At 50.3% G+C, this 119,815-nt stretch overlaps 6 protein-coding genes and 1 non-coding gene across 12 annotated transcripts; 5 read left to right on the top strand and 2 right to left on the bottom strand.

Moving 5' to 3' along the window:
* Window positions 1–1,331: 1,331 nt before the first annotated feature.
* On the bottom strand, window positions 1,332–43,193 carry LOC122385324 (WAS/WASL-interacting protein family member 3-like). The gene is made up of 8 exons (XM_043373522.1): window positions 42,983–43,193; window positions 41,462–41,658; window positions 21,556–21,741; window positions 15,396–15,628; window positions 12,479–12,574; window positions 11,862–12,177; window positions 6,353–6,451; window positions 1,332–1,429 (listed from the first exon to the last, which is right to left on the bottom strand). The coding sequence occupies exons 2-8, from the start codon at window positions 41,634–41,636 to the stop codon at window positions 1,332–1,334; spliced, it is 1,203 nt and encodes a 400-aa protein (XP_043229457.1). The 5' UTR covers window positions 41,637–41,658; window positions 42,983–43,193.
* Window positions 43,194–43,857: 664 nt separating this feature from the next.
* On the top strand, window positions 43,858–52,303 carry LOC122385307 (translocation protein SEC62-like). Of its 3 annotated transcripts, none has more exons than XM_043373481.1 (8): window positions 43,858–44,030; window positions 47,778–47,820; window positions 48,100–48,323; window positions 49,192–49,456; window positions 49,734–49,924; window positions 50,460–50,646; window positions 51,006–51,193; window positions 51,605–52,303. In XM_043373481.1, the coding sequence occupies exons 2-8, from the start codon at window positions 47,788–47,790 to the stop codon at window positions 51,711–51,713; spliced, it is 1,197 nt and encodes a 398-aa protein (XP_043229416.1). In that variant the 5' UTR covers window positions 43,858–44,030; window positions 47,778–47,787; the 3' UTR covers window positions 51,714–52,303. The 3 variants fall into 3 exon arrangements, with proteins under 3 accessions (XP_043229416.1, XP_043229415.1, XP_043229417.1); XM_043373480.1 differs by having other exon boundaries at window positions 43,898–43,995; XM_043373482.1 differs by lacking the exon at window positions 43,858–44,030 and adding an exon at window positions 44,720–44,737.
* Window positions 52,304–55,184: 2,881 nt separating this feature from the next.
* LOC122385306 (larval cuticle protein 1-like) lies at window positions 55,185–56,353 on the bottom strand. The gene is made up of 2 exons (XM_043373479.1): window positions 56,290–56,353; window positions 55,185–55,903 (listed from the first exon to the last, which is right to left on the bottom strand). Exons 1-2 carry the CDS (start codon window positions 56,296–56,298, stop codon window positions 55,379–55,381), a joined length of 534 nt encoding a protein of 177 aa, XP_043229414.1. The 5' UTR covers window positions 56,299–56,353; the 3' UTR covers window positions 55,185–55,378.
* A 4,582-nt stretch (window positions 56,354–60,935) lies between these two features.
* On the top strand, window positions 60,936–84,897 carry LOC122385305. Its single transcript, XM_043373478.1, has 6 exons — window positions 60,936–61,260; window positions 80,463–80,665; window positions 80,957–81,105; window positions 82,132–82,324; window positions 83,271–83,495; window positions 83,739–84,897. Exons 1-6 carry the CDS (start codon window positions 61,097–61,099, stop codon window positions 84,035–84,037), a joined length of 1,233 nt encoding a protein of 410 aa, XP_043229413.1. The 5' UTR covers window positions 60,936–61,096; the 3' UTR covers window positions 84,038–84,897.
* Window positions 64,880–64,963, top strand: Trnal-cag. Its single transcript has one exon. It is a non-coding gene; the product is annotated as a tRNA-Leu (tRNA).
* A 671-nt stretch (window positions 84,898–85,568) lies between the features above and the next one.
* On the top strand, window positions 85,569–104,456 carry LOC122385304 (probable aldehyde oxidase 3). 3 transcript variants are annotated; one of them, XM_043373475.1, is made up of 26 exons: window positions 85,569–85,707; window positions 90,094–90,226; window positions 91,674–91,906; window positions 92,154–92,278; window positions 92,854–93,013; window positions 93,714–93,921; window positions 94,684–95,010; window positions 95,356–95,483; window positions 95,762–95,887; window positions 96,367–96,534; window positions 96,908–97,073; window positions 97,395–97,510; window positions 97,791–97,874; window positions 98,096–98,315; window positions 98,806–98,998; window positions 99,266–99,449; window positions 99,701–99,896; window positions 100,196–100,313; window positions 100,461–100,572; window positions 100,755–100,913; window positions 101,102–101,230; window positions 101,611–101,735; window positions 102,091–102,337; window positions 102,692–102,788; window positions 103,031–103,138; window positions 103,623–104,456. In XM_043373475.1, the coding sequence occupies exons 2-26, from the start codon at window positions 90,163–90,165 to the stop codon at window positions 103,691–103,693; spliced, it is 3,864 nt and encodes a 1,287-aa protein (XP_043229410.1). In that variant the 5' UTR covers window positions 85,569–85,707; window positions 90,094–90,162; the 3' UTR covers window positions 103,694–104,456. The 3 variants fall into 3 exon arrangements, with proteins under 3 accessions (XP_043229410.1, XP_043229412.1, XP_043229411.1); XM_043373477.1 differs by lacking the exons at window positions 85,569–85,707; window positions 90,094–90,226; window positions 91,674–91,906; window positions 92,154–92,278 and adding an exon at window positions 92,360–92,410; XM_043373476.1 differs by lacking the exons at window positions 85,569–85,707; window positions 90,094–90,226; window positions 91,674–91,906; window positions 92,154–92,278 and adding an exon at window positions 92,438–92,476.
* A 5,569-nt stretch (window positions 104,457–110,025) lies between these two features.
* Window positions 110,026–115,281, top strand: LOC122385303 (helix-loop-helix protein 13-like). 2 transcript variants are annotated; one of them, XM_043373471.1, is made up of 4 exons: window positions 110,026–111,345; window positions 113,243–113,351; window positions 113,785–114,011; window positions 114,227–115,281. In XM_043373471.1, the coding sequence occupies exons 1-4, from the start codon at window positions 111,171–111,173 to the stop codon at window positions 114,343–114,345; spliced, it is 630 nt and encodes a 209-aa protein (XP_043229406.1). In that variant the 5' UTR covers window positions 110,026–111,170; the 3' UTR covers window positions 114,346–115,281. The 2 variants fall into 2 exon arrangements, with proteins under 2 accessions (XP_043229406.1, XP_043229407.1); XM_043373472.1 differs by having other exon boundaries at window positions 113,800–114,011; window positions 114,227–115,280.
* The last annotated feature ends 4,534 nt before the right edge of the window (window positions 115,282–119,815 follow it).

Genomic DNA, 119,815 nt, shown 5'->3' with positions numbered 1-119,815 from the left:
GATTTATTTGCTTATATACAGTACAGTGTGACAGTGAGCTCTGAGCGCTGCGGCGGCGGCGGCGGCGCTTCAGTAGCCCACAGATATCGCGGGCCCGCTAAAAACGATACAAACAGAGCCATATGACCCAGCATACTCGGGCAGACCCAGCCCGGCACAGACGGCCCACAAGGTCAGGTCACATGCCATAGACTTGCCATCAAATAAACGGCAACGGCTTCCACGACTGACGGATAAAATACCGACTGTTCCAAGGGTGTCAGCATAAGTATGGATAAGATCCATGGAGGAACTTTAAAGTGACCATGACTGTTACCTTTGTGAACACTATCAGGACATGTTAATATGATCAGGCAGAGCAAGTGTGGTTCCATCATATGGGACCAGTTGCGAAATGGGAAAGGGAAGAAGACCATTATTATGGAGTGTTACAGGTGAGAAGAAGAGTGAGGTGCGGGGAAATGCTTTGCCTCAGAAGTCGGTCATTAAAGGACAGGTATTTTACACTATGAGCCTCATAGGCGAAGAACAGGTACTGACGTTGGGAAGAATGCAAGAAAGATGCCAGCATCCCGTTCATCGCCACCGACGATGAGGTGCCTGAACGTTTCTAGATGCCGCTATAGAATTCAGGACACGATCACCTAAAAACAAGACGAATCCTTACTGAGCACAATATGTGACCTGCTTGAACGCCCCTCCCACCCCCACGCCGATTTGTTTGCCCCAATCACAATGTATGACACTGCTCCGGCCCGCTGGCACCGCCCGTCCTCAGGGACGCGAGGACGGGTATCCTTCCGCCCCGGGTCGGATCTTGCTCTCACAGACTGGACTCTAACTCTCTCACCCACCGCTCACACTCTCACTCGCAGACCCGCGTCCGAACGACACTGATTTGTGCTCTCGCATATGATCACAGCTGTAGACGGCCACCCTGCCGCCGCCGGGCCCGGCCTCGCCGAGCTGGGGGCGCTCCTTTCTTTCCGCCCCACCGCGGGATAAAGCGGACCGTACTCTGAACCCACGAGACCACGCCGTGGACTGAGCACTCAGCGCCGCACCCGCGCCAGGCTCACACTGTCAACAATAACAACATGGTGGCCACTGCCGGCTAACGCCGCCACTGTATAACACGGGACTCCTCACTGAGCCACACGGCGTCCTGTCTCGCCACTAGGCGGCAGCACCGTCAGCACGGCTTACCGGATGGCCGCGCTACACCGTCTGATTGTATAGGTGGCGCCACCACACTCAGTTCAGTTTGTATAGGTGGCGCTAGGGTTAACACAGCGTCTTTGACCGGCGCTGCACTGTCACCGGCCGGCAGCTCAGGCGTATGAAGTGTTTGACTCGTACATTTTCTTACCGAGCTGCACTTGCGCCGGCGGAGGGGGCGGGGCGGGGGGCCGCTTTCCACGGGGACGCTCTGCGAAAGGGACGGGGTCGTGTCAGTAGGCGAAGTGCAGCCGGGGTGGCGCATCGTGGGTCCAGATATCAATGTAACATTGTTTCAAATATTTGACCACACAAGGACACATTTGAAACGTGAAAGCTGCAGATTGGGTACACACTAATGAACTCATCTGAATGAAAACAGCATCGTTCATTTAAGTCTAACAGAAGTGACCTCATTGAGTCATTTTGGATTAGGACGGGTCAACGACAAAATCATGCACAACACGCACAGGTGCATAGGTTTCAGTAAACTGCAACAACAAAGCTAGTGCCGAGCCGGGCCGGAAGGGCGGTAGTAAGGTTAGGTTCAAGACATAGCAACATTGGCGACGGGGAACTCAAAAAGAACACAGCTGGTTCAGGTCCGAGCGCCCTGACCAGGTCAGGACGCTCGGACCCGTCGGCACTAGTTAGTCACGATACGAGCCACAAAACACGGTTTACGTCACACCACATCACAACACAGCATCCCAAACCAGCGCGCAGCCGAGCCGGCGGCCAGCCTGACAGTGTCGATCTCTGAGGGTTCCTCCCCAGGGTTCTCACCCCAACGCCGGTCTCGAGACCAGGGATCCAGCCCCAGCTGGCGGTTGTGACCGTAGCCAACAGGCACCAGCTTCGGAGTGTGTCCGCGACTAAGCACGGGCCAGCTTTCGTTCAGGGGTTAGCTTTGGCATGGATGAGATAATAATGGATTGGTGTCTTCGCAGTTTTTGGCGACATTGAGCTCAGGCCTGCCATCTAGCGGGAGAATTATCGTAAGTTAGGAGCAATCCGAGTGAACGCCGCTGATTAGCATTGTGACACACGGGAGTGTGGTGTAGTAGCGGGCTTGTTGTGCAATTTTTCAAAAGGTTATGTCTATATATGTCAGTAAAAGCGAAGAAATCAATAGATTTATGTGCAGGGTCAGTAATAAGATTGGAAGTTCCATGTTATTTCCTCATTAAATCGTGAAACAGGGAGTTATTGGAGACTTCGCCAGCACGTGTCGTTTTCGCTATTTTTCACATGAGTCTTTATTTGGCCTAAATCAAACAAATTGTCCGATCAAAGAACAAAACGAACGTAAGTACTATCTAATGAAAAACTTAAACGGAATTGCTAACGTCATTGCCGCTCAATATGTCATTCAAGACGCTCTATGAAAAGGACCCAACCGGTGGTGCGTAGTCGATGAAATTTCAGTAACTTTGGCTCCAACTCCGATTCCGGTATCCAAGTATCGACTCCGACTCCTCCGGGTAGAACTGTCAATTCACACAGACTCCGACTCTGACTCCGACTCTGCAGCCCTGGTAAGTCTGTGGAGTGATGGCTTTTCGGTGACGTTCGACTCATACTCGGGCTACAGCTTTTAAAAATCAACCGACTCCGAGTCGGAACAGAACCGCTGGCTCTGACTACAACTTCGCAGCCCTGGCCCAAGATAGCCGCCTAAAACAACTTTTATGTGTGATCTTCTTCGTACATTGTTAATGTTATTTTAAACAAGGGGTGGAAAAGGGAGACGAAGCCTTCGCAAACAAGGATCTCCTGTTGCGAATCAATCAGCTGCTGGAAAAGAAAGGCATAAACACCACGCATCTCATTTCATCGTTTTCCTAACAGCTCTGCACCAATGTAAGCACTGAGCAATGCATGAATGCAGTGCGAGCATCGATGTGACATTTGTGTACCAAGTTTGAGTGTTATCTGTTATCCGCCCAGCCGTTCTTGAGATATGGAAGCGGCACCCCGCACGCGCGCACGTGCAGTAGCACCCCCATAGTGACACATGGAAATGCATTGGCCACTGGGTGCCTAACTGTTGACGAAGTTTTACTGTAATTGGCCCAGCCATTGCGGAGTTACTTTATGTGGAACAATTTCGACACCCCTAAGTTGGCACGTGACACGTGCCGTAACATTAACTAAGATGAAGAAAATCGAGCGAAATTCGGAGAAGAAGGAATAAGCCTACCAAATATGTAAGCGACATATTGTCAAACTGTTGTACCATTGTGAGTAAATGACCATATAAAAGGTCGTACAAGCCGATGGGACTGGGCGTTTCAATACACACCGTCTTACGCATTTTATTTTCGTTATTACCTAAAGGTTGCTTGACGTTTTTGGCTTTCAAGCATTTAAGACGTTTTTGTCGTCTCAGGTCCAGTAAGCTTACCTCCAACTCGTGGGAATATGCACTTCAAGCCAACTAACACACCACACCCACGTGTGTCATAATGCTGAGAGATGGCGTTCACTCGGCTTGCTCCTAACTTACGATAATTCTCTCGCTAGATGGCAGGACTGATCCCAATGTCGCGGATCCCAATGTTAATTTCCACGAGACACCAATCCAGTGTTATATCATCCATGGCTTTGGTTTCAGACTGTTTCAGGCCGTTTCCGATCCCGTCTTATCCCGTCTGATCCCGTCGTTTCCGTCTTATCGAACGGAGCGGGTTTCCCACGGCCTTTCCGGCCCGGAATTCCGGTGTGGCGCTGTGTCAGCGGTCCCCAGCGGCCGATTGCTGATATCCGCCAGCTCAGCAGTCAGCTCAGCAGTGAACAGTCGGCTCAGCGGCCACCCCAGGACCAACTACGAAACCCATCGGAAACACTTCAGCCGCTCTGCGGCAGCAGCCCCACCTACGCCCATCCCAGGGCGCAGTGTCATGGCAGCCTGTGGTTATTTCACACGCAGGACAAATCACTCAGCGGCAGTGCCGGACAGTGGGAGACGGCAACGCACTAGCACTATGAACAAAGCAAATAGAGATGCACAGTCTGGTAGTATCGCGGCACTCGGGCGACCAATGATACAGCACGCCCCGCACACAGGAGCACAATCTGGTAGAACGAAGGTACTCAGGGCACTCAGGCACACTCCCATAGAGCCAAGACACTCCGAGGCAGTCTGGTAGTTCCAAGACACCCACCGCACTCAGGTAGTCATTAACCTGGACGTAATACCACGGCATTCAGACAGATACGCAGTCTGGTAGTACCAAAGCACTACACTCTGACGGACGGACGAGGGGCGGAGGAGGTGCACTCCTCCGGTGCTCTACCTGCTGTGACTGGGAGCGAGTGAGTACGGTGGGAGGCGGTAGCACCACGTCACCCAGAAAACCCAGGGGCAGGCGGACCTCGCCAACATATGCTGGCGGAGCGCGCAGACAGACATATAGGCAGAGCGCGGCGGTTGTCACATACAGCAGACATAGACCCGGAGAGAGATGATCAAATTAAGCGTACGGTCGTGACTGGAGCCAAAGAAGCATAGAAAAAAGCAGTGACATTACACATTTCTTGGCACATCGAATACTGCATGGAGATAGCTACCCGTGGATTGAAATGTCACAAGCTCTCAGTCTCCCAGCTCCGCAGCAGGCCTATTGAGTACCGTACTCAAACTCTAACCGCCATCCACCGCCACCGCTCCAACCGCAGCCTCAAGTCACCCACCAGCCAATCATTCCGACATACAACAACCATAAAATCAAACAGCTCCGTCCCATCAAAGAAAAGGCACGGTAATACCTTAAACATTGCACTTTCGTAAGGAGACAGCGGTAGGATTGAGGGGCTGGGGCGGCGGTGGAGCTGAGATGCGTGACCTCTAGCGGTCGACACGCGTTTGATGGACAGTTGACGGGAGCTGAAACTGCGATAAACACAACCCCTCCCCCAACCCCTCCGCCCGTCAGTTAATCCCTCTGAGACCCGTGTGTGGCTGGTTTGGGCGCCCAGGCAGGCTGTCTCTGTTCCGTACAATGTAGGATAACTTAACTTATAGTGCAGTACGGCACGGTATGGTACGATACGTAAGAGAGCAGTCGCTGATGTACGCTGACGCAGAGCGCCGTCGCTACTACAGAGTATAATCGTCCTCGGATGGACATCCGACCACTGCAGACCCATCCATACAGCCTAGAGCAGGGTCCGGGTCTGAATCAGCAGAGACCGCTGGTCGGCACAGGGGAACGGTCTGTGGCCGGGGCACTCAACATCCGTCCCTTCTCCCTCTCTCCCCCTCTCTCCGGAGAGGGGAGGAGAGGAAGGAGAGAAGGGGAGGGAGGAAGTGTCCGGTGACCCATTCATCCGTGTGGCTGAGCGGCGGTCAGTGACGCACAGACTGCGGGGCCCACAGACCTCACAGACACCACAGACACACCAGCCACGTTCCCACGACTCGACTGTTTGTCTACATTGACCCACAGATTGCTCCGATGAATCAGCGGATGACACAACGGCACGTGACACGGCGCGTGGCTTGGCGCGGCAGAGGTATACACAGGGGGCGCCAGCTCACCGTCACACACAGCACAAGGCGGATGACAGCTCAGTGTCATGTCATAGGCAGATGTCAGGACGACTCAGTCTCACACAGCGCACAAAATGCGGGCCAACTCATCGTCACAAACACCAACCAGAGGTCAAAGGTCAGGCAGACTCGCTCTCACAACTGGGAGGTCAGGCTGGATCACCGTCTCATAGCACACAAAGAGCAGGGTCACAGCCACAAACACGCACACAGGCCATGCTGGCGGCCCAGCAACTGGGAATAATACAGGCTCAAAGACGAGGGGCTAGCAGAGGACAGCCGACACCAGCTCCATCAGACAACACTTGTGGATGCTTCCACATTGCACAAACTGAAAGGCAATACGAATAACACTTCACTTGATGCAGATACACACTACACAACCAAGTTTGGATCGAATGGCTTCGGCCATTCAGACCGGCCGATAGTCTGGCCGTCGGCACGGCTCAATTGATATTTTCAGGCGGTTCCGGGGCACCGGGACTCCCCTGTTAATTAACCACCATCAGTGTGTCGTTTGGCAACACCACGGGACGGCACTCGGATAGTCACAGCCCGGCTCGGACCGGAGCTACTCACGATTTTTGCTGGGGTAGTTTTTGACGCAGTTGGTGGGCGGTTCCGGCGGCGGCAGCTGGGACAGACTGTGGAACCGGTCACCGAACCGCCGCTCGAAGTCTGCAGAGTGAATGAAAACAGGGGGTTAGAACGGGAACCGGTAAGGGGCAACCAATGGTCAGGGACATCTCTTGGGACTGTCAGGCAGACAGTGAATGGCACTAAACGCTCAGAAGCTGGGATATCATTCAGAACCATCGCAGATTGGACAAAGTGGGACACCGCATAGGACTTTCAGGGCAAACCAAAATGTCGCAGCAACCATTCAGAAGTTTGGACTAGAATGAACTATCGCAAGCAGACAGTACAGCATCGCATGGTCAGGTTTCGCTAAAATGGCGATTGAGGCATCACATGGGTAAACGAAAGAGCAATTCCCTATGAACAGTGCTCTACTTTTACAAAAAAAAAAGTTATCTCATCCATGACCCAACATGACCCAACTAACTACACGTCAGCCTGAGCGATACGATAGGAACTACCATTCCGCCAATCCGCACCTGTCTCAAACAGGTGTGATTTCGCAACTCCGTGCGCACACGGCGCAAACATCAGCTGACGTCACTTAAACGGCGCTTAATGTGCGTCACTGTTACTACACGTCGGGAATCATTCGCCGGATAACTGCAGGAAGCAGCCACAAAGGAATGGATTCCCGAGCGGTATGTACGGCTCTCCAGTAAAAGTCTTGTTGGTTTTGCTTTTTCGGACATATCTGGTCCTATATAATGTTCAAATGCATAAGTATCAACCCGAATTATGTGTATGCATATTTACCACGAGACTGTGAAATTGCATTGTTGTATGCCAAATACTTTCCGAGATATTCACCAAAAACCTCATTTTCTGCCGTTTGGGGTATTCTGGCCGCAATCTTCCTGGGATCGCCTATGACATCAGTAGAGCCATCTAACGAGAGGAACGCAGAAACACAGAATCATGAATGAATCGAGCGCGTAGTAAACGGTGTATGAAAGGGAGACTCGGCAGAGGCTATCCGGGTGGCCGGCGCGCGGCGCGCCCTTAGGCATCGGCCGACCCTTCGGACCGCGTGGGGTCAGAGGTCGCGCTCGGGAAGTCTCGGCTCTGGGTTTAAGCGCTGTGCAGTCAGGAAGGGAGGATAGGATAGCGCTAGCCCGACTGACTAGTGTCTCGGCTGATTCGTGTGGGGTGGAAGGGGGCACAGAACGGGATGGTGGCTAGTGGTGGATGATGGGATGGTGGTTAGGTTAGTGCGTACTGCGTAGAACGTAGCTGAACATGCATTGTTTTTTTTTTCATGGCAAACAACATGCAGCATAATGTGCGGGATTATGCCAGAACTCATACAAAAGGGTAATAATATTTCGGCCGAGGGAGTGGATCAGTGCCATGACAAAGCATGACGATGCTGCCAAAATCGGGATGCTTTTTTGCCCCCATTTTTTACCCCTAACATGCAGCGCTTAATCCGAACTTAGAGGTCCCCGACTGACCTTAGACCTTAAAATCGCACCTATCCGGTGCGCCACCTTTTCTTCAGGGGCGCTCTTCTTGGTTGTATCTGTTCTTACCAATAACTAAAGCAAATCGAATGTATAATAAAAAGGCATACCTCGAACACAGTTTTATTCACACCCGCTCGTGTGCATACTTGTTTTGACCTATACCTACCTTCTCGCATCATAATATTACTTCAGTGCTTAACCCTCAACGGAATTTTGGGTTTTCTGCATACGAGTATACCCCGGCCGAGGGGGGGGGGGGTGATTGCGACCACTCTCCGTCTTTTTGCCCCTAATTGAGCTAGCGCCTTGCGGATAAAACTGAGCGCGTGCGTCGTATGAGATGCAGCAACTGGTACTCGATTTGAATGTCTCGGGTCAACCGATAAACTCTGAGGTCAGCTCAAAGTCGCGGGATCGGTTTTTGGTAAACAACTTCACCACTTAAGTGATTACAGAGCCAACATTATAGCACCATCGAGTTTTGCATGTTCAACTTCAAGCGCGTCGAATAGTATACGCTTTGTTTTCGTTGAGGTCAATTTAAGGCATGTTCACATCAGGTCATGGTCAGGGCAGAGCCACTCAGGCCACGAAGCTGGCCCAAGGAGGTCATATATGTAGCTTCTTCGATTCGGTAGGTCCTCACAAGTCCACTGGTGGCTTCCCGACTCGCTAGCTCAATTTGATCGGGACTCTTTGGTGAAAACTCCTGTGACCTTAGTGACGTCATAAATGAAGTCGCCTAACTTTAAGAATGGAAAAGTGAATGCTGGGGCTTGCAAAGATTGTATAAAATCGCGAATTAATGCGCTTGAGACAGCTTTAGATGGCTCCTGGCGCCAAAATAACAGCTTTCATATTTCCCAACCGATCGATAATCGTGAGGTTGCGTGTCCGACCTGACTTCAGGTCACTCTTAAAAAAAATACGAGATAGCTACATACAAGTTGTGAGGCCTCTGTGAGATAGTACTAGATCATATAAGCTTCATTCCACGTTGAAAAGTCCCCTGGCACGAAGGGTGCTGCGACGTCGCGACATTTTGGGACCTTTATACAGAGGTTCACTTTTGACGTCATTGGTCAACGGCCTGACCATAACCTTCGCACTTGTAGGAGGGTGTCGAACAGCCCTCCTACCCTCAGTTTTTCGCAAATAACTCGCGCAAAAAGCGGCTGATTGCGACGACACTTTCAGTACCCTCGAGTTAATCAATATTACGCCTACCCTGTAATTTATATGACCCTGACTCAAAAGACCTTTGACTTGTGATTTGTTTTCTGAAACCATGTTTGGCCGGAATCGCGTTTTGGCGTATTTCGCGTAGAGCGCGTTTTATGTCTTTTTGTGGCTTTAAGCGATCAAACATGTGAAAGGATGTTGATCCCATGGATTCTAGTGGGTATCAAGGTCACGTGAAGGTCAGTCAGGTCACTGATCTTTGATGACCTTTGTTCACTCTTTCGAGTTCTACATGTTTCTAGGGTAGATTTTGGAGTTGATTTTGCATTTAGAAACCGTTTGAACATTTAAGAAGTAGTTTTGGTTCCCTCGTAACATGTGACCTGATGCACGAAAACATCATCTGTGATCAAAACTAACTTGAACTTCGTGATCAGCACCCCGCAAAACCCTATATCAGCTTCACTTTACGAAGCTCTAACAGGTCCCGATTCCCCGACTTTTGAGTTATATTGACCTGTCAACCAATGACCTAGGACCGTGAAATTGGGTATCATCGGCCTCCTCTCGTCACGGGCAACACGCTCTTTTTTTCCGCGAAGCGTTTGCTCGATCAAGGGCTGAACGGCAAAGGGGTCCAATGGACCCTCCTCCCCCCTTACGATAGACGCTGGCAAAACACCAATATGGGCGAGGGTGAAAATACAGCTGCTGTCATAAAAATTCAGCTTAAATCAAAGGTTAGGCTTGCCAAATTTCAGCTTTCGCAGCTATCAACAAAAATAAACATGTGGAGGCGGCACCTCCCCGCCCCCCCCCCCCCTCTCCTCTCGGCCACTGCCAGCGAGGTTTTAAACGTATCATACACGTTACAAGGCATCATATATCAAGATGACACACCCCAGCAGCCATATGCACTGAACAAAAACTTATTACCCACGCTAGTCTATCGGCACCATAGCATATGGTCGAGACTGTCGTCAGCCACGGACGCGCACTCGACCAACCCTCTGAGCCCGTTGACTGCGGGTGACCTTGACATGTCAAGCCTGATCGGCGGCCGGCCGCTGTCGTGCGTCGTTACACGCGGAGGGGAGGGAGACACAAAGCTCTGCGTTATAGTTGACCTCTGACCTTTCCCTGCGCCCTGGTCACTGACCCCGCTCCATGTCGCTGGGCGGTGGCATGGCGGTGGAAACCGGTTCTAGCCTCTACACATGCCACCATTCTAACCCTCCCCTCCCCACGCTACTACGCGGCGTGGAGTACGCTCGTGCGTAACTGGGCGGAGCAAGGGGTCACGCGATACAGGGGCGGAACTGGTTGCCCTCCCGCTCGCCGAGCGACCTACGACTAATACCCTGGAGAACCGTACGCTGGTGTGTCACATTTCACCATTCGCTGTTACCGGGCTCAAAGGCTGAAAGATCGTACCACTAATAAAGGATAGCGCTTCTATCGCCGTCAGATAGATTCAGAACTCAAACCAGGGTCTATACGGTGCGCAAGAGGCCGCATTACAGCCGGATTTCTCCACTCACTATCGCAATGTAGCTGTGACTATATGACATCACGCCCATATTTCTGGGAAAAATGACGACGCTATCGCCCTGTCGTTATCTTGAGTGAGGGAAGATACCTTGCGATGGAGCTTCGTTTACACTCATGCTAGCATTGATCACCTAGGTTAAAAAACGGTGTTCAATCTCCAGAAACTACATTACAAAAACGTCTTATGCAACATGTTACCCAAACACTCGACCTCCCACAAGTACAATGCAGACCTCCCATTCCCACCCCACTAGTCTATCCACGCCACCCCCGCGCGGCGCCTGCCTCAGTGGCGGCTGTGAGCTGCTCTCCTCACCGGTCAGGTCGGGGATACTCGAGCTACTCGAGCTGTACGAGCTCCGCTGACTGACGGAGGAGTGCCGCAGGGGCGGCGGAGGTGGCGCGCCGGCCAGCAAGGAGGGAGGCGGCGGCGGCGGCGGCGCCTGTGGAAACGAAGACAAACATTACGAGGTCAGACAGCTGACAGGGACAGCCAAAGGTAAGAGGCGACACCCGTCGGCGGTGGATTGAGTCGACATATCGCTGACAGATACTCAGTTAAACGAGGACAAACTTGCTTCCAGCGGCAAAATGCGGTGAGCTTATAGCCATTACTGGGGATTCGCTCATTTTTTGGGAAACAGTAACGTTCGTTAAGATCAGAGCGATTCACCTTGAAAGGCAAGTTCAACCACAGTAAGAATATACGGAGTTAGCAGATCAGTAATTGGAGCCAGACCAAGTCCAATTTTGTGCCACTTGACTTTAACCTATTGGGACATTGTCACATATTCACGCAAGAGCTATAAATAGCCAGTTACTCAAGGCATAACTCACACTCTGTTATCCGATGCTGATATCGTATCGCAGCCGATTACTCAGCTCTTTAAAGATCAATGACGGAGTTGAGGTACATTCGTATATCGATCATGCACACTACTTGATTCATACTAGTCCTTTTAGAGACATCCAAGTTGAAACTAAGAAAGCCTAATAGAACACCAACCCGCCTGCGCGCCTGGGACTCACCTGACCTCCCTGTCGAACCTGTGACGGCGGCGGCGGCGGCCCCGAACGGTGCGGCGGCAGCGGCGGCGCTGACGTCGGCACCGGCGGCGGCGGCTGCGACGGCGGCGGCGCGCGGCCCGGCGGCGGCGGCGGCGGCGGCTTCACGCCGGGCGGCCGCGGCGGGCCGCGGGACGCCGGTGCGCGGCCGCTCGGCGGCGGCGGCGGCGGCGCCGTCCGGAGGCCGCCGCCGCCGTTCAGGCGCATGTCATCCTGCGACTTGCGTCGGTCATCCTCTTCTGAATAACTCCCGCGCGCCCTCATACTGTGCGCGCGCGCCACGTGCGGTGGTTTGGCGCCGGGCGGCGGCGGCGGCGGCGGCTGGCCCGGCAGGCTGGGCGGTCCGCTGCCCAGCACCTGGACAGTCGGTGACTTGGGCGGCGGTGGGGGCTTCACGTTCGGTGGCCGCGGCGGTGCCGTCGAGGGTTTCTGTGTGATGCTCGGTCGGACTGAGGGCGGAGCAGTGGTCTTCCGACCCACTGTCGCCGAACCGTTGTGCACCTGGGAACATCAGACCACCGTCAGATACTGGAAAACGCTGACAAAGCTCCACCTCTTACTCACTCCAACTAAAAACACTTCACACAAAGCAGCAGCAATGAAGCGTATAATACAGCATCATAAGCACACACCATTCTTTCAGTTCCAAATATTTATGTGAGAACATACCACCACAAAACACCAACAATCCTTCACATCACCACTGGTGCCAAACTCGATAAACGTCTCCTGTCTACAGCTGTACCACCAGCTGCCATTCACCACACGCCGATCCTTCCATCAGCTCTTTCTCAATACCAACCATGAACGGCTTGGCACCGGCCGGCGGTGCCAGCGGCGCCTCTCTGCGCAGCGTTGACGATGAGTTACTGGGCCGCATGGCGCGTCTTTCTCCCGTCTGTGGGGGGTGAGCACCCGGCAGTCAGGGACGGAGTCGGCACGGGCAGCGGCACCCCATGGCACGAGCACACTACAGCCGGAGCAGAGGCGGGGGTCAGGCAGCGGTGGAGCTGGGATTTGTCGTAAGGAGTTGAGGCTGGAGTCTCGCTGCATGTGTCTAACCATTAGACACAGTAGAAGAAAGCGAAGGAACGTATGGAAGTCTGTGGATGAAGATTGTTGTAACGGCTGGATCATTAGCGAATGAAGACGGTAGCTGCGTTGGAAAGGTCCGCGGAGGCAGGCAGCAGAGGCCAGCAGAGGTGCAGGAGCAGCATGCTGTGGAGCGATGCAGTTGTGGTGCTGCTCAGAATCTGGGGAGCTAGATGCGGCGGCACAGTTGGAACAGGAGTTGGAGCGTACGGGAGGATTACGGTCCTGAAAGATATACTTGAATGGAGGTGGCTCCAGACGGAAGAACAGCAGTGGAAATGTTGAATGGTGGTCTGGTCTTTGGACAAAAAAAAAAACAGACGTGGCCGTAGCAGGAAGGAAGAGTCAAGGAAGAGGAAGAGTCAGCGGTATCACAGGGCCACTTAACCCTCGCATGTGTAGGGGGGGGGGTCGGATGGACCCCCCCCCCCCCATGGTTTTTCGCGAATAACTCGCGTAAAAAGCGGCCGATCGCGACGAAACTTTCAGTACCCTCGCATTGATCAATTTTACACCTACCCTGAAAATTTCATGACCCTGACCCAAATGACCTTTGACCTGTGACCTCTTTTCCGAGACCATGTTTGACCGGAATCGCGATTTCGCGTATGTCGGCTGGCACTAGCCGCGTGTTTGCAAGCTTTTCGTGGTTTCAAACGTTCAAACATGTGATTTGATGTTACTCCCGTGTGTGTCAAGGTCACCTGAAGGTCAGGTCAGGTCATTGACCTTTGGTGACCTCGGGTGACCTCGGGTCACTTTTTCGAGTTTTACATGTTTCTAGGCTAGTTTTTGGAGCTGAATTCGAATTTAGCAACCATTTGAACATTTACGAAGTAGTTTTGGTGACTTCGTAACATGTTACGAAGCTGTCAGAGGCGGTTGACACGTATTACGAATACCCGTCACGACGCCTACTGGATGACCTGACCTGACCTGACCCGACCTGGTCTAAATGCTTCAAGACATCATCTGTGATCAAAACTAACACGATATTCGTGATCAGCACCCCGAAAAACCCCTTAGCAGCCACACTTTACGACTTTCTAACAGGTCCCGATTTTCCCGACTTTGGGTCATTGACCTGACCTGGAAGGTCAACCAATGACCTAGGACCTTAAAATTGGGTATCATCGGCTTCCTCTCGTCACGGGCAACACGCTCGTTTTTTCCGCGAAGCTCTAGCTCGATCAGGGGCCAAACGGCAAGGGGGGGGGTCCAACCGACCCCCCCCCCCCCCCCCCCTACACATTAGAAGCTGGCAAACGCCGCACACATGCGAGGGTTAAATGGGTGAAATGCCCCTACTGGAGTCTCTGTCTCTGTCCCAGGAGTGGCAACACGGGCAGAAAGCAACAAAGGACTCGAACTTGAACGGAACCATTAGAGGATACCACGGCAAACCACACACTCAGGCGCCAATGGACAGCCCAAATACATCTGGCCACCCACCAAACGCAAACAAATGGCGGCCGCGGGTTCACGCAGCGACACACCATGCACGTAAAACACGCACTGCAAGCACGCTATGTTCATGCACGCTAGCCGACCGGACCTATCGACCTGTGGGGGCTGTGTGTAGTGGGTCATACCAAGCTTACCCTGTGTGGACTAGCCAACAAGCACGGCGATGTGGTACTGACCAGTGTGTTGGGTTTCAGCCCGTCAGCCCCCTCCCCCTTCGCCTCTGCACCCACGCCTAAAGCTGTCATGTGTCACCCGGCTCCCCATACGTGCCCACGGCCCATGGCATTGGCTACCCCCCCCCCCCCTCCCCCCTGAGACAGACAGGGCCCTGACAGGTCAGTTCAACAGAGTCGGACCATGGTCATTGGGCAAGGATAGACGCCGCCACACCGTCAGTACCCTGGTCTGTGCCCCTTCAGTGTACCACGACCGCCCCCGCACCACTCCGGAATTGTTAGTGTTGTGGTCGTATACATAAACAGAGCCACATAAACAGCCCAGAAATGGCACAAAGAGAGCTAGAAGGGCTGCAGATGGAGAGATGAAGGGACAAGTGGAGGAGAGAGGGATGGGAGAGGAGGACGACGAAGATAACAACATAAATAAATAAACGCAACCGGTCAGTCACGGTCGGTCTGGGCTAACGGAAAGAGTTAGGTACGATGGCAGAGGGCGAGGGAAGCTTTACAAAGCGGTGCGGCGCCAGGGACCAGTTAGATCCGTGACAGGTGACCTTTAGTGTCGGTGTGATTTCGCGGGCTTCGTCAACTGACAGCCAGCCGCGGGGCGCGGAGTGGCAGACTGAAAAAGCCCTGGTGGCCCACGATAATAAGGCTGCTTGTCGTTGACCCACCTTTTTAACTTCTCTTTATATCAGTACTTCACTGAATGACCCTCTTCACCCCAGTCTGATAGCCGTGGCATCTTCCAAACATTAACATCATGTCGTGAACTCGTTGGTACACTGATGTCCGGCAGATGACTGTATTGTATTTTGCATTATATTGCAATGTGACCCTCCCGTGGCCCACACCGCATCTACCCCCCTCTTCCTATCGCTTGTGCGACCCTGTCATGACGCTAACTGTACATTCTTCCTCACCTCGGCTGTCAATGCGCTTACATGACTCTCCCACATCCCACCCCCTCCCCTCAGTCACCTGTGGACTGCTGGGCACGCTCCGACTCGGCGGCAGCTGGCCGGTGGACGCGCTCGGCTTGAGGCCGGCCGGCGGCGGCGGAGGCGCCGCCAGCGACCGGTGCAGGCTCGAGTTGTTGCCCGCCGGAGCCGGCGACGGCCCCGACGATGACGACTGGGCGGGCACGGGCGCAGGAGGAGGCGCCGATCCGCCCGGCCGCCGGTTGGGAGGGAGCTTGGCCGGTCCGCCGGCGCCTGAGGGCAGAGCGTCAGGCCAGGGTCAGTCGAGCGCATGAGGTTAGGTCTAGGTCAGTCTGGCACCAGCGAAGGCCACGAGCATAGTTAGCACACCCCCATGACCCAGTGACGCACACAACGTTTACCGTCAACCACCTGACAAACTCCGCGCCGCAGTTTCGTCCGTTTGCTAAGCCAACACTCCACGTCAACGGCATTTAACCGCCCACAATTTACCAAACACAGCTGTATGAAACGGTCCCGGCGAGCGCCAATATTTACCACGCCTCAGTTAATTAGTACCAGTCATTTAGCGGACAGTGTGGCCAGTATAGAAGGCTCCTATGTGGGCGGTAGTGAATGTGCGGCATATGTCGTTAATCACGGGGGCGGCGGTAGACGGACGACCGCGGCGTTCTCGCACGTTGGTAAGACGCCGCCCTGTGAGCTGAATACAGCAGTTCGGGAGGGACCAGCAGCTCTCAGAAGATGCATTGAAGGATCACCCGAGTCCGCCCCGAGCCCGTAGCTGCGCGTTACACTAGTCTCTGGTAGACAGCGGCGCACAGTCAGTGCATGGATGGATAGTGTATGGTGCAGCACTGCTATATCGTATATAATTTCATGCGCAGAAGTGCCCTTTATTATTTAGTAGCCACGATCCCGGCTTTGTCAGATGAATGTTTAGTCAGCTGACTGTGAGACCGTTCCGTTCAGTTGTTATCGTGTGCGTGTCGGTATCGCCTGAAGCTCCGTCAAATATAGCGCGATTCTGAGCAAATCTCTGTGTTCCCGACCATCAAGATCTAAACATGGCGCGGTCGGTCGGTGTTCATTACTCGTGCTGAATTTCGCTGACATTGGTTCATAATTGTGTGATTAACGTGGATGATCTGTCCTTGCCCCAGCGCGGCCACGCGGCTCGGCGGTAGAAGACAGTCGACCTAGCCACCTAGCGGCGGCCAGTGACACTACTGGGCGCGGAATCACTCGCACCTGGTGCCGGCCTGCACATAGGTATCCGTGGCCTGGCGGTCAAAGGCGCCCGGCCTGTGCGCCGGCCGCGAGGAGTGACGCGGGTTCGTGCCCCGCCGGCCGCTGAACGTTTTGATCGCCACGACTATGGAAGACTTCACAGCTGCACTTGTCAGTCTGACGGAGCTGATTCGCCAACAAGCGGAGACTGCTAACCAGCGAGAAGAACGTCTAGCGGCAATCGTTGAAACACAGGCTGCAGCTACCTCTACTGCAGTTTCTACGAACAATCGCCGTGATGAAACCTCAGCAAATCGCCCGAAACTTCCGGCCTCAGCTACGCCAGCGCCGCGTCTATCTGGCGGCGCCAGCCTCAGGGAGTTTTCGACCTGGAAGGAACGACTCAACGGCTACAACATGCTGACCGGAGTAGACAAGCTGTCACAAAAGGAACAGCGCGCGTCTCTGTACACCATCGTCGACGACGAATGGTACCGAATCATCAAGTTCGGCCTCAGCGACGTCACGGATACTTCCGACCTGGATGAAACCATCGATGCTCAGCATGCAACAGGCTCCACCACTTCTCATCGGTGTGCAGGAGTGGCCAGAACCAGACGACTCGCTCTGGACAGCACGGAGACGGGTCTCAGCAACAAGACCGTCAACAGCCACCGCAGAACACGCCGCCGCAGAACACCCGCAACAGACGACGGGATGCATCCCCACCACCACCGCAGAACACCCGCAACAGACGACGGAGTGCATCCCCACCACCACCACTACGGGGATCTCAACGCCTTTTCGGCATCCGAGTTCGGGGTCTGTCGGCAAGACGGACGCCGAAAGTCGACATAGAGGTGCAGCACAACCATGGACGAGCAGTCATCTCCTGGATCCCCGACAGCGGCGCAGAGGTCTGTGCCATGGTACCCAGCAGGCCCGGCAGATTGGCGTCGACATGACACGCCTGTCACCGCCACCAGATCGCCTGTTCGGAGCAGCTGGAGAAGAACTCGACTGCAAAGGCACGTTCCTGTGCACACTCAAACTGGGTAAAGCAACAGCATCGTCCGTCACCGTCTGCATCATCCCGACCATCACTGGCGCTCTGCTGTCATGGGATCGATGTATCGAGCTCGGTATCCTGCCGACCGACTTCCCGAAGCAGATCAGCTGCGATGGTGCGCTGCCTCATCTGAAGGACAACAGCAACATCAGCTCGACCAGCAAGTCGGCCAGCAAGTCAACCGGCAACCTCATCAACAAGCTGGCGTCCTCGCGTCAAGATGCCAGTCCGTCCACACGGCACCAGGTCCAACAACCAGCAACCGCCTCTCCTACTCTGGCGCCACCGACGTATCCAGTCTGGCACCAGGAGCAAGGAGAACCATCGGAGGAGGTGAAGAACCAGCACCTGAACATGTTGAAGACCGCCTTTTCCGAGGTATTCGACGTCAATCGTCCACTTCGAGAGATGATCGGCGGACCCATGAAGATCGTGCTCAATGAAGACGCTCAGCCATACGCCGTCACCGCGCCCCGCTCCATCCCATTCGCCTGGAGGGACAAAGCCAAGGAGCAGCTGGACAAGCTACAGCGGGATGGCATCATCTCGGAAGTCACCCATCCAACAGAGTGGTGTCATCCACTGGTCGTCGTGCCGAAGAAGCCATCAGAAGACAACAACACCATCGATGTCAGGATCTGCGTCGACCTGACGATGCTGAACAAGCACGTACGTCGCGGCGCCCACCCTGCACCATCATGCCAAGACGTCATCACGAACATCAACAAGGACAGCAAGTTCTTCACCAAGCTCGATGCGAAGAATGGCTACTTTCAAGTGCCACTCGCTGAAGAAGCGAAAGATCTCACCTGCTTCATTACCCCATGGGGCAGATATCGCTTCGAGAGATGCGTCCAAGGCCTCAGCTCATCCGGAGATGAGTTCAACCGCCGAGGTGATGTCGCACTGGCCGGCATCCCCAAAACCTGCAAGGTCATCGACGACATCTTGTGTCACGACAGCACCTACTCGTCCCACCTCAAGCACGTCATCGACGTCCTGGAGCGATGTGCGAAGCACAACATCACACTCAACCCAGCGAAACTCCAGTTCGCCCAGCCAGAGGTCGAGTACTGCGGGTTCAACATCAGCAAGGACGGATACACCGTGGATCAGCGCAAGCTTCGCGCCATCTCCAACTTCCCAACGCCACAGAACCTGACAGACCTCCGCAGCTTCATGGGGCTGGTCAACCAGCTGGCCTCATTCTCAACTGAGACAGCGCATGCCGCCGGTCCGCTGCGTGCTCTACTTCAGCCCAAGAACCACTGGTGCTGGACCAGCGTCCACCAGGAAGCGTTCGAGGCAGTCAAGGCAGCTCTGCTGTCTGCACCCGTGCTGGCATTCTTCCAGACCGGTCTGCCAACAGCTCTCCACACCGACGCCACGCGTCTGCATGGCCTGTCATACGCGCTTCTCCAGCTTCAAGACGAACACTGGCGTCTCATCCAGTGTGGATCTCGGTTTGTCTCTGACACCGAGTCCCGATACGCCGTTATCGAGCTGGAGATGACCGCCATCTGCTGGGCTGTCAAGAAGAACCACCTCTACCTGGCCGGCCTGAAGGAGTTCGACATAGTCAGCGATCACCGTCCCCTCATCCCACTGCTCAACCAGAAATCTCTGGCACAAGTGGAGAACCCTCGTCTTCTCCGCCTTCGCGAGAAGTTGGTGCCATACCACTTCACAGCAGTGTGGAAGTCCGGCAAGACACACTGCATCGCGGACGCCCTCTCCAGAGCGCCTATCGACGACCCAACAGAGGAAGACCTGGAAGCTGAAGAGGATGCTCATCCTCATCTCCGCAGCATCGCCCTGGCCAACATACCGGAGATGTCCGATGACGAGAGTCACCCCGCACCTGACCTGCTCATCGACGAGATCCGTGCAGCTGCACGGCACGACGATGAATACCAGGCGCTGACGAACGTCATTCTGCAAGGCTTCCCCGACCAGAAAGCAGATCTACCGTCCAGTCTGCGTCAGTACTGGCACGTGAAGGACAGCCTCACCCTGGATGATAACGTCATCATCTGTGGAACACGTCTCCTCATCCCACGCAGCCTCAGACGCGACATCCTCCAACGACTTCATGCGAGTCATCAGGGCATAGAACGGACAAAACGACGGGCCCGACAGTCCGTCTACTGGCCCGGCCTGAACCAACAAGTTCACGAGACCGTCACCACCTGCTCAGCCTGCCGGACCTATCTGCCATCACAGCAGAAGGAGCCGATGCTGAGTGACCCAGAACCGTCCCGCGTCTTCGAGACGATGTCCGCGGACTTCTTCTCACACGCGGGCAAATCCTGGCTGGTCGTGGCCGATCGACTCTCAGGGTGGCCTATCGCCATCTACATCGACGGCGAGGGCGAGCCAACAGCCAAGATCCTGGTGCATCATCTCCGACAAGTGTTCGCCGCCACGGGCGCACCAAACTGCCTGAAGACGGACGGCGGACCCCAATTCACCGCTCGCTTCACACGAGACTTCCTGAAGAGGTGGGGCGTCACCCACATAGTCTCATCACCACACTACCCACAATCCAATGGGCACGCCGAAGCGGCTGTGAAGAGTGTCAAGAGGCTCGTACAGAAGTGCAGCACATCCGGTCGCCTGGATATGGAGCAGTTCACCATGGCGCTACTGGAGCTGAGAAACACCCCAAGGACAGACGGCCGCTCGCCTGCAGAGATCCTATACGGACATCCCATCCGCAGCACGGTGCCGATGCACCACACCGCCTTCGCCGGTCGCTGGCGTGCGGCCGCAGACGACTGCGACACGCGAGCTCATGATCAGCGAGAAGCCGCCAGGGAGCGCTACGATGTAGCATCCCGCCCTCTCGCTCCGCTGAAGATCGGCTCTCATGTATCTGTTCAGAGTCGCCAGACCGGACTCTGGGATCACTCGGGAGTAGTCGTCGCCATCGGCACTCACAGGGCCTACCTCATCAAACTGCCCAGCGGGCGCACGCTGTGGCGCAACAGGCGCTTCCTGCGCCCATGCCACCCGCTCGTCCCTACAAACGAGCGCAACGACGCTCGACCTGCAACGCTACCCGCCGCCACTACTACGAGAGCAGCGTCCTCAGCAGTAGCAGCTCCACCGAAGAAGCAAGTCCGCTTCGCAGACACCCCGCCTGATGTCCCCCGCCGCAGCACCCGTCAGACACGGCCTCCGAAGAAGCTAGTCGTCGACCCCACTCGGCGCTCCTACCAGTATGTGTGATCGACTGGGGGGAGGTGTACCGGTGATATCGACTCGGGGGGAGGTGTATGGTGCAGCACTGCTATATCGTATATAATTTCATGCGCAGAAGTGCCCTTTATTATTTAGTAGCCACGATCCCGGCTTTGTCAGATGAATGTTTAGTCAGCTGACTGTGAGACCGTTCCGTTCAGTTGTTATCGTGTGCGTGTCGGTATCGCCTGAAGCTCCGTCAAATATAGCGCGATTCTGAGCAAATCTCTGTGTTCCCGACCATCAAGATCTAAACAGATAGCGGCGCCAGGCACCTGCTGCATCATTCTACCTAGCCAGGAATCGAGTCTACTCGTATGTCACGTGATGGGAGCGGCGCCGCGTATGGGCCGAGCTGGCAGTGACGCCCCCCGCCCACCGTCGCGCCAGCCTACGGGCTTCCATCCATTGTACTGAGAGCGATTCTTTCACCACTCCGTACAGACCCCTCGTATCTCAGGACCTTAAAGATGCCATACCCGCCCAGGTAATGTAGATACCGCAGAAGCTGACCGTTTTCCCATCCCACCTTGTCTAGCGCGGCGGGCGTCTCGCAAATCAATCACCCCGCCAGTCGGCACTAATGGAGTATGAGCTATGAGACAGACTACCACTGTGTTACGCAGAGACCGAGCAGCGCCACCGTCTGATAACTCACCGATCTCTGTCCGACCCCGGCCCTGACCGGTCGGCCGCAGCTTGGGCATCCCACCGGCGAACAGGCCGCCCAAGCCGGGCGGGCCGCCGTTGGCGACCGGGGCGGCTCCGCCGCCGCCCCCGCCCGCGCCGGGCCGGCCCACGCCATTACTGCCGCCGCCAGCCGGACCCGACGGCTTGACATTTCCTGTGGAACAGAGAGAGGGCGTCAGTGAATGGTTACTGTTTGAGGGAAGGGTAGTGGCAGGTGAATAGGGCAGCGGATTGTCGTAGATGGTTAGACAGCTGGTTACATACAAACATCCCAAAACTGGAAGATCATAGGTGCAGAAACAGGGAAACGTCTCACGAAACCCCAAATGGTAACACATTTCACAGACGTATACAAGAAATATTTCATTCCACTGGTTGACCAACTTCAGCTTCAAACATGCAGAAACCAGCAGCAAGTCGTATAACATCGTCTAACACACTAGTGAAATGTGTAGTAAACTACACAGAAATTCAAATACCACTACATCTGATACATTCAGATCGCATAAACCACATCCCCGACCACTGATCAGCGCTGACTCACAATCGTTCAACCGTCGCGCGTTCCCGTCCATCACTTACACCCATCCACTCCACACTACCCTCCATCCCTCTGTGTAACAATCAGCTGTCAGCGGTGTCAAGCCGTGACTGCTGTTCCGATGTGCCAGTTACTAAGCGACCTCAGAGCGCGACCGCCGACCCAGCCGCTGCTGGATGATACCCCTCCCTCCCCGGGGCCGGCCAATGCTGTCAGGGCCTTCTCGTTCGACGGATGGACGACTGGATGTCGACAGTTGATGGCGGAAGGATCACTGATCCAGAGCCGATCCGAGGATGGCCGATGACATGCAGCGCAGATAGTGAGAGCTAATATTTGGGACTGAAAGGTCAGACGTGGCAGTCTGCGAGCGGCGCGGGGCAGTTGGGTGACATAAGCACTCAAAGCAGCCTCAAAATCAGGGATATACAGCCTAGTCTTGCCAGGCACGCTAAGGTGTATGTTTAAGTTCTCTCAAAATCAACGTCAAACTACCATCTACTAAGGACCTACACGGGTCACGAAAGCAGCGTAAAGCCGATTCCAATCAGAGCACCAACAGATAGCCGGATCGCCGCCGATACCGTCCCGGTGTTTGTCTAGGTCGCCTTGTGTGGGAAGGTACTCCGAGATTAGTGTGGTACTCCTGCGACAGCCAGGTACTGTGCGCCGCGCGGTCTCCGGGACTATCAGCCACAGAACGCGATAGGCCATCCAAAGCGCCGACCGGGACAGCAGGCCAACATCATCATCATCATCATCATTTATTTCGTTTGGAACTCCGTATTCACGGCTATTCTGTCCAAGTGTCAATACATAAATACATATACGCTGAATGGTAAAGATGTTAAAGGAAAAAAAGTACAGCACGTATGACGTGGTATCACACATTATAAGAGCCTAAAGCGCCCTCCTAAAGCGCCTGCGACACCCAGCAGACGTTTTACTGTCACGCACATCCAGGGCCAGTGAGTTCCAGCGTGCAACGGCGCGGTACCGGAAGAACCGCCGCGCCTGCTCGGTGCGGGGTTTCGGCAGCTGGAGCAGGTCGCTCTCAGTGGCACGAGTCTCCCTACTAGAGACGTCACTGCGGCGCTCGAGCCGCTCCGAGAGACACCTCGGCGCACTGGTATTGTTAACCAAGTAGTGAACAACACCGCAGTCACTCTCCGCCACAAGCTCGTCTATCTGGGGCCACCCGAGCTCCTCCAACAGCGGAGTCACGTGTGCTGAGCGGCGAGCTCCCATAACCACCTGTGCGCAGTGATTAATAACTCGCTGCACGCGGCGACGCTGAACAACGCCACAGCCCGACCAGACCGACAGACAGTAGCGGATGTGGGGGAAGATCAGCATCTCAACGATCAGTTTCTTCACTTCTTTCGGTAAGCATCGCGAAGATTTACACAGTCCTCCTAATGTGGCGTAGCATCGGCGAATCACCTCCGTCACATGTGGCTCAAAGGTCAAGCCAGAGTCGACAATTACACCCAATACCTTAATGCTAGCGGAAGTTTGAATAACATCATCTCCAAACTGTACATTAAAATCAAAGTCAAGCTGCCTCCTACGTGATTTTACAACTAACAGTTCTGTCTTTTTGGGGTTGATTTTTAGGCAGTTTTGAACAAACCAATGACTCGCAATGTCTAAAGTACATTCGGTATCTGTCTTCAGCTCTAAAATTCGCTTCGGTGATGCTAGATGTAAAAACTGAACGTCATCGGCGTACATCATCCTGACTGGCTGATATGATACGCACTGTTAACACGCGCACTGCAGGGGGGGGGGTTGTTTTCAACCCCCCCTGTGGTTTTTCGCAAATCGCGAGAAAACGGCGGCGCGTAGCGCCGCCAAATTTTGCATACCTGTTCTCCCAACTTTTGCACACCTTGAGTAAAAATTTTGACCCCAGGTGACTTATGGTCAGGTCACCAGGTCAGGTCAAGTGACCCTACCTCGAAACGTAAATTTCGAAGTTTGCAATCCCACCAAGCCCACAGTTGTTGAGATATGATCTTGAAACCCACAGGAAATGGTAAAGTCATCACGAGCTACAACTTGTATATCTCGGAATTTTTATATCGATGACCTAAGGTCAGGTCATTTTTGCGACCGGCCCATTATAAGTCAATGGGAGAAATTTCAACTTACTCTGAATGACATCCTATGACTTCAATACGCTCAGGATCATAGTATTACAGGTCCCTGTTGGTGATTTCACCGAAACATATCACTTATGACCTTTGGAAGGTGATCTCCAGGTCATCTTAGGTCACCTGAGGTCACCAGCGGTTTTTCTTCAATAACTTGAGATTGAATAGAGATAGAGACTCCGTTCGACGTTTATCGTGTTTTTCTCGTCAATGCAGATCGAATGTTATGCAACATGACCTATTTCGGTCAGGTCATGACCTTGACCTGAGGTCAAATTTTCAACTTGACCTTTCGAGGTCATATTATATATCATTCGATGCGCCTTGACGAGCTAAGAACGATGGCGTTCGAATCGATCCTCTGTCTTGTGTGCAAGACAAGTTATTCAAGAAAAACTACCGCGAAATTCCTGTTGTGAAAATCGTAACATTTTGTCTTCGGTGACCTCTGGTGACCTCGTTTTTGACCTGACTCAAAAATGATCTTTGTATTTCTTGTAGATCTCATCTCAACCTATCCAACGCCGTTTACCGCTTGTCGCTACGTTGCGCCGTTTTTGAGATATCAGGGGGGGTTGTTTTCAACCCCCCCCCCCCCCCCTGCAGTTCGTGTTCGGCTCAGACCCGCTGCAGTGCGCGTGTTAAATTGCTAGAGTGCATGGCACTGACTTTTCTAGTTGGTTGACTGAACTGCTGAACAGTCGTACTGACCCACTGATTGACTGGACTGGACACTGGACAGCCGATCGGCTAGTCTGATCGATTGACTGCTTATCGCATCGAACAGCTGGCCGATTGGATTTGCCCATCGTCACCTCCGTGACCAGAATCATATAACTGATGACGTAGCTGCCCCTACCCACCCTTCGCCTTCACTACCGTATCGGACGCGGACAGGGAGGAGGAAGGGAGGAGGAAGGGAGGAGCGGTGACTGACATAAGCCGTGGGCGTCATCCCCGGCCCGGCCCGTCACCGGAGGCCATATTCGGCCCTGCCAGACAGTGGGGCTGTGCTCTGTGCAAGGGCTCCAACGGCGGTGGAAGCTTTAACAGTTGCAGTGAGAGAAAAGGCAACAGTGACGATATACCAAGACGACTTCACCGGCGGAGACTTGACGATTACCATCAGTAGATACCTGCACCGATCATCATCCGCTCCCCGCCGTTCTCATTGCAGTGTCATGAAATGACCCCGTTCCCCCCTAACAACAGCCTCCGGCGCCGTCGGCATATGACGTCACCAGGGCTGGCCGCCAGCCCGGGGAACACAAACATGGCACAGCTCCACTGCACGGCGCCGGCGGGGTAACGGCGGCGGGGCAACCCAGCCCGGTGCACGCCGCGGGCCACAAACACAGAGAAACCGACTCATTAGCCGAGTAAACGCCGCCCGCAGACTGCATTACCGCAGTAGCGCCGCACTAACAACTGAAGCCGCCGACAGTGACGGGCGTGCTCAACACTCCTGTCGACAGACAAGGGGAGGGAGCTCCCTCCTTCCCCTGGCGGCTGCACTGAAGGGGGAGGGGGGTTCCTCTCCAGCCGGTAGGACCTCCAGACCATCTGAACGGCTTCCTTTCAGTCCACTGAATCGACAGGTTGGTTGGAGCAGACCACGTGGATAACAGAGGGGGACGGGCGGTCGAATCACTGGACAGTTCACTGGACCATGTCCCGTGCCCAGTGCGTAGCTCAACAGCCCAGACCCACCAGTCTGCCACCTGGCATCTCCAGCGCCGCTTCTACCGCCAACCAGCCGTTAGAGCCGCCGAATTCACCGGGAGGACACACGGGTAACACACGGGTCTGCTGGGATAGAGGCTTGAAATATGATGGGTGAGAACGGCGGCAGAAGACACTTATCTTCCGACAGTGCCCTCACTCAACCGGTATCCCTTTCCGTCCTCTCCCAACACCCCTCCCGTCCGACTGGTGTCCGGTACGCAGCGGCAGACGCGCCATACCACCACGTTAGGTGCGCGGCTCGGTAGCGCCCGGTAGCCTTGATTGTGGGGTGCCAAGGTCGGGCCGGTGGCCGGCGGATGGAATCACCGGTACGGCCGAGTGCCCCCTGCCCTTTGCTCTGCTCAGAGAGACTCAGCGTGGCGGCCCGCATGGAGCCGGTCTGGGGCAGTGTCCCAAAATTTGCCAGTTTGGGTGGGAAGTATCAAGTAACATCCAAATCAAAATAATTTTCCACTCTCACCTCCAATTTTCCAGAGCGATTTTTCACTCCCTAGTTTACCAATTAAGAGCATCTGCGTGCACTTTGTACCTCTCTCCATATTCGATTCAATGATCTTGTAAGGCAGCTCCCACATCCTCCAACACTCACAAATTAGGTAATTGTTGATATCTGTTTTCTGCTCTTTTTTGTACTCCTATCTGGCAATTTTCCACTCTCATCCCTCTTTATAGTGACGAATATTCCCCTCTGACACCCAAGCCAAAATATAATTTTGGGACACTGGTCTGGGGAGTGGTGACCCGCCACCGCAGATTCACATCGGGGTGGGGATACGCGCAGTCGCCCCCGCCGTAACTAGCAGTAGCAGCAAACCAGGCGTCACGCTCGCCCCAGCTCACACCACCCCACCCCAGCTCACCCTGGCTCACCCCAGCTCACCTACGCTCACCCCTGCTCACCAAACCGACTCGTCCGAGCTGCCAGTCAAGGCCGCGTCACCGCCAGAGCATAGCGAACTGAGCACGGCGCTACGGTGGGCAGCCGGGCTGAACTGTGCAGGCGAGCTGAGCACGGGTTCAGTGGGACCATAATGGGTGGAGCCTCTAACAGGACGGAGAGTGGTGCCAGTGATGAGGTAGATGGCATGAGATGGAATGTCCACGGGGATACAAGTATCTTGTCCCGTAATATAGCAGCGTGATTAGCACAAAAGTGATTTGGCACATGCAAAGGATGCACATTGTATGTCTCAGTCCGTGGCATTAACCCTCGCCCATGTAGGGGGGGGGGGTTGGTGCAACCCCCCCCCCCTGAGGCTTTTCGGAAATAGTGCAAAAACGGCGGCGCGCAGCGCCGCCAAATTTTGGGTACCTTATGGGGCAAACCTTGCGCATCTTTTGATAAAAAAAAATTGACCGGGTCATGTCAGGTCACGGAGTTATGACGTCACAAAGGGAACAGCCTCCGGCCGGATTTTCACAAACTGAGTGCCAACGCCCGAGGTTTCCTGCCGGTGGTACGGACATCGGTTGATGGATCGTGATGAAACTTCCCATGCATGTTGGGGCAAGTATTGGCTATCATATGGTATAAGAAACTTGACCGGGTCAGGTCAGGTCACGGAGCTATGACGTCACAAGAGGAACAGCGTCCGGTACTATTTTTGAAAAGCGCCCGAACCACTATTTTGCTAATTCTTGTCACCTCAATGGGAATATGCAGCAATATTAGCTTCTATAGGGAGCAAATGGACCTCCCAAATCCAAAAATACAATCAGATTTCAAAAATTTAAATTTTGATTTTTCGAATTTCTGCCGCCGACTGTGACCTTGCCGACTTCCGGCGCTCCCAACGCGCCATTTTTAGAGCTAGGGAAACGAAATACATACCAAACGATAGAGAATTGATCAAGAAACACGATAGTGAAGGTTTCAAGTCGATATCTCCCACCGTTTTGCTGCAATCGCCGCCGAAAGTTGAAACAAGTCTATTTTTCCGAAAATTTGACCTTTGACCGGTCAAAAGTAGGTCAAATGTTGACCTAGGACCAAAAAATATACCACCAATCGCGAGATCTCGGCGAGAGCAATCCGTTGGTCTTTTCCGCTAAGCTCTACGACGCTCCGTTTTCAAACGCCAAGGGGGGGGGGGTCGCACCAACCCCCCCCCCCCCCCCTGCATGGGCGAAGGTGGCAGATCGCCGTTTACGGGCGAGGGTTAAGGGATTGGCAATCCATGGCTTAACCTGAACGCTTTTCCCGTAAATATCTAAAACCGCGCTGACCACCACACTCACTCTCCAGTACCCAGCATACCCGTGGTCTGACTCACCAGCAACAAGATGGGCCTTGCAATGTCATTTGCACAGCGCGGCCTTGGTCCAAACAGCCGGGCCAAAAGCGGTCCGTAGCTTTGCATAACCCGCAGCGCAGTGCGGCTGGGGCACGCCGCCGTGCTGCGCTCTGACCACGTGACTGACTGCCAGGGCGGCGGCGACACACAGTACGACCGGAGCTGCGCGAGGCGTTGAGTAGAGTGCCAATGCATATCCCTGTCTCATCCTCTTCAGAAACAGAAATCTGAGTTCAGCCCACCAGCCGGCTGTGTGCCACTTGGCGGGGTGATATAACCAGTTGTGGGCGTGGCGTCCACGGCATGTCGTACATGAGTGAGCCCGTCCGTGACCCGCCCCTGTTATGCTTATATCCAGATCTGAGAGCAGCTACCGTGGCTCGTCCAGCACCACGTCCCAGGACCCGGTGGTCGATAAGGAGACCGGAGGTGAGCAGTGGTATGATGATTGAGAGGCCGGTCGATGACTGAGAACAAGGGACAGTACCAGTCCCTCTCAGAGGCTCCAACGGGCAGTACCCGTCCCTCTCCTCTCCCAGACGGTCCAACAATTCGGTCATGTCTCTCTCGGTCAGTCAAATAGTCTCTCCCTCTCTCTCGGCCGACTCACTCCAGCGACAGCCCAGCTCTCAGGCTCGCAGGGCGGCGCCTGGCTCAGCTCGCGGGGCGGCGCCCGTCCGACAGGGCAGTAACCGCCGCGCTCGCCGCCGCGGACCGATACCATCGCCGGTGCTGGTTACGTCACGACAGGCCATCTCCAGCGGCGGCGCGCGCGAGAGAAACACGCTGCCGTCCGCACCCCGCCGACACACAAACGGGAAGTCCGGAGAGGCGACCGGGGGCAACAGGAAGCTCGGGTAAATGCAATCACTCGTTACGTCTTCTACCGTCGCCTTTGTTCGGTGATTTTTTCATTGTGAAATCGCCCAGCTGCAAACAGAAGTGGTGAGCGCGCCACTGCAAAACTACAGATGTTTGGCATTTTGCAGTGCAGCCAACGAGACAGGCGCGATGTTTCAACACTCGTACCGCCCCCCCCCCCCCCCCCCTGGGCCCTGAGGACGGGACCCAGCCACAACAGACAGACTGGATGAAGAGCAGCAGGAAAACTCTGCAAGTTTACAACGTACAAATAAAGCCAGTATGGCTGGCACCAGTCGGGCAATACTGCATGACGGTGCGTATTTCAGCACAGTTCTGAAAGGCGGGATAGCGCAACATTTACTATTTGTATTCAACTCAGTGCCGAAATCGCAGGGAGGAGTCATGCACCTCAGGCAGATTTTATGCAGATATGAATAACGCCGTGGCTATGAAAATTCCGACCCCAGCCCCTCTATCATACTTGCTAATCGTATCCGTTTCACTAACCTCACGTGGCAACAGGTGCGCGACAGAATCGCACGGGTCGAGATCGCTTCCTTTCGAACGTAGGGAGCTACCGATGTCCGATTGGAGACAGTACCTTGAAAACTCCACGAGAAGACAGAAGGAGCCACCGTTGCCGTTCGGTGACCAGGTAATCGCCGTGGGATAGAACTGTGTCGCGGTCAACACAGAAGTAGCAGGTAAGGTGACCATAGCGACACCACCAGCGACCAGCCCCACCGAGGATAGTTCGCATATTTGCAGTGATGAGATTAGACAAATGAAACGGGAGGTAACGATGGGCGACATTGAGTGACGGAGGGTGAAATGAGGACCGTGCGGAGTGCTGTCGCTAAGCGATGCTGGATACTGTGAGATGACGTCAAATGACGAGCTGATGCCAGTTGACGCTAAGTGACGCTGCGTCACCAAAAGTGACAGTAGGTGACGTCGTGCGCTAATGATGAGTGATGACGTCTGTCTCTCCCCAACAAGATAAAAACGCCTAACGCGTCTAGGCACGGTTAGCCCCAATAGACCGGGTCACGCACCCGAGACAGCTTCACCACCGGAAAAGGGGACAAAACACGATAGTGGGGTCAAAACATCACATAAAAACTGGAGGTCACCGTATCAAACTATCAAAATCATCACCAATCGTCAGGTTGTGTTATGACAGTACGTCTCTACCTTGACTCCCTCTCAGTGTTTGACCCCCAGCCCGCCAGGTCAGCCCACCCGCCGGCCGGTCGATAGGCCCTAACAGGCGCCGATTGACATGGGTGTCGGGGCGCCCTGCCTGCTTCCGTCAGTGATTGGGACCACCGGCACGGCGGCGCCCTTCGGTACACAGGCGGAGGTGACAGCGGCGACGGCTGACATCCATCAGCGCAGAGACGGCGGCAGACACACCGGGTGGGTGGGGCCGAAAGGTCAGCGAAGGGCATGGTGGGGCGGGGCGGGGCAAGATAGGCGTAGCAGGCAAATTAGGTTAGGCAGGGCAAGGCAGGAGACCAAGGTAGTTATGAGACATGACAGGAGGCAAGACAGAACAGACGTGAATGATGGGACATAGCATAGAGCAGCATACGACAGGGCCGAACATAATTCTCTATTACCTCGTCTTAGGCAAACAGACACCAAATCTGAGCCCCCACCCACCTCAACCAGTCCAGGCGGAGTCCAGCCGGGACCAGTGCCGGCACAAACAGCCGGGATTATTTGCGTTGCAGACTGTACGGCGGCGGACTCCGCCTCTCGCCCATGGTTTCTATAGCAGATACATCCGGTGTATCCCGACAGGCGGTGATACGGTCATAGGACCGGAAACACTGCAGTGCTGCTGGTCCTGGTTGGAGAGGGGTCGCAACTTTTGACACAGTTCATCATACGGCCCGATCGGTCAACTGAAGGGCGTAATGTATCGATGCATTTGTATGAGCAGGTTTGAAATAATCCCACCGAAATAGATGATAAATTTAGCAGAAAAGGTATTGTTATACTGGAGCCATCAGTGTCATACTCAGCAGTTACACTGTGAAAGAAGAGACGCAACAACAATCCAAAGGTAAATCGATCATATAAAAACAGGATTGAATAAGGACCAAACGAGTTCCCTCATCCTGCAGGACCTCCCAACTCCTCCCGTCCCGTCCTCACTCGACCCGCCGCAGCCTTTTGTGGTCAATGTCGCAATGCCCGCACAGCGGCGGCGGTAGCGGGGGAACAGGAGCTTCAACATCGCACGGCCCAGAATCCAGCGCAGCTCGTCGTCACATATGCAGTCGCGAAACGGCGTCCGCTTCGATCAGATGGTGCCAGGACCAGGAGAAATCAATGGCAGTCTTGTTCGAACCCGACCCAATATACACTGAGCCTGCCCCCGCAGTCCCCCGCACCTGCGGACAATGCATTCGTGCTGCGCTGTTTGAGTGAGCTATCACGAAATCGATGCACGGCGTACTTAGCCGGGCGCCTTCTGATTACAATGGCGTCTGACCTCTGACGTCGTCTGTTTATAGCGGCTCCACCGGCAGTCGAGCGACTGCCGTGATCACGCACACCCGCGCGGCACGTGGCAGCCCCCCCCCCCATCCCACCCTCCGCTCCGCCCCGTTCCCACACGACCGGCACGTTTCTGGCCCGGTCGTGCGTCGGCGAAATGCGTCCGCCACCGCACAGCGCCCACTTTGTGCCTTCTGACCGTCTAAAACGGCGCACCGCGGCAGCATGAGGTCTGTAATTCGGGTTCCAGCGTGCAGCGCATAGGGCGCCGCCCCTCAGCCGCTCCTGCCGCTCGCGCTGAGGTCTGAGGTCAGGCCTGCGGCGCTCGGTCAGCGCGGAACGCCCGGCGCCGCGCTGCGGCCGGCGGAACTGGAACTGGCGCCTTATCACGGCGTGGTGGCAGCGGCGCGCTGCGGCGATATTTCCGGCCCGGCCGCGGCCTGCGCAGTCACTGGGCGGCCCGGAGCAGCCGTATCGTGCCGCGACCCAGCGCCGATAGACCATGGCGCTGAGGCCGGTGCGCAAAGTCCGCGGGCGTTGCGGCAGATGGTGGGCGAAGGAAGGTCAGTGGATCGCAGCCGGGCTGACCGAGACGCCCCGATAAGCCGCTATTCGAGCCGCTCTCAGAATGCCGCCCTGCACACGACACGCTCCGTGAGCTCCCACACAACTCCAAACGGCATTTGATGCATCATCCATGGAAATTCATAACTATAGCCCAAGCCATTCACAAAAATGCAGCAAAAAATCATCAAAACGATGATTGAACGGCCTTCGACAGCACATTTAAATCAATGTTCCGTTATCGCGCCGCCCTGTTTGGCCTGCTCTGTCAGCGCCGGCGGTATCAGTTCCCCTCCACTGACGACACACCGCTCTGGTATGACGCTCCGTCTATGAGGCCGTCGCGCCGCGCCGATGCCGACCTGGCACGCGCCTGACGTTACGGTTCCAGGCCGCCGCCGCGCCGCCGCGCCGCCGCACCGGCCGCAGTCAACGGTCGCGCCGCCGATCCGCGCATGGCTTTCGACACCAATATGATGGCGGGCGCGATGATCGCGGGGCGGCGGCCGTCCTTCATTGACCTGTGAGCGGCTGCCGTCTATAGTTTGGTAAGGAATCAATCCCGGACATCAGATCACTATCGCCTGAGCAATGAGCATCACCGGCGTCACCAGGCCGGACCTGCCGCCCCCTGGGAGTCGACGAGCCAGTGCCAGAGATGCGCCGACCTTCAAACGGCGGCGGTCGGCGCGTGATACAGCAATTGACACCTCCGATCCAACGGCGGCTGACGGCAGATTGAGAGGGCCGATGACGGCGGGCCGAGCAGGCTGATGACGGCTGTCTGTCTGAAGCTACTGACAGAGAGCTAGCTGTCTGGAGTCGCTGACGGCTGTCTTGAAGCTACCGATAGCGGGCTGTCTGTAACAACTGACACACGGGGCGAGCAGAGCAAAGCCACCGGCGTCCTCACCGCCATCCTGAAGGTCAAGTCAGCGCCGCTACATCAACAAAGACGAGTTTTCTTGTGCGTTTTGTGCCAAAGACGCGTTCCGTATCTGACGTGAAGAATCATCACGTGCGATCTGCGAACCTAATCAGCACCAGTTCAAGTCGGTATCATCCAAGCAGGATGTTTGTTTGCCACTAATTTCTAATGAGGTACTTGATAGGCAGCGCAGACCACAATTTACGTGCCGGGCGATCACACTCCGCTAACTCTCCAAGACATATTATCCGGCCGTCTATTCGCCGGATGCGGCTGGACCGAGGCGAGACCTTGGCATTAGCATATGACGTGCGGCGGGCGGCATCAACAGACCTGCTGCCGGGCGGCGGCGGCGGCGGCGTCTGAGGGATCCGCTGCCGTGTGTGTGGGAGCCGGCTGCTCTCTCTGGGTGGGGCGTACCGGCGCCGAGGCCGCGCCCCCACCCCGACCGGGGGAGCGGCCCGTCTGAGGATAGGCACTAACGCAGCGCGTGGGGTGACCGCAGAGGCCGACTCTGTGCCAGGACGACCGCAGGAAGGGCTCAGCGGAGTCTGCCGACCGCCACTTCATAGAGTGAACGTGGGGAAAGAGCTGGCGGCACACCGCAAACAGACCGGTATCAAGGCACCAGACTGGAACCGCCGACTCACCGCCGCGCCGCAGCACACGCCATGGATCACCGTCGGCCTCAAAATTACCCACCAGTACTTCTTGGTCAACACATCGGCCATTCATCCGCACCCACCGTCTGTCCGCCAGGTGGGACAAGGTGGAGCTACAGCACTGTCCTCGTTACTCAAAGGATACCAGCGCTTTTGACTCTAGCCCTTTAGGAGCGCAGGGCCTCGTCACACACAGCGCCCCTCCGTACGCGGGCGTGGATCTGAAACTGCGGCTCTACCAGAGCTAGACGGGGGGGGGGGGGAGCTAACCAGAAACTATCCTCGGCTGAAACCAGTGAAACCCATCATCTCCGTGAGCTGTGAACTGTGAGCGGTAAGCACCATGATCTGTAAGCTGTGAGCGATGAGCTCGTAAGCGCGGTCCGGCCCACATCCCACCAGTGGGTGAGTTTCGACACCAACCCACACAGCTGGCGGCCGCTGGGCCGGTCTCCAGTTGGCTGCAGCGCCGACAGCGCCGATCAGAGGCCACCGACCGATACTGAACGGGGAAACGGCGACTATCCGACCGCTAAAAATGGACGCCACAAATCGGCCAGCCGGTCAGCTGGGAGACAAGAATGCCGGGCACGTTAGCTAACAGTTGGGCTGTTTCCTCACGGTGATTTCGAACAGTTATGAATCAAACCTATCATATCGCTAGCGTTACGAGAATCAGATTTAGCTGCATCATGGTGTAATGGTCGTTCGATACGCCACAAGGCGAATCTGTTAGTTGATACACTCAACTCGAGTAGGAAGGTACTCAGTTGAACCAGGTATTTAAACAGCCCCTTGCTCGCCATGATTCACATTGCCTGTCAACCAGCGGTGTGATGCGATTATGATACGAGGGAAGTGACAGCCGAGGAATGAGAGCACAACAGTGCTCCATCACCGCGCTGGAGATCCCTGCGGGCGGGCGGTGTCTGGTCAGACCATCCCGCAGTGCCAGGCATAACACCTAGCCAGGCGGCACCGCGATACAGCAGACAAATCTCTGACCAGCGCATCACTAATGCAAGGAGCCCGATCAATGGATGAGGGGTGGGAAGCCTGATCGGAACCATGTGGGTCCGGAGAGCTGCGCTAGTGCGCTATCGCGACACGCCGCGCCCTGCCGAGTGATACGGCCGTTTGTACACACACAGTCCGCATCATTATATCAGCGAGCGCCGCTCCGACTGTGCCGACTCCGCCCTCTGATACTTCACCGAGTCGGAGCGGATGACGAGTGATGACTCCACCGGCGGCACGGGCCACTTTCACTGGGGAGTGTACGATACAGACCGGTCGGTGAGGAACGAGGACCGGTCAGACTCGAGAGACATCGCGGGTCAGGAACCAGTCTGATGCGCACACAGCAGCGGGGGGAGGTATCCAATCCATGATGAAACAGGAGCCGGCTGGCACAGCTGGTTTGTGCAATGGTAACTAGGAAGGACCTTCCATTCAAACTAGTCTGTCGGCAGACCGCTGTCCAAAAGGACGGGACGACGGCAGACTGGCCAACCGAATAGCACGCAGGTGTGCAATGACAACAGCCAGAGAGCGGTCACGGGTCAACAACCCAACAAACATATACCCACTGACCCACAGACCAACTACCTATCCTACCCGCCATGCGACCGGCAGACAGACAGTGACCCAATGATAAGCACACAGGCAGGGCGGACGAGGAAGCCGGAAAACGGTTCGGTCGACCGGGAGTTTCCCGACCGACCGACCCGACTAACGGAGCGCCTACAGGCCGCCAGCGCTGCCGGCGCGGCCCAGCTGCCGTGTGGGTACCTCATACCGTTCCATCACGTGACACAGAGGACGTCCGTGACACGGTAAATGACGTCATCACAAGGTGCGCTGGCCGGAACTGAGCTGTCAGGTGGACACGTCAGCACGTGGCAGGTGCCGCCGGGAGTCATTCCGATGACGCGGAGTTAGCTAGAGATGCCAACGGGAGGCCCCTGTGTGTTTCCCACGGAAGAGCGATTGTGAAAAGCGGCGTCGCTCCGACTCAGCAACCACCGCTGCAGCCTTTCTGATCGATCGCTGACCACTATCAGTGATCAGTGATCTGACTGGCAGCGGTGGCAGGTTCGCCAGAGACCAGTGCCGTGAGACAATAGCGCGATACTGTGCGATAATCGGACCCTGTCTGTAGGTTCATCTGCAGTTGCACCACCTATCGCCTTCAGCACTGACTACGCGCTGATAAAATTGGCTCCCATGAAACTCAACTGCATTCGGCTCGACAAGACAGAATAAAAAGTCAGATAGCAAAGGACGACATCAATGTCCCAAAATTTGTCGATTTGGTTGGGAAACGACATCCAAATTAAATTCATTTTTCACTCTTACCACCAATATTTAAGAATAATTGTCCACTCCCAACCAAGAAAACTTAGGATTATTTACCAGGAGCAGTTGTGTGGATGCCAGGTTTAGCATCAAACATTCTACACCCTAGAATAAAATACATGTTTTTGTTGTTTCTCACTCCTTTTAGATCTCATCGAATCAGCAGTTTTCTACCTCCCCCCCATTTTGGTGGGTATTTTTCCCCTCTGACACCCATGACAAAACTCAATTTTGGGACACTGGACGACATCCTTGCACCACGGGAGCTCTCATATTCACACATCTCATGATTCATGACGTCATACGACAACTTATCAGCCAAAGGCAGGGTAACCGTGATATCACCCCAGCCACCAAAGGTTCAATCGAACCTAAGACATAGCTACGAACGCCATGGGCGGGGCTGCGGGCAGAACCGGGGGCGGGTCCCCACTCTCGACCCGGGCGTCCATAGAAGGCCGCGCCGTGATCCGGTCACCATGCAGGCGACGCCCTCCAGCTGGGAGAGCCATGACTCACTGATCGCCACTGCACGGAGCACCGGCGGTGCACAGGCAGGGGTCCCAGAACTGGTACCGGGAAGGCCGGCCGACACTGAGGCCGTGATTGTCGAGCTGGCAATGGGTTGTTTGGACTGGACATGCCCGCTGAATGGCGGGGCGGTGGGTCTTAACCCTCGCCCGCACATGCCATTTTCCCATCCTAGAACGCACATGGGGGGGGTGGTTGCCACCCCCCCCCCGCGCCATTTCGTTCCTGTTGGAGATAGAGCTTAGCAGTAAAGACCAAAAAGATTCTTTGGGAAGAGACGAATCCAATGATACCCAGTTTTACCTTCTCAGGTCAGTCATTGACCTTCCAGGTCAGGTCAAACTAAAAAATGTTGCTGTTTTGGGTCACCGTTGGATATCAAGTGCGCTGCTTATCAAATACCGATGACGATGCTGTTTTCTGGTGCCAAGCCAGCTAGAACCTCTTTGTCACACTATCCGACCAGAATTTTGCTGCTGAGGTCATTTCAGGTCAAGTTAGGTCAAGGTCAATTATATGTGTTTGTATGTCTGTGTGTGTCTGTGTGTATACTGATGTGTGCACCGATTGTTTTTGGGTCCATATCACATGAAATCATGATCTGAGAAGCTTTTTCCAAAAATGCAGTCAAAAAAACTTCACAAAAAGTAAATTCAGCTTGCCTAACACGCAATTATCTTAGATGACCTAGGTTGACCTTGACCCTGACCTTGACCCCTGTACATCGTCGAACAACATGTTCCATGATAGGTGGGAGGTAAGACTGGCAAAAAAGGCCGAAATCAGGGTGTCAAAAGCTCACAAGGCCCATGGCAAACGCAAGATGTTGAGAATTGGCCATTTGGGTCATGACATGACCTGAAAAACAAGGTCATATCTCCGAAACCAAAAATCACAGAAACTTGAAATTTTCAGTGGACATCAAGAAAGGATAGACGAGCAGCTATACGAAAAATCAGCCTCCTAGCTCTAAAAATGTTGAGTGCAGAGCAGAAAGACTGCCTGGGGGGGGGGTGGCAACCACCCCCCCCCCCCCCCATGTGCGGGCGAGGGTTTAAGTGGTTCAGCAAATCAATCGTGATTTGGACTGGACATGCCGGGTGGGTCTCAAAGTGGTTCAGCAAATCAATAGTGATGTTACATGACGTAGGTAGGCATGCATCACTGTTTAATCTAATTATTTCCGGGTAACGGATAGTTGTACACAAACATCGTTTACCTGATCCACAGACGGAGAGCTCTTATCAGCACTACGCAGCATACGCTAAAACCCAGTATCTATCCCCTGTGAACCCCCGTCTACTCCCATATCTGGGCAGGGATGCACGGCGAGCTATTTACTTGCGGGCCATTAGCTCTGATATCGGCCAAGCTTTGACGAAACAGAACTCTGGACACCTGACAACTGTCTCACAGCCGAGGACGGCGCCGACCGTTTGACTAAATGTCAACTCGTGACGGACCTGTCTTGGCCGCAAGGGCTAAGCGCCAAGCAGGCAGTCAGACAGGGTCGACAACGCACAGCTACTTTCAGTGTGGAAAGGCGGGTCTCTGTACTGGACAATATCTGTAGCACAACAGCAGGCTACGTCGCCAACCATACCGTCCGCTTGATAGACGGGCGGCTAAACGATGCCCCCGGCGGGCGGGTCTGCCTAATTAGCGCCGAAACTCCGAACGATGCCCACCCCCTGCGTCGTCCGAGGACTGCACTCAGCTCAGGACGGGTCGGTCCAGCCCAAATAACGGCCCAGATATGAACCAGACCAATACCAACTGTCAGTACTGACAGCCAGGAATTAATCACACACAAATGCACGTCCGGTAGCCATACGTTAGGCCAAACTGACATGTGACATATAAGTGCATGTATGGCCTAAACTTTTGAATTCATTTTAAAAGGGATAAAAACGCAAGAAATTACCCAACGTTTCACATTTATTGCTTAGTCATGGGTGTTAGAATGTCATATCTGTCATTTGATAATCCTCACCAAACTGAAATATTTGTGGCAGTAGAGAAATATGACTTATCGTCGTGAATTGCATATCGAAGCAATCACTATCAATCAGTCTTGTCTGAAAACAATCGAATGCAAACAAACCTGACGTGATAAAACAATCGTGTCTGGAAAAATAATAGTTTTTTATGCACCGACACGGGTGTTCTCAGAGAGCAAGCGTCCGTCTCTAGCCCCACTCTACCAGTAGCGCAGCAGGCGCAGCCCAACATAAGAGAACATTGATCAGCCAGAGGGGTAGACCGCTCAGCTCATGCTCGATAGCTCTTCGACCGGTCAGCTCATGAGTGTCAGGCTCAGCTCACGGGTGGATGACCTCCCAAATCGACCGGCCACCGGACTCCCGCCCGCTACCCGAGCCGACCCCCAACATAGCGACTAAGAGCGGCAGCTGTCCACACATAGACACAATGCAGTGGGGTGGGCCGGAGTCCAGCGCGCTGTGAAAGGCTCCAACTGTCAGTGAGCGACAGCTGATTGCTCTCTGCGACGCACAGCCCCCCCCCCCCTCCCCTCCCCCCCTGCAGCAGCAGCAATGACCGCTGCCGGGGGAGGGGGACGCAGAGCAGGGTTAAATTGGATATGAGAGCGAGCGATGCAAGTTGCAAACCTACAGACCCAAAGTGTCTCAAATTTAGGTCTGTTAATGGCGTTACGGGGTTTGCAAGAACTTGCTGAATATTCGCGGGCCGTTAGGAAGTGCCTTTCTTCTCGTAGTGTTCGCAGACTGGGCTAGAGCTGGGTCACAATCTCGGCCTAGGGGGGTTACGTATAGCTCAACTGTGCGTTTCAATTGGATCACGGAACTCCAGAGACCGACTGTGCGGCCTATCACGCGCGTCTCTCGTGTTCCCCATAAGCCGCGCCCCCGGCCGGCGGGTGAGGCGGCCACAGGAAACAGAGAAACCTGGAACAGGCCACACCCAGCCGCGGCCGCCGCCTCCGTCCCAGCAGCATGAAGGTAGACTGGGAAACGCCGCCTCTGAGACAGCACACAGGAAGCACGGCACGAATGATCCACTCCGTAGTGAAACTCGTACCTACCTAATGGTCAGCGACGGTGAGACGGTGGGGGAAAGAAAGAGCTCCGACAATGGGAGATGCAACCAACATATCACGTCATAGCTCAGTCCAGCACAGTACCTACTGCATGAGAGGGGTTAATGACCGAGTTCTACGGATTTAGCGCACCTACAATTTTAAGAAGACGCCTTAGAAGCGCACCGACAGTAACCCTGCAGCAACGATACGCCACAGCGCTAAATACGGCTTTCGGAGAGTGACTCAAAGCGGCGCGTGTACGGCGTCCGGGACGGTGTTTACGCTCATCAGCTGGGTCTGGACTGCGAGCCTGCCTGCATCTCCCGGGATGTGCCCATCTAAAGAGCCGGTACCGGCAGCAGCAGTTGCCGCAGGCTCCGGGACGGCCGATGGGCGGCGTAAATGGCTGTGTAAACAAATAGCCCGGTCTACACTCCCGAGTCGGAGGCAGACGGATTAAAGGGTGACGTCACTGCCCTGGTCGACAGGGTTCCTTGTTGGAGGAGGATGGGGGACAGGGGTGGTGTCACCAGCTCGGTTTGTAACCCGTCCTGGGCGACTTACACAAGGTCACGGCCGAATGACACCGATAGAGCTCAGTCGCTGGCAAGTGGTCTCGAATGCCACTTGTCTGTCCCAAAGCGTGATTTAGGATACAGTCATCACATCTACCACCTGGAGAAAACCAAAATAAGGGAAAATGACAGTACGAAACGGCCTAGGAATTATTGCGTTACCAACAGAGCACCAGGAGTGCGGAAATGTACACCAATATAGAAAACAATGAACGAATGCTCTGATGTCATGCACATTACAAACAGCGGAAGCGTGTCCGCTGACTTGCTCCATTGCGGAAATTGACTAACGCACAAGCAACGACAGGAAAACAAGCGATAATATCTCCACTCCTGCAGCCTACCACCGCCGTGCCGTGTCCCGCTGGTATCCCATGTCCGTGAGCGGCCCTATCTGCCGTTTACGGCCTTGATAGCGGACGCAGCCGGCTGTGGCCGCTCCATTGTGTTTACAGTGGGCGCATTCGTCGCGACGACTCACAAGCGGCGGTGGCCGAGCGTCGCCAAAAACAAGCGAGCCGACAAGTGGGTTTACAAAACGGTGATACACACACACGCGGCACGCCGGGGACGGGACAAAGGGGCCTGGATGCTGGGCATTGAGTGCCGGGATGCAGCGGTATCGTACAGAGACAAGGGCAGCTGATTATGTCCAAGACCGCGGGGATGGACGGACCCGTAACACAGCAGCGGCGCATATGGAAAGTGATCATAACACCACGCCCCCATTCCGATATCGTCGGGCCAGCTATTGGAGAGACCACACGCCTGAAGGCATGCACAATCGAACACCTCGACCAGCTGTGAAACATAGCTCTGCTACTGGAAGCCTACTGGTGTACCTGGTCTGTCGAATCCGAGGCCGTGGATAAAACGCACGGCTCGCTAGCCACGTCAAAACCAATACCGTAGCAATCACCGTCGAACCACCCATCTACCGCTGTTATAGCACCGAGTTGTCTTTATCAAATAATATCTGCATCAGTCACACCCAACACAAATCTTTCACACAACACACTCTTCCATCCTCTCACCGCCCACAGCTCTCCCTCCCCACGTCCCACCGTCCTCCCGTCAGACACCTACCTACAGCCGGCGCACTCCGATCATTGGTCACCACCTTCTTCAGCCTGGCTCCCTTGTGGATGTCACTGAGCAGTGCCGCCCGGTCGGGCCCCTTGGCGGCCGGTTTCCGAGGGGGACCGGCAGCCGGCGGCGGCGGCGCTCCGGGAGGGGGCGGCGGCGGCGGTGGAGGCGGCATCACGGCACCTGCCAGTCACTACCTGCAGATGGAAGCAATGGCTGGTTAGATGACAGCCCATATAGGCCATAGGGAAGCAGCAGGTACTGGGAAAAGCGGGGCACAATTTACAGCATACAATTGAAGATGAACACAACTGTGAGAACAATTCTGGTGGCATCAATCAGGTGGAACAAACTGTGAGAACAGAGAGTGAGAGCAAATATGTTGGCAAAGAATGAATCATTGTCATTCCAGTAGTACATGAGGCATAGCATTTACACTAAGAATCTAATAAATCAATAGCAGTAAAATACAAATATTCAAGCAGCAATAGCCTAATGCCTAATAAACTAGCACTGACCCTGATTGGTCATATGAAAGAGCTAAGAAAAGCTATGGAAAGAACTCACATGAAAAATAGGACTAAATTTAATTTGTAAAATGAAATAAATTAGTTGTTTATAGGTATTGATCAAGAATGGTATCAAGGTCTTTAAGTTAAATGCTGGCTAGGCAACATTTGACTTATAACTACTAACAGCATTCTCAATGTTTCTTCAGCCCTTTCTGATAGCCCTGTTATTATTTGTCACCTGCTTCCCATTTTAACGATATTCAAATGGGTGCCTCAGCCCTTGACAAAACTTTCTCCATTCTCACACTTCTGAATAGGAACAAACTAAGGCTATGATCTGTCATGTTGGGCTAGGCTAGGTTAAGCTAAGTTGTTTTTATTCTGATTTAAAACAGCAGCAAAAATATACTGACAACACTTACAAACCCAGAGAGGGGTGTTTGGGCAAGTGCCTCCTGTAGTTAGCAATACCCCAAAAAGACACAAATTACATGGCCCCTCCTTCAGTCCAAAATGTAAACAGCTCAACAATATTCATTACAAAGGGCTTCTTTTAATCTGAACAGGAGAGTAAAATCTGAGGAGTTTCAGTTTTAAAGATACAGAGAAACTGTTTGGCATCTGTAAAGCTGTGTCACTTTTTGTTTTGGCGTATAATTTATACATAGTAGCCAGTAGATGAGAAACCGCAAGGTAGATTGTAGATTGTCGATTGTAGTTTAACATTGCAATTGGTAGGTTGTATGACTGTAGGTGAAAGTTAGGCTAGATACATCAACAGTGATACAGGCTTTACCGATGCCACATTTTCATGGATGTTCTCTCCGCAGCACCCAACTGCTTTTCTGGGCGGACTGGGCCCACCAGTGCCACACAAACACAAATATTCATCCTGGAATCACTGATGCAGTCTCACACAAACATCAGCATTATCAGGTCAGTAGCTTATGGGGTGGACATGGTTGAAAGCTGATAAATTTATCATTATCAATAAAATTGAGGCTCTCACCTGACACTTATGTTGAATTTCTTCAAGCAAATATAAAATGGGCTATACCTATCTAAGAAGCATTTTGCTAGCCTACAATGTCTTCTATTTACCAGCGCAAAACACTCGAAACTCGAAAATTCACTCAGCCTGAAGTAAAATAGAAATGAATCATTCTCACACCCCATGAGATGTTCTCACTCTGGTTCTCACAGTGCTCACAGTTTACTGCACTGCTTTGAGTACGAAGTGCCGTTTAGTAGGAAAGAATAGAGATATTTACCTTAGAATACCCTTTTTGTTTAAAGGAACGGACAAAAAAGCAATATCTTAAACGTCGTAAATGTCCTTTAAATGTGAAACAGAAAATAAAATTATTAAAACTGGGCTGAATTATATATACTAGAAATCAAGCTAGTAGAAAAAGGTCGAGTGAGAAAGAGCTGCTAGCGCTATCTAGCGACTGAATAACAAACTTATGGTTTGGTGGTTAAGTTATAGATAACAGTCACGACTAATTTGATGCCAATGATAAATGTGGCTTTATATAAAAAAGAAATGCACGGCAGTAATTTGCGTGATGTGTTTGTTTTATCAGAAAACCATATTTTTCGTGCGTAAAAACTTCATTGTAGTCAGCTATAGTCCATGGCAGTATGGCTAAATAATATGAATAAGATCAATGAAGGCTAGCAAAGATTTAGCTTATATACACTGTGGATTTAGCAAGGCTCTTTGTGAAAAGTTAACATAACTGAAATAAATGATGATTTTTTATTATTCACAACAAGATTCTTAATCGAAAGTCGACGAGAAGGCCAGGATGTATATAGGAAACGTTGAAAAAAAACTGTATAGCTCTTATCTCATTCTTAGCAGTGGTTTAAAAAGCAGTTGTAAATGTGACGTCTGCGTCGACAACGTCACCTCACGACTCACGGCCTCAAACACCTCGCTCAAAACACAAAACACGAAAGTTTCGTGACCTAGCGCTATCGCTGTACGGCGTGGATACGGAGCTGGCGGGAAACAAAGTAATTTATTCGATTTTTGGTTATATATTTTAATTGTAAGTATTTTATAATTTTCCATAATTCATCACCAGGTTTTTATAGCCTTGATCCAGCACATCTGTTTGAATACAATTTAAATTATTTAACTGTATGCCATGATAATTCAGTAGGTGGAACTATGGTCATGAGTACCCAAATATAGGAATGTTCCCATTTTTGGGAACATGGGCGTTCTCATTTATGAGAACGGAAGGTAATTTTTGGGCCGTTCGCCCACTAAAACTCATTACCTAGTGCATCACGTCTCAAAAAAGTGCACGCTAATTTAAGTAGGTACCTATCAACTAAGTCTCTATAAAATTATCTTTAATCTGACCGTTGAACAAGGAAATTGACCGTCGAATGATATTTTGAATGATTTTTTGAAATGACGGAATGGTGAAAACATGGGTTATACTACTTTTAACATGCAATTTTAAAGGTAGTGTGCCACCTTTGAAAGATTTCCCATTTTATTTTTCCTAGGATAAGAAGCTTCTGTTTTTACCTAATATCGCAAAAAAATCAAAAATGGGCCTGGAATAGTGCCTTTTTCGCCTAAAAGTTTTTCGGTTTTTAGATATGTATAACAACTGTAGTGGGCTCACCTGCAAACAGGCGTCGGGCAACAATCGCGAATGCGGCGCACTTGTGACAATAAGCAAAGGTCATTATAGTGTTACGACCATACGACATACGGGAATGAGTTATCAGCTGTCTAATCGTAGACAACACAATGTCCACAGTGTATATAAATATAGACAATGTCGAGCCTTAAACTGTAAGCCCGTATTGGTATTGTTTCTTTTATTTGGCTGTCGAACATTATTTATGGTTTGAAATATGATTTTATGTAAAATAATTGATATGAAAAAGCCGTCTTATAAGTTATGACCCCATTTCACCACACGCAAGTGGCAGAAATGACAATGATCAGCTGACGCATTTTTCTTGGCCGAAGTCAGAGCGCGCGGCCCGACGCACCACGCGTATTTGGAAATTCCGACCTCGACAAGCATCAGAAGCCACCTAACAGGCGTGTTCGAAACCGCAGGAGATGATGATGAACGGGTTTATCGAAACTTGATTGGATGAGCATATCGGTAATAGCGATTTCAGTGTGTGCATTTATTGTTCATAGTGGTGTGAAATGTGGTTGGGGTACGACCGACAACCCGTCGGGGCGAATTTCGCACTGGGGTACTCAAAATTTGAAGAATTTAAGACGTTTCCATGAGTTTTGAAGGTATGGATAAGTTCTAAAAATCCGGTTCTCCTTATCTGGGCCATTAACTCCATACGGTCCAAGAAAGCTGGCACACTACCTTTAAGGAAAATGAAGCGTTTTTTATATTTTGAGGTCAAGTAGAATAATTTTTGCCTGGTTATGAAGTTTCATACTAGCGACACCAGATGCTGACATATGCAAGCGAACACGCGTCAGTCCCGAGGTAATATTGTTGACTTTTGGTGTCGGGGCGCATGACCGCGTATAACGTCAGTGATTTTATAGAACTACTGTTGTAAACTCAGTTTCAGTGGTTTAAAATTATTCAGCTGTGTTTTATCAGCCCGGAAAGACATATTTTATTTGGATGCTAGCTGTTTAGCGTTGTTTTATAAGGAGCGTCATGAGCGTGGTTTTTGTCTTCCGTGTTTCTAAGCATGATCGTTTTGGGGGAATTTCTCTTATATAGGTCGCTCTGTGTGGCTTATTTATAATTTTTATGCTGATTTCGATCATTCCTTGTGCCCATCATACCAGGCCTTTTGCCACTTACACTCATTAAGAAAGGAAAAAACTAGATTTTCATTGGGACTTTGTGTTTTGAGGGTGTAACATATTCAGCGTTCCCATTTTTGGATACTTCCTTGTGCTCGTCAACTATCGGTGATAAACAGACAGGTGCTTGACATGTCTCCACCCTCGGCGCGGACGGTGGATATAGGCATGGGACTGGGAGACCTTGTTGAACATTGCTGAGCGTTGTGAATTACGTAATCCTGCAGAGGTGCCCGCTGCGAGATCGACGGGAATAAAAGCGCAGAAGACCGGGCGAAACATGCGACGGTCTTGCTGGAAAGGCCATCTGATGATTGTTGCGTTAACAATAATTTGCGGCGTTGGACGTGATGCTTGTTAATGAAAAGAGCCCCTGAAAGGCGTCGGTGAAATCGTTCCAAATTTTGGGTACACCGTTCCCATAATAAGGAACGCTTGCAGCGCCAGTGTACGAGAGCGTTCCCAAATTTGAGCTCGCGGCCCGGATGATGGACTGCTTTAGAAATAGGGGAACGATTTGAAACACGATGGGCCTTACAATATCAAACTCTTTCCCAACAATATTGAGACAAATATCAGGCGGTTCACGATCGTTTTATATTTTTTGGACGTCATTTAACGGTTCTTTTTCTTGTTTTAAATAATGCCTTCATGGCGTTCCCATATTTGGGTTTATCGTTCCCAAACATGGGAACGAAAATGCGTTCCAGAAAATGGGTACGCTTGACCATAGTTCCGCCTACTGAATTAAGATATTTTAGTTTTTGTCATTAAATTGGTTATTGGAATGTAGTTGCCTACCTATCTTCCTGCCTATCATATCAATAGGTTCTTTACTCAGTTGTTGGAAATTGAAATGAATGTGTCTTTGTGAGTTTCAGTGGTGAACGGTGAGAACGGCGCCTGAGGCCATTTCAGCGGCGTCACCATGGTTTCAGAACTTCAAGGGACACTTTTCCACGCCACAAACCTTTGCTTGAGTCTGGTCGCCAATACCCACCTACCGGCTACCCCCAAATCTGCGTTCCTCGTTTGATTTCGGCCACCGTACTTTAAAAACGAGGGAGAATACTTAATATTTAGTTGGGAAAAAACGAAGAAGTTACCTGGTAGTATGCATATTCTTTGATAATGAAACGCGTGCCCACATCCTTCTGCCTATGCATGTGAAACATTAGTATGCATTAAATCGTATAATCGGCTTTAACTGCTCATCCTTGAGCCAGCCGCCATTTCCATATCAGGCCCTGGAAATGGGCCTGATACTAGGCCCATTTCTCCCGATGGGCCTGGTAATTGGTATCTATTTTTTGGGGGGTCAAAATCTTAAAGTTTTAAGGATCCGAGATAGCAGTTTTGTAGCCCTGTTAATTCGACACCTTTTATGTCTGAAATATTTTTCTGTATCTCTAAAGCTGTAGGCCTGACAGCTCTTTCCGCGAAATCTTTTTTTTTGTCGAAAATGGCAGAAATGACGTCACTCCGACGTCATTAGCGGCCAACCTATCATAGTCTTTGGAAAATGTGTTGGTCATAATGTGCAAAAGCTATTCACGGGAGGGTACTGAACGTTTGGTGACGATCGGCGCAGCGGTTCTGGAGATATATCGAAAAAACTAAGGGGGGAGGCAAAAAATGCCCCCCACCCCCGGGAAGGTTAAAGGCTAATTAGCAATACAAATAATGGCAGTAGCTGTTCAATTAATGCAGATTGGGCACAAGCAGGCCATTTCATTAGAATGTCCTGAATTTGTAGACCCTATATATCAGGCAAGTTGGTTATCTCGCAGCACTTTCTACCTGAACCATGAAATTATATTATAAGCACAAATTTGTTGTCATGTATCGGTGTTCTTTGCTGACCTTTCACCTTCATCCTTCTTATCATCTCTTCATTCAAAATTTCAAAGCAAAATACAGATTCCCTAGTTCCTATATCATGGTCAGGTTCCATGTGGGTGACTTTACTGATCTTTTCCAGGTTGTGAATCATGTCTGGAAAAAGGGTGAAAAGAAAGGCACCGGTGAGTTATTATTACCTACGTTGGATGCAACGTTGAATCATTTTTCAATGTGTCAAATCTGAATTAGGGATCATGGAGGGATTTGTCATTTGTATCAATGGCTGTGAAAGGTATATGTTATTTAGCATTGCTGGTCGCAACTGAAGGGGCCAGTGTTTCACCACATCTTTTGAAATTCACTTTGACCCATCATTCATCATACTGGCTAATTTGATTTATTTGTTTTCGCATTTCTACCAAAAATTGCTGTTCCAATGATCTGTTTTGTGTCACTCTCAGGAGACACCGCTTGAGGAGAAACCTACCAAGGAGGAGTATGCCGTCGCCAAGTACATCCGTGACAATATACCAAACAAGAAGACCAAGTTTATGCACCACCCGGTGCAGTATTTCACGGCCGGTCGCGCGGTGGACGCGCTGCTCGACTCACCCTGGGCCTCCGGAGAGAAGAAGCACCCGATCCTATTCACAGACCGACAGTCGGTCGTCGACTTCCTGGACATGTGAGACACTTTTTTCGGGCTCCTAATGTGTGCTGCTAAGGCGGTAAATCATATCGTTCCACTGCTGGCTGAGGGATAATGATTTGAGATTAAAGCGCAGCTGAGACTTCAGGCGGGGTGTCGAAACTTAACGAAATGTTCAGTGAATATTTGCTTTTGCCTAGACTACTGTATTACTGATATGGAGTAGTCTAGGGCTTTTGGTTTTATATTTGGCATAATATTTCTTCGGTTGCGTGGTGTGATTCACCGAGTACCGTACGTCGTTTGTCGGACGGACGAAAACCGGTCTGTTGCTCCCGGGGAGAAACAATAGCCGGGCGGTCGGGCCTTCTGCCACGTCAATAACGGCCGACCGGAAAGATGGACAATCGATCCTCGTTCGACCTTCCGCCCCCTCCGTCCGGCATGGTTTCCGAGACGTCTCGCGTCCCGGCTGGGATCGGTCGGAGGCATGGCTTTATCTCGGAACTTACGGTGAAATGACTGTGATCATGATCACCAAATTATTACTCAGATGGGAGGAAAACGGCAGTAATTTATTCTATTGTCGAATGCTAACGATAGCTAAAACATCAAATGCGCATTGCCCCCATCCCTCACTCTCCGAAAGAAAGTTTAAAATTTAGCTGAGTCGATTCTTACTTTGTCTATTGATATCGATTTTCTTTAAAGAGTCCAAGCCCGCTATCATAATGCCTAATAAATGTGTCATTAAGTTTGTCGGTAACTTCAATCGTATTATTTCTTAAGCTCTTCAGGTCGTTATGTCTGTTACGTTTGTCTGGCGCCACTAAAGACACATGTAGTTCGTTAAATTATTGGCCACCATCTGATTTTATTCTCGTCCATTGTTCTTATTTGCCAGAATGTTGCGGCACAAGTTCTTCCACCGTGCGAAGAAGATCGCCATCACAGACCGCGACCTGCGGCGCAAGGAGCTGAAGAAGCTCAAGAAGAAGGAGGATGAGGAGCGGAAGAAGAAGGGCACCACTCGGGAGGAGAGCGAGAGCGACTCGGGAGAAGATGAGGAGACCAAGGAGGCGGCGGAGCGCAGTGCTGCCGACGAGCCGGCCGGCGAGCCCAGCGCCGCCGAGGGAGACACCTCGTCACCAAGGGCCAAAAAGAAGAAGGTGAGCGTGAACTTGGAGAAGTGTGCTTTGTAAGCAGCAGCCCTCCCTGCTGTGGCAAGTGTGTTTATGTGTAGATCATGCGATATGTTAGTGTGAAGATGACGATGAGTGAGCGTGAACTTGGAGAAGTGTGCTTTGTAATGCAGCCCTCCCTGCTATGGCAAGTGTGTGTATGTGTAGATCTTTGCATCAGTTTAGATCATGCGATATGTGAGTGTGAAGATGACGATGAGTCTCGCTTTTGTCTGCACATTCATCACATTCGATGACCTCGCAGGAGTCCGAGGAGGGCAAGCCGAAGCGCCGCGTCAAGCTGGACATGCACCTGGAGCAGGTGTTTGTCGACGGTAACGACGCCTACGTGTGGATCTACGACCCGATCCCGACGCACTACTGGCTGCTGGGCATTCTGCTGGTGCTGGCTATCGTGGCTGTGTGTCTGTTCCCGCTGTGGCCGGCCAAAGTCAGGTCAGTCGGGTGGCGGGAAGCGGGGCGGTGTACCGACTACCGACCCTAGAAGGTCCCGGTGCACACCCACCCCGGTATCGATTTGCTGTCGGTGTAGGCTGGGGCGGCCCACGCCCCAGAGACCACCGGATTTATATCTCTGCACTGGCTGGCGGCAAATACGCAGCTGTTATTGCCGTCGTGGGATAAAGTTTTGATAGCAATGCGTGTTTGCTCAACGGTTATGCTCATTGGGCTGCCAGAACTTTATTATGCTTCAATTTCAATTGTTTGCGAGGGGTCAAGTTTCATAAAATGTGCGTTTACTTTGATGTGTACTTAATACTTATTGTTACGCGTTTCGTAGCTCGTCGAAGGTAGACGAACTTCAAACGTCGCTCTCTTCGGTTGTACCGATGGTTTGTCTGTTAAAGTACCGTGTTTCGATGACAACATGTCAGGCTGTACCTGGCCTCCCCATGTTCACACTGCTCCCCACAGCTGTGCTGGAATCTGCGTGCCACTCTAGCGCTCTCCCCGTCCGCTGCGTCCCCAGAGAGTACGTGTACTACCTGTCGCTGGCGGCCGCCGGTTTCCTCGTGTTCATCCTGGCTCTCTCTGTGATCCGCGTGGTGGTGTTCGCCCTCGTCTGGCTGGTCACCATGGGCAGACACCACCTCTGGATCCTGCCGAATCTCACCGAGGATGTTGGATTCTTCGCTTCGTTCTGGCCCTTGTATCAGGTGAGATGGGCTGGAGGGAGGTACACGATCACAAGTCAGTTGAGTGGGACGTGGTGTTACCCTTTCGGGTCAGTCGAGTGGGGAAGGCCATCTCTCCTTGTTTGCAGGGCAGAAGCTATTCTGTCTTGGACTCCAATTAAACGGTGTTGTGACTTGTCATTCACCATTCAGGAGTCGGCGTTTAAAAGTGCAAGTAGACTGACGCTAGAAGTATCAATGATGAGCTATCGGACTGCACTGCTGGTTGCGTTAGATTAAAAATCGACTTTAGTGCTTTCACGAAATGGCATTACTTAAGTTGCGTATTTTTATTATTTTAGTGATCTGCATTTGACGCTTCCCGACATTTGCTCCCTCAGTACGAATACCGGGGTCCTAAAGAGGATAAGAAGAAGGAGAAGCGCAAGAAGAAGAAGGACGCTGCTGCGGAAGGAGAGAGCGGCGATGTTTCGGCGACCAAATCTGAGGACAAACCGGCTGAGTCGGCGCCAAAGGCCGACCCGGGCGAGGCGGAAGGAGGGCAGGCCGAGGACGGAACTAAAGAACAGTGAGTGTCCAGAGGCGACTTGGGTAATATGGGGTCATGGGACAGATGGACGGCGACCACAGAGAACAGTGTCCTCGAAGGGTTGAAATGGCCGGTAGATGGCGGTGACTGCAGTATCAGAACGAAACTGTGGCGTGAGACGGGTGAGACAAATTTCCAAAGTGTTGTAACACGGAGGCCAGACAGGGCAGGACTGATGGTCCTGGTCCAGCAGTCAAAATTCATGTCATTTTTCAGCTCGGTGAAGCCCAATGTGGTTCGCACGGACGGACTCGGTAGTATCGGCGTCGTTTTGTTTTTGATGATGCATCGATGTGCGACACCTTTCCCGAGTCATCTACTTGGCTAACCGTTTCGTCCCATTCCAACTGCTTCCTGGGACACCCACTGACCTTCCTCTCTATTCCTCAGGGACGGTGACGAGCATCGGGAGTCTGAGGGCGGCTCGGAGGGCAGCCAGCAGTCGACCGGTTCGTTCGAGATCCTGGAAAAGTCCGATGAGCCCGACACTGAGACGTAGGGTCCGGTCCGCGCGTCCGTCCGTCCGTCCGTCCGTCGGTGGTGGCTGTCCTCGTGACCGGTCAGTCGCGCGGGCGGCGGGCAGTCGGCGACGGCGGCTCTGTTATGATTTGATCGAAAGACGAGTGCACAAGTTATAGGTTTGATGGCTAGGCGTTAGGTAATTAATGCGTACGTTTTAGTTTGGATCGGCTAGTTTTATTTGTTGTTTGGTGTCACGGGCATTGGTGTTGTTATAAATTTTTAAAGTTTATTTTAATAAAATTGAGGAAAATTATTTCACGAAATTGTCCGATATCTTTTTTGTTGAAGCTATTTTTTGGAAAGGCGCTTGAATCAAATTGGTCTTTCTGTCGATCGAGGGGTCACAAAAAAAAATGATGTGATTAACGTGGCGTCGAGTGTGTCACCACTCCTTCACTTTGGCCGCCAGGTGAATTTTGAAGGATTTGGGAACATGGTCAAGGAGACACGTTTATCATTCGCGTTTAAACTGATTAAATCGTGTTTCAGTCTGTGGTCAACAAGATCTTCGGTGTAAGTCGGGCACAGGTTTATAAATACACTAAGAGCTGTAATTGTACATAAACCTAGGTTCTCGCAGAAATATATTAGGTATATTTCCTAGCCTGTGTGATGGGTTACCAAGGTTAGGGTACTATTTATTTAAGTGTGCGAATACTATGTGGCTGGCTGTTGCGATCTTTCGTCACGGTAGGATGGTATCTCTGCCGTGCTGTATATGGCGGAGGCTGTCGCGTTGAGCATGGACGGCCGGCGGCTCGGTGCACTGCGCTGCACAGTGGGCGATCCGGCCGGTGTAGCCTCGCGAAACCTATCGGCATTCATAACATCCATGTTTTTGAAGCTAGAACCACAATATTTAGGAGCAACCTTCTTGAATATCCAATGAGCATATATTTTAAATAAGGACTATCTCGTATAGGATTTGTGCTCTGTGGCGAGCTTGCAATTTGCCTAATTGCTGCTCGAATAACGCATGAATACTTTTGAGAGTAGGTCGAAATTTATGACGGTATGAGCTGGGTAGGACATTGAAATGGTGTGTACCTCCGTAGAAAATTGCTTCCAAACCATTTTTTTATTCAAACGATTATGCTCTACCAATTTATACATATCATGAAACAGCGTAAATCTCGCCCGGCAAGGCCCCATTTCATAACGTGACCCAAGCAGCGGCTTTGGTTTTTGGTAAATAACTTCGCAAAAATGGCCGCAGAACCACGATTTTGACATCGTCGTGTTCGCCTTGCTCAGGCGCGTCGAATGGTATACTTTTGTTCAGGTGAGGCCACCGTAAGGTCAACCTGACCTTGACCTCGAGTCAAGGTAAGGTCAGAGGTCTTCAAATCACGAAGTTGGTCGAAGGAGGTCATATCGCATATCATTCGATTCGGCAGGTCTTCCGGAGTCCATTGGTGACCTTTTCGACTCTCTAGCTCAACTTAATCGGGAGTTATTGACGAAAAACTCGTATGACCCTAATGACGTCATAAATGACGTCATGCAAGGTCAACAATGCAAAAATGCAGCATCAGATCTTGCAAGGAGTGCATGGAGTAACGATTCCGTGTACTTGAGACAATTGAATATCATTCCTGGCGCCAAAATAACAGTTTTCATATTTCCCCATTGAATTATAGGTGAGGTCACGTGACCAACCTGACTTTATGTGACATTTAGGGAAAGTCTGAGATATAAAAGTTGTAAGACCTCTAAAGGACAATAAGTCCTGCAAGTCTCACCTTCCTGTGAAAGTTACTCTGGCACTGAGAGCGTTGCAAGGTTGCGATATCTGAGGATCGTGCAGAGGTTCATGTATGACGTCATAGATCAGTGACCTGACCTGACTTGAAAGTGCGGTTGGTGTCACAAGACCCAGCGTGCATCAAAGGTCAGGTATGCCAGGTTGCAGCTCTCTATTGCCTGGGTGTTTTGAGCTATCGCGAAAACTCGCTTTGGGGCATTTACCACTTGTGCTCAAGTGCACCAAGCCACGGCCAACCCTTAGAAGAAAAAGTGTCTGGATGCCAGGGCTGCAAGTGGCTGCAAATTTTCACTGGCTCCCCTAATAGATAGTGTCTTAGTGCATGCGATACAGCATTAATTTCAGTTCATCCTCGTAAAACTTTTTTTGCTGGGCTTGGTTCATTCAGTGGACGTAATGTTTAGTGGTAGAAAAAAATATAAAAAGTTAACCTAATTATAAGACATTTTGAACTGATTTTGTCTACTTGCTTTCTATGGCGGAATCGTCTAAACATCTAAATTTCACTTTCCATGCAAAATGGATACTCAACACCTAGCAATTTCATCGTTCCGCAAAATATTCAAAGAGCGTAAAAATCGGCTGTGATTATCCCCCTTATGAAGTGTTACGGAACGCTGTCTTTAACGATACTTTTGTCTACGAATAAATGTCTCCTGAGCCATGCAAATGCACTAATCGTAATCTTTGATGAATTTTCTGTCGACTAGTATGCGTTGTTTTCCAATTTTCGGAAAAAAGTGTCTTTGAGGTTTCGCGAGGCTAGACCGGCCCGATCGCCTACCGTGCGCTGGTCGGAGCCCAGCGTCTTTGCGCTGCGACTGTGGCTGGGTCTGTGAGCTGGCTCCGGGCACTGACACGCCGGCGGAGCAGTGGTGTCTACGGTACGGTCATGTGACCCGGGCGGACGCCGCTGTCCTCGTGTGCCCTCGACATCGGCTCGCAGGACCGGTTCGTTCACGCTTCGTTCGCGATGCACGAAAGGCGAGGACACGACGGAAAGTCGTGCGTCTTTCGTTATTTTTGTATGCAGGAGAGCGGTGCTGGCACGTGCGAGTTTGTTGTGCGCGCGCGAAAGGTACATCTTATCGCCCGGAAGGTCGTCTGTCCGGGCTTCACCCCTCTCTCCCACCTCTCAGCTCTCTGTCACGGCTATCCCAGCTCGACCGCCGCGGTGTCTTGCAGTTAAATCGGTGTCAGTCTGTCGGTCCCGGTACATCCTCGCGCCGCCCGGCTAGGGTCGGCGGTGTCGGCACACGTCTCTCAGCCGTCGCGGCCCTGTCGTCGGCGGTCGCCGTATTTTTGTATATCAGCTGCAGTGGATGGCGAATAAACGTGTGCTGCACTGACATGTTTGATGGGTCGAACTGACAAGGGATTTGATGTGATCAGGCGTGAAAAACGCTGTGTCAAGCTGGAAATTATTTCATTGCTATGGCTCGCAAGCTCAGCAAATTTGTTTTCAGCAATGGTCACAGTGAGCTGAGGCAACGATGAATTCCGCGCGCACTTTTATGACGAGCTTATTCATATTTCATTTTTATGCAGATTTCCCTCGGGGTGTTTTTTCCTGTGCATTGTTTTCTAATGCTATTTTCTGCATTACGTTTTGTAGTCTTGGCAATTTGAGTTATGACAGCTATGTCGATAAACTTGCCCTACTATGGCGCACTTTGAAAGACCTTTGCGGTGAACTGTTGTATATTTGTATGTACATTTTTCAGTGAGCAATGACATTGGACAAACAAGTAGTGATGTCGTTTTCCAGTCAGAAAGCGTCAGTTTGTTCGACGGTGACATCAGTTGGCGAATATTTGCTCGGGTTGATGACGGCAGAGCGGTATCACTTTGGTCGGTCGGTGGAGCAGCAGCGTCTCCTACTGGAGGATGACGATGTTATCATCGGAGGCGGCGATCAGATTCGGGTCGCGCTGGCCGGCTCCGTTCTCCCCGAGCTGCGGCAGCCGCTGGCCGGCTCCGTTCTCCCCCAGCTGCGGCAGCCGCTGGCCGGCTCCGTTTTCTCCCAGCTGCGGCAGCCGCTGTCCCGCTCCGTTCTCCCCGAGCTGCGGGATCGAGTCTCCCTCAGCGCGATAGCCGTTCTCGTCAGCCACCCAGCGCACCTCGACGGGCACATCGTTTCCGTTCTCGTCCTTGGCCACGAACGAGTAGCTGCCCTGCATGATGATGCCAAACTCCTCGCCGATCTGCTTCAGCTGACCGGAGACCTCCTGTTTGATCTGGTCGGCCGTCTCGAAGGCGTACTGGAACGAGCCGTCCTCCGCCTGAGAGGACTCCATGCGGAGAATACCGGCGTCGGCCAGCGTGGCGGCGGTCTGGGAGGACTGGAGGCCGTCTCCCTGCGGACGGGCCGCCGCCGCCGCCACCAGACACGCCAGGACCAGCTGAAACGGCACGGAGGGGCGGGGTCAGAGGGACGGAGGGCCAGCGCACGGAGGGACAAGGTCAGCGGCACGGAGGGACTAGGTCAGCGGCACGGAAGGGCGGGTTCAGCGGAATGATCGGAATTTGGGGAATGGCGTATCATAGGTTTGAACCCGATTTATTAATAAAAGGTACTTACTTTTAAGCATGAAAAGGTACTCCTTATGAAGCCTTCTGAAGGCAAGTGGTTTTTATTAGTAAAAAAAAAAAACTTATGGTTAGGCTTCCAGAATGAGAAGAACTCCAAGCTGATCCCCTAAATCGGCTCAACAAATATGTCAACACCTTAACAGCTATGGCAACGAGCCCTGCATTTGCCTAGAATGCTCCTTTACCAGCTACTTACCAGCTTCATGACTCTCGAGGATGGACCTCTGGTGTTCCAATGGAAATACCTCACAGAACTGATGCACCCCGGCACATCGCCGCGTCTTTTATACAACTCATCCCCCGCACTCGATGCCAATAGTGTTGACTCTCGCGAACGGTGGACTCGAGTCAGCCCCCCCCCCCCCCCCCGCTCGGTCCCCCTGGGTCACGGCGGATCGCCTGTTCAAACACAGGCCCGCTGCCGCGGTCGGCGCCGACGTCACTCGGGCAAACGGAGTCGCTTCTCCCGCATGCTAATAGGCCGCCGCGCCGGCTGATGTGAGGTAATGCCGGACACTTTTACCAATCAGCCGTGGAGGACGCGCTTCACTGGTGTCTCAACAGGCCATCGCTGCCGAATAGTGGTCGTAGAGTGCTTACTATAAACAGTGACAGAGCGCGGCTTATGCCGATTATTATTATTTTCGAAGTTCGATATTGTGGGGATGTGTCTCTGATAGTGCTGAGCAGGAAGAGCTAGCACCCTTAGCGGCGGGAAGGGGCAATACGTGATGGTCCCTCTAATGGACCCCGTTTCTCACTTATGGTACGCCATTGACAGCGAACAGAAAAAAAATGTGCACCTGCAGTCATCGGCTGGACCACGCCCCGCGCTACCTGAATTAGGTATTATCCCAGGGCTTTAAACTTTAACCCTCGCTGGACCTATTGCTTTTGTACATACATATGCGCCGGCCGAGGGGGTTGGTGCGACCGTGCGAACCCCCCCTCGCCATTTCGCCCCTGATGGAGCTATAGCGTCGCGGAAACAACGAACGTTTGCGCCGTTACTAGACACAGCGACTGGCACCCAGTTTTAAGGTCTCAGGTCAACCGGTAACCTCTAAGGTCAGAGGCCAGTTTTACCAACAGAAAAATAGCCGCCTGCCGGATTTTTTGCCTAAAGACCGCCTCATGTACGGAGCGTAAACGGTAAAGCCCTATCCGCTTACGCATCGTGCAGTAATCTTGGGTAAAACTGGCCTTTGGTCAAGTGACCCAAGGCACGGGTTCAGTTTTGGATGAATAATTTTGCAAAAAAAAAAAACGGTCGCAGCGCCGCCATTCTGACATCATCGTGTTCGTCTCACTCAGGCGCGTCGAATGGTATACCTTTTCTTCGGGTGAGATCAACCTGAGGAGTTGACCTCGGGTCAAGGTCAGGTCAGAGCCCCCAGGTCACGAAGTTGGTCGAAGGAGGTCATATCGCATATCATTCGATTCGGCAAGTCTTCCTGAGTCAATTGGTGGTTTTCCTGACTCGCTAGCTCAATTTGATCGGGAGTTATTGACGAAAAGCTTATGACCCTAGTGACGTCATAAACGACGTCACACAAGCTCAACAATGCGAAAGTGAAGCATCGGACCTTGCAAGGATTGCAACAAATCACGATTCCGTGTGCTTGAGATGGGTTGACTTGAGATCGTTCCTGGCGCCAAAATAGCAATTTTTTCTCCATTGACTTTTAATGGTGAGGTCATGTGACCGAGCTGACCTCATGTGACCTTAAAGGAAATAGTTCACTTTTTAACATGGGTTTTGAACTGGAATAGCAGTTCCGTAGCTTGGGCTGAGACGAGCATAAATCAGGAGCTTTTACAGCCCAACGATCACCCTAGGCAAAGATATTCTATTTCTCGTCCCGAAAAAGGTGTCTTGCGTTGAGGATGTGTGCCTTGCATATATTTCCATCCAGTATGAAAAGAGCATGGGTCCCGAAAATTCTTCAGAAACTAGAGAAATTATCTACGAGAACTCTAGAGAAATTCTCGTACTGATCAATTAGGACATTCAGGGGAACATTATCAGATCGAGCAGATCGCCCAAATGCCGGTGGCTGCGATAATTTCTCTGTTTCTGAAGAATTTTCGGGACCCATGCTCTTTTCATACTGGATCGCGTGTGCCTTACAGAAACTGAAAAGTTCTTCCTATATCAAAATATAGAAAATAATATTTTGTTATAAAAAGGTTTTATTTTCTTTGCTGATTATTTTGAACATAAAAAATCATAAATCCGTTGCAAAAAAAAATAATTTCGTGAAAGTGAACTATTTCCTTTAAGGAAAAATCCGAGATATACAAGTTGTGAGACCTCTGGAGGATACTACTTCCTGTAAGTTTCATCTCCCTGTAAAAGTTCCTCTGGCCTAGGGCGTTGCGAAGTGGTGACATCTGAGGACCGTGCAGAAGTTTATTTATGACGTCATAGGTCAGTGACATGTCATGAACTGATCTGAAAATGTGGTTGGTGTCATAAGATCCGACTTGAATCAGAGGTCGGGTATGCCAAATTTCAGCTCTATCGCCTCATATTGCACTATAAAACTTTATAACGATTCATTTTTTTCCACCCCACAATCTCCCGAGCTGGGACGACATTGCCGGTAAACCTGAACTACCGTTATCAGCGATTCATTCTCCTTGTCTGCAGCCGCAATCAAAGTACACAAATTACTTTCTACTGGATTGCAGGCTATTCTGAGCACGTCCCATGGCTGCTTTGGAGACCTTGTGAACCGAGCGCTAACACTCAGCGCTTACAGCGTGTGGGGGCGGCCGTGTGGGAAACCCGCAAGTGTCCGGTAGACACCCCCTCCCGGTCTCCGTGAGTCGTGATGTAAGAGTGAATACACGGACGCACTTGAGAAAGACGGGAATGCCGCGGACAAACACGGAATATCACGGGCCGTGGCATTGACGGGAGCCATCGCTATTAGTCGCATTGGTGCCCCTGATGGGTACTTCAGGTACTTGACATTGGCAATGCCACGATGTTGCCCCTGACACTTGACAGTGACACGATAATATTCCGGGAGCACGGACGGCGAAGAGCAGCACCCCGACAGGAGCAGAAAGACGGGTAACGCATCGTTGCCGGGCTGAATCTAAAGACTGAGTGTGAGAGCGTCGCTTCTCTGAAAGTGACGCTCACATGCTTCACAGAACCCGCTGTAGACCCCAGTTTGTGACGTGGGACAAGTATGAATCTGGGACAGCATGGAGACTCGGAAGTGCGCCGACCGTTCAGTCTGAAAACGGAGTTATATGTGATGGTAACATCTGACAGTAACATCTGATGGTAACATCTGACACTTGACAGTGATTATGGCTCTGTCGCTACCCAACGTCCTATAAGCCTAAAGGCACGTATGACGTACGCCTTTTGACAAACGAGGACAGACCATCCCTGTCCTCAAGCTGACGTCACACGTCCAAATCGGGAAACCATTCACTGTTTTTATATCAATTCCCTAAAAAGTTATAACTAAATATATTAAATTGGGAATTTGAGCAGAACTCCGATACCTACAGACAGAAAAATATCGAGATGCTGACGTAAGCAACTTGCTAATCGGATGATAGGTAATGCTGCTTTGATGCATGATGACGCAATATTTAAAAGAATGAATACCGGGCATTTGAGAGAAACAGCTACCTAGCTATTCAATAGGTGTCTTCGTTCGTCTGGCTGATCGCTACGAATCGACTGATGCCTATGTGGCTGGCTGTATGACGTTATCTGGCGTGATTATCAGGGTATATAGAGTGATTATAACCTTTAGCCATGGGGTCAAAAATCAGATTCCAGCTTGAACCTGATGATTCAGTTATGAAGCATTCAACGCGTCGGGATAAGAGAAGCATAATAACTATTTAATCGATGTGTTTAACGCAATTTATCCCAATGTCCAGTAGATATTTCTTGCTTTACAAAAATGTATTTGATGGGTTTGACCCCTGAACGCCATAGGTACCCAGACCCTTAACCGTTGACCGAGGTCAATTGAAAGGCAGGCGAGTGAGGGAGGTTCAAAAGAGCTTACCTAAGCATATCGGATACTTCAGTCTAGCTTTTTGTTTTAATTGTTCACGAGTTATGAGATGAACTGTTACAACTGCCGGATATGGACGTTAAACCTTAGAAGCTCAATGAGCTACGATGAACCGACACTATTTTACCTGCCCGAAAAATGAGATATATTTTCATACTTTCTTATATCAACGACTTTTTAGCTTTTACCGCATGTTGCTACGTTGTCCAAGGACCTATGATAGAGAGGGTGTTTCCTGTTTATACATTTTTGTGAAGATTATGTGTGTGTGCTGTTTGTAAAAAAAAAACTTGCCCCTTTACCGCCTGCCCTTCTCTAGATTTGAGCTTTACTATATGGTCAAGTGGACGATCTGACTTAGCGTGCACATTTCAAGCGTGTGCTTGTGTTTTGTTCCAAACAATGACCGAGCACGTATCTTTAACGATTACCTAATTTAATACCTATATTTCCTTTTGTAGTTTACATTGAATTATAACCTTTCATTTTTAACCCTTATCACATGGTTTACCTGCAATGACATTTGCTATAGGTATACAAGGATTGTTCACCGTGACGATTACAAGACTTGGCTCAGTGCAATATTTTCGCTTATGAAAATGAAAGAAGCTATCAGTCTATCAATATTGCTGTGCATCTTGACACCCTCGTCTAGACAGCTACGCTACCCCCCCCCCCTCCCCTGCCCTGAGTGTGTGAGGCTGGGGGTAACGGCCGAGGGATGACCCCGCCCCGCCCCGGCCCGCCCCTCCCGGCACACCCCGCCGCCTGCTCGACATTCGGGCAGTCAGCGGTCGGCAGAGCTACGGGAGGGTGCGAGCTGTGGACTGTCGCTGCCGTGGACGTCAGACGGCCGCTGTGGACTGTGGACAGACAGTGGACAGTGGACGGTGGACAGTGGACGGTGCATGGTGGACACGGACAGCAGTGAGAGCCACTGTCAGAGTTATGAAGCTGCCCGTGCCGACCGCGCTGATCCTAGCCGGCCTTCTGTGCGTGGCCGGCCGGCCCCAGGCATCCTTTTTCGTGCCGCCCGATTATATTGGGGCGGTCGAGTCGATACCGTTGGCCACAGAACCGCCCACTGGAAACATGGGCAGACTCTCACAAAGGTAGGTGGCGGGAAAATGGCCGAGCAATCTGTGATGAATGGTGCATGAAGGCTTAGGTGCAAGGAAAAACGATGTTCGAGCGAAGAGTCGGTAGAGAAGGACGCTTAAGACCATGCTGCAAATTGGCGTGTGAAAGAGCAAGCTAAATTTAAAAGGAAGTTTTATACACTTCATTTGTCTTATTGAAATTCACTTGAATCTTCAATTTTTAAAATGGCATTTTCGTTCAATACTTTTCGAGCTTGTTTATTGATCCACTCCAAGTTGCTTCTGATGATTCATGAACTGACTTCTTTGATGTTCGTTAAATGTCTGGAACGGCTTGGTACATATGATACGTGTTTCATAAACAAGCGGACATGTTTGACAAACATCGTATATCGGCATGCATTAGATCACTAATCAGATAGCGGTACTAGTGTTCCGGCAATTAGCCTTATAAAACGGCGAATCCCAACGATGTTGGCTCACGTCTCCCAGTTAATTAGTCTAAATATTTCGTCTAATATCGCCAGCAATGCACATGATTGCGCCATGTTTGGTATATCTCGTTAGTCAATGGTATGACCACCCTGACTTTGGCGCTAATTGGGTGCTCTGAACCGACCGACCGCGAGCCGCCTGTGTCTCCGTCTCACAGAGCCACTGCGCCCGCGCGTGCCGGTTCGGTGTTGGACGGGTCACTCAGTATGACCCGCGCGGACATCAGCCGGTGCTCCCGTGCGCTCCCGTGTCTCCCGACTGGGAGCTCCAGAGCTGCCAGTCAGCAGCGGCGTCAGCTGATGTTGGTAGCCGCCAGACAGTCTGACGCAGCATCCCGGTCGGACCACGTCACACACCAGAGAGGGTGGTTCTCTGGCTGTTTTTGCTTACCACCACTCCCCCTTCGCGTCGGCTGGCTGATGCAGAGCGGTGTCACTCGACGGGCGACGACTCTTCGATCGCGAACTAGACACCCCGGAATTTAGCCAGAGTCCATACAGGGCACGACGGCAATCCGCCGGCAAGGTGCTGTTCACTGTTGTCGCCCTCATGTGGAAAAAAATGATTATTTGGAATTCTTTTATCCAAAAACTTACGGATATGGAAACAAACTTATTGGTGGTTTGCGATGAACCATGGAAATTGTGCAACATGCACTATGGGGGGAGGGGGTAGAATGTTGCGGTACCGTATCGTGCTTCGATATACATATGTAAAGGAATTGAGAAAACTCAAACCTTATATGTAGTGCGCGCCTTCCGTCTCATCGCACAAGCTATAACATTTTTAGCAACACTTCTTTCTACCAATGATTAAAAGAAAAGGCAAAGTTATCGGCATTTGCAACAAATAACATAATGAGTGAATACGCGATACAAACGGAATTTGTTCATTGCATTGTTCGTCGACCACAAACCCGACTACAACTAGTTATGCATTAGGGCTAATTGTTATTCATTGATAGATAAAAAACATCGTTGCTATTTAAACCAATATTAATGTGACGTAGATATAACGTTTCAAAATTATTTTTAGTCAACTGAGCCCATGATCCTTTTAGGTGTTTACTGAGTTTACTGTTCTGACGAGGCTTACAGACTAATTTCGTGGAACTGTGGCTGCTCGTTCAGACACATGACGCAACGCCCGCCTATACAGACTGTTGACGTGTCTGAGTCAGAGCCCAGGTCACCGCTGACCGCCGCTAACCCAAGTCATTGCCCCCAGCTCCGGATTCAAGGTCGGTTGAAAACACTGAATCCCGAAACTGCATAGTCATCTTCATATAATGGAAGGCAGACTTAGGTAACAAAAGTGAAATGGTGAGTTTGTGCTTAGTTATTGAAGTTGAAGTTGTGTAATCATGCGTTTTACGTATTTTATTAGCCTTCAAACTTAAGCATATGAATATTCAACAGAATTACCTACTGGACTGGATATTCCGTGGAGCTACTGATCTTTATTTGCGTTAAAAAGAGCACTCAGCGTTGAACACGACCATCTTACCACCGGGTCTCCTCCGCTCGGTCCGTGTCAGACCGGTGTCAGACCGGTGTCAGGTGTCAGACAGATCGCCTAGCACGTGCAGCACGCTCTGAGGTCATCGCAATGTCATGTGACACATAACTCGCACCAAACATTGAGCATCAAGAGTCAAGACGCGTTATAAGTCCTCGGATATGAGCCTCAGATCGAATGATGCTGCTCGCTGAGGATAGTTAGGTCATACAGTTGATACATTTATAAATTTAGTTTTCACAGATTCTGACGACCTTGATATAACATGCTGATCTTGTATTAGGTTTCAGAATAGGAAATGTTTAAGTTACTGTTATCGTGACTTGATTTATATAAGTACCTACTACATATTCCAGTACATATTCTGCCCTTGTGGGTACTATTTTTATCCTTGCTATATTCCTTATCCTTGATCTTAAATTTTTCGTGAAAACTGAGCAGTAACATTTCGTAACATGTTTTCCATATACATTATGATCTAGGAGTGCTTTACAAATAAATTCATATGGACTATACCTATCGGGCTCATTTTGTTTTATTTTATTTGTTTACCTTTTTGTATTGCGCATACGCCTATGAAGGTACGCTTATGCCCAACGGCGGTGACTGACGTCTGACGATTCAGCACGTTAATAAAAGAAAAAGCGATAAATACGATCCCCATAAGCTTGCTCATCTGGACACGTGACGATTTCGTATTTAATCTAAACATGTGCAGCTGCACGTATCTCACTGTTGGATCTCAGTGTCACATCCTTCATCCGTTCTCCGAGTGGACTTCACGACAAAATTACGGTGTCATTAGCTGGCCCTGGAGACGGCATAGTCGAATCTCGACCAGCGACACGTGCGGCGCTCGTGCCTCTCCGCAGAGAGAGGTTTCGAAGCACTAAGCGGTGGTGGAGGCCAAATGTGGCCATATTGAGTTTGATAGTGCCTTCGCTGAGATGCTTACATGTTACTGAAAATATGAACTAGGAATCAATTCAATACCTTTCTTTGGGGCCGATATAATTATTACACCGTTCCATGCTTCTATCCTCAGGATACGGAAATCCTTCTCCTCCACGCCGCAACCTCCCTCCGGGCTGGACAGGCAACTTTATCTCATGCGGGCTGCTCCCTTGGAGCGGCACCGCTGCTCCCGAGGGAGCCACCCCGTAGCCGGGTGCATTGAGTACCTTGGGGCTGGTCGGCCTGTCCTTCGGGATGGGCTCAGCCCTGGTGACTCACTAGGGTGCCTGCCCAGACCAATGTCTCCCCCTAATTCCTATCATCCTCCCGGCTCTGAAATGGTCTAATTGGACCGAAATGGCCTAACCCAACAAAACAAACAAACAAATATAATTATTAGAAAATCAAAAAGGTAGGTAAGTCTCTCTGCTGAAGTGAAGGTAAGTCTTTCCCTGAAGATACATGAATATGCTATCTTATTGTATCTCATTGGGTCGTGAAATGTCCGCTCGGTCTTCTGATCTCGTCAGATCTGAGTGGACCTCCTGAGAAAACACTGAAGATGGATCTTATGTAGTGTCGGTGAATCATAATTCCAGATCACAATGTATAAATATGCCAGCAAAAATTTCACACACACCCCCCCCCCATTTCGCCACCCATCGTCAGGATGGCCGAGCGGTCCAAGGCGCTGCGTTCAGGTCGCAGTCCGGTTCTCCGGGCGTGGGTTCGAATCCCACTTCTGACATGGTTGTTTTGAAACGATCACCTCACTCTTTGCTCCGGGATAAGAAAGAGCGTTATCGCATCCGCCCCAAGCTTGGAGCACTCCAAAAATCACACCAAAGATGTTAGACTTATGTGTACAGATTTATAATGATATTGGAAAGCTGTGATTGTATCATCGCTTGACCGGCTGGAAGCAGCGGAAACGTACCGCCGTGGGCGGTGGACATCCTCCTTTTGCGCTTCATCCTTTCCTGCTAAAAATTTACTTTATGTTTCTCTTATATGCATTTTGATCTATGCCGCTGATCTTCTACTGTTGTCAGGCTTTGCCGTCGAGCTTCCTCGCCTGTGTTGTTAAAGGGACCCTCCCACCTTAACATTAGTTTTGAGTTGAGATAGCCAAATTGGTGGCCATGGCCTGAAAATACCGGTTTGGGCATTCACAACATCGAAAAATGCTTTAATTCGGAGATATGGAATTTCAAACTTGCAGTTTTCGGATTCTAAGGGGCTAATGCATTGGTATGCCCCCTTAGAATTTGTGACGTCAGCGGAGATCTAACGACTTTTAAATCTTTTACTAAAACGCTTGGCAGCACGTGGTGGTATATGCTGCTTTGCGCGCAACAAATGCCGCACTTTCAAATAAAGTCGCTAGGAACAGCGGATATCCCAAAAAGTAAACAAAAGTAAAAGTCTAATATCTTGAAAACCGGTGAATATTTTTCGATGAAATTTGGTAGATATTCGTTTTTGCTCTTTCTGAACCGAGCGACATCACTTTCATGCCAATTCATTAACTTTTTTGAAGGTGGGAGGGTCCCTTTAAACTGCACCGCTGAGCTTCCTAGTTCCTCGCCTGTGTAGGTAGACTGTGCCGCCGAGCTTCCACGTCTGTGTAGGTAGACTGCACCGCTGAGCTTCCTTGCCTGTGTAGGTAGACTGTGCCGCCGAGCTTCCACGCCTGTGTAGGTAGACTGTACCGCTGAGCTTCCACGCCTGTGTAGGTAGACTGTACCGCTGAGCTTCCGCGCCTGTGTTGGTAGTTAGACTGTATGTACGGCTGAACTTCCACGTCTGTGTAGGTAGACTGTACCGCTGAGCTTCCTCGCTTGTGTATGTTGGCTGTACCGCAGAGCTTCAAGTTTTCCATTGCAGGCAGACTGTGCCAAATGCAAGGGAAGTGCTTTTAAGTGACACTGGGCACTGCGCTTCCATGCCCTTGTGTATTATGCAGTACAGTATATCTGCCTTTAGAGCCTAAAACTGAGCTCTCACTCCTCTCGTCTTGGCTCATATGGAAAACGTCCATACATTTTCGCCTATTGTTTCTAAACTGATTATGGTAATCTAGAGCGAAAACTGCCACTCCCGAAAGCTACTTGACGTCATCAAACATTTGACGTCAGAGGATATCGTAAATATTTGTATTTTAATCCGAATGGAAATAGTCAGTCGCAAAAACGATGGATTGGGTTATCATGGATTCCTTCACGGTTGACAACAAGAGACGGTTGTTTGCTATCAAAATTGACATGTAGTGTGAAAAAATACATAGTTCGTGGTAAGTAACAGACCACGTGATGAAAAAACAGAGCGGTGTTGACAGGACACTCAGGGCCTATTTTAACATGTTAACTGGGGGGGCAAATGCCCCCGCACTCAACAGAATTGCCCCCCTAGTCGTCGAGATTTGCCCACTATAAAAATGGGCATAAAGGAACAGGGTGACAAACATACTACGTAACTACTGTGACTTGTTTTGCAATGGATGTCAAATGAGTCAGTCTGTAAGTAATGACCAGTGGTGTATCTAAGGGTGGGTCATATGGGTCATGACCCCCCACCCTCTTGGGGCCCGGGGACACCACAGGCCTGCCAGGGGCACCACCGGCCTGTCAGGGGCACCACAGGCCTGTTGGGAGCACCATCAACCTAGCAAGAGCACCATAGATCTGCCAGGGGCACCACAGACCTGCCAGGGGCCCCACCGGCCTCGCAGGGGCACCACCTTGGGCCTGTCAGGGGTACCACCACAGGCCCGCCAGGGGCACCATAGGCCTGCCAGAGGCACCATAGGCCTAGCAAGGGCGCCACGGACCTGTCAGGGGCACCAGAGGCCTAGTATGGACACCACATGCCTGGCAGGGACACCACCGGCCTCGCAGGGACTGGGACACCTTGGGCCTGTTAGTGGCACCACGTGCCTGTCGGGGACACTCCAGGCTTGTCAGGAGCACCACAGTCCTGTCAGGGCCCAGGGGCACCACCGGCCTCACGTGGACACCACCGGCCTCGCAAAGGCATAATGGGCCTGTCAGGGGCACCACGGGCCTGTCGTTGGAACTCCAGGCTTGTCAGGGGCACCACAGTTCTTTCAGATGCACCGGCGGCCTAGCACCATGGCACCATGTTTGGCCGAGGTCGCGATTCGGCGTATGTCGCCTCGCATTAGCCGCGCGTTTGCAGTCTTTTCGTGGTTTCAAACGTTCAAACATGGGATATGATGTAGCTCCCATGCATTAGGGTGGGTGTCAAGATTACCGGAAGGTCAGGTCAGATCATTTACCTTTGATGACCTCGGTTCACATTTTCGAGTTTTATATGTTTCTACTTTCTAGGCTAGTTTTTGGAGCTGAATTCGAATTAAGCAACCATTTGACCATTTACGAAGTAGTTTTGGTGCCTTCGTAGCATGTTACGAAGCTGTCAGAGGCGGTTGCCACCTACTACGAATACCCGGCAAAACCCTTACTGGTTGGCCTGACCTGACCTGACCTAGCCTAAATGCATGAAGACATCATCTATGATCATAACTAACATGATATTCGTGATCAGCACCCCGAAAAACCATAGCAGCCACTCTTTATGACGCTCTAACAGGTCCCGATTTTCCCGACTTTTGGGTCAATGACCTGACCTGGAAGGTCAACCGATGACCTAGGACCTTAAAATTGGGTATAATCGGCTTCCTTTTATCACGGGCAACACGGTCGTTTTTCCGCGAAGCTCTAGCTCGAACAGGGGCGAAACGGCAAGGGGGAGGGTCCAACGGACCCCCCCCCCCCCTATACGCTCGCTACTGGAAACACCAATACGGGCGAGGGTTAATGGATTATTAAAGACAATTTTCCAGGTTGCCCCCCCAGTCAAATTCCCTTAAAATAGGCTCTGAGGACACTTATAAAAAAATATCGATATGGTAGTATAAGTTAGCCTCGTGTGCGTCATTCAAACCCAGGAGATCGCATCTACCGTCGATAAACGGGAGATAGCACGCGACACCAGCTATAGCTCCCTGCGGCTGAATTGACGCCGCGTCTGCTGAGGTCAGGTCGTGACCTTAGAAGGCGTGTTGACGTCAGCAAATATCGAGGAGGCGGGTGCCGAGTTCAGCAGAGCGATGGCGCCGGGAGGCGGACGTGGGGCAGGGGAGGACAGGGAGGGAGGGTTGTTGGTTGTTACGAACCGAGGTGTCACGACCTTCGCTAGCGGCCCGGAGATGCTACATATATGGGGTCAGGTCAACGCACGACTGTACGTACATGAACGGAGTCAGACCTCTGGCATCATTGTAGGCGTAAGAGTTGCTTTCAACTACTATGGACGTCAAACCCCTTGAGACCCCACTTTTTTGCGATAATTTTTAAATGAGTCAACTCTCGTTGACAATATTCTGGCAATGTATGTTTCAGAACCTGGCGAAACTTTTATTACTTAGGTATTTTGACGCCAAACGATTATGAACGGTACTTCTCATTCACTCGTAATGCTAAGGTCAATTCAGGCCCGGGCAGAGGCTTGCGCTCGGCCACACTCGAGCCCCGCCACCAGCGCCATCTGCTCTTAATGTCATCTACCAGCGCCCGCTACCGCTACCAGCTACCGTTCACCATCAAGCCTGAATGGAGCGAGAGACGCGAGTGACCGGTCGCCGGGCAAGGAGCGCCGGAGGGGTAGGGCGGAGCTTAGCGCTGACGTCATTACGTGGCTCCGCCCCATGAGCGCGTAGCCTCTACCCAAACAGCAGATTCGTTCCGTGAAATTTAACATTACGAGTAAATGAGAAGTACCTTTCATAATCGTTTGGCGTCAAAATACCTTGATAATAAAAGTTTCGGCAGGTTCTGAAACACACATTGCCAGAATATTGTCAACGAAAGTTGACGCATTTAAAAATTATCGCAAAAAAGTGGGGTCTCAAGGGGTTTGACCTCCATAGTAGGAAAGGATTGCTTGATAATGCGTTAGGTATATAATAAAAAAACAATTATTACAAATGCATTCATAATTAAAAAAGACACACATGTGTGCCTTTTTGAATATTTGTGAATGCATGCGCAATAATTGGTTCATTATCTACATCATCACCCAACCTGTCATGGATACTCAACAGTCAACATGGCTCGATAAGGTGAAAGCAAGCTACTGAGCTGAATACTGTGCAAAGGTAATGGTGACCACTTGGCATACCTACCCATCCCATCTACAAGCTTCAGCTTGAAATTACATGCCTACAGCTTAAAACGAATGCATGACGTTGTAAGTTGTAACCAGGGATGCGGAGCCGGAGCCGGAGTCGGAGCCGGAGCCGCCGGAGCCGGCATATTTTGCCCGGAGCCGGAGCCGGAGCCGGAGCCGTGAAACAATATAGCCCGGAGCCGGAGCCGGAGCCGGAGCCGCCAAAAAAGGGGAGACTCCGGCTCCTTTTTATTTTTTGAAGAGGAAAAAAAATAATTGACCTAGTTCGGTTTGACAGTACAAGGCAAAACATATGGTACTTACGTCATGGGCCATCAAGTGAATGAAAAAATCCGAATATCCCCAGTATCCCACAGTACGCAAACAACTTCCTGTTTGCTCTCCCCCCCCCCACGTCTACTGCATCCCCAGAACATGAGGACCAGTCATCAGGTGACGGCCATTGTTTTCAAACCAGTGCAGTGGACTGCGACTCCCAGCACCGTCTCATCCCACACACCCCCCACCCCTCACCCCCCAATGCAGCCGAGACGGGTGTCAGCTTACGATGGTTCACTGAACTCCGATTCGCGGCGACTGCGTTTCCAATGCCATCGCTTCCTAGCCCTTTGTTCTGCCAGTTCTCTCCGAGGTGCGTTTGCGCGGGGACGCGGTGAGCCGGTCATGGCAAAGAGTAACGCGTATAACCAATCCAATTTTTCTTCCACCCGTATTTAATTGATTGCGTAGGGGATGTACTGAGTCGGAGCCGGAGCCGCCGGAGCCGGAGCCGGAGCCGCCGGAGCCGGACCATTTTACTCGGAGCCGGAGCCGGAGCCGGAGCCGCCATAACATTTCACCCGGAGCCGGAGCCGGAGCCGGAGCCGATTTTTTTCTCAGGAGCCGGAGCCGGAGCCGGAGCCGTCTGAAATTTCCACGGCTCCGCATCCCTGGTTGTAACGGTTATTGATCATTATTAATTTCATTATGCATAAGTCAAGCTAGAGAAGACGCGACAATGGTTAAAAAAAAAAATCAAAGCCCGACACAAGGTCAGTACACCCAGCGCTCACTGCACAATATCTAATTATATATTTTTTCTTCAAAATATTGAGAAAAAATAATAAAATTGTATGTCAGCCATCATAATAAGATCGAAGTAAATAAAGTGTCTACTGAGTGCTAATATCGTAGCGGCGCGAGCTGGCAGTGCCTGAGGCGCCAGCGTTTCCATGTCCGTGAAGTTGGCGACGTCGCCAGCGACTTTTCCAGCGACGAGCACCGATTTTAGCCAAAACCTCGTCCAAGGTCAATTGGACCATGAGGATCACGAAAATCGAACCCATTCACCCCTAAACCTTGACCTTCAAGGTCAAATTCAAGGTCAAAGGACGGGGAACTGAAAAAGTGCCACTAAATATTGTCCGATTTTCAAAATTTTGGCACCAAAATGTAGCGCGTGCAAAGTTCTAGCCGCACATCGAAAACCATTTTCATCAAGGTCAAACTTCAAGGTCAAATTCAAGGTCAAAGGACGGGGAACTGAAAAAGTGCCACTAAATATTGTCCGATTTTCAAAATTTTGGCACCAAAATGTAGCGCGTGCAAAGTTGTAGCCGCACATCGAAAACCATTTTCATCAAGGTCAAACTTCAAGGTCAAATTCAAGGTCAAAGGACGGGGAACTGAAAAAGTGCCACTAAATATTGTCCGATTTTCAAAATTTTGGCACCAAAATGTAGCGCGTGCAAAGTTGTAGCCGCATATCGAAAACCATTTTCATCAAGGTCAAACTTCAAGGTCAAATTCAAGGTCAAAGGACGGGGAACTGAAAAAGTGCCACTAAATATTGTCCGATTTTCAAAATTTTGGCACCAAAATGTAGCGCGTGCAAAGTTGTAGCCGCACATCGAAAACCATTTTCATCAAGGTCAAACTTCAAGGTCAAATTCAAGGTCAATGGACGGGGAACTGAAAAAGTGCCACTAAATATTGTCCGATTTTCAAAATTTTGGCACCAAAATGTAGCGCGTGCAAAGTTCTAGCCGCACATCGAAAACCATTTTCATCAAGGTCAAACTTCAAGGTCAAATTCAAGGTCAAAGGACGGGGAACTGAAAAAGTGCCACTAAATATTGTCCGATTTTCAAAATTTTGGCACCAAAATGTAGCGCGTGCAAAGTTCTAGCCGCACATCGAAAACCATTTTCATCAAGGTCAAACTTCAAGGTCAAATTCAAGGTCAAAGGACGGGGAACTGAAAAAGTGCCACTAAATATTGTCCGATTTTCAAAATTTTGGCACCAAAATGTAGCGCGTGCAAAGTTGTAGCCGCACATCGAAAACCATTTTCATCAAGGTCAAACTTCAAGGTCAAATTCAAGGTCAAAGGACGGGGAACTGAAAAAGTGCCACTAAATATTGTCCGATTTTCAAAATTTTGGCACCAAAATGTAGCGCGTGCAAAGTTGTAGCCGCACATCGAAAACCATTTTCATCAAGGTCAAACTTCAAGGTCAAATTCAAGGTCAAAGGACGGAGAACTGAAAAAGTGCCACTAAATATTGTCCGATTTTCAAAATTTTTGCACCAAAATGTAGCGCGTGCAAAGTTCTAGCCGCACATCGAAAACCATTTTCATCAAGGTCAAACTTCAAGGTCAAATTCAAGGTCAAAGGACGGGGAACTGAAAAAGTGCCACTAAATATTGTCCGATTTTCAAAATTTTGGCACCAAAATGTAGCGCGTGCAAAGTTCTAGCCGCACATCGAAAACCATTTTCATCAAGGTCAAACTTCAAGGTCAAATTCAAGGTCAAAGGACGGGGAACTGAAAAAGTGCCACTAAATATTGTCCGATTTTCAAAATTTTGGCACCAAAATGTAGCGCGTGCAAAGTTGTAGCCGCACATCGAAAACCATTTTCATCAAGGTCAAACTTCAAGTTCAAATTCAAGGTCAAAGGACGGGGAACTGAAAAGGTGCCACTAAATATTGTCCGATTTTCAAAATTTTGGCACCAAAATGTAGCGCGTGCAAAGTTGTAGCCGCATATCGAAAACCATTTTCATCAAGGTCAAACTTCAAGATCAAATTCAAGGTCAAAGGACGGGGAACTGAAAAAGTGCCACTAAATATTGTCCGATTTTCAAAATTTTGGCACCAAAATGTAGCGCGTGCAAAGTTGTAGCCGCACATCGAAAACCATTTTCATCAAGGTCAAACTTCAAGGTCAAATTCAAGGTCAAAGGACGGGGAACTGAAAAAGTGCCACTAAATATTGTCCGATTTTCAAAATTTTGGCACCAAAATGTAGGGCGTGCAAAGTTCTAGCCGCACATCGAAAACCATTTTCATCAAGGTCAAACTTCAAGGTCAAATTCAAGGTCAAAGGACGGGAAACTTTAAAAATGCTACGTCACCAGCGACTTTTCCAGCGACGAGCACCGATTTTAGCCAAAACCTCGTCCAAGGTCAATTGGACCATGAGGATCACGAAAATCGAACCTATTCACCCCTGAACCTTGACCTTCAAGGTCAAATTCAAGGTCAAAGGACGGGGAACCGAAAAAGTGCCACTAAATATTGTCCGATTTTCAAAATTTTGGCACCAAAATATAGCGCGTGCAAAGTTCTAGCCGCACATCGAAAACCATTTTCATGAAGGTCAAACTTCAAGGTGAAATTCAAGGTCAAAGGACGGGGAACTGAAAAAGTGCCACTAAATATTGTCCGATTTTCAAAATTTTGGCACCAAAATGTAGCGCGTGCAAAGTTCTAGCCGCACATCGAAAACCATTTTCATCAAGGTCAAATTTCAAGGTCAAATTCAAGGTCAAAGGACGGGAAACTTTAAAAATGCTACGTCACCAGCGACTTTTCCAGCGACGAGCACCGATTTTAGCCAAAACCTCGTCCAAGGTCAATTGGACCATGAGGATCACGAAAATCGAACCTATTCACCCCTGAACCTTGACCTTCAAGGTCAAATTCAAGGTCAAAGGACGGGGAACCGAAAAAGTGCCACTAAATATTGTCCGATTTTCAAAATTTTGGCACCAAAATATAGCGCGTGCAAAGTTCTAGCCGCACATCGAAAACCATTTTCATCAAGGTCAAACTTCAAGGTGAAATTCAAGGTCAAAGGACGGGGAACTGAAAAAGTGCCACTAAATATTGTCCGATTTTCAAAATTTTGGCACCAAAATGTAGCGCGTGCAAAGTTCTAGCCGCACATCGAAAACCATTTTCATCAAGGTCAAACTTCAAGGTCAAATTCAAGGTCAAAGGACGGGAAACTTTAAAAATGCTACGTCACCAGCGACTTTTCCAGCGACGAGCACCGATTTTAGCCAAAACCGCGTCCAAGGTCAATTGGACCATGAGGATCACGAAAATCGAACCTATTCACCCCTGAACCTTGACCTTCAAGGTCAAATTCAAGGTCAAAGGACGGGGAACCGAAAAAGTGCCACTAAATATTGTCCGATTTTCAAAATTTTGGCACCAAAATATAGCGCGTGCAAAGTTCTAGCCGCACATCGAAAACCATTTTCATCAAGGTCAAACTTCAAGGTGAAATTCAAGGTCAAAAGACGGGGAACTGAAAAAGTGCCACTAAATATTGTCTGATTTTCAAAATTTTGGCACCAAAATGTAGCGCGTGCAAAGTTCTAGCCGCACATCGAAAACCATTTTCATCAAGGTCAAACTTCAAGGTCAAATTCAAGGTCAAAGGACGGGGAACTGAAAAAGTGCCACTAAATATTGTCCGATTTTCACAATTTTGGCACCAAAATGTAGCGCGTGCAAAGTTCTAGCCGCACATCGAAAACCATTTTCATCAAGGTCAAACTTCAAGGTCAAATTCAAGGTCAAAGGACGGGGTACTGAAAAAGTGCCACTAAATATTGTCCGATTTTCAAAATTTTGGCACCAAAATGTAGCGCGTGCAAAGTTCTAGCCGCACATCGAAAACCATATTCATCAAGGTCAAACTTCAAGGTCAAATTCAAGGTCAAAGGACGGGGAACTGAAAAAGTGCCACTTAATGTTGTCCGATTTTCAAAATTTTGGCACCAAAATGTAGCGCGTGCAAAGTTGTAGCCGCACATCGAAAACCATTTTCATCAAGGTCAAACTTCAAGGTCAAATTCAAGGTCAAAGGACGGGGAACTGAAAAGGTGCCACTAAATATTGTCCGATTTTCAAAATTTTGGCACCAAAATGTAGCGCGTGCAAAGTTGTAGCCGCACATCGAAAACCATTTTCATCAAGGTCAAACTTCAAGGTCAAATTCAAGGTCAAAGGACGGGGAACTGAAAAAGTGCCACTAAATATTGTCCGATTTTCAAAATTTTGGCACCAAAATGTAGCGCGTGCAAAGTTCTAGCCGCACATCGAAAACCATTTTCATCAAGGTCAAACTTCAAGGTCAAATTCAAGGTCAAAGGACGGGGAACTGAAAAAGTGCCACTAAATATTGTCCGATTTTCAAAATTTTGGCACCAAAATGTAGCGCGTGCAAAGTTCTAGCCGCACATCAAAAACCATTTTCATCAAAGTCAAACTTCAAGGTCAAACTCAAGGTCAAAGGACGGGGAACTTTAAAAATGCCACTTCACCAGCGACTTTTCCAGCGACGAGCACCGATTTTAGCCAAAACCTCGTCCAATAGTGGCATGGGGAGCGAAAAATAGCAGGCTATGTTTTGCAAGTCTGGCAGCGAATTGGGGCAACTTGATTGGGGCCTAAACGCGTCGTTCAATCTTCGCAAAAATTTCAGAGTATGGGCTTCCGGAGGTGATCTACCTGATGGCATCGGTCGCTACTCGCTCAGAAATCTTTTGCGCGTGGCACGTGCAATTCCATTTTTCCCATAGTAATTCAATGGGGCTTTGAGACACTTTTTGCGCGATCGCGAATGGCGGAAAAAATAGCCGTAGAAGGGGTGGTTTGGTTCCCACCGTCTCGTGGCCCACACGTTCAGGTGCACGCCCGTGTGCGCGGTGTACCCGTCAGAACTCAATAACTTGAGTTGCACGACTTTGAAGTTGAACTTTTTTCGCTCCCCATGTAAAGTCAATGGACGTTTTTGCATAGACATTTTCATTCGCTCATTGTACAAAATTATATGATACGATTTTGTTTAAACTTTCAGGACCTTTCAGGACCGTCCAATAGCAGGCTTTTTCATAAAGCCTGGAATTGTAGAATTGTAGTTGTAGTTTGTAGGTTTGTACTTTCGATTGTACAAATCTGTTTCATAAAGGAAAAAGTACAATCCGAAAGTACAAACTACAATTCCACAAACCTACAACTCACATTCGGCAATTATCAGCCAAAAAACTAGCAATCTGTTTCATAAAAAGAACGGTTCCTCTGATTTTGGGATTTCCTTGACGGAAAATACAATCGAAATCTACAACGCCCTAACCGTGTGTAGAATTTCGGAGATGAAGCATAGGAATCAGCTTAACGTTGCTAATATTTTAATTCAATAATAACCAATGCTCAGATACACGATATGTATTATTACTGAGCGAGAGAGCGCAGCGAGCGAAGCGAGGTCTTTTCAATATAACGAAAAAAACCTCAGTATTGAGCCGCCCGGTCCGGCCCAAACAGTAACACTTTTGACGGGCTAATATCTCAGCAACTGCTGGACCGATTGGCCTTCGGTCTTTTTTGTTGCCAGTTGGAGCTACCCTGGCGCCCTGTACAGTGCACATGCAGGGCTCACTCGCTCGCTCGCTCGCTCGCTCGCTCGCTCGTTTTTCGCCCAAAAGGCACTTAACTGGTTATTTTCATCATTTTCCTGTTTATATATAACTTCATGTGAGCCGCATTTCCAAAAAAAATGCCGGCATTGAACGGCTCGACCCGACCCCCCCTCGATCCGGCTGACCCACGCCAATGGCGTTTTTGAACGGAAGGAACTAAAGCGCTGAAATTCGTAGCATCGTTCGTGCCTATTCATTGTTTATAATTCGACAAAAAGAGGGCATTTTATCAACAATTTATTTTCCTTATTCATACGAACCTTTTATCAGTAGTTAGTCATAATAAGTTCACGAATAATATCTAAAAGTGAAGGATAAATATATGCCTAGCTATTATTGATATCAATATCTGAAAACATTATGCCTAGGTACTATACCACCATCGATCGACTCATGTAACATTTATTTTTAAACGTAGCTCATAATCTTACATTAACATTGCAGTTTTTTGCGGATAAAGTTCTCTGGGAAAAAAGAGCAGCCTACGCTCATGTCCTATTTGTTTCCGGCTCAGTTTCTTCAACCAACACTGATGGAATGACCATGCACCTTCCCTTCAAGATGTAGCCCATTTCCTTCCACGCAGTAGGAAAGCTTGTATTTTTATCAGTTTTCATCCCGTCTCCTGGGTGGCTCCAGCCTCCATCTATTTGCTTCTCGCTTCGTCACAATGCTCTTGCATTTTGATTTTGGCATTTGATTCGCTGGCTTTCTTGTTGCTTCTTGCTTCACAAGGCTGCATTACTTATCAAATATTCAAGGCTCAAAGCAATTTGAGGTCACATAACTCGTCGCTAGGTAATATGACGGTCAACAATATCCATAATAACCACTCTATAACTCGGATAGGCTTAACCTAATACTTTTTCAGCCATTTTTGCATTATTGTCTGAACAATTCATGAAGCAGTCTTTCAAGAAACTAATGACTTGTTGGACTTACCCAGATACCAAATCTCGAAACAAGCACATCTTGAAATGATTGCAATGTTGAAAATGTTAACACTTTCAGCATAAAAGTTCTAGCTATGCATGTGCAAAGCGATAGCTGATCCCTAAAAGCAATTCAAGTTATTTATCAATAATTATTTCTTTTAAAAATTGCAAAAAACTGTCAGCACACCATACGCAATTTGCAACACAACATCGAAAACTGTTGCAGAAGTTTTTGTTTACTCCGTTGCCATGGAGACGAAGCCCCGCAAAACTACGCTCCCGGATCAAAAGTACAATTCTATTGACGCCGCATGTCCAGGCTTTATGAAAAGTAGTAGTTTGTTAAATTGTACTTTGAAAACTACAAATGTACAAACTACAATCGGATTGTAGAATCTTTATGAAAAAGGACACGGTTTTAAAGGGATCCGCCATAAGCACAAATACTCTCTTATAATCTGTAATATTTGTATTTTTTATGTGACGATATTTGTAGCAATGAATGACCTACTTAAAAACAATAATATACCTAATATATAATGCATATGCATTATGCAATCAATTGCACATAACAAACGGATTTTCTCTTATTGACCATTGACCGTAAATATCGACTGTCTGTCCGTTGGTAATGCGCATGTCGCATATATCTTACTTTTTCATAATATGAGCGTTTATAAGTCATTTTATGAACAATAAATACCTACTGAATGCTAAAATGTGCTCGTTCAAACTGATCAGCGCTCAGTCTTCCTGATAAAATGCGTTATGTAAATAAAGTCGAGGCAAATTACCCGAGTGGTTTTATACAAAAGGCCAGGCACCCTTTTCAGTTTTCACCGTTCGTAAGTCGTTATAGCATTATATAATAAAGCATCTGAATATATGGTGTTTGGAGGTGGTTACCAGAAGGGCATCATTTTCAGGGCGTGCTGAACGCCCGTGCAGCCGACACCCCACGGGGCCGGTCCGTTCGAGGATCCCCGCGGCCCCTTCTGGGAAGCCGCTCAGTGTCAGACAGTTTATAGTACACACAGCCGGGAGGGGCCGCGCCGCGCCGCAGACGCCATCCGTCACCGAGCGTGGCGGCGGCTGGAGGCGTCACCACTCGTCACCGAGCGTGGCGGCGGCTGGAGGCGTCACCACCCGTCACCGAGCGTGGCGGCGGCTGGAGGCGTCACCACTCGTCAGCGAGCGTGGCGGCGCGCTCATCCGTCCCCCGTCAGCCGACAGATGGGCGGCACGCCGCACCGCTGCGGTCGGGTCTGCCGCTCCACCGACGCCCCAGTAGATACCACAGTGAGCGATAATTTGCTGTATTTACAGCGAATACACAGCAGTTGTCCGAACTGTGTACTCGCCGGTCTCCGCGGAACTGAGACGGGAATTTGTGGGTGAGTGGGCGGTCCTTCTCGGGATGCGGCGAGAAATATGAGCCGCTTCAGATTATCCTTCCCTTCCTGACTGCGAGAACGCATCGCACATCCAATAGATCTCCGTGCACGAGTTATAGGAACGAGAGTGTGCGACCGCGGCCTTGCTAATATCGGTTGACAATCTTGCGATAAATTGTGCTACGTAGAATCAAGACAATCATTTTCCTATGAAAAGGCTAAGCATACGGTTCTTTGTCCTCTTTCAACTGCTCTGCTGGTTTAGAAAGCTCATCCTGCATTCTCAGGTCACATGGGGTCAGGTCGTTCACGTGACCTCATCATTAAAATTAATGGGGAAAAATGAAAACTGCTAGTTTAGCATCGGGAACGATCTCAAACTATATCTCAAGCACGCGAAATCGTGATTTCTTGCACTCCTTGCAAGGTCCGATGCTTCATTTGTGCATTGTTGACCTTGCGTGACAAGGTCCGATGCTTCATTTGTGCATTGTTGACCTTGCGTGACGTCATTTATGACGTCACTTGGGCATAAGAGCTTGTCGTCAAGATCTCTCGACCAAATTAAGCTACCGAGTCGGCAAAGCCACCAATGGACTCAGGAAGACCTGCAAAATCGAATGCTATGCGACATGACCTTCTTTGACCAGCTTCGTGACCTGGGGGCGCTGACCTGACCTTGACCTGAGTTCAACATCTCAGGTTGGCCTCAACCGAAGAAAAAGTATACCGTTCGGTGCGTTGAGTGAGGCGAACACGATGATGCCAAAATAGCAGCTCTACGACCGTTTTTTGCGAAATTATTTATGAAAAACTGAACCCGTGTGTTGGGTCACCTGACCTGAGCTTAAAGGTCACCGGTTGACCTGAAACCTTAAAATCGGATACCATTTGCTACGTCTCATAACGGCGCACATGCTCGTATTTTCCGCGACGCTTTAGCTCCATCAGGGGCGATACGGCGAAGGGGATCGTACCATCCCCCCTCCCCCCCTCCTTCCCCTCGGCCGGCGCGTAGGGGAGAGAGGTCATATTGCGCCACCTTAAGGATATCGGCCTATTGCGGCTAAAGTTGACCAGCTGTCATGCTTGATGATATCTCAAATTGTACCTCAGTTATTTTGGCATCAAATTACAACTCCTAATTTGTATCACACCCATAAAAATTAACAAGGGAAAAGTTTTCCGACACACCTGCAAAGGGCGCATTTACGGACTACCCCATCAAAAAGCGCCCATACCTCTCATGTAAAAGCGCCCTATTAAAAACAACGGTTTGCCACCTAAATAAGAAGCCTATTTGAACGTGTCAGCCCATTAACCATTTATGATGTGAAGGCTAAGGTAATGGTAAGGTGAGCGCTCTAATAATCAAAGTGTTCAATGAAATGTGTCCCAACCACCAGATGCTGTTTCTCTGGGTTGAAGAATAGGGCGCAAATAGGGTGGACGCAATTACGAATGGAACACATTTTTCACGAGCTTCAAATATGGCGAGGACAGCGAAGCCACGGTGGTGATAAACTTTCAAAACTACCATTAAACGAGCAATTAACAATGATTATTAGTTGAATCACTATCTCTAAGATAAACCATGACACTAGCAAAGGTCGAAATAGACTGTTTCGCGTAAGAAAATAGAGGAAATCACAAAAAATGGTCTGCGAGAAAGCTGAGACACCTCACCTGCCCCCGTGGACCGGAATAAGAGCGAGTTATTGGTGGTGAAGTAAATGCACACATTCGAGCATTCATTCGAATCGAATTTTGGACAGGAGGAAGGTGTGGCGCATTTAAGAACATGGCGCAATATGACCTCTCTCCCCTATCGTCTAGAACGATAACATGATGTTCGTTATAACTATTATGCCATAAATTGGCAAGAACCAATTTATGATTTATAACCGATGAGTGACGACCACACTGACCAAATATCTGCCCTCCCAGGCGGCAGGCGGAGGAGCAAAGAATGCTCAAGGAGATACTAAACCACATTTTAATATCTCTGGATATGCCGTGCCGACCGCAAGCGCCGCGACTCTCCAGCGACGAGCGGCGTAAGCTGGCGCGGCTGGTCAGCAGCATGCAGAGTCGGCGCTACCACGACCGGAGCGACCTACTCAAACGGGCGCAGAGCTTCTATCCGACCTGTGAGTAGGAGATCGTGTGGGCTGCTATGGAGGGGAGGGGACGGGAGAGGTCGTGGCGTAGGGCCGGGGAGAGGCATCAGTCACGTTCACACCTGAGACTGTAGGAACAGGTGACAGGGTGACGGAAATTATAGAAAGATCGGGTGACATTGGGGTTACATAATTTGTTCCGGTCAGCTGTAGAGCCCTTTAAACATCGATAATGAGTTTCCGGTTGCACTACATTCGTATATCATGACCAGTGACCACGCGATTACCTGTGACCTGACGTGAACCCGATTGTGTCTCCAGGTGACCACCAGCCCGAGTCGAGTCAGGACTCTGACCGTTCATCGCCCTCTATGGACGTCTATTTCAACCTGACGTCATTTCTGCCCTCGGTGCCCGATGACGTCACCATAGAGCAGGCCACTCTCCGGGTCTACAAACTGGCCGCACCGGTAAGATGATCAGACCTGAATTTATAAACTTGACCTATGCCTTTTCTTTAGGGATAAAGTGACAAGATTTCACGGTAAAGGTGAGCGTATGTAAAAGGCCAGAAGTTAGCTGCATGATCTCACGGACGAAACACATTAATTCGTCCGTAATAGGCAAATACTTCGGTGTGGACTTGGAAAACATATAGTCCTAACAGTCCTCCTCAAATGTACCTAAATAGTTCTCATGTTAGCTACGCACACGGAAGCTATAGCAACATAGCATCATCAACTAACATACAGCATCCCAGTTCTTGGAACTTACACCATGCATATAGCCGCCACACCCACAGGTAAGCGGGTGTACGAACACGCCCAACTCATGGCCATTAAAAATCATTGTAATTTAAGTGTAAAGCGGAAGTGTATTGTGATCGTAACTCCGCTCGTGGGTCTACGTGAGTATACATCTCGAGTATCCCGTCACAGGATAGCTGGTGATCACCTCCTCACGCGCTACACCGGCCGTTGTAAGGACCAAAGTATCGGTATTACACACACATTCCTACACCGTGTCACTGAGGCCGGGGCTCGTGTTCGACGCTCGCCGAGCTGCCTCTGTGAGACGACTCGACCCTGGCCACGCAGTCGAACCGACCGGAACAGACTGCGCACTGCGCAGCCAGACACCGGCTTCACGCGATAATAAACACTATATCAACGACTGCTTGGCGGACGAATAGTGCAGGTCTATAGCGGTGCAGTGTCCGATCGCTACTCCAGGCCGAGAAGGCACCGCGATTCTAAACTTCCTGGACCGTACACACATACACACACATGTGGTCTTTTAATGTTGGTTGACGTTTAAACGTCGATGACTGTGACGGTGATGTTTTAGTAGCTTAATTAACCTCGGCGATGTTCCTGTTTATGTAACTATGACTAAGGACTATTTTTAACGAAAGTATCACGGTGACTGTAAATAACGGGAAAGTATTTAACCGTTAACGGTAAATAACGGGAAAGTATTTCGTTTGCATGCCTCAGGTTGGAGAAGAGCAGACGGTGCGAGTCTCCCTCCACGCATATGCCTCCAACGACTCAGACCAGACGCACGATTCATCCTGGGCTAACGGAGGCGACGTCTCTCCTTGGGATCAAGGAGGTGACGTCACACCATGGTCTGCTGGCGTCACTCCCTGGTCTGATGACGTCACGAATGACGTCAATCCGTGGTCAAGTGAGTTGCATAACTTAAGTCTCATGTAGCTTGATGTTTAAATAGGATTAAGAGAGAGGGAGAGAGAGAGAGGGAGAGAGAGAGAGGGAGAGAGAGAGAGAGAGAGAGAGAGAGAGAGAGAGAGAGAGAATGAGAGAGAGAGAGAGAGAGAAGAGGCAGAGGCAGAGGCAGAGGCAGAGGGCAGAGGGCAGAGACCGAGACCGAGGCAGAAGAGAGAGAGAGAGGGGGGAGAGAGAGAGGGAGAGAGAGGGAGGGAGAGAGAGAAAGAGAGAGAGAGAGAGAGAGGGAGAGAGAGAGAGAGAGAGAGAGAGAGAGAGAGAGAGAGGGAGGGACCTAATACATCACAATAGTCATTATGTACCACACCACGGGAGCTCATGAATCACCGTCGAGTAGCCATCACAATGACGGTGTGCTGATCTCATCCTGAAGCCATCCAGGTCCTGACGGGTTCCAGAGCCCGCCCACCTCTCGTTCTCTAAGACCCCTCCGGCCTCCCGCTCTCCAGGATCTCTCACCCTCTCTCCTCTTGCCCCTAGTGAGAGCCAAGGCTAATAAATAGTTTGACGGGATTCGTGTCCCCCTGTTTTCAGGAGGTAGTCTGACTGTGTTCCTCCACCCTTGGAGGTCCCCCCAGCCCCTCGGAAGGCCAGCACAGCTAGTGAACAGCATGACTGACTGAGTCTCTACTCTCCTCCCTCCCTTCGCCCTCTAGGTACCCCTGCCGCCCCTCCCGGCCCCTCGGACAGCAGTCTGATGGACAGACTGAATATGTTCCCCTCGTCTCCCTCTAGGAACCCCAGCCGGCCCTCCCGGCCCCTCGGCCGGCCCGCGACTGCTGGACTGACTGTGTTCTTCCCTCCTCCCTCTAGGAACCCCAGCTGACCCTCCCGGCCCCTCGGAAGGTCTGATGGACAGACTGAATATGTTTCCCTCCTGCCTCTAGGAACCCCAGCCGGCCCTCCCGGCCCCTCGGCCGGCCCGCGGCTGGTAGACAGTCTGACGGTGGCCCCCTCTCGGCACGGCTGGCTGACGTTCGACGTTCGGTCGGCGGTGCGTGCCTGGCAGCTGGGAGCCGACAGCTGGGGCTTCCTGCTGACTGTACAGGACACGGCCGGCCGGCAGCTGCCGCCCCGCGCCTTCCTACAGGGCATGGATTGTGACGTGGCTGGTGAGTGCCCCCTCTTCTCCCCGGAAAGGACAGCTAGGGCTGAGAGCAGTGAGTTCTGGCCGACCCCATATACGGAGTTACTGTACCCGATAGTTACTGTATCTGATCCCGTTAACGTTTCTGTCCACCTGCCTCTGGTCTGTGACGCCCCTGCAATGACTGCGGGGACACTGTCTATCTGTCTACCGGAACAGTGTCGTGTGCCGGCGTCCCTGATGCAGCCTCTCCCTCTGTGTCCTGCAGTGACCAGCAGCCCGGTGCCGGGTGTGCTGGTCAAGGTCGCCCAGGACGCCCACCTGGACATACAGGCCGAGCCTCGGTACCCTGTGCTGGACCTACTGACCGCCGAGCCGGCCGCCGAGACACCACTGCCCGTCGGCAGCGCCTCGACACTCGACGAGCCGTGCCCTCCTGCTGGCGGGCAGGGGAGCAGGAGGCAGGGCAGACTCCCGCACCGGCCATCGGCCGCCGGTCGTCGTCACCGCCACAGCCGCCAGCGGCGTACCGCCGACAGGTCGTGGCGCCGCCACAGGCAGCCCTGAGCGATCGCAGCACCACCTGTGGGAGCGCCGAGTGACGACAGCGCCACCTGTGACGGTACCGAGCCGCGCAGAGGGCGACACTATGCGCCCGCACCGCCAGCGGAGCGTCGGCTGGACGGTCAATGTGGGTACTTTCCGATCCAGCTAGGGCGAGCCATGAGGGCGAGGTCTAAATCAGCTCTGTTTTCGTTCTTCAGTACAAATGGATATGCAACGTACCGCTCTGCCTGGCGCTGCTTTGACAGCGAGGCTGATAAGAGGTACCACTGGACGGCTTCGAGGTACGTACTGAAGCTCGGCACATCTTTTCTTACAGACCCTATGGCAGTGCTTGACGATAATACCCGCTAGGAATGTGTTATGGACTATATCTGCCTATTGATTGCCTGTTGTGTCCCTCGTCCTCTGTTTGGTGCAACATCGCTCATAGATCTGATGCCCGCAAGTGCTACTTTGTGTACATAAAGTGTGCTATAGGTGTACGTACGGTAAAAGGTTTTGGTGTCAATTATCTATACCATGTTTTGAGAATTTACCGCAGCGTTATTTTCCCTTGCATATCGTGGTATTGCCCTCCCAAAAAGAAGCCTTCATCATGTGAGAATAGCATGACGAGTGAATGGTGTCTTGTCTCGGGCATTTTTCTATAGCGTAGTGTAACGTGCAATGTTTAGAGCGTGTGCTGATGTGCAATACGCTCGATCCCTGCCTTTGACCTAGAATATAGCAATACATTCTAACACAACCATTCATTGTGAATGCTCGCCGCAAAGCTTCGGTGAGCCGAGCCCGGTGGCTAAGCGAACCGTTTAGGCGCAACACTCACGCCGAATAAATGAATAAACGGTGACGTTTTTGTTTTCCTTATCTGCACATCGTTTCCTGCCGACGCCCTCCCGTGTATCAGACCTCTTTCACCGGTCCCGGTTCATTGTCAGTGCGTCAATCAGCTGTTTGCTGAGGGCCACCGGGTCGATAACCCCACCCCTCCCCCATCCCCAGCTCCAGAGGCCGTGTACGGGAGCCACCGGCAATGGCCCGTCAGCCCTCGTGACCTTGAGCCGGGCTGCGGGGGACCGTGGCATGTTTGGTCTGTAGGGGAGGGGCGGGGCCGGTCGGGGAGTGGTCGACGGGGCCACTGCGACACCCCTTTCGGCCCCCTCGGGGCTGGGCTGGCGAGCGTTACTAGAGCTGCATGTTCTACTCATGTTGCTACTTATGCTATCATACACGACATCAAAGAGCTCACCTGGCCTGCCGTCGTTGGACGGTGAACAGGGAGCTAGCTGGACGGTCTGATAAAGAGTCAGAGTGGCGGAATTCAAACACGTCAGGGCCGTTGATGAAGCATAGCTTTAGGTCCCTAGCCGTAGCTTCTGCAGGTTGAGTGGATGAGGTTAGGGATAGAATCAAAGAGCTTAATATGGATATTACAGACGGAGCTCCCTTCCCTTATCTTCATATCAGCACTTACGAGCTCTCGCCGACCGGGCGCGTGGCCTCGAAACCCGCCACTCTACCACCGTCCTTCGTTGGCCGCCGGGTGTGATGCTCGCTTCGCCTCCCGCCGCGCACGGGACCGCCAGTCGCGGATCGGAGCGCAAGGGGCCCACCGGACGACCGCGAGCGAGCTGTCGACATCGACGGGACCACGTGAGACATCTCTGACGGTGAGTACCGACGAAAAGGGGAAGGGTAGAGGCGTGAGAATGTTGGAGTTTTGTTACGCGTGCAACAGAGACATGTATAATTTATTGTGAGCTAATACGAATGTTCAGCTCACCGTGATTATGCCGATACCTAAAGGCCGATACATTATCCGTGCTTACGCCCATAATTACCCTGTGTTACATAACTCACCTATGCGGGAACTGGTATGCGGGTCGCCCATTCGACATTTCGCAGGGGCCGGATTGGGAGGCTACGTTGACGTCCCTCCCCTAGGTGTTACATAATCTACGGTGAACAATGAGCACATCGTGATCAGGGGTGTCGTGAAAAGGTTCACCTACCTATTGTTGTTACTTGTTAGTGTGAGCCTGGTTAGTGTGGCTGCTGCCTGCTGGCTATTGCATTTATTGTGTTCAATAGTTTTAAATCGAGGCCCGAGACCTATTGCGAGCCGTTTATATTGATATAAAACGACTACTTATCGAATCGCAAAAAGATATATATTTTATTTCAACCGTCGTCATATGTAGGTAAATGTATATCCCCGATACCTTTTTTACTTTTATGCCCAGTGCTTTGGCTGAAAACCAGAAGCTCCAAATCTCACATTAGGTCATTTTGGCGGATATTTGTTGAAATAACAGGCAACTTAAGGTCTGTAAAATTTAGACGGTTCAAGTAGAGCAAGATTCGTCCAGATATAGGTCAACACTGAATGACTGATTGCACTTGCACAACATTAAAGCATAGGCGGCGGAACGGGGAGGGCACCGGGGCACCGTGCCCCCCTTTTGATTTTGGCATTTCAACATTAGCCCTATGGGCGTTGCATGGAAAGAATGGGACCAAAAGTCGGCAGTGCCCCCCCCCCCCCTTCATTGAAGGTGTTCCGCCGCTACTGCATTATAGGAAACTGTAATATGATAATTTTAGTGCTTAACCCTCGCTCGTGCTGGCTTTTTCACAGCCGCTAACGTTTAAACGTTTCACAGCCGGGAGGCGGTCGATCGGACAGGGTTGCGAAGTCGATGGATTGTAGGGTGACTCCGACTCCGACTCCGGCTTCAAAAATCGAACGCGACTCAGACTCCGACTCCGGACGGTTCTATTAAAATTCATATTATGATATTAACCCGCGCCCCGCTGGGCTATTCATACGCGCCCTGCTGGGGGGGGGGGGGGCAGATTCCGCCCCCCCCCCTGTCTAACTTCCGAACCGATGGTCGTAGAAAGACTGGGAAAACGGCAATCGAAAGCTCTCAACAAGGCGGATCTTAAAAGCCCATTTGTTTTGCTTAAGTAGGTCAGAGGTCAGGTCAAGGTCAGGTCAAGGGTACAAAATGCAAGTTTCTACAGTATCGGCCTTGCACCGTAGTTGCCGAGTAATGGACTGAGACTGATTGCCCAAAACGTGTTCTTAGGCTACCAAGACAATATTCGTTGCATGCAATATCATCAATATCATTCGAAGGTCAAGGTCAGGTCAGGTCAGGTCACCAAAAACAAAATACAGAAAAGAGCATGTGCGACACATGGTTATGGCTCATTGTATTCATAGAATTCAATAGGCACACTCAATAAGTGATGTGGACCACCTCTGGATGAATTTCAGGTCGAGGTCAGCCGTCAGGTCAAGGTCGGGTCAAGTGAGGTCAAATTTTGAAGTTGGTTGTTAAGGCCTAAAAAGGTGTCTATCTGATGCAGTTTTTCACGGTGTATCGAATGGTGCTATTCTTGTTTCCGTACGAGGTCTAGAACGTTAAAAAACTTTTTTTTAATTGTTGATTTTCTTTAAAATCAACCTTCGTATTTCACTGATTTTCAATCGGTGACCTTGGTGCTGTCCCCGCGGGCCGGCGCGCGGTCTGCATTCATCCCAACCGCTCATCGGTGACCGGGTTGGCGGCGGCGTTGTGATTAGCAGCAATTAATTTCATTTCCCTTACAGAGGTGCCTATAATTAAGCGCTTGGCGCTTTTGCACCAATCTGGTATTATTTTTTCGAAACGCCTTATAACTATTTGTTTTCTACTTACGTTTCTCTTTTTGGTAATACGTGTTGATTACCCCCGCCCGCACATGGGGGGGGGTGGTTGCCCCCCCCCCAGGTAGTCTTTCTGCTCTGAACTCAACATTTTTAGAGCTAGGAGGCTGATTTTTGGTATAGCTGCTCCTCTATCCTTTCTTGATGTCCACTGAAAATTTCAAGTTTCTGTGGTTTTTGGTTTCGGAGATGTGACCTTATTCTTCAGGTGATGCCATAACCCATATGACAAATACCCAATATCTTGCTTTGGCTATGGGTCTTGTGAGCTTTTGACACCTTGATTTCGGCCTTTTTTGCCAGTCTTACCTCCCACCTATCATGGAACATGTTGTTCGACGATGTACATATGTCAAGGTCAAGGTCAACCTAGGTCATCCAAGATAATTGCGTTTTGGGCAAGCGAAATTTACTTTTTGTGAAGTTTTTTGACTGCATTTTTGGTAAAAGCTCCGGAGTCGATCATGATTTCATGTAATATGGACACAAAAACAATCTGTGCACACATCAGTATGCACACAGACACACACAGACATACAAACACATAATTGACCTTGACCTAACTTGACCTGAAATGACCTCAGCAACAAAAATCTGGTCGGGTAGTGTGACAAAGAGGTTCTAGCTGGCTTGGCACCAGAAAACAGCATCGTCATCGGTATATGATAAGTAGCGCACTTGATATCCAACGGTGACCCAAAACAGCAACATTTTTTAGTTTGACCTGACCTGGAAGGTCAATGACTGACCTGAGAAGGTAAAACTGGGTATCATTGGATTCGTCTCTTCCCAAAGAATCTTTTTGGTCTTTACCGCTAAGCTCTATCTCCAACAGGAACGAAATGGCGCGGGGGGGATGGCAACCCCCCCCCCCATGTGCGTTCTAGGATGGGAAAATGGCATGTGCGGGCGAGGGTTTTAATAAACATTCTGTGTGTGTGTGTGTGTGTGTCGTGACGTCATAAAATTTTGAATAACTCCCACATTTTTGAACCGATTCTTCTAAAAATTGGTATGTAGGTGCACATAGACCACTTCACTGACATATATTCCGGTTTTTTCGATACACTCAAAATTTTGGATTTTATAGGTAATTATTTTCCAAAAGAAAGTTAGTTTTTTTAAAGAAAAAAAATTGGGCCAAAGTCTATTTTTTTTTTTTAACCGAGATCGCCATTTGATAGACAAAGTAGAATCACGTATAACCTTTTTATTACGTCTGGATTCCTTAAAAAAATGAAGATGTTAGCGACGTTTGAAATTTTGCCGTTTTTGAGGCGAAAATGGCGAACATGAACGTCACTAAAACGTCATTTTCTCAAAAATTTCCGACGGATTTCACTCAAATTTGCAGGAACGTCTTAAATTGATATATGATAAGGTACTGAAAGTTTGATGTTGCTGGCGTAACGCGTTTAGAAGTTGTTGGCGAAAAACGGGAGGGGGCAGATTCTGCCCCCCCCCCCCCAGCGGGGCGCGGGTTAAAGTTCATAATTGAGAGGTTTTTATTTTGCCTGAAACGATCCCATTTGAGCGTTCCAAGGTTTTGCGTTGCAAATATGCATTAAAAATAACATGCAGGATTAAAAAGCGGGTTCTGGAGCATTCACCGTCTGCTGCTTCTTTCGCTGAAAACGTTCGTCCAAAACAGCAAAATTGCCTTTTTTCGAAAAAATATAATTTTGAGTGCAGTATCGTCAATCAAACAGGCGCCGTGCATTGCGTTGAGCCATGGAGCGTTAACTCCGACTCCGGAGTCAGAGTCGGTAAGATTTTGTCGACTCCGACTCCGACTCCGACTCCGACAACTCCGATTCCGACTCCGACTCCGCAGCCTTGCTCAAGGCTATACATATGTATATCGAATATATCGGACCCAGCCGTTCGGTCCCTGATCGAGCGCAGAAAAGCGAGCGTATGGCCTATGTCGAGATAAAGTCATTGGTTTAGGGTCCTTGGTCATTGTTTGACCTTATCTAGTTCAAATAGCCTGGAGCACTGCCCGATGAATTCGGTCATGTTGCTATCGCTATCCCAAGATTATGCTGTGCTCCACCCCAAATGCTGTTGTGTGCGAATTTGAAGTTGATTCGAGGTGTCCCGAAACTGGGCCGAATCCAGTGCGTCTTGCCGTGGACGAAAAGACCTACTGACGGGTAAAAACGGTATATAAAAGTAAACGGTCGCAGCCTTTATGTCGCTGACTGTTCTACGACCCATGTATAGGTCCATCGCCATTGGCATTGTGTGCCTCAATCACTCGCTGTATTGGTCACCTCGCTAGACCCCTGCTGAGATATTGCTACGACTGTCTAACTGACAAACGGTCGCCATTTTTCAGTGTCAGCCTGCGCGTGACCTGATCGGCCATCACCTCTGACCTCGGCTACCGTCGGCACAGCGGGTCACCATGCCGACCTCTGACGTTCAGTCACCGGCCGTCACCTTCACCATCAACGATGAGCCGCAGAAAGGTCAGTGCACCTGACAGATTCGTAATCCGTAACGTCTCGGCTTCTGACTTTCCTATGAGGAAAAACTCCACCCTCCCCGCCCCCCATCGTCCGTAGTAGACACGTCTCTCATGCGTTCTCAGTGTCACGTTGTTTGCTTTCGGTAGACCCTGGACCGTCTTATTGCCTTATTCCCCCCCCCCCCCCGCTGAAGTGATTGTCCTGTCCGAGTTGCCAGCCTGTGAATCTGCGAGTCACTGTGATAGCCCCGGGCGCGGCATAATGCCATGGTGCTATGCGGCGGCGCGAGGGATGTCTTCAAGGCCAGTCGGGCGAGCCGGCCGGCAGGGTATATTGAGAGACGTCGCGGACCGGCCGGGCCGGACGCTCCTCGTCTGTTCCAAGGCCCTAAAACATATACGGAGGGACGGTGGGCTGAAAGAGCTCTACTTCGGTCCGCTTTATACCGTCTCCTTCGAGCAGAGTCGCAGACTGTATGCATTCAGCCGCCGGGTTTATTGAATGCCTGACTGTGTAATGACTAAAAACTCCATTCGTGGTTCACGACCGCCTAAATCGTTCAAAAGAACCTGGCAGGTGAATGATGAGACGTTATCAACAATTGCGTCAATAGGCATGATAATGGTCCAATAAGTATTTGTCGGTGTGTCCCGTGTGTCTCATCGTTATTTGTGTCCGACTGTCCTGCTCGCGTTTTATTTTACTTCACGTTATATTTATTTCAGCCGTTAAGGTCATACGCAAACATTTAACACTTAAACATTAGGTAACTGCACATTAGGTAAACATTAGGTATCAAAGGTTATAGATATTCACCGATATTTTTAGTTAAGTCGCATTAGCTAATTCATTATGGCATCTTTGATTTATTTTATCATTTTTAGGAAAGCAATATGCTTTATTCTCTGCAATATTGACAACGACCTGCGACCTGGCCCGCCCTGTCTTGACCCTTCCCTGACCCCAACGTAACCCCGATCTGACCCTGCCCAGACTCTGTCCTAACCCTGCTCTAGCCCTGACCTAACCAGTAACCATGCCATGACCTGACCTGACCCTCACTGAACCTGACCTGGCTCTAAGATGACCAGGACCCTGGCGTGACTCTGACCTCCCCTGCCCTTACCCCGACCTCATCCTGACTTCACCCTGAGCCTGACCTCACCCTGACTTCACCCTGACTTCACCCTGACTTCACCCTGACTTCACTCTGACTTCACCCTGACTTCGCCCTAACTTCACTTGACCTTACCCTGACTTCACCCTGACTTCGCCCTAACTTCACTTGACCTTACCCTGACCTAACCCTGATCTGACCCTGACCTCACACTTGTCTGGCTTCACCCTGACTTCACCCTGACTTCTGACCCTGACCTGACCGTGACTTGACCTCTCACCTGACACAAACCGACCCCAACCTGACCTCACTCTGACCCTGCACCCTCAGTGCTACACCGTCTATCCCCGGACGGCGCCTCGGGGGACGTATCAGCCACCACCTCACTGGCCGACTACCTGCGCTTCACCCGCCGCCTGCCCGGCACAAAGACCATGTGCCGCGAGGGCGGCTGCGGCGCCTGCGTGGTGTCGGTGAGGGTGCCCGACCCGACGACCGGCGTGATGAAAACCAAGGCGGTCAACTCGTGCCTGGTGCCGCTGCACGTCTGTCAGGACTGGCAGGTAACGAGAGCCTTTGCCAGACCGCGCAACCGAATTTTTCTTACCGAAATAGTATTTATGTATTTATTTCATTTTGGCAGTCACTCATTTTTTGCACTTAAGTTCTTCAATGAGATTTTTGGTGACTTATTTTTCTTAAACCTAACGTCGCCTAAACGTTCCTTTTCTCACCACCTTCGTCGTTTTTGTTTACCTCTTTACAATATGTCGTTTAATTGTTGACACGTCTCAATGTCACTGATCGCAGGTGAAGACCGTGGAGGCGATCGGTGACCGCAAGAACGGCTACCACCCCATCCAGGTGCGACTGGCACAGCTGAACGGAACACAGTGCGGCTACTGCAGTCCAGGAATGGTCATGTCCATGTACAGGTAATGGACCAGTAATTACGCTCAGTGCGGCCACTGCAGCCCAGGAATGGTCATGTCCATGTACAGGTAATGGACCAGTAATTACGCTCAGTGCGGCTACTGCAGCCCAGGAATGGTCATGTCCATGTACAGGTAATGGACCAGTAATTACACCCAGTGTGGCTACTGCAGTCCAGGAATGGTCATGTCCATGTACAGGTAATGGACCAGTAATTACGCTCAGTGCGGCTACTGCAGTCCAGGAATGGTCATGCCCATGTACAGGTAAACAGCGGATCGCATGGTGGAAACATTCACATGGTTAATGTTGGTCGTCACGGTTGGTCGTGGTTGACTGCACTAGGCAGGTGTATGATCGTTCCGCCAAGCTTTTGTTCGAAAACTGCGACTCATTGGCTATTCCTCGCCCTCCTGTTATGCTTTGAGCATAAACGAAAGGTACCATTTCCAGCGCTTCATTGCATTCGTATCCGATATGCAACTGTCTACCCATTGGTATCTCTAACTAGTATTGTATACAGTATCACCCAGCTGCTGTCGCTCTGACACATCTCTTCCGTCACCGCCTTCCACAGTCTGCTGGAGTCGCGGGACACGCTGACGAAGGAGGACGTCGAACAGGCCATGGACGGCAACCTCTGCCGCTGCACCGGCTACCGGCCCATCCTGGACGCCTTCAAAACGTTCGGAGCTGACGCCGATCAAAAGACCAAGGATATGGTCAAAGATATCGAGGTGAGCCAATTAGTATGACGCAGCTTTGCTATTGCCATTTACTGGATATTTGGTTTGGCTGCTGCATAATTGGGTCTAGGAGGGCGCTGCGTGACCGCGTCCGTGTGAAATTTGATTTAATTGACAGTTTACCGTGCTTGATGTAATTGAACGCCGTTTGACGTCCTCATCGCTGCTGGGCTGATTTTCGGCTTTCGTACCTAAAGCTTTTAAGTTTTAAGTTATTCTGTAACTCGGACACGGGTTCGTATAGTTGGATAAAAAATGCATGTCCCTACTGATACTTTAATCAATGGTACGAAACGAGTGCATTATGTGTATCGTATCTCATTCATATCGCCACATAATGGTGACCGCTAGGAACTTAGGTGCTTTCATAACGTGGCGCTGTTACCGTTATCAATGGCCTCAGAGAAGTGTCAATATACCCCGCGCCCCGGATACGATATTATCAATCTCTCTACTCCACAGTCCACGCGACTCTTGTTATCAAATCGCGTGGAATTCGCCCTTTCATAGCGCCAGTACTCTGAAGTTCACGCGAGCTCACCGAAACATATTGTTCCTGGGCTTAGAATGGTCTATGCAACCTTTTAAAATTTCCCTCCCTGTCCTACTGTAATTGTCTGCTTTTTACCTGGACTTTAATATCGTCCTCGTAAAGCCTCCCCGACTGACGGTGCCTCTCTCTCGTGCACAGGAGGCGGCCGGCTGCAAGTCTCAGTCGGGTGGCGCCTGTGGCGGCGGCGGGGGCGGCGGGCGGTGCGCCGGCTGTCCCCGCGCGCTGCCCATGTCCTCTGGGGAGGCGCAGTGGGCGCTCCCTGAGAGCCTGGCCAAGCTGTACGCGGCCATGGCAGCCGTGCCGCGCGGCAGGACACTGAGACTGGTGACAGGAAACACCGGCTCTGGTGGGTTCACAGCTCACGCTGCATGCCGTGGGGTATTGATAACTACAGAAAGGTCAGGCTAATGCTCTCAAATGACAGTTGCTGTAACGAGCAGTCAGGTGTTTGGACTGTAAAGGCCTGGATTGAAGGCTAACTCTCCGTTCGACTAGGTTGACAGCTGTGGGGGTTAATTACAAACGGAACAAAAAAAGTCCGATTCCGGGCTCAGTTGTGTGACAGTAAGATATCTCGGTTAGGTCAATGAAACGTGATAAAGTCACCGATCAGCTATAATGTCTAGGCACGGAATACTGAATACTGACTACTAAGCGATGTTTGCGACCGGATTCTATCGTAAGCAATAGGGTCCGTTACCGATACTGCTACCTATATCTCCGTTCTCGTAGCCCAGTACCGATAGCGTATCTATCGGTAACGGCAAACATCTTGCAATCTTCCAACGCTTGGTTAAATGACTGGCAGAGTGACTTAGTTAACCAGATCTCGAACGTTCTAGCGCTGTAAACTATGGAGCTGGTCGTGACGGCGAGCTTTGATAGTCTCCAGAACCAAACCATCCAGGTCCAGTGTATAGTCAATAATGTCGTCATGTGATGGGTGTTGCTGTTTACGGCCATGACCATCCGTGCTGCTTACGTCTCGGTTCTTATGATGAGGCCGTGCCCGCGCGTCTGCCCCGCTGACCCTGGCTTTCAATAGCCGCTGTAGACGCTGAGGGCCACTGCTACCCCTCCCCCTAACCACCCCGTCTCTGACTGGCAGGCGTCTACAAGCATGACGGACCATTCGACTCGTACATCTCAACACTCAAAGTGCCTGAGCTGCACGCTGTCTCTAAGACGGCCGAGGCGGCCACATTCGGCGGCGCTGTAACCCTCTCGCGGCTGATCGAGGAACTACAGCTTCTGGCGCCGACCGCCGGGTTCGCTCACTGTCGTCAGATGGCCTCCCACCTTCTTTTGGTGGCTAACACGCCTGTTAGGAACATGGGCAGCTGGGCCGGCAACCTGATGATCAAGCACGCGCACCGCGAGTTCCCGTCGGACGTGTTCCTTCTTTTGACAGCCGCCCGCGCCAAAATTGTGGTCGGTGAGTGGCGGATGGTCGATAGGAGGTCGATATATTATGTCCCTTATGTGGGTTGGTGGATGGGACGCCCGTCTATAAAATACTGAAAAATGAAAATAATTAGCCCGGGACCTGGGAAGCAGCTGGTGCTTGTTGGAACGGTTGTTCCATGGCCCAGTGAAAAGGAAGGGTTCTACACAATAGGCCCTGGTGGCAAGTGTCCATGTGTTGCGTGATCAACGGCCGTTTTACTCCTTCAGTGTGAAATGTCGATTGGGCAAGTAGTGTGCTTCCTTTCATAGTCTTTTCTATTGACCTGTCTCCTGTGCTCCTTAACCCGCGATGTACTCCCTCTCCCTGTTATAGCGGACGCACAGGGAGCTGCTGAGGAGATGGATGTAGAAACCCTCTTCAAGATCGACATGAACCGCAAGGTCATCGTCTCCCTGAAGCTGCCGGCCCTCGACGACAACTACATCTTCAAGACGTACAAGGTAGGCACTAGACGCTGATGTGGACTCTCCGGTGTGTTTAGACTTAGATATTTATATATTTTCATGCTACATACATGCAATAAGCAGTCTGCCCGTGGGTGCTAGTTGCCATTTAAATCAGCAATCGTTGGTATTTATTGTAGCATAGGTACGATTTTGCAACGTCCTGTCTTAAACTGCCCTGATTTCGCTTTTTTCCCCCTGAGGTGAAACAGTGACACCTAAAGCGCGTCGCTGTGCTGCCGAGGGTCTGACCACACCGCCGTCCGTGTTGGCAGGTCACGCCCCGCGCCGTCAGCGCCCACGCCTATGTGAACGCTGCTTTCCTGTTGCCGGTCAACAAGGACACGATGACTATCACGGAGAAACCCACCCTTCTGTTCGGTGGCATCAGCAAGACGTTTGTGAGTACTGATTATGGCCTTTTGACGGTCCCAAACCGGCCCGGAAGGTGTATGTATAGCTATGATTTTCTACTTGAGATAACTGACCGAATAAACTGACAAAAAGCACCGAACCTTATAGCTGAAGGTCAGGAATCGTGAAGTTGATTTGAAATACGCGCTAAATATAGGATGAAGGCTGCAACCTTCAGCTCTACTTATCGATACCCTCGCCTTCTATAGCCTTTCAATAAGCACCGAAGTGCCAATTAAGAATGTAAACCAGTTGTCTTGGTTTTCACGTAATCCCATTACCGTGTGTAAATACAGAAACTGTAGTGTTGTATGTGTGTAAATATTATCATGTTGGTGTGTCCACTGTCCACACAGTATCGTATCACGTCTTTGTGTGTCTATCCTGCAAACATTTGTTCTGTCTCCGCTTACTTTTGTCTGTGTCGCTGCCTGCCGATGCGTCACTCTGGCATCATTTTCCTCAGGTGCACGCGTCTGCTACCGAGGAATTTCTCACCGGTAAGAGTCTGCTGGACGCTGCCACGGTTAGCGGCGCACTGGCGGCGTTACAAGCTGAGGTGGTTCCTGACGCTGACCCAGAGCTGTCGGCGACCGAATACCGCGCCAGTCTCACCACCAGCCTCCTCTACAAGGTCAGAGGGGGCGGGTCAGATATTAGATTTTAGATTTTAGAGGGTCAGATGGGGGCAGACGTCAAACTGGTCAGAATGTGGGGCGGCTCAGAGGGTGGACGGAAGTCAGAATATAGAGGTCATGTACTGAGTGCAGGGGTCCAATAATACTTTGCTCGGGTCCCAAAGATAGTGATGAGTGAATATATCATCCATCAATCGCACTATTGGGTTAGTATTCCACATACTTACTTAAAGTTTCGTTGAAAATAAATGGAATGCGTTATATCGTTATAAATTTACGTTTTACCGTTGTAAATGCGACGTAAACATGCAAACAAAGAAAGATTGCCCTTGTCTGACTGTTAATCTGATGCATTTTCCCACACACCAGGTGATTCTGTACACGCTCGGTGACCGGCTGCCGGAGCACCTCCGCTCTGGGGGCGAGGACATCACCCGACCGCCGGTGGTGGGCTCACAGAAGTTCGACACCGACAAGGACCTGTGGCCCGTCAACCAGCCGGTACCCAAGCTCGAGGCGCAGGCGCAGACCGCCGGTAAGTAGTTCTGACTGAGGAACAGCTTATCAACACTCACGCTGTTACGTGATTTCTAAAATATGTTAACTCTTACGTCCTATTAACATCACTAAGTAGGTATTTTGTCCACCACAATCGATTCATCGAGTACCTTTCGTTGTTTCCGTCCTTCACCAATAATATCTCTAAAAGGCTCACGAACTCAAGTTTGTCTGGCCCATAACTCCTGCTTTGTAGCCTTCTCAAACGATTCTGTCAAGAGTCAAGCCGCCACGTAACGCATACAGTCCGAAGCGTTATACCGTAACACGCACTCTAACGAATGTGTGTGGTCGACAGGCGAGGCGGAATACATCAACGATCAGGAGGCACTATCTGACGAGCTGCACGGCGCGTTCGTCATCAGCACCGTGGCCAAGGCCAAGCTGAAGGGTGTGGACGCCTCGGCCGCTCTGGTGAGTGACCTCGGTGACCTGGCGGCGCATCGTCTGATGCGTGGGTAGGCGAGGACGGAGAAAGCAAGGCACCAGATGTGCTGAACTTTGTTGGACGTTATACCCCATTTCTAGTGTTGAATGACTACTACGTGTTATGATGTGATGATTGTACGATATTCAAGCTGAACTGAACAGAGCATCGGCACTGAAACGTTTAAAACGATCAAATACATGTTTCGTGATTTGCTTTTTTCCCCTAAATAATTTAATGTTAACTGAATCCTATATTCTGCTCTAGGCGCTCGATGGAGTGAGAGGGTTCTTCTCAGCCAAGGATGTCGATGGAACCAACAACATCAAGGGTGACAAGAACCCGGAGGAGGTAATGGCTCTGATACGTAGACCTGAACTAATTCCCAGCCTTATGCTTTGTGCCAGATAGCTATCTCTCTGACTTCTCGTTTGTTTTGCATAATATGCTGCAACAAGGTGATGTTGTGCAATCTATCAACGCATTCATTTTGCATGTGTGCATTCTGCAGACCTTCCTGTTGTCCCTGAGCACTTCCATAACGCTCTCGCCTCTCGTCTTCCTGCCCGCAGCTGTTTGTTTCGGACAAAGTCAAGTACTGCGGTCAGCCGATCGGAGTGGTGGTGGCCGATAGTCCCGAGATTGCCCGCCGGGCGGCAGCACTGGTCACAGTCCAGTACGAGGACGTACAGCGACCGATTCTGACCATCAAAGAGGCCATCGCAGATGGTCAGGAAATCAAACCAGACACGATGATGCATCTGGAGATAAACACGGGAGAGAACGTGGACGGTAAGGACGGTGACCTGGCCTGACATGACTTGTTAAAGGGAAACCTGACCTGACCGGCTGGGTGGCAGTCGGTGCCGCCAGATGGTCCATGAAGTTTGTCTGTTGAAATGTGACTTTGTAGCTACCGTAAGGTGGGGCTATTTGAGACAGTGGGGCTATTTGAGACAGTATTTAAAATTGTTATAAAATAAAAACCGTTTGAAATTTATGCTTAATTTTTGCTCAGGCGAATTGCTGTTCGATTCCACACCTTCCTGAGCAAAAATATCACATAAAAATCAAACGATCTTCATTTTATAGCGATTTTAAATACTGTCTCAAATAGCCCCACTGTCTCAAATAGCCCCACTTTACGGTATGTTAGATACGATAGAAACAGTTGACATGCACGGTTAATTATGCCTTATATTATAATACGTTTACATGTAATTTATGCTATCATTGCATACTGCTTCTCTATTCTGACCTTTGCCCTCCCTCCGTCCCGCAGAGGCGATCGCCGCGGCGCCTCGCCAGCTGAGTGGTGAGTTCCAGATCGGTGGTCAATACCACTTCTACATGGAGACGCAGACGGTGCGCGCTGTGCCGAGGGAGGACGACCAGCTGGACCTCTTCAGCGCCACCCAGGACATCCGAGACACCCACCACACGGTGGCCAAGGTCCTCAAAATGCCCGCACACAAGTAAGAAAAAACTGTGGCAAAAACCGCGCAGTTGACAAGGAATTTGAGATATGATAAGCATCGTAGACGACATATCTAGTTTGAAGTTTAAGACGCTAGTATTTACACTCGTGATAAACTATTATTGTCTGAAACGAATCATCCTCTTTATCGTTGCTCAATTGCTTACCTGATGCATTTCAGCCGCAATCCGTCTTGCTCGTGTTGACTTCATTCATTCATCGGTTCGTTGGTGATCCATTTCGTTTAAATATGTTTAATTTCCAGGATTAACGTCTCCGTTCGTCGACTGGGCGGTGCCTACGGTGGGAAGCTGGCTTACCCGACCACGGTCGCAGCGGGCGCGGCTCTGGCCGCCGTCAAACTCAACCGTCCCGTGCGCATCGTGCTCGACGTGGAGGCCAACATGGAGATGTTCGGAGGACGACTGCCCTACCTGGTCGAGTATAAGGTAAATGGCTGTAATACCTGGTCGGGTATGTATGGCGGGTGGCTGCTGCTCCATCTTGTGAACACCTGGAGTATAATATAGGGCGTCATTCTCAGTTAATTTTTTTCTTACTTGTTTTTTTTTTAATTTCTTTCGTTGGGCTGCTTTTCCTCCAGCAAAGCTGCAACAATGCTACTTAATAGTCGCTGTTGACGAATTTTATTGGACGTAAAGCGTACTCAGTTTCACTCTCGCTCCACATCCTTTTGCAGGCTGGTGTGGACGAGACGGGCAAGGTGCAGGGCCTGAAGATGCGCTACTTGTGTGACGCCGGGTTCGCCTCGTCTGCCACCACCACCTTCTCAGCTGTGTCGATGGCTCAGAATGTGTACCAGGCGACCAACTGGACCGTGGTTCCGGGACACGTCAACACCGACCTGGCGGCCAACACCTGGTGCCGCAGCCCAGGTAGGTTTCGTGAAAGCGAAACGAGTGGCGGGGTGTGCGGAAGGTGTTTGGATGTTGATGACATATACTAGAAGATTGTTATTAGGCCACATTGTAATTTGATATGATGCATGGTAACGTCTGTCTGCCGTGTAGCTAACCGCATACCAAAGGGATGTGTATCGTAATTTGTTACATTTTGGTTGGTGGAAAGCTGTTGTGGTGTTCGTTTGTTGTTGTTCGTTGTTGTGTATCGTTTGTGGTGTTCTACTGAGAACTTTTTTACATACAGCATTCCTGATGTCCTCATGTGTCCTCAGGCACCACCCAAGGTGTGGCTGGTATTGAGAATGTGATGCAGAGGATCGCTCACGAGCTGAAGCTGGACCCGTGGGAGGTCCGCAAGGCCAACTTCTTCAAGCCGGACACCAAGTTCGCGTGAGTGAAGCTAATTGGTCGTCGCTTTACAGCGTGGGAGTTACATTTGTTGGTGTACGTAAGCAGCGATGGACCGTGTCACCTGCTGATTGTTTACCTCGCCCTACTCGGCTCTTGGATTGACGAATGACCCGCTCTCCACCACAGACTCAGCGCAAGCGATGAGGCGGACCATGCCGTCTTCACCCAGATGATCGACGAAATGTTCACCGAGGGACAGATCCAGCAGCGAAAGGCCGACATCGCTGCCTTCAACCAGGTGAAAGTCAAGTGCAACAATCAAAGCTGCATCACTATGAAGCAACGACTTAGTGGAAAGTAAAGATTATCTCACAGTGTAGACTATAGCGGGCGAAACTAGACGATTAGTCATTGTCATTCTTCGCTGCGTGCTGGTTGGACGATTGCCATTACTGACGGCTGTCTTTCCCCTCCTGCCAGGCGAACCGCTGGAAGAAGCGTGCCCTGTCGCTGGTGCCGCTCCGCTACCCGGTCCACCTGTGGGCCAAATACCCGGCACTCGTCTCCATCTATGACCTGGACGGCACGGTGGCCGTCTCCGTGGGAGGCATAGAGATGGGCCAGGGACTCAACACCAAGGTATGTGTAGTCTCTATGGATGACTAGAGATTGGCCAAAGACTGAATTTTAAAGCTTGCAGTCGTATTGCAAAGAGAGCGTACTGGTCCTCAATCCTCATACGTGTCATGTGAGTCGTATCATGCCAGGCGACAGCAGCATAGTTCATCTGCAACGAGTGATAATATGTTTCCCGTTTCGGCCTCCAGGTGGCACAGGTGTGCGCCCACGAGCTGGGCGTCTCGCTGGACATGGTGTCGGTCAAGCCGTCCGACAACCTCATCAGCCCCAACGCCTCCCCCACCGGCGGCAGCATCGGCAGCGAGATGTCCTGCATGGTGAGATATCGATATTGGAGACCGGCAAAAAAGAAAACGAGCAGGGCGAGATATCGGTCTTGTCGGCAAAGGAACGGGTGGGCATATATCTCGGTCTTGGCGGCAGGGAAGGGGATGGAGCGGGCTTGGCAGCGTGCAATCTACTCTTCTGCAGCTTCCTGTTGCTTCAAGTGATCAGTCTCTCGGTGGCTTGTATGTGGCTTGTGTGAGATGTGACCCGAGTGTGGTGTGGACTGCGAGTTGGGACTCCCGTGATATGTGGCTCGTTTGTGGTCCAAATGACTTTTGTTGAACTGCCAACGACCCCACTACGATCTGTGAGTGTGTTCGGTGACCTCGGTGGTCCGTGTGTGACCCCTGTGCCCTGTGTTCGTTGACAGGCGGTGCGGGACGCGTGTCAGGAGCTGAAGCTGCGTCTTAAGCCGTTCCAAGGCGAGGACAAAGCCTGGATCCAGGTGGTGGCCAGCGCATCCGGAGCGGGAGTCAACCTCAGCGCTCACTCCGCGTAAGGGGTCGCCTCTCAGCGCTGTCTGCTGCCACAGAATAGACGTACACAATCAGTATTGAAAGTAACTTTTTTCTTCTGTTGAATAATAAACTCTAACATTCCTTTGACGGTATTTCAAACCTTACTTATTGTGTTGACACCTTGCTCTGCTCTGTGTTTTCATGTCATGTTGCACTTACAATTTGAATCCATCAGTCCCTCGATTTATCGTTCCGTTCTTGTATCGCCCGATCTCGCTCCCTTCCTTTCTTCCTTCTTCTGCCGATTACTCCTCTCTCGGACCTCGTTCAGCTATCTCTAACGTCGCTAACCACTGTTGTGCCCTCCTCGACCTGCTCTGCTCTGCCGCCAGCTCCCGCCGCCGTCCGGAGACCTACAACGTGTTTGGTCTGACGGCTGTGGAACTCGAGCTGGACGTGCTCACCGGGGAGAACTGCGTCCGCCGTGTCGACCTCTATGAGGACGCCGGACAGTCACTGTCACCCTGGGTCGACATCGGACAGGCAGAGGGAGCGTTCGTCATGGGACTCGGCCTGTTCATGACCGAACGCCACCGCTTCCATCCGGACACCGGGAAACGGCTCACCAACCGTACCTGGGTCAGTGGGGGGAGGTCTGAAAGAGAATAAAAGGTCAGTGGGGGGAGGTTGCTGTTGGTGGGGGGAGGTCTGAAAGAGAATAAAGATTGACATCCGCTCTGATGGCAGAATTTTTTGATCGGAATTGGAAGAGAGGATCGTGGTGTCTCGTGCAAATATGTAGCTGTTTCATGGCACAACATTTTCCTTTTGGGAATGTTCAACATTAATGGAGGTAAAGACATTTCATTTGTTTTGAAAATATAAAATTGTATTGGTCTGGATAAATTACAGTGGGGTTAAATATGGATTTATTTGTTCGCTGAAAGGATTATGATTTTCGTGTCTTCTTTCATCAATCATCTCCATTTTCAGAACTACTACGTACCAACGTTGAAGGACATCCCTCGTGACTTCAGAGTGAAATTCTTGAAGAACAACAAGAACGACATTGGCGTGTTCAACTCCAAAGGTACGGATGTATAACGGTACTTCATTGGTGGAACACTGGGTCTCGTATGTACCAAAGTTGGTGTGAAATAAACGGCAATATTGTTATTATATCGCCTTAACACCCTTAAACATTGGTTGTCCGGTCTTTGTGAATGTAATTGGGTGTGTTCGTTCGCTGTTACTGGCTAGCCGCCACTCTGTATGACCAGCGCTATCCGTTTGGCCAACTCTCTGTATGACCAGTATATGTTTTATTTTCAGCCACCGGCGAGCCGCCTCTGTGTATGACCAGTGCGTGTCTGTTCGCTCTGAGAGAGGCTGTGGCCAGCGCCAGACACGACGCCGGAGACGCCGCCTGGTTCGACTTCGGTACGTAATGGGATGCATCTGAATAATAATCCGACGAGATGTGCCTGTAGCTATTCATTGGGATTTGAAGGGATGTATTCATAGCAGATGTAGCTACAGGTGAACCAACTTTGTTTGGAAGGAGAAAGGAGATAATAGCCGTTTTCACGACGGGCTATTTCGGCGAATGCGTCTGATTTGACCAAATGTGCACCTAATTTCTTTTACAGCAATTATCTTCATTTCATGAATTTGTTTCAGTGTTTTAATCGATGATGCTCTCTGATAATATGACAAAGCAGGCATATAAGCAATTAGTGCAACCCTAGCTGATAGCTGCTAAGAGACACACTAAACCTGATGTGACCAAATCTGCACCTAATCTGTACCAGATGTGCACCAAATGTGTACCAGATGGCCGTCGTGAAAACGGCTAATGCTTACCTATTTGGTTGCTGGCGTTCTCCTGTCGGCAGTGTTGTGTAACATCCCGTCTTGTTTCCAGACGCCCCGGGCACTGTGGAGCGAGCACAGATGGCTTGTGGCACCTCTCTCGATATGATGGTGGTTGCCTGAACAGAGCATCCGAACATAAGCGTTCGAACGGGACCAGCGCACACTGTTCCACACCGGCGACTTTTGGGGGACCGACGACGACCTAAACTATCTGACAAGACAGACCACGGCCAACTGGACCGAGTAGGTCCGCGACAGTGGTCCGTTTTCGGCCAGCGGTCAGCAGTGGGTGATGTGTGTTTGCTCTTACGACAACTGATAATAATTGGTTTGAAAGGTGGAGTTCTTCCATTTTTGTGCACTGTACTTTGGTTGGTTTCAGCCTTCGCAATGGTTAGCTGTGTTGGCTTCAGACGATTATTTTGTTTCGGGAAATGAAATGCAAGTTAGGCATGCTAGTATGGATGCCATTAGAGGCTGTAGTGTACCGTGTTGAACTGCGAGTATGGCGAACTGAAGGATGACTAACAGGATGTTTGGTCTGAGCAGTCGTTTATGTTGTGGACCATTTTCTTGTTTGAAAACTTGAGAGTTGAGGTCCAGGTGACCGTCCAACATCGTGAAAAAAACGTCAGCTCCGAAAAATACCAAAAGTCATTGCGGAGATGTTCGGTGAGATAACAGCCAGTAATAACAAGTAATATGTACGACACAATATTCTTAGTAGTGTTTGATGGTGTATATCGAAGGTGATAGCACCGCATGCAGCTCACATTGAAACGGTTTGTTTCATTTGATATGATTACACCGGTGGCGGACTTTGACCACAATTTATTATTCTCGTGCGATAGAATGTTAACGGAATTTCGGTGGAAATGTTTAGGAAAACCAGGCCCTCCTGGAACTATTGTTCCAGGGCAACTGTTATGAACGTATTTCTTGATACGTTTACTTGGAAGTGCAGCTTGTCTTCTGTTTGGTGCGGGCTGACTAAAATACATGTAATATGTGTTTGTTAATGTCTGTTGGCATTTTGTCGTGTTTTCTCCCGAAAAGCCGCTTTCACTCGTTGGCTATGTCAAACGTACACCAATCAATAGCGAAAAAAAATGGTACAAATATAAAACTATATAATAAAGTCTACATAAGTAGCATGCACTAAGTTATAAGTCTCTGATCAGGTACCGAAGAGATAAATAGAAATTAAGTCGAATTTTCTTATGTGTATAACCAAAAATATCCACAGCAAATAAATAGATACAGCGCCAATGCGTGAAGTAATAGGCTGGAGATATCAATATGTTTGTATAGAAGAAGAAGAAAAAACATTCCGAAAAGCATTCCCAATAGTGAAAGGAATAAATCAAACTCAAAAGGGTTGTGATCAGCCAAAAACGATTAAGGCTCATGTCTACTTATTTAGCTGTAACAAGGTGCGTCCGTAACCTATCCTGAACAGAGAATCTAATCCTCTATGCAAACAATCATTTTCATTGAATGTTCGGGCGAATATGGAGGGTGCAAGACCAGACCGATACGCAGCGAATCTATCAAAGATATCGGCTATCATGACTGATAAGACCAGATGGGCAGTGCCGTCGCTTACCTCAACCCTGCACCGTGGGACTCAACGTTATACAGAGCGAGGAATTGTGAGCGCTGGCGCCGCGCGGCCGCCGAGCCGTATAGGTTACCCGCCGGCCCTGGCCGCCGAGCAGGCCGGGCGGTCGGTTGAAGCATTGCGGGACAGCATACCGTTCAGGCGCTCGTAAAGCACTGCGGGACAGCATACTTCTTAGGCGCTCAACGCTGCTGCCATCTTGTGACGAGAATCGAAGCCGGGGCTGCGTTGCGGTACAGCATGCCTATCAGGAGTTGATAAAACACTGCGGTACAGCATGCCTTTCAGGCGTTTACGGTACTGCCACCTAGGGACGAGAATCTAAGCCGGGGTGTGCTGCGGCGCAGCATACCTTTCAGGCGCTCACCACTTATTTCTTCCAGGAACGAGAGTCTAAGCCAAGGTTTGTTTGTTTGTCGTTTATTCATGATTATGGGCATGGACAATGGACAGAAATAAAGTTGAATTGGTGTAAAAGCATAAACTTATTACGAGGCACCTCTTCAACAAAACAAAACGAAACAGAGCATCACAGAAATAAACACACACACACACACACACACACCAGGTCCCACGCGCAACCCCGCCGCCCCGACAGACCTTCCGACCACTACAGCTGGACCACACGCGCTCCGCCAGCCTGCGGCCTCCCCCCTAACTTTGTACGGCGGCCCGTCTGGCCAGACCGGGACGGTGCCGTTCCATGGCATATGCTGTCCCGGCCCCGGGGGGAGCTGTGGGATACCTCCCCGGGCCGGGGAGATCTGGTGGATACCTCCCCGGTGCTCCAGACGGGCCGCGAGCCCCCGCCCGCACCCCCGGAAAATCATCTTTCCCGGGGGTGCCCCCTAACCAATGCCCTCTCACTATTCACTTATTATAAATTTCATTGTGAAAATATTTCTATCACAAATAAGAGGTGTGGTGTGGGGCAGCATAGGGGAGGATGGGGTAATTTGGCCGCTTTTTTAGGAAGCGCTGTAGCTCGAAATTGGCGACACATTTCTGCACTCTCTCAACGCTGGCAGGTGTAGCATTGATTTGACTTTTTTGTACAGTAAACTGAAAATGATAGAGCAATTACTTATACCTGAATTTTGACGCTTTACAAAGGTCTGCAAAGCGGCTAAATTATTTCAGAGTTAGCAGCAGGGTTATTTGGCCGGTGGGGTGGGGCAATTTAGCCGGTGTTTATTTAAGGCCTTGATTTTATTTTACATGCGAGTAAGCTTCAGCGTCAGCATTAACATGTGTCCTATACGCCTTTTTGGGCTAACTCGGTGTCGGACTTATATTCGAATGATTTTGACTCATGTCTTATTTCAGCATTTCCTGCACAACTGAAAATGCGCTTCCTTTGCATACATTGCTCAATCAAACATTTGTTTTTACTTGTGATAGAAATATTTTCACAATGAAATTTATAATTAGTGAATAGTGAGAGGGCATTGTTTGGGAAAAAACGTTATATTTTTATTCTAGTAAGGAAATAATCGACTAATAATCTATATTATAAATCCTAAATAATCCGCCGCCGCCGCCGTGTGCGACGTAGTCACCTTGTAGCGCTTATTGCGGCGGCGTCCGTTGACCTACGGCCGTGAAATTTTACAGCGATGTGGGCCACCTTTACACGTAGGTCGTATTAAATTTTGGGCATGATGCGGCCGGGGGTGCGCCCGCGGCGCGTGCTCGCGTGCCCATAGGGTTAACATTAGAATCGGCAAAAACACGCTATTGCTCGGGAACGGTAAGGGCTACGGGGGTGAAATTTTCACTGCAAGTCGGACGCGTGCACTCATTTGTCGTATTAAATTTTCGAGGGGGTGGGTTCAGCGGTGTGCACGTGGTGGGGCCGCGACCGGCGCCGAGCAGAGGGCACGTGCTTTAGGCTCAGTTGTTCGCTTAAAAAACTGAGTGGGCCGGTAGGTCATTGACCTTTGACAACGAAGGCCGACACAAGGCACCGCTCGCCAAGAGGATTTGCCAGTAAATACAATTAATTTATTTTTGCAACATCTCAGCCGTTTCTGGGCCGATTTAGCTGAAACTTGGACTGTCGCTGGTAGTGTAGGGTAGGGTAAGGTAGGGTAGGGTAGGGTAGGGTAGGGTAGGGTAGGGTAGGGTAGGGTAGGGTAGGGTAGGGTAGGGTAGGGTAGGGTAGGGTAGGGTAGTGTAGTGTAGTGTAGTGTAGTGTAGTGTAGTGTAGTGTAGTGTAGGAGTAGGGTAGGGGTAGGGTAGGGTAGGGTAGGGGTAGGGTTGAGTTAAAATAGGGCCTAGGGTAGGGTAGGGTAGGGTAGGGTAGGGTAGGGTAGGTAGTGTAGTGTAGTGTAGTGTAGTGTAGTGTAGTGTAGTGTAGTGTAGTGTAGTGTAGTGTAGGAGTAGGGTGGGGGTAGGGGTAGGGTAGGGGTAGGGTAGGGGTAGGGTAGGGGTAGGGTTGAGTTAAAAAAAGGGCCTAACATACAAAAAACTTGGACACTCCGCAACTATCGCTATTATATTAAAAACAGCTACCCAAATCTACCCAAATAATACAGCTAAAATACAAGCTACTCACCCAAACTAATGCATCCGTCACATATAATTAATCAAAACATACAGTTATCGCGCAAACCTGTACCTCTAGTCTATATTATAAATCCTAAAAAGTACCCCGCCCACGCCGTGTGCGACGTAGTCACTTTGTAGCGCTTATTGCGGCGGCGTCTGTTGACCTACGGCCGTGAAATTTTACAGCGATGTGGGCCACGTGTGCTCGCGTGCCCATAGGGTTAACATTAGAATCGGCAAAAACACGCTATTGCTCGGGAACGGTAAGGGCTACGGGGGTGAAATTTTCACTGCAAGTCGGACGCGTGCACTCATTTGTCGTATTAAATTTTCGAGGGGGTTGGTTCAGCGGTGTGCACGTGGTGGGGCCGCGACCAGCGCCGAGCAGAGGGCACGTGCTTTAGGCTCAGTTGTTCGCTTAGAAAACCGTTGAGTGAAAAGCATCAGAGCCAACGAAGGCCGACACAAGGCACCGCTCGCCAAGGGGATTCGCCAGTAAATACAATTAATTTGTTTTTGCAATATCTCAGCCGTTTCTGGGCCGATTTAGCTGAAACTTGGACTGTCGGTGGAAGTGTAGTGTAGGGTAGGGTAGGGTAGGGTAGGGTAGGGTAGGGTAGGGTAGGGTAGGGTAGGGTAGGGTTGGGTAGGGGATTGTAGGGTGGGGTAGGGTAGGGTAGGGTAGGGGATTGTAGGGTAGGGTTGGGTAGGGGATTGTAGGGTAGGGTAGGGGATTGTAGGGTGGGGTAGGGTAGGGTAGGGTAGGGGATTGTAGGGTAGGGTTGGGTAGGGGTAGGGTAGGGTAGTGTAGGGTAGTGTAAGGGTAGAGTATGGTAGGGTAGGGTAGGGTAGGGTAGGGTAGGTAGGGTAGGGTAGGGTAGGGTAGTGTAAGGGTAGGGTAGGGTAGGGTAGGAGTAGGGTAGGGTAGGGTAGGAGTAGGGTAGGGGTAGGGTAGGGTAGGGTAGGGTAGGGTAGGGTAGGGTAGGGTAGTGTAAGGGTAGGGTAGGGTAGGGTAGGGTAGGGTAGGGTAGGGTAGGGTAGGGTAGTGTAGGAGTAGGGTAGGGTAAGGGTAGGGTAGGGTAGGGTAGGGTGGGGTAGGGTAGGGTAGGAGTAGGGTAGGGTAGGGTAGGGTAGGGTAGGGTAGGTAGGGTAGTGGTAAGGTAGGGTAGGGTAGGGTAGTGTAGGGGTAGGGTAGGGTAGTGTAGGGGTAGGGTAGGGTATGGTAGGGTAGGGTAGGGTAGGGTAGTGTAGGGGTAGGGTAGGGTAGGGTAGGGTAGGGTAGGGTAGGGTAGGGTAGGGTTGCGTTCAGTAACATCCTAACTTACAAAGGGCTCGAACAACTCGCATGCATCACCATCATACTTTACAGTTCAATTAAAAGCAGTTACCCAGTTCTACAAAAATCATACCAATAAAAATGCAAGTTTCTACACCCAAACTAATGCATCCGTTAATCATACATATCAAAACATACAGTTATCGCGTAAACCTGTACCTCTAGTTTCAATTAAAAATCCTTAGCAATCAATGAAATCACTGTCAACTCAGTCTCAAATCCTCGCATCTCGTAACCTTCCGATGTCTACAAAAAAGTTGTCGATAGTGTTTGCGAGCTGGAGATGTGACTATCAGTTTAGTTTGAAGAGATCCCTAGCATCTTCGTCGTGTTGCATTGTGCAGTGTCTTGATGAGCCCCCAGGAGGCAGACTGTGCCGCAATTGCCACCGCCAACGGCTATAAACCCAACCAGTTCGGCACGACGACCTTATCAAGTCGGCCGTCCCAGCATAGCGATCCTAAGAGCACTGTCAAAGCTGCTCCATTAGCACCGGCCAAATTACCCCGCATTGCCATTCTGAAAAAGTTTTGTCTATAAAGTCGTTACGGTTGTACGGAAATGCATGAAATTTCTCTTGAAAATGCTGAACATCCTAAGCAATGGGACCACAACGTCAAAATTTGTCTACAGCCCGACTTATACATGCTATACAATTTTTCGAACGCAAGCATTACCATCTTCGTAAGACAGTGCCGGGCTGGGTGTTGCCGACGCTGGGTTTATTGCGTCCACATAAGACGCTCATTGCACTACCTAGCCTACGTTTCAATTTGTTGAATTAATGAATGTTGAGTTCTGTTAACACTAGTTGGCATAAATATTTCTTGTTGAAGATATGAAATAACTTTTCGATGTATTATTAATAACATAGCTTTGTGCTTTCCAATTTCAATATAATTCGCACTGGTGGTTGAATATTATGCAGTCGCATACACTGGCGTCGTCAAAGCACAATAAAACATCCAATGGAGCGGCTCACGTGTATGTGGTAAACGACAGCGAACTGAGCGGTTATCCGTTGGTAGAGGCAATGCCCCCCCCCCCCCCCAAAAAAAAAACAATGGTAGAGTGATACATTTGTTAGTACTCTATGGTTATGAGCTAAACCTTGGTAGAGGTTCTACCGGAAGTGAGTTTCTAACTGACGCTAGCGAATCCAAGGTGTTTAGGGCATGTCCTCTTTTCATGCAACGTTCAAAATAAGTCATGAAAATTAACCGTTTCACTCGCCTTTTAATAAGACTTTCGAGCATGTTTTGGAATACGCATGCGCTTGTAGGGTCGCGGGACATACCTACTCGTAAAAGGAGACAATTTGGACATCAGTAGCATCAGATATCTGGAGCTTCCTTCTCGTAAATGTTCATGTATTGTAACCTACCAGAGATACTCCCAGAAAACCATTTCATCAGTTCTCTCGTTCTAATCAGTGTGCGATAGATTGCATGTGAACCGCTTTAAATTTAAGCCGTCAGAACAATGTGAATACGAACACATTCGCAAAATGCATACCTATTGATAGCACCTTTCTGCGGCGAAGTGCCTTATCTCCACAACCGGTATAGCTTTCAGCCTTCGTGTCGAGCAGTGGATAGGCACTTTCCACCAGTCCTCCACTTCTAACAGAATCGATCACTGGCAACTTCTGGCCACAGAAATTTCGCGCCCGCCGTCCATTGGCCAACTCACCCACGGTAGGCGGAGCCTATTTCTCCACCCCACAGCCAACAGCGGCCGAGCGGCCGTGGTTCGTCGGCAGCCGTATGCCCTTGTTGCATGCGAGTCGGCCTGGCCTGCGTGTGACAGGGTGATTACTGGCCGACAAGAGGAGGGCCCGGGAATATGGAGTCTGTCAGCGGCAGGCCTCTCTGTCGAGAAATAGCGCCCACCGCCGGCGGCAAGCCACCGTCCGCGAAAAAACCGTCAGCCATTTGCGCAGCGCCGGCATCGGGGACCATCAGAAGCAGGGGCCGGGTGTCACAGACAAGCACTCGAGAGCGGCGGCGGCGGCGGCCGGGCGAGCGCGGTTCAATTTGTCGGCGCTCCGTCAGCTCGTTTTGACACGACCGCTGTAGGCGCTGGTGACGATGGCGGGCTACGGGTGCGGGCCCAGTGCCGAGGCGGCGGCCGGCCGCGCAGGATTCGGGCCCGGCCCCGTGCACCAGATGCCAGTCATGCCCACCTACGAGCAAACCGGCGGCAAGGAGCAGCCCTCCTCCTGCGCATTCTCCCGCTGCCCGACGCTCGGAGTGGCGCCTCTAGGTGAGTCTACAGGATCAACGGGTGCCCTAGGTGAATCTGCAGGATCGCACGGTTCCTGTATGTGGGTCTACGGGCTCGGAGTATGCCTTTAGGTGAGCCTGTAGGATGAAAAGGTTCTTCTAGAGGAGTGGACGTGATCGGAGGCCTCCTTTGGAGCGGATGATCTATTGAGGAGAGTTGCTCGCTCGTGGTACCTTTGAGTGAGTCCCTATGATCAGAGGAGCTCCATCAAGGTGCCTTTACAGCTGTGGCGTCCATGAGTAAGATTTGAAATTCGAAGTCTCGTCGGCCGTCAAGTGATACTTACGACCGGAGTGATACGGCTGGAATGATCGATCTATCAGTTTCCGTATTCGGTAGCTAAATACGAGTAGCTCGAATTCTGGGCGGAGTGGAGTTGTAGTGTAGCATGGATTCTGCCCAAGAAGAGACCATTTGCTTGAGTGAAACATGGTTCCAAAATAGGTAGGTACCAATCAAAACGCATTCGCGGTGCAACCGACTCAAGCATCCCCCTCCCCCCTTAGGTGTTACAATCATTCTTTTCATTTGAATTGTATTTTTACTGTTGGGATCCTAACACTGAATCATATTTTATGGAATGGCGACCTTCAGTTATTTGCTGATCCAATCTCATACTTCTGGTCGGTCTGGCGGACCGACAGGACCCGTCCAAAACTACTTCCCAACATCAGGCCAGAGGAAACACAAACATAGCAAGTTCATCAGCAGTTAGATTTTAATCATTATCCGACCATGCACGAACAGCTACCAAATGGTTACGGAGCGAGCGAAGCGAGCGGAGTCTTACGTAGAATAACGGAAATTTCTGAGTATGAGCGGCCGGCCGGCCGGCCGGCCGGCCGTGCGGACGCTTTTGCGAGGCTTATATCTCAGCAACCACTTGACCGATTTACACGGGGTAATTTTTGTAGGGTAGCTTCATTCCTTCTACCAAGTATTGGACTATTCCCGATGCATGTGGGTGACCCCTTATGCACGTGCCACGTGCAAAACGAAGAGGTGTCAGTTTTGTAATTGTTGCAATATCTCGGTAACTACTTGGCCGATTGCGCTGAAAGTTGGCATGTAGGTAGGCACCCACTAGGCACTGCATATCCATGTGCCAGAGTTGGGGTGCTGCTGCACGTGCGCACGTGCAGGGGTCGTTTCCAGATCTCGAGAACGGCTGGACCGATGGCGCTCAAATTTGGTACACGGTTAGGGACCAGTTAGTAGGGTGCCGTGCACAAGTCAGTTGGGACCCATTCTGCACGTGCGCACGTGCAGGGTGCCGCTTCCAGATCTCGAGAACGGCTGGGCTGATCGTGCTCAAATTTGGCACATCGCTAGAGACCGGTTAGTAGGGTGCCGTGCACAAGTCAGTTGGAGGTACCCCCTCGAAATTTCGCACGTGCAAGGCTCACCATCTCGCTCGCTCCGTTAGTCGCCCCAAAAGGCGCTATACTGGTGGTATGTCACGGAAGAAACTCGGTCGTCTGTATAGCTCCGGCTCGTTTGAAATTCCGAGATATAGCCGGTTTTCCCGCTGCAGCTCCGATCCCGCCGTTGAACGGAGTTGTTCTGATGCCTGATGTCAATTTGTGACATATTTCCCGCTGGTGGAGCTATGAACAGATTTGAACCAAGATTTTTGCATGGTTGATGACAAGATTTCCAGTTTCAAATGTATGACGTCAAAGCGTCCTAGTTCACTTTACTTCCATAAAATAGGGACAAAATAACATTCATTTCTACTAACCAGCCCACCGACACTACTTGTTGGAGTGACCTGCTGATTCAACACACTGTTGGTGAACCATTGAAGTGACCTGAAGACGTGACCTGCTCACGTGACCTGCCCAATGCTCATGTGACCCGCTCGCATGGCCTGCAGGCGTGGAGGACCGGCAGTACGAGTCTCTGGACGACCTATACTTCCCTGGCAGTCCGTACCGCGTCCAGAGGCACGCGGCCAACATCAGAGAAAGGAAACGCATGCTCAGGTAGGACAGAATCTCACCAAAGACGGAATTGGTTATTTTTTGCAGGATCTCTGCGCTATTAAATATATGTATAAACGTTTAATGTATCATTGAAAATGTATGACCAGTGACCACCTCATCAATTCATGTGTCCAATCGTTTTTAATCATGCATCGAAGGCATTGCCCGATCAGATATGCAGAATCCATCGGAATATATCATTCAATTGATTTCCTACCGATTATGTAATATCAAACATACAATCATGTGCTATTGCTCTTGCTATTACACACGTAAATTTACGATTCTATGAAAATGTTAAATAATAAGTTCTTATGCATTCATGATCCATTAAGATTATAAATCCCAATCTGTAAGCACTGTCAGTTGCTATGTCTTTGATGGCTATGCGGCGCTGGCCGGCCGGACACAGTCTCTATAACTCAGCCTGCAGTAACTCGTGTTCCAGCATCAACTCGGCATTCGAGGAGCTGCGCGTGCACGTGCCCACATTTCCGTACGAGAAGCGGCTGAGCAAGATCGACACTTTGCGGCTGGCGATCGCGTACATCGCCCTGCTGAGGGAGGTACTGGAGAGCGACCTGGACCCGGTCACCTACATCGACCGGTGTCTGAGGGGCGAGATACGCACCGAGGGCAGTCTCGAGTGGAACACCTCAGGTGAGTGGTGGCGCTCAGCGAGACTTGGGAGCGCTCTCTTGATGTATGGTGGTTTATATGTTATTGCCTTTTTGCTTCTGAATTGAACTGCAAATCGACTGATTATCTTGTTATGTGGTTTTCAATTGTGTTGCTGATTCGTTGGCATTACAACGTAGAAGCTATGTTAACGTTTTGCATTGATTGATAAATGTGTCTTCCGCTGTTGTCCACAGATCTGACGGCTCGCCTTTCCTGGATCAACTGGGAAAACCTCGGTGTGAACCCCGCCCGCCGCAATCTGCTCAACTCGTTCTCCGTCAGCCAAGATCCCAGTGCAGCCGAGCGCATCTGAGCCGTAAAACTAGCGAATGAATACCTACCGTCAACGATGCAAGACTCGCTAGATCCGCTCTGCAAATCACCAGAAACCAAATCTCTAATAGGAGTCGGTCATGACACTGAATGTGCTTAGGGCCGACCAGGTTTGATCAAACCAGATACTATCAGACTCACATGGTCGCGGCTTGATCATACTGCGCACCGGTCTGATACTGAAACCACGGAATATAGTTTACGACACTGCAGTGTCGTAAACTATACGACAGTGCACTGTCGTAGACTATATTACGTTCTCAGACTCACGTCAGGTCGCAAGTCAGAAAACGTTTGAATTGTGTAGCTGAAAATTGCTTGCGCAGCGCGGAGCCAGACGACTTTCTTGTCGTTTCCTAGTCACCCCATCACCTGACTCTTTACCTACTCTGTGTAACGTACCGCATGCTCTTTGTCTGTAGCGGTATAATGCAAGTCAGAGAAGAGACCCCGAAAGGCTTTGATCTCGTAATTGCATCGTTCGAGCAGCATCTTATTTGAGAGTGCGTGCTAATGTGCCAAAAGTGCAGACGGTTTGTTAAGCCGTAACTGCCTAAAAAGTCATTTTCACACGAGCTGGATCTGTAGAGACTCGGGGTGCGTTTATCCTCTATCCATACCAGTTCGGTTAATACAAATCTGTGCAATTTATGTGCTCCCAGCACTGAAGGCTCTGGCCTATTTATTTGTACATTGTCAGGTGTTCTTGTGGCTGCTTCTGTGTATTGATTGAATATTGAAGGACTATTGAATTGCAGAGAGGAACTTAAGTTTGCAATATAGTAGGCGCTGCAGGTTAGTTTTAGTCATCATTGTCTATGTCCGAATATTGCACCTGACATTGCCCGTATGATAGACATTATGTCGTGTTTGTATAAGGATGATATCAATAAAAACATATATGATCATTGGTTTCACTCCTGGTTATGTTAGGGTGAATTTCATGGAATAGATAATGGAATATGGAATAGGTATTTGCGACGGTGTGAAGATCTAATTTGTTCTCTATAGTCAAAGAAGAGAGGAGTTCGCCATCATATCTTCCGCTGCATGCCGTTCTAAGGCTCCCGTCCTAAGGCTCTCGTGCTTCGGTCTTTAATGTCCGATAAGGCCATTGCGGGAATGATATGTCAAGGAAAAATCCGGCTGAGGCTGCCTCAGTCTGATAAGCCTCAGTTGCCGCGGCTCACTCATCCCCAAGTTAGGCTCAGAGGCGAGACGAGCCCCGAGCAACCTGCCACGCTTCCGGGGTCGCGCTGAGAAAACTCACTCGCTGAAGACAAATTTATTCTCGGATGCCGCCAGTCATTTATGCCACACCACGAAAGAAAGACTTGCGAAAGTTCTTGACTCTTGAGAAAAGAGGATGGATGAGGGGAAAAATACGTAGGGAACTACATTATGAATAAATGAGTTAATCGCAACAATACACAAACCAGGCACATTATAAAATATGGTGAAAATCGTAGATGTTACCGGAATAAACAATGCTGTTGTTAAGCTATAATTTCGTCAAAGTTTGTTCTAAGCTGCAATGTTAGAATTATGCGCGCTACTTATGACAAAAAAAAAAACACTTCTTACACTTTCGCTTGATTTAAACTTAAACTTACGTATAGCTAAAATGTCCATGCTTTTTCATCTTTGTCTTGAACTTTTTTACGAAGATAGACATTGGCTTTATTCTCAATCAATAGGTAGGGTAAGGTTGCATATTAGCTGCCCTTTCCTATAGCGACCCACCTCTCTACAGAAAAACTGGTGAGAGAAATCGGGGAGAAAACAATGTCAAAAGGACTGCCATACATTGCTTAGCAATCTCAATTACTTTTTGGTGGTCAATGCCTTTGTTGAGACGTTTCATAGGCGAGTTTAAATAAAAATGACCATTTTCTTATCCAAACCATGTGTATTTGTGCTATGTCTGATGAAAAACGACGCACGTTAAGATGATGCACCCTTTTTATCCTGAATAGACAATCATTTTTTCAATTAATTGCAGCCTTCCCGTATAAATCGCTTGACTGTGCACTGCATGGTGGTTAAAAATTTGTCGCAGGACATACTTCCTAATTGCGCCTGACATGATCGCAAACAGCTCAAGAAGGGAAATGAATGGGAAAAGAGAGAAGAGAAAATGTTGCTGAAGCTTGCGGTGTGTGGCGGGTGATACCAATTGTCATGGCAGACTGCAGGGGTGCCGAATCCAGCGCGGGACTCGAATACAATACGGGATAACCTCCAAAAATGGGTTTTCACCTTATTTTCGCCTCTAGTGCATTACGTGATCAGCTTCCACAAACATAGACGTGCTGGGCTGACTAAATGCTCCTGTTCCAGTGATTAAGTGCTTTGCGTACGTGGTATATTTAAGTATCTTATTTCATGTTTTCGAGCGTAGCATTTTTTGCCGTTTTTACTGTTCCACCGATGGACCTATTAGCGACCCTCCCCGTTGCTAATTGGGACGAGTTCCCTTCTAGCATTTTTGCAATGGTTTGCCAAAATGCTCACTACAAATAAATTTGTGGATATTGGGGCAGACAATGAATGGATTCTGATAGGAAAATGAACGATCTCTCCGAAAATCAATCCAGTAATACAGTGACACCCATAAAGCGTGAGTAGTGACGGTTCAAATTAAGGGGGTCGCTCTCGCTAGTTAGACATCTTACCCTACTCATTACGAAGTCCCAAGAGGTGGTAGGTGGGTGGGTGGGGTGATGGCATTAAGGGCATTTACCCCTATCACGGCGTCCAAGACTGGCGACATCTTGTCGCTTTGCTTTCCTTTCTACGGAAGAAAACTAAGCACTACTGTGCACTGTGCACTGTGCAGCACAGCAACGCAAAGGGAAGCAATATAGCAAAAAAAAAAACTTCTTTTTTGGAAATACAAGAACTTTGGGGAGATGTATCGCCTCGCAGCGTTCTAAGTCACCAATGTAATAAACCAATATAACCACTAGGCTAGTTGTAACAGTAAGGAATGCTGACTTTGCGTTACTTTATTTGGTTACAAAAACCTGAATGCTAAGAAGAAATCGGTTAAACGACTAAAAGCTAAATGGTTAAACGGCTAAGCCGTATAGCGACTTAACGGTTTTGTAACGCTAATGCGGTAGGCTAACAGCAGTTAACGTCAGTTTAACGACATATTGCTTCATTTGCATTACCCTTCACGATAAATTCCTCACAACCTGTCAACATATCTTCAAATTTCGCTATCTCGCCATCCGTGCTCGGTGGCAACCAGGCTCGACAGATCCTACAAACCAATGATTCAGCGCACCCCTAGCCCTCCCAGGCACTTGATATTCATGCCCGCGGCCACAGTTTGTGGTATGTCAGTTTAACACTGCTCCCAAACCGGCGGCACATTCCATCTATAGTTCACTCTCCGGGCGCCCTTCCCGGCCGCTCTCCCGTCAGTAATCGCCAATACAGCCATGAAGTCATCAAAGCGCTCACCGCGTAATCCTCGCGGCTGGTCGGCCGCATCTGTTTACAAACGGGTCCAGAGCGCGGCTCAAGAGCTCCGGCGCGCGCCGAATCGCCGCGCCGCCGCGCGCCCTTCTAATTGGTGGTTACACATTCAATTTGGCGCGCGCTGTGACGGCACGTGGCGGCAGCGCGCGCCGGACGGCCGCCATTGTCGCCGGCTCGGCCCCAGCCCGCTCGTCACTCGAGTGGATGAATTATGGATGAGCGGTGCCGGGGGAGCGGAACAGATCTATTAATGGCTCTGATGGGTTTCCGGCGGCACGTGCCGTGAGGTGGCGCGCCGGTGCGTGCCGCTCCGGGCCATGTATCATTAGCCGGGCTGTCGGCGACAATCAGACGGGCGGTGATTGCAGACCGGGCTGAGCGGCGACAATGCGGCATATCTCCGGCTATCAGCGGCATCGGTGTAGATTGGACGGCTAACGGGCTGCCGACGCACTCCCTGTTATGTCTGACTTATCTGCTACAAGAGTGTTTAGTGCGATCGATCATCAAAATTATAGGCAGACGATGAATCGGATGCTGAGCCTCTTTAAAAAGGGAACTGAACAATGATGAACACTGGCATCAGGGCGGTTCACTAAGCTGTTTGCTCTACACGCTTTTCTCAAACGACCTGGGCCTGCATGTGCCGGATGATGTTACCATTGTACAATACGCCGATGACGTGCAGATTTTGACGAGTGGCAAGAAGCAGGACATGGACGTGTTAAAGGCTCGCATGGAACAATCTCTTGGAACACTATACCACTGGTTTTGTCAACATAGGATGAAACTTAACGAGGCGAAAACACAAATGATAGTGATGGGAACTCCTGCAATGCTAAGAGGAATGGAGTCTTTCGTGTTGGAATTCAACGGAGCTCAGATCCAGGCGACAAGTGTTGTAAAAAATCTAGGTGTCACATTTGATTCGCATTTAAAATTCACTGAACACATTGGCTCGGTGGCAAAAAGATGCACGGGCATGTTGATGGCACTGAATCACGCGAAACACGCAATACCTAAGAGCGTACTGCCTTGTCTAGTGCAGGCTCTCGTCATTTCTGTCGTGCGCTACTGTATGTCTGTGTATGGTACGTGTAACGGCACGCAGCTCCACCGGATTCAGAAGCTTCTAAACTTCTGTGCTCGTGTGGTCAGCGGAAGGACAAGGCGAGAACATGTCTCGGATGTATTTCAACGCTTAGGGTGGATGGATGCCAAGCAGCTTGTCATGTACCACACTGCCTGTACTGTTCAGTCGACGATTACCACTGGACAACCAGAGGCTCTGCTCAGCACCATCGGGCGTCCATCAAACATGCACCATGACCATGCCACCAGAAATGCTGGTCGAATAACGTTACCACGTATCCGTACAGAAACCGGTAAACGTCGCCTGTGTTACCGCGGTGTGACTATCATCAATGAACTGGGGCTCGATCCCGGTATCACAAATTTTAAAAGACACCTAAAAAGTGTGATCATGTCTCAACCGCCTTGAAACGCTCGTTTTACGCGTCATTGTCTGGATGTCTATATGATAGTCTGTATATGAATGCATGTGATGTGCTTGTCCCTGCTATATCCCTTGTCAATTGACGTGCAATGGTGAAAAGCCACCGTGCTGTGGACTTATTGCTAATAAACGAATCTGAATCTGAATCTGGCAGTTAAATACATGTCACAGTGGCATGCGTCCAGAGCAAGTATGAAAGTGCTTTATGGAAACATTTGAATAAATATGTATAATCAATAAGATAGCATCCAACAATAAATAACGAACATAAAGACGTTTGCGTAGGGTCGCATCTATAGCAACGCCAACGGCGAATGCAGTAGCAAAGGTTTCTCAATGATAGTCCAGGCAATAATGTAATGTCAATCTGAGTAGCACTCGTGCGTAGGGCTATAAACCTACTCATACTATTTGTATGTGCAAAAATTTCACTCATCAGTCGTCT

Source organism: Amphibalanus amphitrite, unplaced genomic scaffold, assembly GCF_019059575.1.
Source record: "Amphibalanus amphitrite isolate SeventyFive unplaced genomic scaffold, NRLGWU_Aamphi_draft 000214F_arrow, whole genome shotgun sequence".
NCBI classification, from domain to species: domain Eukaryota; kingdom Metazoa; phylum Arthropoda; class Thecostraca; order Balanomorpha; family Balanidae; genus Amphibalanus; species Amphibalanus amphitrite.
This window is presented reverse-complemented; position numbering and strand designations above follow the sequence as displayed.

Coding starts and splice junctions, on each gene's coding strand:
- LOC122385307 (XM_043373481.1), top strand. CDS start 47,788: ATGTCTGGAAAAAGGGTGAAAAGAAAGGCACCG. Junction 49,925..50,459: donor CTGTGGCCGGCCAAAGTCAG/GTCAGTCGGGTG, acceptor CTGCGTCCCCAG/AGAGTACGTGTACTACCTGT. Junction 51,194..51,604: donor GAGGACGGAACTAAAGAACA/GTGAGTGTCCAG, acceptor TCTATTCCTCAG/GGACGGTGACGAGCATCGGG.
- LOC122385304 (XM_043373475.1), top strand. CDS start 90,163: ATGCCGACCTCTGACGTTCAGTCACCGGCCGTCACCTTCACCATCAAC. Junction 96,535..96,907: donor CCACCAGCCTCCTCTACAAG/GTCAGAGGGGGC, acceptor CCCACACACCAG/GTGATTCTGTACACGCTCGG. Junction 97,074..97,394: donor GGCGCAGGCGCAGACCGCCG/GTAAGTAGTTCT, acceptor TGTGGTCGACAG/GCGAGGCGGAATACATCAAC.
- LOC122385303 (XM_043373471.1), top strand. CDS start 111,171: ATGGCGGGCTACGGGTGCGGGCCCAGTGCCGAGGCGGCGGCCGGCCGC. Junction 113,352..113,784: donor GAAAGGAAACGCATGCTCAG/GTAGGACAGAAT, acceptor CTCAGCCTGCAG/TAACTCGTGTTCCAGCATCA. Junction 114,012..114,226: donor TCTCGAGTGGAACACCTCAG/GTGAGTGGTGGC, acceptor TGTTGTCCACAG/ATCTGACGGCTCGCCTTTCC.
- LOC122385305 (XM_043373478.1), top strand. CDS start 61,097: ATGAAGCTGCCCGTGCCGACCGCGCTGATCCTAGCCGGCCTTCTGTGC. Junction 80,666..80,956: donor GCAGAGCTTCTATCCGACCT/GTGAGTAGGAGA, acceptor TTGTGTCTCCAG/GTGACCACCAGCCCGAGTCG. Junction 83,496..83,738: donor CATGGATTGTGACGTGGCTG/GTGAGTGCCCCC, acceptor TGTGTCCTGCAG/TGACCAGCAGCCCGGTGCCG.
- LOC122385324 (XM_043373522.1), bottom strand. CDS start 41,636: ATGCCGCCTCCACCGCCGCCGCCGCCCCCTCCCGGAGCGCCGCCGCCG. Junction 12,178..12,478: donor CCGGTGCCAAGCCGTTCATG/GTTGGTATTGAG, acceptor TGATGTTCCCAG/GTGCACAACGGTTCGGCGAC. Junction 1,430..6,352: donor AAACTACCCCAGCAAAAATC/GTGAGTAGCTCC, acceptor TCCCTTTCGCAG/AGCGTCCCCGTGGAAAGCGG.